The sequence below is a fragment of the Ochotona curzoniae genome, unplaced genomic scaffold, assembly GCF_017591425.1.
Source record: "Ochotona curzoniae isolate NIBS_2020 unplaced genomic scaffold, NIBS_Ocur_1.0 contig_1302, whole genome shotgun sequence".
Taxonomy (NCBI): Eukaryota; Metazoa; Chordata; class Mammalia; order Lagomorpha; family Ochotonidae; genus Ochotona; species Ochotona curzoniae.
In genome coordinates, this window is record NW_024465035.1 from 10,103,201 (window position 1) to 10,247,379 (window position 144,179).

Here is a 144,179-nt window from a genome sequence, read left to right on the forward strand (position 1 = left end):
CTGTAACCATCATCACTCTGATGTAGGTTTCCTCATTTCTCTGATTTTAGATGAGAAAAGAAAGGGCCTTGCATAGGGTGCCCTGTGTGATCGGGAGCAGGTTGGAGGCAAACCCAGAGAGCTGGTCTGCAGATTTACACGTTCTGCTGCATTCTTGATAGTGCAATAGAAACCAAACACTTTGAAAACAATACATGACCTGAACACTGACACTGAAGCATGGAGCTCTATGAACAATTCCCCTGGATTCTGGAAGTTCTTTTTATATAGTTCTTGGAAGCCTTTTAAAAATAACAACCTAATAATTTGGGCTCACTCCACGTGTTGAGCAATGTTCTCTCTGCATTTTGAAACGGTCCCTTTCTGTGCCAGTGCTGTTGGGAGTTTCACTGTGACCTTCAAAATACACAGCCTCTTAGCTCTGGTGCCTGCGAGTGATCATTGTAGCCAAAAGTGTGGTTTCAGGACATGTGCGCATGAATTCTGGAAGGGACGTTTTCCTGGGCGGTTTTGGTGTGCATTTTTTCAGGCTTATTGATTGTATGTTATAAGGATACTTCTAGAAGATTAATTTGGTACAAAGTATTTGTAATTCATGCATAGTTTTTATTTTATAATAATATACATTTCAATGAACCTTTTGAAATCTTCTTATTTAATGCAAAGAAAACACGAATGACAATGGCGCTTATGGCTTTCATGACTCAGTAATGTACTTATCCAAGTAGATATTTCTTCCTGAGTTACTACCCATCTTGCCTGAGTTCCTTAAAAGATTTTTTTGTTTGTTTGTTCGTTTTTTTTTTCTGAAACTTTGTTTACTTCATGATAGGATGGGAGTCTCTCTTGGCAGAAGTCTTATGAAATGAAAAGGCACTCAGTCTCTGAGACAGGACTGCATTCTTTTGTTTATCAGCAGTTCATGAACAAGTCAGGGCCACATCCACCAGGCCAGCAGAAAAAATGCTTAAGAACTGTTTGCTTTGGACTGTTCTTTAGGGATGCTGAGCAAAAGACTTTTATTGGTAGAAAACTTCCCTCTCTGGTGCACATTTGGCACTGTGATTAAATCACACTTGCATCACCCCTAGCCACTATGACAGTGCCTGGGTTTGAGTCCATGCTCTGCTTTCCAGTCCAGCTTTCCTACTAACACGCACTCTGGGAGAGCGGTTGCGTTCCTGCTATCCCTGTGGGAGACTTGGAGTGAGTTCTGAGTTTCTGGACGTTTGAGGAGTGAACCAGCAGGTGGAAATTATGTTTCTGCCTCTGATGGCTGAATGTGGATAATGAGATTAAAGGCAATTTACTAACGATGAGTCACTGCACACCCTAGAAAGTAAGGGAAAAGCAGAGGGAGAGAGTTCTGAACATGACAGCCATGAGCAGTGAATAATGCCAGTGGAGGCAGCAACGAGCCATAGTTAACAAGACTTGCAATATTTAGTCAGGAGTCTTCTGGTAGAGAAGTATTTCCGTTTCCATTTCTCATCTCAGTATCTATGTTTGCTACGTTCAGAAACCAAGGAGGGGAAGAACTCATCTCTTCCTAGTCTGTTGTGAAGGTCTCCAACTAAATTCCCAGAATCTGTTCTGTACCTCTCCACAACACCCCCATCACGCCCCATTCATTCTCTGAGTTTAGGATCTTTTCATTGTGCTCAGCCCTTCAACCTGCTTTACTCACTGTTTTGTTCTGTGCCATTTACCAGCTCTTCGGTCTCCTTTGATAAACCGAGGGGACGGGGTTCTTTGCCAGTGAGGACCAGGTAGTTGCTTTGTAAATGTGTGGAAGAAAATGAACAGAAAAGGGTAAGGGTAAGACTTTTTTTTTTCTTTTTTTTTGAGCGAGGCAATAGCCTTGATCCACAGTTCTTGGTCTGGGGACACCTTCGAGTCGATTTAGACTCCATCCCAGACCAGCTGACTGAGCAGGGTGAGACTAGGGTCTCTGTAGAAACGAAATATTCCCCAGGTGATGTGAACTTTCATCTCTGATTGGCAGCAGCTGTCAACCACTGGATCAGTGAATGCCCAAGTGTGACTGCTGATTAGAATCACTTGAAAATGAGTTAAATTGGAGCTACGTGGACCCCACTCCCAGAGTTTCTGATTCAGTGCTCTGGGGTAGGCCATGCGTTTTATGGTTTTGACCAGTTTCAAAGGGCTGCTGCTGTTGCTTGGGCTGAACTTCCTGTTGTGAGAGCAAATGTCTAAGGCTTGTTGGTAGCTGCAATGATAAGCTCTGTGTTAATGGTACTCAGTGGTTAGCTGCACATTGAAATCACTGTGGGGGCTTTGAAAAAAAAAAACTTGCTTTGGCCTTATTTGTGGTTAATTATAACTCTATAGGAGGGTCCTGGGCATCTTTGTGAGATTTCCCCAGGAATTTCTCAGGACAGTGAGAGACTGGAGAAATAGTCCTCCAAGTCTTTGCTGCTCAAAATGTGGTCCTTGGGCCACACTTTCATCTCTTGGGGTACTGGAAATGCAGTGTCAGGTCTTACGCTAGATCTACTAAGTCTGCATTTTGATGAGATAGCACATAAAGGTTCCAGAAACATTAGAGAACTACGATTCATTCATCTATATTCAGTTGTTTCCTATTTCTAGTACCAGAGTCTAAATTTCTGAGGTAGCTTTCTTGATTAATTCATCCCCAAAGCATCTTGTTTTTCACATGAGGGTGCTTGATAAGTATTTTTGAATAAGTGGACTTTGCGGGTGTTGCCTTGAAGGTGCCTACCCTCGATTCCTCTTCCCCCTCATGCCACACCTCCCTCTGCCTCCCAGGTAAACACAGACTTTGCTATTCTTTCACTCTCATTAGCTCCCAACTATGCACCATTACAAAGTATCTCGTGGTTAGGAGTCTTTTCAGACATTGCTGGTGTTTAAAGGAAAAGCACTCTGGGCTCTTCAAGCTCCCATTCTTCCAGAACATGTTGCTACCCAAAGGTTTGCTATGTGGGCCAAGGCTTTGGTTTCATCTGCTCGCACATCAAAGAAGCTCACCGTCTTCTCGAAGTTTCCATCACCATGGTTACTGGCGCTGAAAAGCTTCCTCGAGAATCTCAAGTGTGTTCCTTTAATTACTTTTTGTGTAATATGTAGAAATTAGAACAAAAATGACAGATGCACAAATCACTTGGCACCGCTGAGTGTCCTCACTAAGGTGGAAAAATTTGAACTCCTCGGTGACATGGTGAAGCTTCGAAGTAAACAGCTCTCAGGATGTTGGCAAGGTATCTCTGCAGATGTGATTAGGGTTAAGGACCTTAGGATGGATTATCCTGTGTTATTCCAGGGGGCTGTTGAAAGCAGGGAATTTGAAAGTAGAATTCCTGATGTTTGCAGAGAACCAGAGAACTCGACCTGCCAGGACTGTGGACAGGAAGCCCGGAGCCAGGAACTGTGCATGGTGTCTGGAAACAGGAAGTGGCCAAGAAACAGATGCTGTGTTAGGTCCTTCCCGAGAGGCAGGGGTCCTGTGGTCACTTAGGTTTGATCCTGGTAAGACTTGTCTTGGACTTTTGATCTACAAAAATGCAAGACAACAGATTTATGCTGTTGAAACCACCGAATTTGTGACAAGTTATTATTACAGTAATAGGGACAAAGAAAGCAAGATGCTTTTTTGTTTCTAGGTATTTTAGCGAGTAGCAAGCAGGGTCCGGACATCAAGGGAGCAGTCAATGCTAGGGCATTGTCAGAATCTTTCAGTTGATCTTTGGGCATGAAACCTGCTTCCTCCCCAGCCATTGCTGTGAATTTTAGAGGACTTGGTGACTGGAGGGAAGGATGATGGCTACGGCAGAGAATATTGGGACTTGAAGGGAACAGATGTGAGATTCTGCCCCCAGAGACCTACTTTACCCTCAGTCTGAAATCCAACTATTTGAGAATATTGACTGTCATTTTTTCAGTTTTCAAGATCAGAGCAGGAACTGCTATAGGCCCTTCTCTGACAATGTGATTAACAGTTTGCTATGGCAGGTGGACCAGATACACGATGGAGTGTGTGGGGAAAGTGACAGGGAGGAGTCACCTTTACTGCCATGGTGTTTTTCCAGACTTATTTACCTAGAAATCATCAAGAAAATTTGGAAATATGCTCAGGGAAAATGTTTCGGTGCCTATTTAGTGCCTGCCAGGTGTTTTATTTAAGCTGCCTCATTTGATCTTTTAGTGACTCTGTAGAGCATCAGGTATAGGATTTTCATTGAAACTGCTTGCAAGTTAACATGTTCAACTGTTGACATTTTAAATGGATTTTCCACTGGGTATTTACATCTTATTTCTGATGCTGGCAGGAAACAGGAGACTCCTGAACCCAAGACAAAGTACTTCATTGCTCAGTGTCACAAGTCTTAGCATTTGCATCAGTTCACATTGTTGCCATGAATCAGAGGGGAAAGATGACATAACACCAGATGGCTATCAGGTCACAGCTTGTTTGTGTTGTAGCTTGGAGTCTGTGACTTTTGTAGCAAGTAGTGTGTATTCTGTTCTTCATTCAAGAGGGGGAGACATGTCTTCATTTGTTAAGGTTGCTCACTGCAAGTGTAAAGAGGACCTTGCATTTCTGGCAGAACCTTCTTACTATGTATGTGCTCACGAGATCCACAGAGAGAATGGTCCCTCCAAACACAAAAGAATAACTCCCGTCTCACAACCAAGAAAATTGAGACAGAGGAAGGTTTCAAAACTTGTCCAAGGACACAATTTGAAGCCAGAATTCAAATCCTTCTCTATATTCTGAAGCCCATGATATTTCCATCATAAATTGTTGAAAACCGGAAGAATGTTGAAAAATTAGTTTACCACATTGCTCTTTTATTATGAATCAGTATGCTAACACATGTGAAACTTAATACTAGAACAATTACTCATGGCTTCTGGCACACACCTGAGGACAACATTGCTGTCCCATGGCCTGTAGTTGGAGAGGATGCTGGAATCTGCTCTTGGTACTCAGAGTGGGCTGAACAATTTGGCATTGATTATTGCCCAGGCATCTCTGGGGACACCTGTCCCTCAGTTCCTGGATGGAACTTGGGCCGTCTTTTGCTGCTTTCCCAGACACATTAACAGAGAGCTGCATTGAAAGTAGAGCAGCTGGAATTGTAACTGGTGATCATATGAGATGTTGGCACCACAGGTAGAGGTTTTATGCCACAGTGTCAGCCTCCTTTACAAATATTATCTAAAGCCTTCTGTGTATCTGGCTCTGTGGTAGGAGTAGATGAAGCACAGAGAGAAAAATGAACCATACTTTGTCAGGGTCACTTAGCACAGCTGTAAGTACAAGCTCATGATGATAACATCTGGAGGAGAGTGTTAACAGTCAGGAAGGTTGCTCTTCCTGAATTCACCACCGGAAATAGAAAAGTCTTGGACCAGCACAATGGCTTAGCAGCTAAATGCTCGCCTTGCACACACTGGGATTCCCATATGGATTCTGGCTCGTGTGCCAGCTACTCTACTTCCGTTCCAGCTCCCTGCTTGTGGCCTGGGAAAACAGTCAGGGATGGTCCAAAGCTTTGGGACCCTGCACCCACATGGGAGACCTGGAATAAGCTCCTGGCTCCTGACTGGCTCAGCTCTGAGATTTTGGGGAGTGAATCAGTAGATGGAATATTTTTCTCTCTATATCTCCTTTTTCTCTGTAAATATGACTTTTCCAATAAAAATAAACAAATCTTCACATAAATCTTTTTAAAAAGAGAGAAATAGAAAGTCATATCAATCTCTTTTTCTGGCTTCTCTGAATTTCTGGTTTCATTAATGAGGACCCTGTGCATCTTTGGTAGAATTTTATTAGTGTATTAAGGAAGAAGATGAGTTTTGACTCAGAAAAAACTCAATTCTCATTTTTTTAAGACCCAACTGCTAAAAGACACTTGGAATAATTTTAATGCAAGTTGTTAGAAGAATTCTTATAATTTGAATGCTCAGCTTGTATGAAAGGGCAGACTCATTTTGTTCTCAAAAGTCTCCAAGGAAAATGATGGTAGTTGAGAGTTAGATTGGGGCACTTCCATGTTTCTGATAAAAGCTGAGAATGAAAAGAAGCTTTTGACCTTTTTGACACTGCTGATCTAAACATAATACTTACTGGAAGCAATTATAGTCGTAGACCTTGAGACAGAGAAATTTGCGTCCAGAAGTCCCTGCAAACAGTGCTTCAGTGTCATCTCTTTCACTGACTGCATTCCTGCCCAGTTGATCCATTCAGTTGTGTAATCTTAATATAATTTGTGGATTAACTTCCAGAGATATTTGTCAGGGTTCAAGTCCACCTTGAAAGTTGAAAATGTGAATAGCAGGCTTGTGTCCTAATCACATAAAAAGGACTGGAAGGATGCTTATTCACCCAAATGATGAGCTGCGGTTGCCTGTGGTCAGGAGATTATGGGTAGGCTGCCTCCATCCTCACCTGAGGGTGCAAAAGGAGTTCTCTGCCTCCCCTGGCTTTCTGTGTTGTTTCTTGCCTCACCCATGGGTTATTGTCTGCATTTTTTAAATGCTGCAAACAGCACATGTGTAGTGCTTTTTTAGTGCAAGTGGGTGTCAGATGATGAGTGAGCAAGAGCAAGAGGTCACGTAGCAGCGATTGGCGGTGGGTGGCATTCTGGTCATGTGCTTTAGCCTCACGTTCCTCAGGGTGATTGTAGGATTAGATTTGTTGCTTCCTTTGGTCTGTTGCTCCCCACCCTCAACTTTTTCCTCCCTGTTAATTCATTTAACATGTATTGGCCAAGTGATATTGGGTTCTGAGAACTGAGGATAGAATGAACAAAGAAAATTTCAGCCACATGAGCTCTCTGCATGTACATAGCTTTGAGTCCCAGCTCTATTCCTGATTCCAGCTTTTTGCTCAGGCGCACCCTGGGACATACTGGGGGTGACGCAAGTACTTGGTTGCCTATTTTTCTTATGGGAGACCCAAATTGAGTTCTAGGTACTTGGCTTCAGTGTGTCCTGGCCTGGACTATTACGGGAGTTTAGGGAGTGAACCAGAGGTTGAGAGAACATGCTCTTTACCTTTCAAATAAATAAAAGATTAAAAAAAGAAAATTAACGGCATTATGGGATTCATACTCTATTTTGCCATTAAGAAATAGAACTAAAACATGACCAGCCAGGTTGTGATCAGTAGTAGGAGAGAAAACAGCTTGTTATGAGGCAGTTGGAGGACAGGAAGGTGACGAGCAGGTGGCTGTTTGGTACCCGGTAGGCATGAGTATTCTGAATTGGGAATGGACTTTGACTCTTAAAGAGACAAGGGTTGGATCAGGAGAACTGGAGCAGAGGGAGTAAGCTGGGAGAAAGGACGGAGGGGTAGCTGGGACCCAAGCCAGATATGCCTCTGGGTTTTAATTGCATAAGATGAGAATCTCTTGTGGGAGTTTTGAGCAGAGAGTCAGGTTGAGAATACATATTACAGAAAAATCACTGTATTGTATCTGTAATTTATTTAAGGTACTTTTTATTTGATGGTGGGTTTCAATATATAATGAACTACTTTTGCTAGTGTCGAACAAACACATCAGCAATATTTTACTGGGGTATTTCAGAGTTACAATTCACATTGCACTGGAACAAGGAGTGATGCTTTCTGGGAAATCACCAAGCAGGGATTTAGGAGACTGTGTGTCATTGGTGAGTGTGAATCTTTGTCTTTATGTGGTGGTGTATGAGAAATGTAAACCTTTATTTTCTGATACATATACTCCCAGCTGAGTGCCATTGGGCTGGGTTTCATATAAACCTGGTGTTTAGAATGCAGCAAAACCATGATTCTCCAAGGATGGTGCCCAGTGTCACATGAGAACTTTGTTAGAACTCCAAACGTAACACGTGCAGAGTGAAAACTGCCGTTTGTGATGCAGGCACCCTGTTCTGGAGTGCTGGTTTAAGTCCTGGCTACTCCACTTGTGACCCAGCTCCAGAAGAGATGACCCAAGTTGCTTGGGGCCCTGCCACCCACATGGGACACTAGGTTGGAGTTCTGGGCTCCTGGTTGTGGCCTCCCAGCACTAGCTGTTTCAGGTTTTTGGGAAGGAAATCAGTGGATGGGAGACTAATCTCTCTTTCCATCTCTTTCTCTGCAGATTTTAGTCCTTACCCCAGGCCTCTTCATTCTGCAGGGTTCAGAAAGCAGTGACAAGTCATCAAAATAATTCTGACTCACATTAAAATTGGGCATTAACAAGGCAACCTAGGCAGTTGCCTACAGCTGGGATATCTCATTTCAAATCATTAATTGAAATACCTTTTAATGACAGTACTAATCTTTTGAGAGATTTACCTGTATGTATACCAAATGCCTCTCTGGGTTCCTTAGATGTGCAGAATTTCAGAAGTTCTGAGCTATGATTTCAATTGGGATAAGGCAATCTGCCTGTAACTCGCTTTCACTGATGACTGAAAAATATTTCATTGGCCCAGTGATGTAATGGACAGTTCTGAACTGTCTTATTTATATATTAACTCTGGTTTTTGTTTATTTGGTCTTCATTAACATGCAGTTGTTAAAATACATTACTCAACATGAAAGACATTGCAAACACAAATGCAAATGTATGATTGAAATGTTGTGTTTGGTTTTGAAATAATCTGGATGATTGAATAATACTTTGGTCAGTTTTAATAACTATACTACCTTTGGAATGACATTGGAAGTCGAAGATGTTTAATAAAGTTTTGTTGACTTCTGAGAGTAAGTGTCCTCAGAACCCCAGAGATATTTGGGATCAAGTCAATACTGTACTGTGTTGTTTTTCATGATTCTCAGAGGTCAGTATTTCTATTGTTACATGTCTTAGACCCTAAGCTTTCCAGAACTGTGGTGCTTCCCGTTGCTTGTGCCTCAGTATCCCTGTCTGGATGACAAGTGTTTGTACATTCTCTTTTAGGAAGAGCACATAACCCTATTTTTGGAGAAGAAGATGCTGGCACAAGGATGTGAAATGAAGGGGCTCCTGGAGATGATGTGACTGATTGCACATGCTATGTTTTTCTAACAAGCTGGATGTCATCAACCCTAGTGAACATGTGACATGTAATCACTATTTTGGAGGCGAGAGTTGCGCCAGCACATTTGTAGTCTTGCTTGTCACTCACTATATTTCAGACTGGTCAGAATCCAATCATGACCACCTTTGGTAGACATTCAAAATAAGCCATCTTCCTGGCTCTCATGCCCCATGAGGCTCCTTTGTGGAAGTAGCTGATCTCTGACAGCAGAACTTTTAACTGAGAACACCCTGGCCCACTTTAAGGCACCAGTCTGTCCCTGTAGTCCTAATAATCCCACAGATAGTCTTCAGCAGTGAGCAAACACGGCATTGGACAAACGTGTTCTGAAATACAGGAGAGGGATTAATTCCTTGCAGAACATTTAAAAAAGCACTCTTCTCTAATCTGTCAGTTGTTGCAGAAGCTTCTCCAACTGCCTGCTGGCTATGTTTTTTGGCTACATCTTTCCTCAGTCAAGCTGATTAAGACTCATTTTGGTCAAAATAAATTCATGCCTGGGCAAACAACCAACACGCAGAGTCTCAACCAGAGGTAATTAAGTCCACATTCACTGGCTGAGGCAGACTCTTAACAACCACTGCAGGATGCAGCATCCTTGACGAACCAGTGACACCAATGTGTTCCCGGTGTGTCAGATTATCCTGGAATTTATTTGCTGTGTCTCCCCCATCACTGTAGAGCTGTTCTTTGATTCTGGTACATGAGTCTGTCTGGTAATGGTTCTAAATCAGCCTGTCTGCTTCATGGCTGCACAGAGAACTTTTCTCAGGATTCGGTATGATGATGATTAAAAAGGGAACATGGAGAGACAGATGGTAGACTTTATTTCACTGGCTCAACTGTTGCTGTAGGGGATGATTACACATTCAGGTTGGTGGCACCAGAAGTCAAACCTGAGATTCTTTTCATATGTTTCCTTGTAGGCGAGGGGTAGGGAAATATGTCTATTAGGATGAATTGGGATGCATACTTAATATACTAAAAAGATAAGGGCCTGGTGTGATAGCCTAGTGGGTAAACTCCTTGCCTTGCAAGCACCAGAATCCCACATGGGTGCCTGCCGGTTCATATCCTGACTGTTTCACTTTCTATCCAGCTTTCTGCTTGTGGCCTTGGAAATGCCTTGGGACCCTGCACCCACATAGGAGACCCTGAAGAAGCTTCTGGCTCCTGGCTTTGGATCAGCTCAGGTCTGGCCATTATGGCCATTTGAGGAGTGAACCAGTGGATTTAAGATCTTTCTGTCTGTCTTCCTCTCTGTAAAAATCTGCCTTTCCATTAAAAATAAATAAATCTTCATATATATTTTAAAAAGATAAATGTATAAATTACATCTAGTCTTTGAAAACAGAATGAAAGAACTCAGAAAAAGGGCTCTGAAGTGATCTTGTCCAGGGTAATGATGGACTGGCCTTTTCCAGGAGCCAGAGAAGATGTGACCCAAATCGTCATTTTGTTCATTCAGGTTCTAGTGAATTGGTCTTCTCTTGGGAGGTCCCGTTGCTTTCAAACCCACTGTTTACCGTGAGCACATGAGGCTTTTAGTTGCCCTGCATGCTTCCCCACTTGCTAGAGAAACAAGATTTAGAATTCCCTTTGAGGAATCACCCCATCCCAACTTTCAGTTCCAAGTTTGGATGCTACTGACTGTCCCTCTTTCCTCAGCCAGTTCCAGGGTTTCAGAAGATCCGAATCACCAGCGTAGCTCGCCTCCTATCCACAGTGATTGGCTTGGGAGTGTGCACATGACTTAGCTGGGGCCAGTGGGAATTAGGCCCATGCTTTTCATTGGAATTGTAGGAGAAAGCAAACTGTTTTTTTTTTTTTTCACTATATTTGGAGCTGGAAGGCTAGATTCTGGCGGTGGGGGAGGCACCTAAAGAGAAAAATGTTGTATGAAATCTACATGAAGAAAACGATGAAGGAAGGAGCTTCCATGACAATGTTGAGAGGACATCCTGAGCTAGTCACACTTGAAGCTATCACGTCCACATATCTTCCAGATAGTAAAAATCAGTCTTGTTTATTATGCTTAAATCATTTTGTCTTAGCTTTTTCCACTTGTTAAATAAGAGTCCTAATGTGTTCAGGGCAATAAAGGTTGAGATATATGTTGGCGGTTGCTATGGTTTGAATGTATGTGCCTCTAGAACCAAACGTGTGTTCCTCCAAAGACTTGTGTTAATGCTACGGAGAGGCGGAAACCTGATCCAATGTGCCATGAAGTGAGACAGGGGCCTTTAAGAGGTCATTGGAGTCGATGGAATGATTGGGTGGAGCTCCTGTGACTGTATTCTGTTGACTTCCTAGGAGACCGTAGAGGCATGGACAGATACAAGCTCCCTGTCTCTTGCCATATGATGCTGTGCACTGCCTACGGCCTCTACCCACAGGGATGCCAATGCCAGAGGCCAAACCAGTGGGTCCAATTGAACATGGGCCTGAACACGATGGACTCAGATAAGTCTGTTTCCTTTAAAGGTTAGGCTACCTCTGGCATCTTATTGTAGTAAAGAAAAGCTGACTAATACAGTAGCAGATGTTAGTACCATTTTAGTAAAAATACTCTGGAATATTTTGAGACATGACCAACGAAATCCTTGGGCTGCAATAACTGAGCCCCCTTTTCCTCCCCCTTTATCTATGGCCTCTTCCAAAGTGGTTAACCCGTGATTAGCATTTTTTTTTCTCTGCTCTCCATTTTCCCCGCACTCCTGAGTAAATGCTTATTCCAGCGGATGTCGAGGAAACAAATGCCCATCCATCCTGTGGCCTGCCCATTGGCAGCAGCTAAGGAGGGTTGGCAACTCTGTTTCTCTGTAGAAAATAGGAATATTTTAAGAAAGAGACAGGAAAGTGCATTCATTATAAGCTTTTTCTTTTTTTTTTCTGTTTTAGAATTTAAGCTTATGAGTTTGTCTACGCCCACTATATTCATAATTACAATTTAATATCTGCATACAAAAGCTATGTCAAAATCCATTTTTTCCCAAATATACAAATTTTCTTTTTGGATAGTTCAAAACATTTTGATCACAGATGTCAACAGAGTTTTAGGCTGAAAAAAAAAATATTACCAATCTAGCAATATCACTTAACACTGGTTGCAAAACACTGGTTGCAAACAATGATTGTAGATCTGTTTTAGTCTGTAAGTATTTTTTCAGATTCTCAGGGCATAAAAGCATTATGGAAAAACAAAGTTTTCTCTGACTGAAGAATGGAGAACGAATTTGGCTTTACAATCAAATTAAAACTGCCAAGTGAAGGGAGGCCCAAAACAAAGAAATGGCACACCATCACGCCAGCTCGTTTATGCCCTGACAATTTCTATATTAATAATACATGTGTCAAGTGTCTTCTTCTGTCTTACTTTGTGCTCCAAAAGTTACACGAGTATTATCTGCATCCTGAGGAGGGCAGATGTCTAGTTGATTGTCTTGTGCATAAGGTGGGTCCGTTTTAACTGTGCAACAGAAAGCCACAAACAGCATTTTATCTGCACAATATTGCTCTTAAAGGCGGCATCAAGGACTGTGGAAACACACTGGAAATGCACATTTTGCATTTGCAAACATTTATAAACACAGTAAAAATTCTGCTATAAGGCCAAACCTTTTTTTTTCTCCCTATCTTAATTTTTATTATGTATGTTGTGTTTTTAACATATTTTTTTAAAGATGAAAGTAAAATGTTTTCAATTGTAAAAAATACACACCGGGCAATGCCTTACCTGGATAATAAATATCTACATCACAGTACAATAAAATTTCTTCTCTATAAAATTTAAATATGGATTATAATCTATCACTATCAAAAGAAACACTATGCTAATATTTCCATATTATTAAAATAACAGGAAAAATTACGAGCTTATTTTAGAACCCGATGCCATTGCCATTGGAAAGGACAAAGAAATCCAAATGTCGGTCATCGTCCCGCTTTTGAAGAGGGACTACGGCTGGGTTATTCACTTTCAATTCAGTTCATGAAAAAGGTTTAGCCTTACAAATGCTGGCTACATTTCAAAAACCATAAGACTGATTTCATAATTTATGACTCATGCAGCAGAGAGGTTGGGATGACACCCCTAAGGAGTTTCAGAGAGTAGAGATTGGGTCACGGACGACATGCTCAGGGGGAGCTCGGCAGTTCACGGAGGCTGAGTCTGGGGGCTTAGTGTGGAGGAGGGGCCGAGGTTGGTACACCTGTTCACGGAGGAGCAGAGTCACAAGGCTGGCCATCCACACTGGCATCTGCACCGCAGGAGAAGGAGGCGTCACGGGGGGCACAAGTGAAGGGATGCTGCTGGGCTGAGGCATCAACACGCCAAGTGCGTCATTGAGGACAGAGGCTCATTGAACTAGAAAAAGCTCTGAGGCGGCACGCGGTGTTAGGAACAGAACTGTTAAGAAGGAAAGATTTCTTTTTCCCGTTGTTTCTGGTGATACTGCACACTTGGAGAGCAAAGTACACTTGGGGTTACAAACGCACACACGCACACACACGTGCACGCACACACACGTGCCACAACACACACCCCTAAAAGTGATTTCTGAGTAAGAATCTCAGCACGACGCTGGATTCTCTATTGGAATGTCTCTCCGCTGGCGGGGAGGAGGGTCAGATGCCAAGGGTACTGTGACATCAGGTCCACTGATTTGAAAGTCCAGACAAGGCCAGGGTTTTTTTTTTTTTTTTTTTTAAAATCCAGAACAGATCCCTTCTAATAGAGTTTTGTGGGATGGGGTCTTGAGATGTACTCAGTACTTCAGCCTGTTTCAGAACAGGTCACTTGACCCATCAAGGCCACGATTCTTTGAATCCTTGTAAGTTTTCCTTTCAGCCTGAAGTACTCAAAGGTTCATCCTCCTCAGCAAAAAGGATTCAACCTTCAACAACACTTCTTGGTCAGCAGTTTGCCTGTTTCAGGCATTCGGAAGCTGAGCATCACTTCAGAATTCACTTGATCCCTGTGCAGGAAGAACTCCCCTGGCAGTTCCAATCATGATGAATCCCATAGCATTCTGATTCAGAGTGAGATCAGACTCCAGTCTCACAGGTGAATCTATGTGTCTGGAAACTTTGCACCACCCAGGACAGCATCAGCCTGAGCCTAGAGGCATCTGGGTATTTAGCTTTCAAAGAGTGTCTTCCAAGTAGAGTCAACAGATGGAGCTGAGATGTTAATAAAGCAGGGACTTGGGGAGGCTGGCTAGAGGCTGCCTAGCAAAAAACAAAAACCCAAAGCCTGCTTGCAAATAAAGTTGGTAATCTGCCCATGAACTTCATGCCCAGACTTTTCATCTCTCTGCCTATTTCCTTTCTTGGTTGTATACTTCCAACCAGACGAGATTCTTAATGATGTCCTTCTACTTCCCTTAAGGTCATCTGCTTTCCTCTAACAGGGTGAGTAGTATTATATCAAATTCTTACCCTGAACCAATGCCAAATATATGTTCCTTAACTGTTATGTGGGTCATACTCTTTCCCTAATGAAGCTAGAAATTTGACTATAAAAGAAACTATTAAAATAACCAGATTCCCCCCCTAACCCTGATATCCATACAATATTAAGGGCAGAAAGGACTTCAGCAATCATGACTTATTTCTTATTCACTAGGTGGGAAAACTAAGATCTAAGGTTATGAATTTCCCATTTGGCAGGCCATGACCTAGAACTCAGGCATTCTGATGTCTAGGCCAGTTAGGCTCCACCAAACCTAGAAGAAATCAGTTCACTTGGTTTTCACGGTGACTTTCACTGCTTTGTTTTCAGGTCAGTCATACCGATATGGCTTATTTTCCCCAAATATTTCCAGGATAAGGCAGTAAAAGGCAGGCAGAGGAACCGTTGATCTCTACTGTGCCAGTGAACAATGAGATACATTCAGTTGCAAGGGTACATTCTTTGCTCCTTTTCTGACATTGAAGCAATGGTGTCACCACTGAGGTTCTGTGCACAAGCTGAGACTCCATCATCGATCGTTGGGGGGAAAGGGCACAAGGCTGGGCAGGGGAGGGAAGCATTGGTGTACCAGGTGTTTTCTGCAGGTGTTTCTTATTGAGATCTGTCAGGTTGAAGCTGTGAAGGGGAAGGCAGGGTTTGCAGCACAAACAGGCACTGTGTAGAGTTTAACCAGTGCTTCAGAGTCAGAGGGAAAAGTGGGCTGGGAAAACACAGATGAAGATAGCCAAGAACATGAGGATCCCAAGCTGTGGGGCCCTGCAGGGCTCTTGGAACACCATGCTTCCATACTACTCAGCACGTAGCAGCACTAGGCTTGCCTCAGAACGCCTCCAGCTGGAGAGTGCAGTCTCAGCTTGCAATGTTTTCTTGGTTAGAAGATATGATCCTTAGGGAAATCTGTGGTCAGCTCTGCAAAGATGCGAGCAGGATCGACACCTCAGGAACTAGGGAGATGACAGCTCAGATACCATTGAAGAGTGGTGACCCCTGTAAACAGACTGGATTTTTGTGGAAATGAGCCTAACCTGTGACTCACCACCTTCCTCCTGGGAGGCAGGATCCTATGGAATTTGGGGAGAAGGGGAGGCGGTTTGGAGGAGGAGGAGGAGGGCGGGGACTGTTGTGTCATGGACATTGTGAAAGATTTCTAATTTCTTTGGGCTAACTGAAGAAAACTGTCTTCCTTGTTGGCCGCAATCAGCCAAATAAAATGAAATCATAAGATTATAAAAATGAGACCAAAACAGGCAGCTGATTTGTTTTTAGGACAAGTGTGCGTACCAAGCGACGCCGCTGGAAGAGAACCAAAGAGTGCTGGAAGCCAGCATAATCTTGAATAGATGAGAATCAGTGGGCTTGAGTCTTTCCTTAAAATGTTGAAAGCCAGCCCTAACCAAAAGTGGTCTGTGCTCTGCTAACTTAAACCTCGCAACAGCCAGGCTTGGATCAACTCGGCCATATTCCCTTGGACTTAAGGCTTCTGTAGTCTTTTGCAGCGCCATTTTGCGTGCCTGAGTCTCTGGCCAGGGACAGGTGGGAGCTGGTGATGACTTGGTGCTGGTGAATTAATGGTGGTCCCCACCCCACCTCCACAGCTGTAAAACCTTCAAAGCATTCACATCAAAGCACTGAAGAACAAAACGCAATAGTTACACGTACCCGCATTCAAGGGGCAATTTCATCCATGTCTATGCCAAGGACTCGCTCCCTTTATCCCCCCAAAGTTCTTCCCAACATGAAGACAAGAAGAAACAAACAGAAAATTTCTAGGCAATGGAATGGAATGACACCCAGTAGTGCTGTGGGAATTTTAAGAATAAATCCAGTCTGTCTAATCCTCGAACACTTCCAAGAACAAAGGAGGGAAGAGCTCCGTGGGGCATTCCACCTTCATGTGCAGGAAGCGGCTGGCATGGCAGGCGCCAATCATCCGCAGGTCTGTCACCTTCATTAGGAGTTTTGGCCAAAAGTGTGTCACGTGGTGCTTTCGGTAATTGATATAGTGTTCAAAGGCCAACAGGAAGCTGTCTTGGTATTTTTCTATTCTCTCAACACAGGCAAGCCCTGGGCGATCTGGGGAGAAGAAGATGCATATTAACTCAGTGTGAGCAGGAGAAGGCTTGCTCAATTCAGTTCACATCCTATCGTGGAGGGTGGGTAGACCTGTGACTTGTCAATATCTGGGATGAATGTAAATTGCGGTACAAACTTTGGGGTGTAAGCGTAGGGTGGCATCTTTTCTATGAAGGGGGTCAGTACTGTGTCAAAATAAGCATCTTTAGTGTATAACAGCCACCTGCCTGGATGCAGAAATACTCTGCATAAAGAGAAGATGCTGCCTGGAATAGGGGTGGTCAAGGATAAGCATGCAGAACAAAGGGGATATGAAAAAGACAGGAGCACCAAAGGGCTTCAGGTAGCTCCCTGGAGGACTGAGAAGAACATAACCACTGCACAGTTGTGTATCAGGATGCAGGGAATCCTCCTTCCTTTTCCTTTTCCTTTTAGAAAAGTTCTACCTGTAGCAGTCTGTGCTGGTGGTGACGTGGGGTGGGGGAAACCCCCCAAACAAACAAACAAACAAACAAGAAAACCAGGGAAGAGTGCTGTGCTTGAGGCACCCTGTGGAGGGAAGAGAGTGGCTGCAGTGGACAGATCACAATCATGCAACATCCCAGAAATCCTTGTAAATTGTGGAAGGATCCCTTAGGCTTTCTATAATATGCAGGAGGCAACTCAAGTCCTTTAAAAAATGAGAAGCAAAGGGATGACATAAAAAGACTGAATGACGGGGGACTATCCATGCTACAAGTACTTGGGCAAAAATAACAACAACAATAACCAAAAACAATCTGATCTGTTAACCTGAGTGCATTCCTCAGGTAGCTCCTGGGAGTTAGCCATGTCCTCCCTGGTTCTGTTCTCTTTGATTTGTAGCTCACATAAAATGAATGTACTCTTCAAGAGCCCAGGTGTCAAGAAATCCAACCAGGGTTCTTCGTCATCTCAAAGAAGGGCCAGGGCCAATGCTTCCAAACATCCTCCTCAGTCTAAGCAAACTATGTGAATATTTGGGCCCAGATGGTAACTTGTGAAATTCCATTTTGAGTTTCTTCAAATTTGAGGCTGTAGCTCTTTGGATATCCTCAACTTCTCTCATGTCTCCCTTCTGTTGTCTGAATGCTCTCCAGGATTCTTTCACTTGTCATCCCAATGGAAAGTCAACACTACATTGCTTTGGCTTTATTCCTTCAATAGCAACAAAATGGCCTATGGTCTGTGTATCAAAACTCTGTCCTTTGATGAGAGATATAAAGACAAGATGGTCATACAAATGACACAGAAGTTTTGATGATGCTCAGCACATGCTATGTGGGTCTATGAAGAAAGTCACATTTTAAAGACCAACGACTGCTATTTGCTCCTTCAGACAGACTTTCTCAAAGATATGATTCTCAGATTGTCTCTATTTTCGCTCTCTGCTCACCACTATAGGATCAAGACCATCAGTAGCACCTAGAAATGGCTTTGTAGGAAAGGATTATGATACTGTGCCATTAAAATGTCAACAAAAGAAGGTGAGGCTGAGAGGAACTAGAGGCTTGGGATGCCGAGCAGTAAGTATCATTTGCCAAATGAACTCCGCCTTGTAACTATAGTGTCTGCTTCTTTCAATACTAAGGGAAAGTGTCCACATTACTAAGGTTGGATAAGCTTTTAAAGTTATTAAGCCTGCCACCTGGCTTTTAGGCAGTGACAGTCTTACAAAAACTAGAATTGGAAGATTTTTTTAGTTAGGTGTTTGATGGTGTTTGGCACTGCATTCACAATCCCACCATCTCCACCTGTTCGCTTATCCACATGACAGATTATTTAATAATCTGTTAAATCGATTCATGACAGAGGGAATGGCATTTTATTCAGTGAGAAAAATCCATTTGCCATAACCAACGAGGACCACAGAAACGGATCCCTGTGAAAATTTTATTGGATTTTTACTAAAGCTGGTTGCTGAAGATTCTGAATTTCAGATTGCTCTTTGTTCCAAAGGGGGGGTTAGCAGGTGTTAAAGACAGACTAGAACCATGCTGAACCACAAACAGTGCCTTATTTAGCTAGGAGGAAAATTGCAAAAAAAAAAAAAATCAAGTTTCTCACTGCCATTCAAATTTGTCTTTGTATCATTAAAATTAAAAATTATAACCTAGCTAAAAAACGACTTTGAGTCCTCCAGGAATACAGTTCCTGCAAGGTCAATGAAGCCCAGAGTCCTTAGACAAGCCACTAGTTGTCTTGTGTGTTGTGTTGTTTTGTTTTCTCTGCAGGGGGACTGAGGGCTGTGGGAACACCCTGGAACTCCAGAGGTCTCTGCAATTCCTGTTGCTGAACTTTCCCAGCACAGGTGTCTCTCTCCTGAAGCCAGACTAAGGCTGCCAGCAGGAGGACCACATACCAGCATCTGTCAAGCCAAGGCTCTTTCAGTGCTGTGTAACTCACCTGAGGACATCAGCAGGACGGCCTGAAGGAGGGCTACTTCCGTGTCATCCAGGTTGAAAGAAGACAGAGACATGCCCAGGTCAAAGATGGCATCCGACACCACGCCAAGACCCCCGTTTTTCAGCTGGCCCCGTGTCACTGCCATTTCCCCATTCAAGGTCAAAGTCTCACTCTCGGGGTCATAGCGTACAGCCGCACGAAGGGACATGATCTCCATGCAGCAGCCTTTGAGGAGGATGATCTGGTCTTCACATGGCAGCTGTAAAGAACCAGCTCACATCAGCAAGGAATAAGGGGACACATGCCAGCCAGGCACAACACACAGTCTCTTCAAAGCAGGAGCTTGCTGTGAGCCACAGTGGCCTGCGTTCTTTGAGTCTGCGATTGCTCCTTCCCTACTTGGCTCTAGACCATTTTCATATCCTAGTGGGTTATAATCTTCACCGATCCTAATCTCAGTAGTTCACATTTCTTCGTCACAAGTGTACACTCTAAGTTCTATTCCAGGTATGTGGGAAGCTATGATAACTCCGTTCTTAGTCTGGGAACTGAGGTTATGACTCCAAGAGATAACTGCTGATGTCAAACTCACCATGTCATTTGGGTCTTGCGGCTCCAGGAGCTAATAGCTAACTGCTATTTAGCTGGCAGCTGGGCTTTTCTTTCCTTTCAGAAGTGAATTGGCTCCATGAGTCTCTCAAGAGCACTGGATTAAAAGGGTGCTTAGAGAGGCATGCAACCTGCGAGGCCTGGGGACACGAACTGTCGGAGGGTTCCCACTGAGGTGAGGCAGAGCTGAGACTGGAGTTCAGGCCTGGGACTCCCAGAGTGAGGTCCTTCCAGCACTTCAGACACCAGTTTATTCAACATGCTGCATCTTTGTGCCAGTGTGGAGATCTCATTATCAGCTCATTTGGTTATGCTGCTAATTAGGATTTGTGATAATCTGATAACATTAGTAACACACTTAAAGAACTTTGCTAAATAAAAGAATAAAAACAGAATTTTATTTCCTGGAAGGGAAGAGTAACTAAACACCACTAACCACCTTGTTTGAAAGGCTATTGGTCTGTGAATTTTTTTTTTTATTGTTTTTCGATGAATTGGTGTCTTGCCAAGGTCTGCATACATTGCCTTAATTTAATCATCACAAAGCAGCAAGGTGGGTGTTCTAACCCCAATGTTATTTACAGACATGAAAACCCAAGAACTGAGAGGGTGAATAACACCCTAAGGTCATGGGAATACTTTGTGGATGAGGCTAGGAGTGGACGCTAGAACTGTTAGAATCTAACACAAAGAGAAGAATAGAAATTCTCTCTTGAAGTATCTTACACATGACCATTTCTAAAAATAACTTACATGTAAATTAGACAAAATCTTGACTTTTATTAAAGGACTTACAGGTTCTTTCTGGGAAATGCTTTTGATAACATTCAACTGATATTATTATGCAAAAGTGAAAATAATACTACTGAAGTACATGAAAATTATATTTATCCCTTTCTTTGGAAGGTAGCTGGACAGAGTAAGATGGCTCTCATCTGCTGGTTCACTCTGTATATTTTTACAATGGCCAATAAGGGGTAGGGAACTCCATCCAGGTCTCCCATTTGGTGGAAAGGACCCAACTCTGTGAGCCATAATGACTGACCCCTCCCTGCACCAGGGTCTGCATTAGCAGGAGAAGGATCAGACCCAGGACTCAAACCTAGGTGTTCAGTCTGGTACATGGCATCCCAAGTAGCCTCCTAACCACTGTGCAAATGCCCACCTGCTAATGAATGACATTTAAAGCCCTATTTTGTATTTTCCATGAGCTCAGCCTCCTACTCCCCTTAGCAGTGAATTTCAAACTGTTTAGCTTTTTCTATAGAATAAGAGTCATTTCATATTTAATCTAGGAATCAGTGCATATGAATAATCTTTTGCAGCCCTTTTTATTTTTAAGATTTATTGATTTTTTATTGCAAAATCAGATATACAGAGGGGAGGAGAGACAGAGAGACTGCTTTCCCAGGCCACAAACAGGGAGCTGGATGGGAAGTGGAGCTACCAGGATTAGAACCAGCACCCATATGGGATTCCAGTGCATTCAAGGTGAGGACTTTAGCTGCTAGGCCACTGCACTGGCCCCATGCAACCCATTTAAAAAGAAATCATGGTAAGGCCGATGTCATGGTTCAACTGGCTAATCCTCTACCTTGCAGTGTTGGCATCCCGTAGAGTGTCAATTCATGTCCTGGCCACTCCACTTCTGATCCAGCTCTTTGCTTATGGCCTGGGAAAGCAGTGGAGGATGGAGACCCAGAAGAAGCTCTTGGCTTATGGCTTCAGATCAGCTCAACTTCTGCCACTGCAGCCACTAGGGAGTGAACCAGCAGATGGAAGATCTTTCTCTCCTTCTCTATGTAAATTAGCCCTTCCAATAAAAATAAATAAATCTTAAAAAAAATCATGATGATTTGCTTTAGGTTCTGATTCCTACACATCAATTACATCCTTGGATGCCTGGCCCAAGAGCATGACAGGAAACAGCAAAATCCAGTGGAGATAGGGTCTCTAGTCTGCAGGACAGCTGAAGAACTGGCTGGAGAGGGCAGAGGCTGGCTCTCAGCCCAGGGCAGGGGCTCTGCCTCTCAGCCCCACTGGGAATGCTGACGGCTTGTTAAACGGATTGCTGGCCTCCCTGTTGAGTTTCTGCATCTCTCTCTGCATTTGTCTGCACCTGGCATAGAACTACAACTAGAGATAAGTTATCAGATCAGACCATTGGGGGAAAAAAAGATCTGTCACAAGGTAACAGGGTCTAGTGGTTCAGATACTGCCTGGAATGTCTGCATCCACTTTAGAGTGGTTCTAATCCTGATCCCAGATTCCTGCTAAAGCTCACCTGGGAAGCAGCCCTGAGTCAAGAAGCTGGATTCCTGCAACCCACATGGAGACCTGCATTCAATTCCTGGCTCCCTGTGTTAGCCTGGTCCAATGTAGGGTGTCACGGGCACTAAGGGGAGCGAACCAGTAGGTGGGAGTTCTCTAGCTCTGTCTGTTCTAGTAAGTCTAGGAAATGAAAAAAAATCTGTCACAAGATATGCACACCTGGTCAGTTCCCACTTTTGAAACCAAGTCTGGTTAGGGATAAAACAGATGTTTTCTTTTTTAAAACTGCTAATGATTAATTTAAATAAAAGCTGAGTACCCATGGTTTAAAAACTGGGCCAGAAGCCATTTCCTCTAGGAGCAATCTGAAGGATCCTGATGAGCTTTGTTTCAACATGTGGGTAAAACGCTCTCTTAGGCACCTGCCAAACACTCACTGCATGACCTTGATAGGCCGGTGTGAGATCCTCTCACAGCTTCTTCCTGGCCACCCTCAAGCTGATCGGCAAAGACCACAGTGCATCTGGAGAGGTTGCTGTGAGCTGTTTCGGCAATGCTGCCAGCAAGTACTTGGAGTCTTGGGATGCCTTGGTGTCACACTTACCTCCTTGGGTAGGTTGGCATGGATCTTACTGGAGCAATGGCCAGGAACACAATTTGAACAGCAAATGCATGAGAGAGGTCCCTGGGGTCTCCAGTCCGCACCTGGGGTCGCTCAGGGGCCTACATACTTCACTAACCTCTGCTGTGTTTCAGACAGCTTAATAGGCTGTAAGTCCCCAGGAGGCTACAATCACTGGAAATGAATGCATCTCTGATGTAAATGCCATTTGCCCATACTCCCCTTTTCTTTTGAAAAGAGGTAAAAAGGGCTGAATGAGAAGGAGGATCGTGACAGTGAAGCAGGTAGAAGTTGCTGAGGGAAACTTGAAGAGTTTGCCATGACCCATGCTTGCAAGCTTCCATAGACACTCAGGGATGACAGCTATGGACACAGCTAGTCATCGGGGACCAGCAAAGGCCCAGGGTGGAAGACAAGAACATCACCTAGAGCCCGTGAGTTCTGCCTCAAGGGCTACGGGGGCAATACCTGCTGGAACCTCAGAGGGATCTGCAGCCTAGTCTTCACACTCCTTGTCTGCCTGGGACAGGGAGAGCCACAGGAAACCAGGATCAGCGGTTATCTTGATGGGAAATGGCTGAGGGTCGGTTTGGTGGGAGAAACCAACTTTTCATGCTGCTAAATGAGATATTTTCATGCTGTGTGAGTTACTTTTTTCATGTGTACATCTTAAAATATATATTAAAAAGGAAAAAAATCCCACATCCAGAATTTGTTTTTAAGCAATAATCATGTGAAAAAGGCAGTGTCACTAGAATATTCAATGCAGTGTATATGTATATAATATTTATACATTTATTTGAAAGAGTGACCGAGATAAACAGAGATCTTCCATTCTCTGATTCACTTCCAAATGGCTGCAACAGTCAGATCTGGGCAGATTGAAACCAGCTCTACATTAACTGTTTTGGGAATTTGTGAATGGTTCAGTGGGCTGATGATTATCTCTCTTTCTCTCTGCCTCTCAAATAAATAAATAAATTTCAAAAAATTTATTTTGCATGTTGATCTCTTTGTTGGTTAGGTGAATAAATTCATGAGCCATATGCTTCTGGTATTTCTTCCTGACTTGTTAATAAAAAGTTGGAAGAAAAAGTAGTTTCATAGATAAAAGTACATGGTGATATAACTTGTATTTATATCTGTTTCATCTTTGCATGACTGTAGATATATATATATATATATATATATATATATATGTATATCTGTATGTGTGTGTATTTTTGAAAAAAGAGACAAATTCCAAGATGTTAGCAATGTCACCTCATGGGGCTATCACCCTGAACTTCTAGTTTTATTATGCTGTGTATCTCTTTAGCAGATAGGTACTCTTTCTATAACACTCTCTAAAATGTTAATTTTAAAAGTAGGCGTCTGATGCAGGGAGTTCCATGTCAACATAGGTATAAGCCAAAATTCCTCCTCCAGGACGCAGTGAATCCTGCAGGGAAGGGGTGTGAATCGTTCCCCTGGCAGAGCTGTGAGTACCAGCATATCTAGTACCCTTGCATGGCAATGTTCCTCTCAAATGTTATAATCCAGCTTTACGGGGCCTTTGGAAAGTGACGGGGGCATGAAAGCAAGGTCCTCGTTCATGGCATTTAGGCCCTTACAAAATAGACCTGGAGGAGTCCCTTGTCCCTTACTCTCTGAAGACAAGGCGAGAAGATAGCTTCCTATGACTCAGGCAGCAGGTTCTCACCAAATCTTGGACCCCTGATCTTGGTCTTCACTCTTCAGAAGTGTGAGGAAGACATTTTTGTGGCTTAGAAGCCACCCAATCAATGGTATTTTTGCTCCAGAAGCCTGAATAGACTGAGGTGCCTAGTTCCCACCACAGCTAAGACAGGCACATGAGAGACAAACGCTGTCTCTCTTGCTCAGATCAGGGAGGTGACACTGGGTGTCCTTCTGACTTTTGCTGGGTATTGGCAATGAGAATTGTCCTCATTGATGACTGGGGTCTGAGTCCAGCTGGGCTCCTGTGATGGCAAACTCAAAGGCACAGGAAGCTGGAAACCAAGGCAGTACAGTCATCCCAGGCAAGGCAATCCAGCTCCTTTCTAGCTGAGACTAGAATCACTTCCACTCAGACGATTCATCTAAGAGGCTCACAGCAATGTGTGGTCCTGTTCTTCCAGGTCTCCTTGGGGCTGTGAACAGCCATGGGTGGGCATCTAGTAGCGTTTTTCAAAGGGAAAAATTCTCCAGAAACCATAATCAACCCCATTTGATTCACCAAAGCAAAGTCAGAGGTAGGCTGGAAATGTAATAGATTAAATAACAGCATCACTAGTAGCTAGAATTTACGGAATGCTTACAACAAATACAAGCACTAAACAATCACTTGACCTGTGTTATCCCACTTAAACGTCCCAACAGCATCAAGGGGCAGCCAATATTATGGTTCCCCTTTTAAAGATAACTGAACACTGATGATGCTAAATGACTTGTTTAGGATTCTTGCCCACACAGCTGACTGTAGAGCCCCTGCTCTCAGCCAATGCATAGCATGGCTGCTAAAGATATGGGTGAAGTATCCCAAGGGACACCTTTGAGGTCTAAAGGGTAAGTTTTTGTAGTGCTCTGTAGATGGGGTAGGGAAGAACAAGCTGACAGTAAAAGAGGGAAGATTTGAGCCTGGCATAATGGCTCAATGTAAAACACGAGGATCTCATATGAGCACCTGCTTGTGTCCCGACTGCTCTACTTCCCATCCACTCCCTGGTTATGGCCAAGGAAAGCAATGGAGGATGGTCCAAAGCCTTGGGGATCCTGTGTCTGCATGGTAGACCCAGAAGAAGCTCCTGGCTCCTGGCTTTGGATCAGCTTAGTTCTCTGGCCATTGTGGTTATTTGGGGAGTAAACCAGTGGATGAAGATCTTTCTTTCTGTTTCTCCTCTCTGTAAATCTGATTTGCCTTTCTAATAAAACTTTAAAAAAATCCCCCTTTTCTTTTTTCAAAGACAGAGGCAAGATTAAAAGCCACATTAGCAATCTCACTCACAGAGGGTTATTTCACTCATCCTGGAGGTTTAAGAAATCACCACAGAGCCATCTTGAAGGAATACAGAGCCAGGTTCAAACACTGGCACCGCAGGATTAATTAACTGAAGCTCTCTGATCTTAGTTTCTTTTACCTCTTGGCTGGGGTTAATACAAGCTGCCTTGCAGATCTGTACTAAGACTGGATTCAATGTGGGCAAGCTTGAACACAGTAATGGCTCTCCTAGGAGTTGCACAAAAGGAAGACACTGCTTTGCTAACTTCTCTATGGGCCTTGTGTGGATAAGCTAATGTGTGATGATTGGAAAGAGAAGGCAGGGGAGGACAGCGGAAAGGGAATGCACTTGCATTTTGTATAGCCATTGCTTTCCTGTGACTAAGTAAGTTGCTACAAATGAATACAGCATAAATTATCCCCAGCATTCTTGGAAATGGGTGAACCATAACGGGAAATAATGCAGAAATAAAAACTGTCCTCACCTCACAGAACATAGGCAACTTTTTGGCAAAATCCACCACTCTGGTGATTGCTGGTGTGATGATTTTTGTAAAATGGCTGAAGGCTTCCAAGTCGACCTTTCCACCTTCCGGGGCGTTTACTATTGGTGCTTGTCCAATATCTTCTGGCTGAGGGGAAGAAACAAGGAGGCTTTTGAGTGAAGAAGCTGATCAGTGCTTGATGAATCATGGGCCTCACGTGGCAGAAAACCTCCTCTGGATGGACATCCCCATTTTAAAAACATTCATTAACAAGCCACACACTTTTCATGTCCTTATTTCTTTAGGCAAAGATGTGTATCTTGGCCACTGTTTCAATAGGCTCCTAAAAGATGTTAACAAAATTGTTGTGGGAATGGTGAAAGCAATGTGAGAAGCAGGGGGAGAGGATGAGGGCAAGGGCGAGGGAAATCGTGAGAGAGAGACTTGACAGAAGGGAAGGAGAGACAGGGGGACAGGAATCTGAGTTCTGGCTCTATAGGAACCCAGGCTGTATATTTAAGACATAAATTCCAGGGACTCTGGGATAGCAATGGCAGAGCATTATGCACTCCGATGTGTCTAGGGGTGGTGTGGGGAGTGCTGGGGAAGAGCAATGGGTGAGCCTTAGCAAACAATGGCCAGTGGATTCCTTCTTGCTTTGGAGGTAGATGCTGGGGTTCAGAGCTCCTCTTTCCTCTATGGACTCCAGTTTGGGATGGTCTCAGCTGAAGGTGCAGGGAAAAGATCATTTGGATATTGAGTTGTGCATTCTGGGAAGGCCTCCATCGAGGCTTGTACCTAATGCCCTCAGGACACCTCTCTGCCTCTCCTTTGCTCAAGAAGAATGCATGGTCTTTGCTACTCTAAGGTTGGGGTTGCAGAATGGGTATCAACTGGAACACTCGCTGGCCATTCCCAGGTCTGTCAGTGCAGAAGCAGCATGCCAGAACCCCAGGGTATCTGTGCACATGGTAAGCTTCCCCATGTTCACTGGAGCCATCAAACTCCAAAGCTTTGCATTTAGTGACCTCCAGGATGTGAGCTTCCTCAGCACATACCTTTGTTACCAAGCATCTCCTGTCATGCACCATCCTCTCCACTGTCTTTTTAAAGTCACTGTCATCATAAGAACCTCCACTCATTTGTGGTCTATTGGTGAGCCAGAATGACATGGTTCAGGTTGGTAGCTAATCTGATTCTATTCAAATGCCACCCAACGTCCTTTGATATGATTGGCTAATACTGATGTTACTAATTTCCAGTCCGTCTATATGTGCCCAGAGTGTTTGAATTTCACTTGCTCCCTCCTCTAAAGATTTGAAAAAAAAAAGGAGAGAAATGTTACAAGGACTTATGCCAATTTCAATTAAAATTAACTCACCAAAATGTAACCTCACCAACTCATCTTTTGAAAAAAGTTTGTGAGATGGAATGATAAGATCAGAAGCTTTTATAATCCATGCATAGTTTTTTTTTCCTTATAATATGTTTTTTAGGAACTCTTTTGAAGATTGCTTGCGTGCAAAGATTTCAAAATTTTATGCAGTATTTTCAATTTCATTTCCTGCCAATATTTTGTATTACCCTTGTAAAACAGGGTACAACAAATTTAACATATTTTAAAAGAGATTTATTTATTTTATTTGAAAGGCAGAGCGAGAAGGGGGAGGCAGGGGAAGAGAGCGAGAGTGAGCTATCCTCTGTCCATTGGCTCACTTAATGGCTATAATGGCCAGAGCTGGGTGGCTCTAAAACTGAAAGTGAGGCACTTCTTCTGGGTCTCCCACAAGGGTGAGTGTAGGGGCCCAAGAACCTTGGCCTTCCTCTGCTGCCCTCTCACAAGTAGGAAGCTGGATCAAAAGTGGAACCACCTAGACTAGAATTGGTGCTCAGGAGATGCCAGTGCATTAGGCAGGGCCCTAATATGCTTTGCCATGGTGCTAGTCCTGCAATAAGCTTATTTTTAAGTCTTGCTTGTTTTTAAGCCTTGCTTATTTTTAAGCCTTTTGGTATTTAATGATAAGTACAACTGCTAGAAGTGTAACTATATACAAAGTAAAAACAAATTCCACACAAAATAGAAACCTTCTAGCATATTATTAAGGTTTATATTCATAATGGATCTTGGATACTAGGAAGTAACACACACACAGACAACACACAGAAGTAACACACAGACACACACACACACAATCACCAGCTAGCAGCTTTGTAAATCACTACATGAAATACATTTGCTCAGATCCACACACATGTATTGATACACCTGAGACAAAGCTCAGAAACTGAAGAAACAGCTCTGGCATGTGGACTCACCAGCACAGGCCCACTAGGGAGAATCTATACTGGTATTGGTGGCTCCAATAGTCTTCGTTTGTTCATGAGTGTACTTCAGCACTCTGAATTCCTAACGCTTTTGTCCTACGTGGACCTGCTAAGCCACTCCTACTGACCTCTTCTCAACTTACGTTGTCTCCCCCACAACTTTCCTTGTACTTTTCAATTTCAGAGTGACCTTCTCCATGGACTTTCACTTTCCTGAAGCAATCCCCTTCTGTCCCTCATCTCTGCCCATTCCAAATCCCACCCATTCCACAAGATTTAACTCTAACTCTGTCTTGCCCTAGAGATCTTTGCAGATGAGCTCAGTTTGAAATGAGGTTGACCTCCCTTGAACACACAAGGTCAAACATATGGCCTTCAGGCATGTCTAACTATAAGTTCATTGAACTTAAATAGATATACATCAAAGAGGTGAACTTCTCCAATGGGTGGAGGAACAGGCCTCATACGCCTTCATCGACTGGGTAAATGGCCAAATGATGGAAGACAGAATGCTACTGGGTTCAGTGAATGACTACATGTGTTCAGACTTTTATTCCACTGATATTCATAGAGCAATTACTGTTGGCTAAGCCTACTCTCTAGAAACTGAGGTTACAGCAATGGACAAAGCAACCTCAAGGAACTTACATTGTAGTGAGGAAGGACATACAACTCACACCTTCACAGGATTGTGATAAGACTAGAGGTGACAGGATAGGGCACAGGGGTCAGGAGCTGGGGTGGATAGCATGCCAAGGAGGCAATCCTCCATAGAATTGGAGCAAGAATTCTCAAGGCAAAGGGAAAAGACAGTGAAATGCCTTGAGGATAGAAAGGAGGTCCATGTGGTTAGAATACGGTTCTTTCATGTTGGGCTTGTGGACCATGAGGAAGAGGTGGACTTCTAAGTGCAATGTGACACCCTCTTAATGGCATGTGGAGGAGAGCGGATGTGGAGATTTACGGTTATTTTGGGAACAGGGAATGTGGGTGAGGGGAAGGCACAGGCAACAGTGGAGGCTGGCTGAAGTAGGCTGGATTGCAGGTGTGCAGTTGAGATGGAGCCAAGAGGAAGACTTCAAATCTTATTTTAGAGGCAGGAGAAGGGCTGGATGTCGGATAAGGAAATTCACAGTGACTCTTTTGGAGTAGAGAAGATGGAGAATACAAATAGAGACACTCGGGTGTGTGCAGGTTTGGGTACCAGCCCCTGTTCAGCGCTCGAGGTGGCTGGGGTTTCACAAGTCTCAGTTAAGTGATTTTCAGTGTTGACTGCTTCATCGCTATTGTCCAATATGAGTAGAAAATGTTGCCAGTTAACTTCTCTTTGGAGCCTGGCTCACAGCCAGGGACTCTGAATGCAGCGCTTGAGCACATATAGAATGATATTGGGGTTGGGGTCCAAAGAAGCACTCCTCTTTCTGCTTGCTCACAGGCAAGGCCTGCAAGGCCAGGAAGGAGGCCCTGGGCTGATGGTGATTTAAGATCCCAAGGCCTTGGAACATGGCTATAGGTTCACCCTTTCCCTGAGAGGAGAAGGGATTAAGATGGCAGAGGTGTTGGTGGTAGAAATGATGCATACACTTATGTTAATGTGCCCAAAACATTAGATTTCTGACTTCTGTTGCTTTTATGTCATCTGGTAAGCACATGGAACTGAATCTTCGCCAAGGTCCCATAATCAAAATGCAACAGAGACAAGCTTTGAATGCACAATCTACTTCCACTTGATCTTAGCCAAAAGGCCGAGAAGGGATGCACAATCTACTTCCAACTCCCATCCTGTAACTGTTCCACTCTGTATCCTTCTGATGCCATTGGAGTGTCCGATGTATTCCTGACTCGATGGCATCCATCCTCCTGTAGACCACACATGGTCAGCTTGACCCATTCTGCCTAGTGCTTCTGCATATGCCTCTCCTTTGAGCTAATCTCAGCTGTGACTGCATGAAATCAGAGTGGCTCTGCCATGAGAAAAGCAAAGTCGTTGTTTACGCTTGGGTAGAAAGAACATCCAGAGCCACACCTTTGCAGGGAACTGAAGGAGAACAGTAATGATAGAATGCCAACAGACAAGACAGCTGCTGGTCTGGGGTTTATGCCAAAGCAATCCCCCACTGCCCTTGGCAATAAGGAAACATTATCTTGGTGGAGGAAATTTTGCTTGGCAACAAGTGCTACTTACTCTCTTTACCACCACTGTCACGGTTGCTAGTAAAACTGGGCACTTCTGAACCCGCAGAGATTTGAGTGGATTAGAGAAAAAACAGAAAATGACATGATTGCAATGCTTTTAGAAAGGCTTTGGATATATATGAAAATTTGCACAGCTTTTGCAGAAGTACCTCATTTTACACCGACTCTAATTTTCTCAACCCTAAACAGATTTGAAATCCAGGTCAAATCTATTTCTCACTTGAGTCCTGGTGTTAGGGTGAAAGAAGATGAAGTTGTAGTCCCTTTTGGGGAATGAGTCACTTACTTCTTCCTGATAAATATTTTTCATGAGCAGATACCATTACAAACTTTCTCTGTTTTTCTTTTTAAATTGAGAGGCAGAGAGAGAAAGAGACAGAGACAGAGAGACAGAGAGAGATATCTAGAAAGTGTTAGAGAGAAAGAGAAGCTATTACCCAGTGATATCCACCTAATATCCCAACAAGGGCTTGGCTACAAACACTTGCATCTTTCCTGCTAGGCTAAATGCTTACCCTTTAATTTTTAATTCCATGTTCCTTTAATTCTAATACCATATTACTACATTAAAATTCAGTCATTATTAATAATATCATTATTAACAATTGTCAGAAAAAAGCAGACCATCAACACATAAAAATAAGTGAAAATAAGATCCACAACAATGTTGTGAACACAATGAAAGAGTATCAGTCACACACAGGAGATTCAAATCCTGGCATGGAACAAGTTGTTCAGCCAGGGCTGCCTTCCAGCATACGAACACAAACTACAAAGTCCGTCTTCAAGCGAGTGTTCTTTATGTTCTTGCAGGAATAATTTCACTGCTCAGGAGAGTCACATTTTCATCCTGAACACAAACACTCAATGGGAGTCCCCTCTGCAAGCAGATGTGTAAATATGGAAACTGACAGACACACAGGGCTTAACTGTACTATCCCCAAGGATGGGGCGTGTGGGACGGGATGTTCACTTCAACAAGTGCTGAGTCCTGTTCTGCTCACCTGTTGCTTTATAATAAACTTCTCTTAAACTTCGTTGCTTAAAGTAACGACTTTTGTTTCCTCAGAGGTCTGGGGACTGAAGAACAGCTGGGGAGTTCCTACTTGGGATTCCTCCCACAGGGGCTGTCCCATGGTCACAGAGGCTCCCTGTTGTAGGAAGGTTTCCTTATTTGCATTTCCAGGGCTTGGGCAGGCTGGGCTCTCTCTTGGTCTGCATTGGCCTGCTTAGGTTTCCACACAGCCCGATGGTCTCAGAGAAGTTTGATTTTTTTTTTTATACAGCAGTTGATTTGCACTAGGTAGGCCAGGTGGCTTGCCTCTCCAATGATACCCATGTGGAAACTGCTAGTCTTCTAAAGACACAGCCTTGGATTTCACTCAAGAAGTATCCCTTCTGCCCAAATCCCAGGCCAGTCCAAACCCATGGGGAATGAGGAATCGATTCTACCTCTCCATGGAGAGAATGAGTCCAGAGGGATGAGACCATGACAGCAGCCATCTCAGACAGAAGCCACAGCCAGCCTCAGTCACACATAGGGCAGACCTTCAAGTGCCAATGGTCAGTGCAATAGGGTCCTTTCCCTCAAGGAGATGCAAGGCTGACCCTAGCCCAGAAAGTTGTGCAATGAGAAATAAAGCTCACTGTAGCTGCAGATGGGGTAATGGAATACTTTGATTTCCCCAATACGCCTCTACAATGACTTAGAGAAGGAGTTAACTATATCTGGACCAAGAGGAGTGTTATTTACATCCCAACAATCATGTCAGCTCTATAGAGGGAGGGTGAATTTGCAGGTCAAACAACTGCTCTGGATCTGTCAGCTGCCTCAAGACAAAGCTCTCATGCAGGGATACTGTCACAGAAAAAGGAATGGTCAACCATTTGGCACCATTCCATCTTGAGTTGTTTCTCCAGGTGATCAGATCAATACAAACCAGACGTGTATAGCTTCAGGCTCCTTCTAATTCCTAGGCATGGTGCTATTTTGGCTGAAGAGATTGCAGTTAAGAGGAGATTCTATTACATTTGCCTCATAGCATTGGTTTCTCTGCTTCCAAGTCTTATTCCTTAGAGATGTCTTTTCTGATAGCCCCAACAGAAATGTTGTCTCTCCTCACTCTCATTCACCTAGAAGCTGGCAAAATTGCCTCTGGTGACGGGTAGGAAAACAGAGATGAATGCTGGATGCACCTACTGCTACCACTTCCTGTTTCCGGGAACTCAGCCAAGTCTCCTTAACTTCCTTGCCTCAGTTCTCCCTTCTGTAAAACGGAGCCATTAACCCATCTGTCTGTAGGGTTGGTCAGGGGGCTAGTGTGTACCAAGCACACAGAAGGGTACTAGGCATGCACTGCCATCTGAGCGTTTGATCTGGGCAGAAGCCATCAACACAGTGCTGACATTTTTATTTCATTAAGCCAATGAGGGTAACTGTTTCAGAACAGGAGGACTGCAGGTAAGTTCCTTCTTTCAAAAAACTTTTCTTTAAGGTTGTTGCTATATCACTTTAACAGCAACACAAAAAGACCTCTTTCTGATGTTGATACTGCAGCACAAAGAACCTTCTTGTTCAGATGGGGAGGTACTCTAACATGTCCTGGGGACATGGACAAATCCAGACCATACGATGCTCAGGGCCAGTGGGGTACTTGGAAAGTACTTCACATCATAAGCCAAGAGCAGATCAGGTTCTGACAATGTTCTAATGAGGAGGGTGGCTAAAGCCTGACCTTGGAGCCAGAAGACCCAAGTTGGCCGTTGGTTTCCATTTTTTAGCAACATGACTTTGTTTTGTGTATCTTTAGAAATGGGGCTAATAAATCCACCCTCACGTGAAACACTAGGAAGCCCAAGTGAGCCACAGGAGGGGCTTTCACGGCTGCTAGCTTTTATTAAATATTGATATTCCAAGCATCAGAAAGGTCATGTTCTTTCCATGTACTGTCCTCTGCCCATTCTTCTAATCCCCACTACCTTTCTAGACTTATACTCATTTAAGCTAGACATTTTTGACTTACTATTGATAGAAAAATACATTTTAGCATGCATGGGACACCGTATCCTGGAGGTTGTTTTCAGCAGGATATTCTGAAATCCACTTAGGGAACAAAATGTGTACTGGTTGACTAGCCCTTACTGTCATCCAGTACCAACGGGTCAGGAAGAAAGCATCTACAGCTGACACAGGGCTTACCAGAAATTTCCGTTTCTGCTTCCAGTGGCTGCCTTGGGCATTGGTGGCCACGTGGGCTTCGGTGACTGTCTTGATGAGGTCCCATTCCTCATCGGTGGGCTCCGGCTTGTGCCCAATGGACTTCTGCAGCTCCTCCCGCCGCCTCTTCTCCCGATTCTCTTCTATCAGCTTCCTCTTGGCCAGCCTCTTGCTGTCATCAAGTACCACTGGGCAGGGAGGACAAGGTGAGACCCAGGGGTGACTGTATGTCCTGGAGACTGAGGGAGGGGCCATCCATGCTCAGATAGTTGCGTGGGGCTTGCAGGGTGGGTCCCAGGGGGTGCATTCCCCCCCACCTTAGTAGCAAACTAGTATTGATTAGCTATTGACCAACATGAGCCCCAATGCCAACCCCCCCATGGCTCAGCCAGTTTTCCAGAAAAAGTCCCAAGGGACTCAGACACTGGGCATCTCAACTGCATGGAATGTGACCCTAATGAAGAGAAGAACAGAGGGGATTGAAAGCTCCTGTCCCCTTTAGAATCCCGGATACTCCTGCCTAGGATTTTACTGGATTTGCTCTCAGGGTTTCTGTTCCCACTCCTCCTCCAACTTTGGGAAAAATCTAGAGTGGTAAATGGGAAGTTCATGAATCCTCCCCAGAGAATAAGTTCAGGGTTTGGATTTGAATCTCGACACTACTGCATTCTAGCTGTGTGACCTCTGGCAAGTGACTTAGGCTCTCTGAGCTTTCCTTTCTTCCTACACGAAATGAGGCCATTGTCCTTATGATGTCATAGGGTAGTCAGTGCAATAAGGTACTCTAGGTGCTTAGGAATTATAGCCACAAGCTTTATCATCTGTGCAAAAGGGACTTAGGGACAGTAGTCTTGCTTCTGTAGAGAATTTGTGAGTTGCACTAGACTCCTAGCGACACCGGATGAAACGGGAAGGCTCAGCTTTCCATCGCAGAATCATGGCCTTTAGGAACTGGAAGGGACCTTAGGTACAATCTGGTGCAACTTCCTTCCTTCTCAGAGGAGGAAAGTGATCCAGAGAGGCAGTGACTTGCCTAAAGTCACACATCAAGCTCCTGGCAGAGCCAAGGCAAGACCCAGGACTCCTGACTCCAGTTCTACAACATCATTTGTCCTAGGGCCATATCTTGACAACCTGGTAGAAAAAGAAAAAAAGCAGATATAGCAGGTAAAGAGAACCAAGGAATCCAGCTGGTCCGCAAATAGAATCACTATGAAACCCCACAACACGCAGATGTGATTGAACGGTCAAAGTGATGTGTGTGTTCGTAAATGTGGAAGACGTGCATGAGCCACACGATGTCCTTTGGGTCCTCGACTAAAGGGTAAGGAGGGAGTGGGAACCTCCCCCCAGTGCCCTGTTTCCAAGTGCCAGGGGTTGCAGCATTTGACGTGTACTAGCTAACTTAACCCCGCAGTCACCCTCAGAGGTGGGTGATGATTTCCCAGAAAGTGAACTTGAGATTTCATCCTGCAGGCCACAAGGCTAGCGAGTGGCACACGGGGGACTCAAACAAAAGCTTTTCTGATAAACGCTGAGCTCTCAGAATGCCTCCCAAGCAAATAAAGGGCCCTCCACCTCTGCTTCCACAGTGTGGATGAATACTGAGTTTCAACCTCTTAAACACTCACATGCGAAGCCTCTCACTAGAACCACGGAATGGCTGTTTCATGGTAACCGGATTCTTAGTGACAGCCCAAGCACGTGGCCCTCAATCCTCTCTGCGTGTCCTCACCGGGTATATTGTTGGCAACTCTCCCAAGAGCATCTTGTTTTTCAAGATTTTAAATTTAGTCTTTTACGGGCCAGCACATTTTGTTTATTTTTCTTCCCTGAGACTAAGATTTATCACATAAAATGTAAACCAGGGTGATGTCTTCTTTCATCAGGAAAAACCCTATTTGCACGTTTTTGGGTTTTCCTTTCTTTTTCTTTTGTTTGTCCTTTTCTTTTTCCTGTATACCTAATGGTTAAAATCCTTCACTGTGAGGTTAAAAACATCAGCAGACATCATTAACACTAATGCCCACCAAAGAGAGGCTGGTGATGCTGAGTAGGACAATTCTTATTTTTATGATTAATTAAAGTGATGGGGGTCAATCCCTCACACGGGGTGGGGAGAAGGGATCCCAAGGGCTAATCCCACCACCATATGCCGTGGCACTCTGAAAATGACGTGGGACCCCTGTAGCTGCAATTGTCCCTATGGCTGACAACGTAACGAAGAGCAGAATGGGGGCTGACTCCTGCCACAGCATTCCATTTCGGATTCTTTGCGAATTTCTGAGCCCTGTTGTCAGTCAGTGCCTCCTTCTCCCTAAAAGTCTGTAAATGCCTCTTCTTTTGCAAAATTCTGGGGAGTAGTTCTTGAAACATTTACTATGTGATTTTCTCATCTGCGACACCAGGAACAGGTCTGTAAACACAACAGGGCCATTGAAACACAACCCGATGCCGCCATCTGGCTACTCTGAGACTGAGGAGTTGTCCAGAAAAGGGTAGCTACCGCCTGGAAGTGAGGGTTGAGGGGTGTGCAGGAAAGCAAGCCATTCCCCGCTCTTCCCTTTCTCCCTGGTTGATTTTCTGGAAGCAAACCCTTCCCCAGCCAACACTCCTGGAGCAGGAAAGCAAATGAAGATCTACTTACAATCTGTTGCCATGCCAACATATATGCACTTCTTAAAGCGACACTCCTGGCACTGATTCCGCGTGACTTTGTCTATGACACATTTTCCTTCATATTTACAGGAGTAGGATGGATGGAGATTTTTCTGAATGGTTCTTCTAAAGAAACCCTACACAAAAAAAGAAAGACCCAAGACAACAGTTTCACATTTTCTAAAAAGAACTGATTTTTGGCATTTAGTGTCCTCATAGCTGACATAAATCGTTTTGGATCGTAAGCTTTTTGGGGGTGCTAGCTCTACAGACTCAAAGATAGAACTATGGGCCCCAGAGATATCTAAATAATTCTAAATCTGGGTTTAGGCATTTGTTCAAGGCAAAGAAGTCAACGGGAGAGTCTAGTGTTTGCTTTTATTTTTCTCTAGATACTAATTTAAATAAGTGACTTTCATCTCTTTGGTATCACCTCAATTAAGCTAGGAGATTTGCTTCTTTAAATTAGACAATAAAAGAAGTAAATACGTGTGATGCTTAATATTTCCATCATTTAGTAATTAAATAGAGGCAATAATGACTTTTATTATTGTTACGTTTTGGAGAGTAATTTATTTGAAAGAGGGAAAAAAAGACAGAGGATATGGGAGAGATCTTCCGTCCACTGACTCACTGCCCAAGTGGCAGCCAGGACTGGGCCAGTTCAATGGCAAGAGCCAAAAACTCCATTCAGAACTCCGATCACAACGTTTAGAGATTTAGTTTAAGTATTTTTTTTTTCAAAATAAAATGTTTACTTAGCATTTTAATTTATTTAAAAGGCACAGTAACAGAGGGAGGGAGGTACAAGGAGTGATCTTCTATTTGATTCACTCCCAAAGGCTCTTTATAGCCAGAGTGGAGCAAAGCCAGGAGCCAGGAGCCAGGAGCCAGGAGCCAGGAGCCAGGAGCTCACCTGTTTACACATGTGTGGCAGAAGGCTAAGTGCTTGGGCTATCACCTGCTGCCTCACTGGTATATTAGCAGGAGCCTGGATCATAAATAGAGCAGGACTCAATCCCAGGCACATGGGGTGTAGGCATCTCAAGTGGTGGTTTAATTTGCTATGCCACAATACCCATCCCTAATTCTTTTTGACTCTTGAGATCATCATGATGGGCTCACTTAGCCATTGAAACAATGCTTAGGGAGTGGAAAGTTTCAGGTTGTCTGTCAGTTTTTTTTTTCCCCTCTAGTTCATGGCAATAGAGTTTTCCCTTTCATAATACTTACTTTCTCCCTCTTATCTGTAGACACACAGCTACAATTTCAGTACGTTTCTTCCTTTCTCAAGGGACCGGAAAGTGGCACTGGAACAGCATCAAGGGCTACTGTTAAGGTCTAAGTTTGGGTGACTCCTGTCACGCTCTCATGAGTGTGGAGCATGCTACACTGCAGCCTTTCTGGCCCAGAGCCTCACATCTTGTGGTGAGAACTCTGAGCAGCCATTAGCACATATTGTGAGGATTGCATTGAGAAGTGCTGGAGATGCACTCCATAGGATTCCGTCTTCCCCACAATAGTAACGGGGAGCTCCTCTTACTGTCTTCCCTGTAGGGATTAAAACATATAGCTCCAGACAGGCTAAATTTCTTGCCACAAATCATGTGATAGGTACATGCTGGAACTTGGTCTGAAGCTCAGAAGTTGAACTCCTAATCTTACTGGCTCAACAACTTGTGTGCTTTAAAATAAGCAAAGTGTATTGCATTTTAGAAATGAAGGGATTACTTAAAAAGTTCCTTCCCACCCTCTTTTCACAAAAACTTACAATCCTCCATTTTATTCGTTTTGACAGAATAGAGGCAAAACAAGTCTGGAAGCATGCCTTGTGCGGAGGCTTCAAGGGGCCTCTCTGTTACACGGAGGGTGCATGGCACCTGGAGTCACAGCCTGCGTTTTCATCATCCTGTTTCATTTTTCTTTGGCTTTGCCCATGTGCATATACCCATTGGCCTAGTCCTTGCTCACACACAAAGCTCTCCCTTAGAATGGAAAGCTCCAAGGCAGGATTTTTATGCTGGGCAAAGTAGAACAAGATGGGAATAATAGACTCATGGGTTTCATTTGGGGGCATGGACACAAATCCCTTGTCACTGCCATTTTTCACGTTTTAACAGGAAAAGTGTCACATTGTCCCTCGGGTTCCATGTCCTTGACTGCTTGAGCTGATTGCTTTGAGGGACTGGGATGTACTTCCTGTTGTGAAACTCAGGAAAACTGCATCCAGGTCAGCCATATGCGGGGCTGGCATGCCTCCCCAAGTGTGGGGTGTGCCATGGAGAAACAAGTGCCACTGTGAACCCTCTTGCTGACCTCTGCTGTCCTTGGTCTGAAGAGGGCAAGAGAGAGCAAAAGAAACTGTGAGCTGGCTGGCAAGAGGACAGAGGTCTCAGACAGTGGGGGAAGAGGGGTGTGCAGCAAGGCTCCTCCTGAGGGGGGGACACCAATCCTTACAGGTGGAGAGGCTGACAGCCCAGGTACTCAGCGATAGTGGTGGCTGCCGTCGTAGGGGCAGGGCAGTGTGCTCTTTCTCACTTGGACTCTGAGACTGACTTGTGTGATTTGGTGGCAGGGCATAGAGGGATGGGTGGGGAGAGTACAGGGAACATGCTGAGCAAACAACAGGAGCACAGGATGAGAGGGACACGCCAAAAACAAGGAGACACTGATTGCTCTGCAAAGGCTCCTCTGGGCACCTTCTTAATGACATGAGGGAAATCATTAGTGCCTGTTTTATTTTTTTCATTTTTATATTTAGCAGCCTATAGTATTCAAGCATGATTTTTACTGAACTTGACAAATTTTAGGATAGTCCAAACAGGCTTATAACTCTAACAAGCCATACGTTAATGATTTGAGGAGCAGAACAATTTTTAGGAGGGGTGTGTAGAGAAATCTTCAATACCTTAGTGAGGAGTAACTGATCTTTGTATCCTACCTAGTAAGGTATATATGGTAGTCCAAGCTGACTTTTTCCTGTCTATGCTAAGCTTTCCTTATTGGTCTCTTTCTATCTGATCTAATTTTGGGGGGCTCCGGAGTGACCCTGATGGTCATTGCAAAAGAGGGTGTGGAGCCAAAGTTGGAACTAAGTAAGGACCAGAGAAAACTCTTCTCCCGAGCCCCGAAGGAAGCTTATTGTTCTTCTGTTTCTGAGGACCACTCAGGGCTCCTGGCTGTTGTTCCGATGACATAGCTCCTATGAGGAAGGATCTGGGCTTCTTCCATCCCATGTGGGAGATCCGATAAGGAATGGTTGACCTCAGAGTTCTCGGCCTATGAGGGCACTCCAATTCCCAGTGATCTCCTTGGCAGTTGGGATATTGTCCTTGGTGCCCATACTGATAGTCCTTGGTGAGGTACCGGCTTGTCTTATTTTGTAAAAATAATGAGGTGCTTCACCTACTGCTCACTGTGCCACCTTTCTGGAGTCTCATGACATTTCTTAGACAACACATGGCCAATTCCTGCTGAGATGTTGGCCGTTCCCGAGTTGTAACAAAGACTATTGTGACATCAGATGAGGGACTGCTTAATTTGAAGAAATGTAAAGATGCTAAGTCCTTTAGTTTTGAAAAGTGATGAAAATTAATTCCTGGAAGTAAACTTGCTTAGAAGATATTTGACATAGCTTCAGGGGTGTGTGTCTAGCTTTGTGGTTGTGATGCTCACAAACTAGACTGAAGAGCCTGAGTTTAATACTTGGTGGGCTCCTGACTCCAGCTTTTAGCCAGTGCATACTCTAAGAGGTAGTAGGTAGGGGCTCAAGTAACTGTGTCCTTGCCACCCACATGAGATGCCTGGAGTGAGTTCCTGGCTCCTTGTTTCATCCTGGACATTGTGAGCATCTGGGAGAGCGAAAAAGCAAGTGGTTCATCTCTCCATCTCCTCTATCTCTCTGCCTCTTAAAATTAAAATAGTCTACTAAAAACATTTCTAGAGGTTAGGTCACAAAAGACGTGTACCAGGGGATATACAAGGGTATATATTCCATTGATGAGCTGCTGAGTGGAGCTCTGGTTTCTGTAAATCAACATCACACACATTTCTCAGCTTTCTGAGAGGACTGGAGCCATGTCTTAGTGGTTCAAGGTAAAGCACTACCTAGTGGGACAAGGAGTCAAGCGTCACTTCCTAGTTTAGCATCTGAGTCATCATCAGAAAGCTTTTGGTCTTCCTTGGAGAATGTGGTGGGGCAGCAGCAACACTCCCTCTAAACGACACACCAAAGCTGGTACAGCACAATGGAGAAGACATCTCCAAAGTCTTTCACTGCTGAGAGGGCTACAAGATTCTTCCCAAACACACTGCAAGAATGGGACAGAAAGATGTCTAAATTACAGGTTTGAAGACACGAGCTGTGGAATGTACCTTTCTTCATCTTTTGCTGCTAATGGTTTCATTTGGGCAATTTCTTTGTGTTTTTCCAAAATGTCTGCTCTCCAGTGCTCTGCAAGGCCACCCCCTAGAAGGCTGTATTCTGATTTTATCATGGAGGAAATATCAAAAACAGGTCTCGTCTGAGATCTGGGAACTGCGGCTGAGAAAAATTTTTTTCTTCTGTGTAGCTGCTTCTTTTAAAAAATCTCAACTGAAACTGCTCCCAGATGTCTAGTGATCTTGGGAAAAGACTGGTTTCTTCATCATCACCAAGACATAAACAAGGCAGGACCATGAGTGTAACAGGCTTGAGACTCCCTTTCTTTAAGTGAGCTGTTAACAAAGCTCAAAACCTTCTTCAGGGCACATTCTGTCTTTACAGACTCTTTGGGAAGTCAAGTATTAAATGGAATCTTCATTAGCATCTCTCACAATCCAAAATTTTTCATCAGAAACAAATCTAAAAGCATCTCAACACTGCATAATCAGAGAAATAAGATTTTATGAATTGCTCATAATTTAGGAGAAAAAAGACCAAACACGGAGCCTTTATAATGAGGGAAATGTATCTAGAATTCTGTGCTTTTCTTACTTTCAAATCAAGCCAATCAAACCAGGCTTTCAAGAGATGGCCTGCAAGTATCCTAATTAAAGCACAGCCAGGACTTGCAATTGCCTTCATCCATTATTTCATAGACATAATGGCAACCGTTAGCCCAGGATTTGTTAAAAGACTCCATGATCCAGATCAATTCAGTCTGGATAAATCACAACACATCACATTACATTCCACATCCTGCGAGTGTAAGGCTCTGGAACCTTACAAATGACCATATCCAATCACTGCATCGTCCCAGTATTTTTATTTTAGCAAACTTCTCCTAATTTCCGGTACAAACCAGAGATCCACATTGAAAATCTCCCAGGAGGGAAATGAGGGACACTTTGGTTTGAAACATATCAAGTTTGGTGGTTAGAGGCAAGTGCAGAAGGTAGAGGAGCAATCAAGAAAGGAAAGAGGGAAAAAGGGAGACATTGTTGACAGAGGAGAAGAGAAGATGGACTTGTTTTATAAATATAAGCACAATTGCTTTAGCATTCACACCTCGTGACAATTTAGTTTGAAATATGAAAGATCAATTAAACATTTAACAACAATATTTTAGAAGTCTTTGCCTGCTTTAAGTATGTTCTCACTTACAAAACATCATAGGAACACTGAGTTAAGCTTATTCACCCTAGTGGTAGACTTGATTTTCTAGGCAAAGTTGATGCACCAAAAGATATTTCGCATAAAGTTTATAGAATTTGGTTGGTAAAGATTATAGATAGGTCCACATGGAAGAGAATGAACTGCTGCTCACTGCTGTTTCCTTATCATGTGTCATCTGAAGAGGAGTCTGCAGGCACTGTGTTAGCTACTGGAAGACCAGAATCTACTCACTGCAGGATGTGCAGAGAGCCAACCTGGATAAAAGTCAGAGCATATGCCAATCCAAGAAGCCTCAAAGATGCTTCCTAAGGAAACTCTTCAAGTGAGCAAATCCACTCGGATTAGCAGCAGAGAGCAGCTGTGGAGGGACCCGTCTCCTCACACACTGGCTGGAGTTCCAGCAGCAGGAGAGACGGTTCTGAGTTTGACATGACAACTAAACCCAAAGTAAGAGTTTTCATAATTTGTTTTCACGTTAGTAATTCTTCTTCTGTTTTTTTTTTTTTTAAACCTGGCATGTGAAGAAACTAGCTAGCACACTCTCACAACACGTTGTTTGGCTATTTATAATTTTAGGAGAAATTTAGCTGTGACATCAGGAACACTGGATGGGTTATGCGCCTTCATGGTTCCCACACCTGCGTCCCACATTGGCACATCCAGGTTCCGGCTCCTAGTCCAAGCTTTTCGCTAATGCAGATTCTGCAGTAATTGGGCAATTGTAAGTAACTGGGTTTCTAGCAATCCCATGGGAGGCCTCTAGTTCCTGGCTCCTGGCTCTGGCTAGGCCCAATACTGGCTGTAGGGGGTGTTTGGAAAAGTGAACCAGCAGATGGCAGCACCCTATCTGTCTCTCAGCCTCTCAAACACAATAAAAGACAATAAACATGAAGAGCACAACTAGACACCTACACGATTCCAGGCCATGAGTGTTGGACTCCGGTTGAAAGTCGAGCTTGAACTTAAATACACTGTCCTGTGGGGCAATGGGAGGGGTTCCAAGCAGACCCAGGTCAGTTACCTTGCAGCCTTCACATGTGATGCAGCGGTAGTGATAACCAGTCGCTTTGTCACCACACACCACACAGAGCTCATCCTTGTCCAAATAACTGGGGATGTACCCTGTGATGGAGACAAAAGGGGGAATGTGAAAAAAAAAATGACAGCACATCAAATGATAGCAGATCATAGTTAACGCACCTGGCCAGGACTAAATTGGTTTTCCACTAGGAGGTGATGGCAGAAAGCCTGCATGAAAGCAAACAGTAAGTATGTTCCAGTTGTGCAGTTCACCTCGGGCCCAGCATGCAGCATTGCTGTATGGGTAGGAAGGCCAGAAAGGCGGTGAGAGCCTGAATCTGGTCCAGTGGACAAGAGTAGAGACTTGTGCAAGGCTTATGATTCCGGAGCTTGTCTTTGGAAAAGATTAGATCCATTTTAGAATTATCCTGCAGGATATAAGGTTGAGAAAATTGGTCAGCTGTACAGTTCCTGGGTGATTCTTAGGGACTTCTGTAGTAAAGAAAGAAGTCTTCTGAGGCCTGGCCTTCCTCAAGGCCACACTAGAACCTATCAGCAGAGGTGACCCTTCCAGTGTAAGAGAGGCTGATTTATTTTCTCCTAAAAGTAGAGCATTTAAATAGAGTAAGACCATCAGTGGAATAAAATCTGGTAGATGTGGTATTAATGATACACTATCTAATAATGCTGGGTAGTCTGAAGTAATCGAGGTTCTATTCATGCAGGACAAATGCAGTTACTCTACTTCTGTCTTGGCAGCTTCCCTCTCATGCAGAAATGATGCCGCCAATCACTTCTCGGCCTTTTGCCTAAGATCAAGTGTAGAAGTGATGCCCCAGAGCAGTCTTGGATTGATCAGGCCAAATGCAACTTGCACAGATCAGGGTTTTTACCATAGATACACAGAGGAGACCAAGAAATCAACAAAAACAAGGCATGAGTGGTTGGGATGGGAACCAGGGAGAGACTGAGAAAGCAAAAATTATTGTTTCTCCTGATCTTAGCACCTTCATGAAATTCTTTGACTCAGTGAGTTTCCTTTGATTTTAGCAAAGATTAATTAGGTTGGAATGGCACATGCTTACTGCATATTTTGCCATGACATCTTCATAGGTCCTATTATTATTATTATTATTAAACTAGGTCACTGAAGGCTTACTTTTCAGAGAAAGAACCCATGCTGAAAAGAGAAAAATGAGTCTTTTTCATAATTTCTTAGAAATCACTTTACTCACACTTTAATTTAGAAAAATGTTCCTTCTCAGGAGGCAGATAAATGACATCAAAGTGAGACTAGTAATGTACAAGATTATCTTTTTAAAGCATCAGAGTTTTCTTAGTTTACTTTCGGATCATGCAAACCATGAGTCATCTGTTGAATTCACTTCTAGGGTTTCAAAATGTTCATTAGGTATTTTTTTTAATTTATTTCATTTTTATTGGAAAGGCAGATTTACAGGCAGAAGGAAAGATGAGAGAAAGGTCTTTCTTTCACTGGGTCACTCTTCAAATGGCCACACACCCAGAGCTGAGTTGATCCAAAGCCAGGAGCTAGCAGCTTCCTTCTGGTGTCCCACATGGGTGCAGGGTCCCAAGGGTCTCTACTATTTTCCAGGTGACAAGCAAGGAGCAGGAAGAGGAGCAGCCAGGACATGAACCAGCATCCATAAGGGAATCCCAGCATTTACAAGGGGAGAATTAGCCAATTGAGCCTTCACATTGGTCCTGATCATGAGGCATGTTTAAAAAGAGAATTTGGGGAGAAATTTAGGAAAGAAAACGAACTTGGATAGTTTGTGCATTCATCCAATCATCCCTGTATCCCTGAATTCAGCAGACATTTATTTACTATCTACAATGGGCTTAGTGCTAGGCCAGTACTTTGGGAAGCATTTATGTAAACAACTGAGTTGTTTCTACAAGCCTAATTATTCGTGTGAAAGAAAGAGAGGTGAAAATAAAGGAAAGAACATGAAGACAAGCTTAAGATCATTATGAAGAAATGTACATTAAAAACACAATGAGATATCACCTTCCACTCACTAACAATGTTTCAGCAAATTGAAATAAATGACAAGCGTTGATAAGGATGTGTTCTCATGTGCTTGTGTATGCGTAGAGATGGCTACTTCATACAAAACAACCCAACTGTTGAAACTATCTGGTAAAAGCAGATGTTGTGAGGAAAGCTACATCTGGATCTCACTCACCTGGTCTAATGCACAACTGGTCCCACACAGTGAACACTGTGGAGTTGTTCACATCAAATGGAGAATGCAAAGCTAAGGAGGCCAATGCTAATCTAGCTGGGACACTGTGGTTCTTGTCAATTTAATGCAACTGGGGCAGCATGGTCCTTGTGCCATTTGTTTTGGGAGAGGCTGTAACATGGTGTCGGAGAACATGAACCAGAGTCAGAAAGATGTAGGTAGTTCATCCTCTTCTCCATTCCATTCCCTGTTTCATTCCTGCTTGTTTTGCTTTTGGCATTAGTAAAAGGACATTGAAGGCTTTCTTCTCTCTGTAGCCTAACAACTTTGAGGTCAAACTGTTTGACCTGTGGGATTCTGGTGAGCCTTGGAATTAGTGTGTGGCAGAGACTCCTTCCATTTTTCTGATTGTTCACTGCTTTGCTTTATTCTCCTTTTTCTCCCCAGTTATCCTCTTAGTGGGTGGAGGTGAATACATGTCTTTAGTTCAGCTATCAAAGCGTTCGCAGAAAACACTACTTAAGTCGATGGTGGTTGCCTACATGATCATACTAGCTTATTCCACCTTCTAACGTATTAATCCAAGCCATCTTACTCATCTAAAGCAGACACCGCCTAGTGAAATGTCAGTCATGATGAACAAGTCCATGATTCTTCATTAACTAACTTCCATCAGGGAACATCATCCTACAGATGATGACTAGGAAGTTGGGTATTCACTGCAGGTTCCTAGATATACTGGAAATCACATACTAATCAGTTCTCCTGTAGAATGTAACCATTTCTTGGTGCTCTATTTCTGTATCTCCATGTTTCTCATCTGCTGATTCTCTAAATGAATCCCATACTGGTCAATGTACCGAGCTAAGGAGAATACACAATACAGAATTAGTTCCGCTGGTGGAAGTGGGCACAGAGGGATATTATAAAGTCAGTGTTGAATTCTATCCAGAAACACAAACGGGAGACGTAGGCCTGGAAGCTACGCTGTTCACCTAAGGAAGTATTCCTTAGTGTTCTTTCCCAGGTGACTGCTAAAGAACCTGGCTAATGCCTGCCCCTCCCAGAAAACAAATGAAAGCCATGATAAGGGGCAATTATTTCACATTGAGAGGCTTCCCTAACTCTTATTTGTACTGTTTTTTCAGACTAATAAGCAATGCTGCCACTTGATTAAGCATATTTTCATGAAAGCAAATCCCATCTGTTTGTTCAACATAGGACTTGGCAGTTTTTCTTTCTACTTGACATTTGGCAGTGTCTGATGAGTTGCTAATTATTACCTTGCACATGAAGTAGGTTGACATGGTAAAATATCACTTGTTAAAACATTTTTGGGCAATAACTTTATTAAGCTATAATTCACATACCATATAACTCAATGACCTTTAGTACATTAACAGAGCTGGGAAAACATTACACAGTCGATCTCCATTCAATTTTATACTGAACTCCCTCAATTCAGCCTACAGCTTAGACCTTTCTAATTTAAGCTTCTTTTCTGCTCGTTCTTCCCTAAGCCATTTCTTTACACACTTAAAAACCCTAAATGGCTTATCTTCTAGCCTTTTCCCAATATACTAATCCTGATTCCTTTTACATTTAATTCTTGGCATTAGGAACCAAGCTTTGCATCCTGTTAATCTTTAGCCCTGATAAACACTCTTATAATTCATCAGACCTTCCATTTGCGCATTTATTTATTGAATAGTGTGTACAAGCCTGCTCCGTGCAGGAGCCCCAGGTTCACAGCTGAAACGACAAGAGGGTTTTTTTGTTTTACTGCTCAAACTTCCTGCAGAACTGCTTTACGGCCTCTTGCTTCCCCAAAACTTCAGAACAGTGCTGTCACCACCCTCGCTGAACTTCCCTTCACTCTCCACCTTCTGGCTGGCTGGCTGGACAGCAGACACTGGAGTCCAACGCTTTGAACCCAGAATGACTGGGGGTGGAGCAAGGCAAGCAAACAAGAGCAGGGTCCGGCCAGAGATTCATCTAGAACATGGCATGAGGACTTTGGGTTTCCATCTGAGATCTTAAAGGGTAAAATGGTTTTGGATGGTTTCTCCTGGCTCAAGAATTCCTAAAACTTATTAAAACATACACAACTAATTTTTTAGGACTAGGCTTGGGCATGATATCATTTCACACTCAGGAAGTCGCTAGCTCAATTTTCTTCTCCCTGTCTCTGGAGTGGCCAACACAACCTTACCATCCACAGTCTGAGTTAAAACACATGATGATGCAAATTACGAAGAAAGCAAACAGGGGGGTATAATGAGTTTCATTCAGACTTGTAATCAAAAAGGTGCATGCATTTGCAGCCTACAGTGTGCGGCTAACTGAGGGCTTACAAAAAGAATAGGAGTTGATTTTTACAACTAGGAGATTTCAATGAAATCCAGAGTTCTGGCTTTCCATGAAGAGCTGGAAATAACTGAGACCAATCTCAGAGAGCAGCAAGCCACTGAACGGAGAAGACAGCTCCATCTCCCCACCAAGACACACCTCAGTGAGGCCTCCCCGGCACTGCACGCCATGCCCCAACCCCTGGACCAAACGTTGCTTACCCTTTCTCTGAGTGATCACTCTATGTTGTTTCAGAAGCAAACGAATATTTAACAGAATTTTCATGTTTATCAAAAGTAGGGAGACAAAACAAGTGTGCAAAAAACTAAAGAGAACACACGTCTTTATGAAAGTGAAAAATATCCTCAGTGTACAACACAGAGACATAGTGTATTTTGGTTGAACAGTGTAGTTAAGCAGCCATTAGGAAAAGAACTCTCTTTTTCTTTTATGGGTACTGGCACTCAGGTTCTTAAAAGTGTTGGAGTTTTAAGAATCTTGATGCTAATGAAATTGTTGCCTGTGTTAACATGAGGTACACGGGGTGGGCATTGTGGTGCAGTGGGTTAACCCATCACTCAGGCTGCCCAGTTACTCTGCTGTAACTCAGTTTCCATCCTGGGAGGCAGCAGATGATAGCCCGATGTCCTGCCACTTACACAGGAGATCTGGATGAAGTTTCTGGTTCCTGGGTTTGGTCTGGAACAGAACCTGTTTGTTGTGAACATTGGGAGAGTGAACCAGTAGATCGAAGATCTTTCTCTCTCTTGTGTGTGTGGCTTTTTGGAATAAGTGAAAATAAACATAAAACGGGGACATGGGTTAGAAAGCAAAATGGCAAAGCTTATTGGAAGGGTAGGAAAGCACAAACTGAAAGCACCAAAGGGAGTGAGAAAGACTTTGCTGTGATTTTACTTGGAAAATCGGTTTATGGCTCCGGATTCATACGAAAGCACCCATAGTTTTTTCATGACTTGAATCCTTGAGCAAAATGAGTACCTTTTGGAAAATCTGAAAATCTCCTCAAAATGGAATAAAAGGTTATAGCTGTAACACTGTGGGTTATTAGCTCTTTGGGTTTCTGTTGTAGGAAGGGTGCTCATGTTACCTGAGTCGCACCACCGTTGTCGCCAGCTGTGTGGTGTCCCTGCAGGTGCATTCTGCAACTGTGGTGGATGTCACCTTACAGAGTGTGAATAGGGAGCATCGTCTCCATGGTTCTTGCGATTGATATAGACCGGATACAGGTAAGCACACATGACAAAGAGAAGCAAATTCAGACCACAGACACAGAGGTAAGGATGGAGCTGCATGAGTGTCTGTGTATTTAGCTGAAAAGAGCTCAAGAGACAAAGAACTGGGGCATCTACAAAGCAGGAGGATTTTCACATTATGAAAGGATTCTTGACTTCAGATGTTTTCTAAATATTAAGCTCTTCACCACTAATGTAGTGGCTGTCAGCTGGGGTGATTTGGCCTCCCCTGCCAGTGGATAGCTGGCAACAGCTGGAGTCAGGTTTGGCTGTGGCAACTGGGAACTGGGAGGTTTCCTGCTAGCATCTAGGGGATGAGGCCAAGAATGTTGCTAAATACCTCCAGCATATAGGATGGCCCCACAGCAAAGCATTTCTGGTACTAAATAGTGCCAAGTTGAGAAACTCTTGTCTGATCTCTCTCTCTCTCTCTCTCACACACACACACACACTTTATTTTAAGAATGTAAACACTTACTTGAGAGAGAGTCAGGGAGGAAGAGAGATGTATTCATTGGCTCATTCTTAACATACCCATGACAACTGCTGCTGGGTTAGAGCTGAAGTCAAAAGCCAGGAGAGCCAGGCACTCCATTCACATGCATGTCAGAGACTCAAGTACTTCGGCCACCACCTGCTCCCTCCCAAGGTATATTAGCAGGAAGCTAGAATTGGGAGCTGGAGCCAGGAATTATACCCAGGTACTTGAATGTAAAATGCAGGCACTTAGCTTGGCTATATATATATATATATATGTTGCTGGCACAAATGATTGGGAACTGTTTTATAAAATAAGGAATACTTACTTTTGAAGGAAGGGGTTGTGGAGAGAGTGTGGTGCTGGCTAAATAAAGAGTTTGGTGGGAAGGAACTGAACAGTAATTGATGCAAACGGAAGTGTGCAGCCAGGGTCAAAACCCAGGAAAGAGCTGGTGTTTGTCCTAGCAGGCCAAAGCCTTGGGTAAGAACCTTGAGAAGGATCCCTGTGGCAGGTGCAAAGGGTGGGAACACTGCCACCAAACTGCTGGGAACAGAAGGGGTACAGAGGAGGAGACCAGAACAGGATGGGCTCAGAAAGGCTGGGCCAGCAGGGATGGTGGGTTGGGCAGCAGCTTGGTCCCAGGCTGAATGCCCTTGAACTGGAGCTGAGAAGAAAGCTTGAATTCCGCCCGTGGGAAGTGTCCACTCAGGGACAGAGGCCAGCATATTAAGATGGACCTGAAGCCAACCCAGGCTGCCACTTGTCTGCTTTTTACCTGTTCCCATAGCCTTGGATTCTATCATCTTGTGTTCACCAAAAGAGACAAAGGCATGTGCTTTAGATGAGGTCAGGGCATCTAGTGAAGTCCCTGACATCTGTGCCTTTGGCACATTCAGATAACTTAATTCTCAGAAAAGGAAGGAACATCAACGCCTGCCTTTGTCTGCACATGTGCCTGGATTGCAGACTGTTACCGCTCTTTGCTGCCATGCCTGGGTATGTCAAGAAGCTCTTCATTTAATTTTTTTTTTTGAGAGACAAATGTGTTCTGTGTTTTTTAAAAACAGTGGCACATTTTCTAGAGTGCTATTGTCACTTAATAGTATTTAGTGGGAGACAATGTCTCCAATACTCAATGGTTCACTGCATAGACTGATTACCTCTATGTTTAAATTAAACAAATGCAACTAGAGAGGAAGAGTGAGGGAGGAGGGCAGAGAAATGCTGGAAAAGTGGAGAGAAACAGAGACGGTGGGAGCAAGCAGGGGACACAGAAAGGCTGAGAAAGAGAAATTGGAAGTTCAAGTTCATGGTTGTGCAGTGGAATCAAATCTTCCCTAGTTTGGTTTCTTTTTCTGTTACCTTCACTAGACTGTCAATCCAGAGTTTATTGGAACCTGTTTTTATGGGGAAGATTTCAGAGCCACCCCATTCCTGACTCTACTGAAAAGTAATTGCAATTCTTCTCTATTCTTATAAGATGCCGAAGAAATTCCAATTTGAGATTATATTTCTTTGGCAGCTTAACTGTTTAATTCTTTGGATGTGGGTCACTTCAAACATCCCACAACTTACAATTTCCATTGTTTTAAAGTCATACAGAGTCAACACAGTTACAGAAACACACACACACACACACACACACACACACACACACACACACACACACACACACACGGCAATGGAAGCAGAAACCTTACTACTATGTGGCGCTTCTACTCCCAACTACCAAAGGAGAAACACACCCAGCTCCTTGATGCCCCAAATCAGGACATTATGCTTTGAGCAGAATGCTCTAGAACATGCCATCTCTCTAAAGAAAGCTGGGACACAGCAGCCAAGCACAGAATGCCGTGGAGGGAGAGCTGCACAGAATAGTCTCCCAGGAAGGGTTCTGTTTAAACGCGGCCAGTGGCTGATGGGCAACAGGGGCTTGCAGAGCAGCCAGATGAAAGCTGTTTGGCACTTGGAATATGATTGGAGTTTCTGGTGAAAGAGATGTCATGACTTTAAACTCTACTGAAACCGCAACCACTGCCACTTCTCTGGTTTCCAAACTTGTTCCTTCTCTCGAACTTCTGGGGACTAGAAGAGTGCAGTCAAAACTGACCATGCTGACTGATCCGGAAACAACCAATCATTACTTTTTTTTCCTGGAAAGACAAGGAGTGCCTATCTTCTGAACAGCTGACGGATTTCCATGATTTGTCACTTTCAAAACTTTGCTTTCTCATACTCCTTCTGGGATATGACAGACACCCTGTTCTGCATCTCAGTTCTCCTCACTGTGAAAATCACATTACTTCCTTCTTCTCTTAGTACTTGATGCTTTATTTTAAATGTGATTCCATGAACTGAACTACCTACCTTCCTTCCTTCCTTCCTTCCTTCCTTCCTTCCTTCCTTCCTTCCTTCCTTCCTGTTCTGAATGTTTTTAAGAGGTTCCTAATATTTTCCTCTCTTGGGTATATATTAAAACACTTAGAGAAACAGCGGAAACAAAACACAAAATTATTCTAAAGCCTGCTAATAAAGATGATCATGCTTGCTCCACAAAGGGAACATAGCGTTCCTTTATTTCAACAATGTGTACCCACCATGTTCTCCTTTCTTTCCCTGTCCTTGCCTTACTCTTTTTTGTCCTTTATTTTTCATTTTTTTTAAAAAACAAAATTATGCCCGTTCTCTGTGTACTAGAAAAGCCCAATCAAAAGCTAGAGAGTAAGCCATTCTAGAAAAGTAAAGAAAATTTAAAACAGCTGCCTTATTGAAGTTACAGAACTGTAGTAACAGCAACAAACACAGAAACAATTATGAATTTCATGAAAACAAATACAAGCCCGATTGGAAAATGAGAACTGTCCCCCTCCGAGTACCTGTTTATACTCTTAACTTTGCCTTGATGAGGCTCTACTGATGTGCTCTAGCAACAACAAAAATCAATAGTGGATCAATATGGATAAGCATGTTGAGTACGACCTTCTGTCCTAAGAGACAGTCAACAGCTAGGTTTAGTTTTACTGGGATTTGCTGGAAGACTTGAAACAGTAAATAATAACGCTTTAAGAATATTTGTCTGCTTTGATTTAGTGAATTTGGCAGGTGGCAGTGGCTTTGTAATAGCATATGGGTTTGAGAAATTACATCAATATATGCAGACAATGTGTCTTTTCCTCCAGCTGATGCATCAAAGTAATTAGCAAAAAATCCCTAGTGTCACATTTTGTAAGCAAACATTTCCCAACATTGCTTGAAGAAAATATCATGGAAAAAACGAAAAGGAAAAGAACTGAAAGAGGCAATACAGGAATTTTTAAGAATACCTAGACAGAAACATTAAAAAAAAAACCCGTATTTTCCTATGATCCATGAAAAGATATATCCATGAACGATATACCCAACTAGGCTGAATGAGGCAATGCTAATTTCTTCTTTTTCAAAGGTGCATTGCTTATAATAGTGAGACAGAGTACACACAATTCAATCTATTTCAGATTTGCCCTTACAGACTTTCCATGCCACGGCCCTTATCATAAACGGGAGACTCTGGTGTTCTTCAGGAGGATAGGAAATTAGGTGAAAATACTGACTAACTTAACAAACTAAATTCTGTCATTTTGTTTACACTGATTAAGCATTATAGAACAATGTTATACATAATGTAAACATTACACAGGGAATTTAATTTCAGCAATTTCTGTATTGGTTTTCTTAACAGGCTACATTTAATCACATTAAGAAAAGCTAATGACAATTTTTATAGAAAGCATAATCAAATAAACCATAATGTCACAGAGAAATTTACCTTCTAAGACCAAAGGACATCATATGTTTGCCAATTATGGAAATCTACAAAGTTGATTCTCTATGTATAGCCTGTGGATTATATGCAGAATAATCAAGTTTCTGGCATATGTGCATTAGAATTTAAGATATTTTTAAAAGTACATCTTCTGGTAGTTATTACCAAGTCCCTGAGCACGACCTGTTCACTTCCACTGTAATTGTTTGTAACACACAAAATATTTTATTTATAGAAAACTAAATTGTTCTAGATAGTCACAGTGTTTATGAAGACAAATAGATATTGCACATTATTTTAATACTGGATTTTTAAAAAGGCAATCTCACTTGCTTTCGTATACAGTTTATTTGACACAATTCTAGGAATGTTATACTTCAGGAACACAAACGCCAGATAAAATACATCAGTTTTTATTTGAGTTTTACATTCCAAGAATTCTATATAGTTGCAAATAGATCTTTTTTTCCAGTTACCTTGACAAGTAAATCTATGAAAACACTTAGAAACTCTAACAAATCAGTTCAGTATGTCAAAGAGATCACTGAAATATTTTATTAACAAAAAGATATTTTCACCAAAGCATCAAGAAAAAGTCCAGTAGGTTTTTAATGTGGACCCAAACAGGGGAGACTTACGGCGCTACCTTCTCTCTAGCAAGGGGAAGCCACTTAAATAATTTTTTTTCAGTAAAGAATGTGGCAATATTCACTTTGGGCAATATATACATGTAATATACATATATATGTCACACTGCAGAATACAGCCTAGAAAAACCAACTCAATTCCACTTTTATATATAAAGACAATAATGCTTGAGGATTTTTGTGCTCAGATCGTCCTTCAATCACCTAGCAACCTCCCTTACAGCTGATTTTAATTTCGAATATTCAGTGTTCAAATTCAAAAATCTGACAACGCAGATGCAAACAGCAACTTTCAGACGCAACGGAGACACACACTGAAACTTTGAACAAATGGAAGCGATGTGGTCCCTACCTTTTCTCTGAGAGTACGATGGTGACCGCCCTTGAGGAAAAGTAGGCTTTTCTTCAGTGAAATATTCAGGCTGGCCGTACTGATTCAGGGCCATGTCCAAGTCAGAGTCCTTGCTTTTAAACATGTTTCCAGGGTAACTACAGGTATAAGGCTGGTTCAGTGCCCAGGCCTGCTCCATATATATACTGTGGCTGGGCACAGCCACTGCTCCACAGCTATTGGAACCTGGACTGTCTTCCAAACACGCGTAGGAATCAGAGAGTTGCATGGAGCGATTGCTGCTGGCAGCTGGGTGCACTTCATATATTTCTTGCATACAGGAGTTCATTTTGGTACCCTGGTTCAGTTTCTACTTTACATATATGCACCTTCTATGCATGCAGGCAGAACTCCAGGCCCCCTATGAGCCAGGCATATACACTCAGAAGCATACATCCATACACATGAAACAGAGGGGAGGACACACAAACACCACCCCACACTGCAACCCAGCCGGCTTTCCTCTGCAATAGCACTTGATGTGCTAAAATCCTATTTTCACGGAGGTGTCTTTGGAGCTCTCCTGCCATTCAAACGTATTGGAAAGCAGATTTATGACTAAAGGTCTTAAGCTGTACATGCAGCTAATTCCTGGGGAAGATGGTAGGCAGGTGGGAATGACCTCCACCCAGACAGGAGGAGTGACAGGCAGGCAGGTTCCTGGTACTCTGACGTTGTGAAGATTCATCTTACATGCTGCTTTTAACCCCTTTCAACGTGATTAGAAAATGATTACTCATGGTGATGTCAGTTTGGTTGACAACTTAAGCCTGAAACATGATAAAGACATCTGAGAGAATACCCGAGGCGCACAGACAATCCTAAAATCAATAATCTAGCTTATTAGCATGAACCAGAGAAAATCCAGGAGTAATGAGCTGATTCCAAAACATTAATCCAGTTGTACAAATGTGAGCGGCTGAATCTGTTGTTGAGTGTTACAGATTGGCATCTGATGGCAGGATCCAAACACCTCCCCATGACGCATGGATCCTGCTGGTTTTGCAAATGTGCCAAGGAAGACAAATGTATGAAAACGCTGCAGGTGTCCATATTCTGTCCCTCACACCTGATGATTTTCTACTTCATTAGCACTAATAGACGTAAGCCCTAGAGCTTAAATGAACTTCGTCCAATTCTGGATTTATGTTTTGTTTGTAAGGAGGGAGAGAAAGAAAGAGAGAGAGAGGGAGAGAGAGAGAGAGAGAGAGAGAGAGAGAAAGAGACAATGTTTTGAATGAGGACTAGTTCTAAATTGGGTACATCTGTCATTTTATTTCCATTGAAATCTTATCATTCGCTGATTTTCAAGCTGTAATGTGGCTTCAGCAGTATTTATACACTTGATATTAAAAGATAGTGGTCCAAAAAGGAGAAGGATTTTCTGTAAGAATCACCAGATCTTTTCAACTAGGAAGGTAACAAATATGCAGTTTGTTAACATGATTAGTTGTCAGCATTTCTCCCTGAGGTGGTGGCCAGCGTGTGTCTCCACATACGTGCCTATGGTGCATCTTATAATATCAGTAGGGGCAGATTGCTTGTTTTTAATTCGATGCTTGCTTCTTTTCCACAAACTATTTGCGAGACTGGGCCTTGGATGGTGATGTTCACACTGGGGTTACTGTTGGTTCATGAGTATGTGACATTGTTGATATGCCTGCCTAAAGGGCCACAGACCCACTCCAACTTGCAACAGTGAGACTTCTGCTTTGGATGTGTACGGCTCTGGTCATCACTGTAATGTGAATACTGGGACAGGGGTATATGGCAGGAAGATATGACAGCTACTCAACAAAGCAGGGAGGTAAGAGCTACAGGAATGGCTGTTTTAAAAAAATAGAAAACAAAACACCAACCATGGCCTCTGTTGCCGAGTGGCTTACTAGCACGTGTGTTACATGCACAAAGTAAGGTAGGTCATTGTGGTTCAGAGGGCCATTGCCCCAAGGGAAGATGATGAGGAATTAGAGAACAGGCAAGGAACGAGACCAAATAAGAAACCCAGGCAGTCCCGGGGGATGGTTAGCCACAAGCCTCCTCAGAAAACTGCAAGTGATCCATAAAACAAGTAAAGACATGCTTTGCAATTTGTACACTTGAAGCTGGGAAATGGATTACAACATCCTAGAAAGCACGAAAGGTACGCTAAGGAATGAAGAACACAGCTAACATCTTACTCGTGTTTTTACTCTTTGATTACTCTTCAAACAAATAAAAGATTTGTTTGCAAATGCTTTTGGGAAGACATATACGTAACATTATAATGAACATTTTCTCCCTCCTGAAAATGTCAAAACATTTTATTGGAAGCAGTGACTATTTTCTGCAAACCCTCTAGAGAAAAGGATCCATGCCTTAGGATTTTTTCCCCCCAATCTCATTTATCTCAAATTTCCAAAATGAATTTGAAAATTAATCTTTCAATAAAGCAGCTTTTTTTTCCCCCCTGGCAAGCACACATGTTCCAAGGTCCCTGTCTCTGGTTGGGAGCTGTGAATCGAATCCATCCCATTTTGTAGTTCTACCCAGTGTATTTTTTCCTCTCTGTTTCACTGAAAGCACAAATCCAGGCAAGCTCTTTTTTTTTTTCACCAATAACCAGGTCAACTAAAGCCAGAGCCTCAATTTCCATTGCAAAGGAACACTTAAAAACAATTTCCAGAAATCTGTAAATGTGCTTGACAAATCACAGTGTTCTTTTACTCTGGCACTAGAAATATTTCCTTGCAGTGAAAAAAGCAACACTAGCTCCTGAAAGACTTCGTTTCTCTTACCTTTTTGGCCGAACATCTGAGAGATGTCTGAGTATCAGCAGCATTTTTATTAAATCTAAAAAAAAAAATCCTGAATTCCTTCAGAAATTTTTGAATAGAAAAAAAAATGCAGGCGCTGGCATTGAGGTGTAGGGGGGAAAGGTGGCACCTGCAATGCTGGCATGCTGTATGGGTGCTGATTCAGGTCCCAGCTACTCCATTTTCAGTGTAGCTTCCTGCTTATACACCTGGTAAAGATGATCCAAGCTACCCGTGTGGGAAACCCAGGGGCTCCTGGCTCCTGCCTTCTGTAGCTGCCATCTGGGAGAGTGAACCAGCGGATGGAAGAGCTCTCCAATTTATCTTCTGGCTATGTAGACTTTCAAACAAATAAAAACAAATCTTAAAAAAGAATAAACTCTCAAAAAATATTTAAGAAAACCTATCTTCTTACTAATTTTTTTTTTGTTAATATTTGGAGAAAGCAGAAAAAGTTTTCTGGAATTCCAAAACTTTCTTTTCTCATACCAAGTGAGAATATTCTTGGAATGAACATACGACACTGTCATTACTACTGGCTGGAACGGGAGTTGAACACTGACATTGAATTTGAAATATGGTGGCCCACATCCCAATAGACACAGCCACAGCTGTTACTTGTGATCAATCATGTGTGCTTCTATGTTAAGTCGATAAAGCAAACTGAATATATATTATGTGCCACAAATAAGGTAAGCTTCAGCAACATTACTTTCTCATGCTCTTGACTGACAGTTCTAATTTAGCTACTTAGGAAAAAGCTTCAGGGTTATTTGGGCCACAGTGCCTTAACTAAGCTTGGGTGTGGTTTTAATAACATTCATCAGAAGTGTCTCAAGCAATACAAATTTATCATAGAAATAGCTAGAAGGAAATAACCCAATGGACAAGACTAACTTCCTCTTTTCAGAAAATCAGAGGTAAACAACAGACACTCAAGGTCGCTCTCTTCCTCTGGCTTCCACTGTGTTGGCTCTCAAATACAGCTGCTCTTCAAGATCACCTGAGAAACTTTAACAATTATGGATGCCTAGGGGTCACTTTCAGAAAGTCTGAATTAATGCGGGGTGAAACTTTAGCATCAAGGTTTTTTAACTTTTGCAAGTTATATGCATCAGCAGCAAATTTGGAGAACCACTGGGTGTCTGACCCCAGCCCCTCCACCACGGACTGGGACATCCTGCGCGCTTTCCTCATTTGCAGTTTCGCTTCATCCTTTGTTCTGTGTTTATTATTATTATTATAATTAAGTGAATAACAATTGCACCTGTTTGTGGACTGTGGGATGACACTTTAACACATGCGCTGATCCCGCGGGAGTATCCAACATTCCCCCTTCTTTGATATCACTTTATGACAAACAGAGGTTTGGAGCTTTCTACTTGTATTTGTGTTTATAATATATACTAGAATATTGTGAATTATGTCTCCCTACTATGCTGTGTAACACCATGGATTTATTCCTTTGCTCCAACTCATGTAATACCCATATTCAATCACTTCCACCCCTCCCAGTCTCTACTAATCACCATTCTGTGTTTACAGTGAGTTTTTAAAGCTTCCACATATTAGGAGGAAACAAGTATTTATTTTTCTGTATGACTTATTTAACATGATATAATGTCTTTTAGTTTCAACGATTATGCTGCAAATTTCATTTTTTATGGCTAAATAGTATTTCATTGTGCATATACACACACCATATTTTCTGTATGGTTGATTCCATATCTTGGTTATTGTGAATATTGCTACTATGAGCATGGCAGAGACCGTATTTCTTTGACACAATAATTTCATGCCTTTTGGGTGTATACTCTGTAATGGGATTTTTGGATCATACAGCAGTCCTATCTAAGCTTTTTAGGACTCTCCCTACTGTTTTCCACGGTGGTTGTGCTAAATTACATCTCTACCAAAAGTGTATAAGACTTCCTCTTTTTCCTTATCCTTGCCAGCATTTGCTGCTCTCTGTCTTTTTGGTAATAACAACTGTAACAGGGGTGAGGTGATACATCATTGTGGTTTGGATTTGCATTTCCAAGATATTGAGTGACACTGAACATTTTTCACTTGTTTGTCCTCCTGTTCTGAACAACTGACCTTCCACATTTCCACCTAGTTTCAACTCTTCTTGAGCTGAAATAAGCAGAGGAGACAGTTGAAGGAGACATACCAGGAAGTGACAAAGTACCAGGGAGTCTGGCACACTTGCTATGGGGCCACCGGAAGAATCTGTCTTGGGAGCCAGCGACAGCATGGTAGAAGTGATATCTGACTTGATTTTGAACAGTAGGAAGGCCTTCAACACCAAGAGGCTGACATTCAGGACAGCTGAACAGGAAAAGCCTGGAGTACCAACTATATCAAAATCCTCAATAAGCTGACAGAAAATGCATATTATGAAAAAATTATATGTGGATTTCAATTTTTTAACACCTACACACTTACTTTTAATTACATCTTTTCATGGACTTTTTGGATATGCTTTCATATTTGCACAAAAGTGCACAAAGATAATGGGTAGTCCCAAAAGCAACTGGTCAGAGACTTCTAGTTTTTCCTCTACTGTTTTTTTTTCGATTGAGTAACAGAAAGTCTAATTTTAGTTGGGCACACTTTAGTTTGCTAAACAAACAAACCAGCAAACATATTTCCTAGTTTCCCTTTCAGCTTGATATGAGCTAACTTCTGGCCAATGAGAGGTAATAGAAGGAGGCATCCAGGAAACGCAAAAGACAACTAGAAGACAACCAGCACATGTCATTTGTTGCTTCTCCTTCGTTCTGTTTTCCTGCTGCCTGCAATGTAAATAAAGTGCGTGGAGCACCAGACACCATATTGAGTCATGAGAAGAGGATCAAACTCTAGGGCTGGTGGATGAATGAGCTGGAAGGCTTCCAGGTTGCTGATACTCACAAAACTGCCATACTAGCCTTGGACTACCAACTTCTCTCTAAAGAGAGAAATAAACTATTTGCACCACAGTTGTTTGCCTGTATAATAGGGTAACAGTACCCATTTGCTATTTATAAAATATGCATTGTGTTTGGAAAATACAGATGACACTACCTCTCCTATTACAAATATGAAGTTAGCTTATAAAGTCAAGCTCTTAGAATAAACAGGCCTAGTAGGATATATTTATGTACACATAATCATGACTATTATTACTGAAATACCTTAACCCCTGTCTTGGGTCACCTTCTCTTCCAGTCTAAAATTTTTACATTAGGCCAGGGGTCAGCATGTGGCCCACCTTCTATCAATAAAGTATTAATAAAACTCACCCACACTCATTTGTTACTTATTATCTACAGCTGCTTTTGCACCACAAGGATCGAGTAGGTGCAAAGGATTACATAGCCTGCTGAAACTATTTACTTTCTGGGACTTTAAGTAAAAAGCTTGCCAGTTCCTGCTCTGGGGCAACTTATCCTGTCTCAGACCTGTAAATATCAGTTGCAAACCAATGACACCAAGTGTGTCTCCCTCCCAGATGTGGCCTCTGAAACTAGAACCAACTGCCATCCCTATGTGCCCAGCCATAGGCAAATCCTACTTAATTCTTCCTATGACCTGTTCCTCCTACAGTCTTAGCGCCACCTGAGGGCTTTAGAGAAACACTGGTGGAACATTCTTTGAGTTTTCTCTCCACTTCTTATCTACATCCAAGCCATTAACAAGCTCTTCCTCCAGAAGATATTGTTAATCCAACCTTTATATCTCCAATGCCCTTATCCTAGCCCAAGCTTCTCTCTCCTTTTAGAGCATCCAGAATGGCCTCTGCAATGGCCTTGCCCCATTTCTTAGAACAAACAAGGAATGATGTTTTAAAAACTGAACATCCAATCATAGCTCCCCTGTTTAATTCTTTCAGTGGCTTTTCACTGCAAATAGAATCAAATTTGAACTCTTCGCCAAAAGGTAGCCTTCCATCAACTACCATCTTGCACTCATATACTTGACTGGCCCCGAAACACTGTCCTTCCAGTTCCTCGGAAACTTGAAGCTCCTGCCTCAAGGACACTTCAGAGGTTCTTGTGTTTTAAATTCCCTCTCTTCAGCTCCCCACGTAGCAGAGCCCTTCTCCTCCTCCAGAATTGAATTGAAATGTCATTTTCTCTGCATTTCATAAGCCTCTCCATCCCATTGTTGGCCCAAAAGTCCCTGACACTGAGCACAGCAGAAACTTAATGGGTTTTCTGTATATTAAAATACTTGCATCTTTTTTATATTAAAGAGAAAAGTTCATATATTTGTAATAGGGGGTTTATTTCAGTCTTGGACTGTTCTGGAGAGACATTTGTGTGTCTAAAGTCAATCCAGTTTTCTTTTATATCTTTGCCACTAAAGAATAGAGTAGGGCCAGTTGATTGAACCTACTGCCAATGAAATTATGGAACTGTGAATAGGAATCACTGCTGCTGGTTACCTCTGCCAAGAGAGAGGTTGTCAAAAGCGCTGGAATACCCAGGCTCTCAGACAGAGCTACTCCACATGGAGGAAAGTCTCCATTCTAAAGGTCAAAGGGTGTGGTTCCAGGTATTAATGCAAAACTGCCAAAAGTATATCTAGATAAAAGGCAGTATTTAAAAAAAAAATTCTTTAGTGACTCAAGGGATATACTAAACTTTTGAGCATACTCTTGTGGTCTTTCTGCAATCTTCTATCTCATTGCTTTTTTTTTTTCTTAAATGAGGATTCCAAACTATTACCACTGCAAAGGTGTCAGCTGGGCAAGCTCCACTAGACACTTCACACCTGAAGTAGCCTTCTCCACACCCATAGCACATGAGGGCTCATGGGTGCTGGGTCTCTCCTGGATCCTAGGAAGCGACACACAGAACTTGGCTATAAATTCCACATGTACTTTATGAGAAAATTCACAAAGTGGGTGGTGGCTTCTAGGGCCAGGTGCCATACATACTGTGACTCTATCGGTTCTTCCAGGCTAGGTGGGTTCTTTGTTTTCCCAAATGATCTGAGTGCTTTCAAGTTAGAACTTGCTTTGAAGGGAAGGGATTTCTGAGGCTTGTTTTGGACTGGGGTTGGAATTCCCCTGACCTTCCTATCAATTATATAGACAACGAAACCTCTAGGACCATGCCAAATTCTAAACACCTTAGAAAATTTTATTTCCTCAGTTCCAGGCAGGTTAGTAAGCTCCATTTATGGACCCCTAAATGGACCTAAATCATTGTAACTGTATAATTCTTAGCAAGGGAGCATTGTGATACTGTATTAATAGACAGTATCCACAAAGTGGTCTAATTAAACCTGTCCCAAGAAATACTTTGAGGAAGAAAAAACCATAGCAAAGAGGTTCTATGGTCACACAAGTTTGGAACAGAACATGTTGTGTATTTTTGGAGAGTCACACACAGATAATTGATCTTTGTACATTGAACTGTTTGTATAACAACATTTCCCAAACATATCTGATCACAGAGCCTTGTGTGTCTTGTAACGTCTGTCATAAGTTCTCCTTGAGCCAGACTTTGAGAAAGTCAGTATTCTGCTCTGTTGGATGTATAGCCTGGAGCCAAGACTGTTTGCTGGGCTGCACCACCTGGATGAGACATGTGTTTTTCAGGTGATGCACCTGGAGCACAGAGGAGGCACCCGGGATGCTGCAGCAGTGGAGTGCTCTATTTTCAGTCTCGGAGGAAAGACACTGGTCAGAAGTGCCAGGGCACTTGGAAGGCCGCAGTGGAAGTGTGAGCCCCACGTAGCCACAGAACGAGACAGGCCTTTGGGACTCTTAGATGGACTCTGTGTCATTAGGAATGGAAATGCAAAGTTCTCCTGCTTTTAAAGAGTGTTGGACTCTGAATTTGCTTCTATTTTTCTCTCTTTCAGTATTTAATAAAAGCTTTTTGATAGTTCTCGCCTGTTATAGCTCCACAAAAGCATACCCCGGGGAACCTTCTGCACAGAATCCATCACCAAGCAGAATGTGTTTCTGCAAAAATGTGCTTGAAAAAGTGACAGTGTGGTTTATTAGCATAAAGGGACTGCCTTCTGATCCGGTGCAGTGGAACAGAACTGTCTATGATGAGAACATTGAAGTGGGAACAAGGCACACTTGGGGCTCAAGTGGTGGAGCCAGCACACTGATAGAACAGAGAGGGCTTCCGGGGCAACGGAGTTCTCATCAAGGCAGTCCTGGTGGCCTCCTCCCCAAGCCCTAGCAACACATCTGTTGAAAACTTCAACGACATAAGGAGGTGTCTCATTTAACACTTATTCTGAGCACATGATCCAGTATTGGACACACACTCAAATAATAAATTGTTGGCATACATCAAGATGAATTTATACTTTTGTCAACCAAACAGGCATGTTTGGAAGTCACTGAAAGATTAAGCAGAGTGTGGTTAATACTAGAATAAAATGTTATGGCAACATAAAGAAAAAAAAAAAAACCTCATTGTGTCATTGTGATGGGAATCAGTGAGAGGGCAACAGAAGTGATGTTTGAACTGCACCTTTAGGGGTGAGGCTCCATAAAAGGAGTTTTCAAAAATAGGACCTACTGCAGGTTTGTGCCTCTGAGATCCGAATGTAGGAACTGTGAACTGAAATTCTTCAATTGTTAAAATGTTCTAGAAGGGTACACAGCAAACATCAAGACTGACTTGAGATGCAGTGCGGTCTCAGTTGTGTCACAGAAAGGTGATTAGATTACGAAAAGCAAAGAATGCCTGGCTCAAACGTGGGGAGAGGAGGAAGTGGTAGTGTGTGACACTCTTGGAAGAGTCTGCAGGCAGTGGAGGGTCAGTGCTGGGTCTCTGTCACTGGGAAATGCTGTCTCAAGATAGGTATCACGCCGTGATTCAACCTTACATGTGTCGGGGGTGGGGCAGAGAAACAAGCAGCTTTTACTTGAGATCTTCATTCTCAGGGCCTGGAATTGGTACTTGGAGGGGTGGTGCTTTCTTCTAACCCAGTGGGAGGATGAACCAGTTCACCACCAAGGATCCAGGCCCTCGTGCACATAGCACAGGTGGTTTGTAAGCTGGTAACCAATTTCTAAAGGACACAGCAATGTTCGCACATTTGCAGGAACAAAGATCATGTGATGTGATTGTGATTCAGCACTTCTGCCCAAAATGCATAATCTGATTCTAATCATGAGAAAACATCAGTCGAACTGAGACTAAAGGACATTCTACAGCATAATCAGTCTGTGGTTTTCAAAAAAATGACAATGTCATGAAAGACAGAGAAAGACTGTGAGTCTGCTCCAGATTAGGGCAGATCGGCATGAACCCACAAGACTTCATGTGGAGTGAAATAAACCCGGCACAGGGAGCTGGTGTTGCACAATCTCACTTCTGTATGGAACACTCAAAAGTCAGAGTCATGGAATGTGAGAAGCGGGGTTACCAATGGCTGGTAGGGGGCTGGCAATAAAATGTGTAGATGTTGGTGAAAGAGTCCCAAAAGTTTCTTGTAAAGGGCATGAGTAAGTGTTGGAGATCTGTCATACAGCTTACTGACTCCATAATGTGTAATGTAGTTGAACAGCAGGAGAGTCCATCTTAAATGTTCATAGCACACATAAAAGCAGGAATGGATGTGAGGTGACATATAGATCAATTTTCCTGGTTAGTAATTTCAAAATATGTACACATATCAAAACCTCCCATTGCATGCCAGGAATATATACCAATTGTACCGTATCAAAGCAGGAGTGGAACTGGAAAACAAGAGACACAGGAAACCTAGAGTGCATGCGTAATCTTGGATCCTGAATGAGGAAGCAAGACTGGGGAAGGACTATGGGCCACACATTTCCTGGCCCACTTTTGTGCAGGAAACAAAGCCCCAGGAAATGGTACCAGTGCGGCCTTGATGGCCTCTCTGAGGGGTGGAGATAAAGGTTTGTAGGTTTTGAATAAAGTCTATAGATTAGACAGTAGTATATATCTATGTCTGGTTTCCAGATTCTAATCATTGCACCATGATTGTTGAAGAGCTTCCGTCAGTTTAGGAGACAAACACAAGTATTTAGAGTAACAGGAGCTAGTGCCTGCAACTTGTCAAATGGTTTAAACATTCACACACACAGGACAATAAAGTTGTTGGCAGGAGGATGTCAATAGCTAGTGAAGAATATATGGAATTCTTTGCAATATTATGACTTTGGGTAAGCCTGAGCTTACTTTGAAATAAAATATAAAAAGTGAAAATTTTAAATCTGCCTTAGGATATCTTTCAACAAAATCTAGCTTACTCAAACTTGAAGACTAGGTCACTGGCCAAGTCTTTCTAGCTCAACTCCCAGAAAAGGCAGGACTCAACAAGTGAGCAGACGCTAAAAACAATGGCAAGCACAATCAAAGTACCTTTGATTCAGTCAAGAAAAGTGAGTCAAATGGATTAGCGTAAATTTCTCCCTTTTTAGTGGTGATCACCAGATTTGTATCCTTGACACGGCAAAGTCTGAAAAAAGAACCAGAATATACATTCTTTTTTTCCTTTTAGGGTAAAAATGAGACTTAGAATGACAAAGAAAAGTTAGGAATGAGCGTATTGTGTGTGACCAGGAAGAGGTAACAAGAAAGCACCATTCTCAGTGTCTGCTCATAAATATTAAGTGAGTTGAACCCCTTGCAGATACTCGTTTCCTTGGAAACCCATTCAATTGAGATTGCTGCAAAAATTAACATGTATTTTTCCCCCTTAAAGGGCAGTAGCTTCTCTTACTTACACAGTTTTGACCTTTCGCTCTAAATCTTAGGCTTATTGTAAGAAGTTCTTTCTACCTCAAGGCAAACAGAGTTCAATAAATATCTTTTTGTTAGTTCTGAGGCTTGACTTAAAGCAGTATGGCCTTTGCCACTGTGCGTTATAGGGCAGTACAGGTAGCAGGGGTGTACTCAGACAATAGCCATGTAGCCTTAGAAGCCAATATTCTCAAATGTCAAATGACTTTACAATAGAGATATCTTAAACATTGCAGCATTATTCTATGCTTTAAGATGAGAAGTTCAATAATGAGAAATCCTTTATAGAAGCCATTCCTGACAAATTTCTTAGGGAAGGGGGTTCACGCAAAGTCATAATCTCGTGTCAGTTCAATGCCATGGGCAACAGGTCAGGAGGATTTCTTACTCTCACTCCCACATTTTGGTAGGTTCTGGGTTTCTGGTTAACTCTTGCTCTGCACAGGCTCACATCAATTCTAGCTCGGTGAAGGGACTGAAGGCTCAGTACTGATTTAATTTTTTTCTGCCATATTTTCTCTCTAAGGAGACATATATAATCATATTGAACTACTAGTTTATTTTTTTTTAAAATATTCTTATTGATGTGTATGTGTTTGAGGAGAGAGAGAGAGAGAGAGAGAGAGAGAGAGAGAGAGAGGGAATCTTTCAACTACTAGTTCACTTCCCAAATGGCTGCAGTGGCTGGAGTTGACCCAGTCTGAAACCAGGAGCCAGTAGCTTCTTATGGGCCTTCCCTGTACTCCCATGAGGTATATGATCCAAAGGCTTTGAGCCATTCCAAGGAGCTGGATGGGAACTGGCACGCATGCAAGCTTAGGACTTTAGCCCTCTAAGGGCACCATTTTTAAGAAAGTTAAAAACATTTTTCCCTAATGATTACTTTAGTTATAACATAATCTATTTGAATAGTTCCCTGGGCCCTGCAATGGATCAATTGGCTCATTCACTGCTTACAAGTGCAGGGATCCCATATGAGCACCAGTTCATGTCCTGGCTGATCTACTTTCCATCCAGCTCTGCTTGTGGCCTGGAAGGGCAGTAGAGGATGGTCCAAAGCCTTAGGCCCCTGTACCCACATGGGAGACCCAGAAGAAGCTTCTGGCCCCTGGTTTTGGATTCGCTCAGTTTCAGCCTTTGCTGTCCTCTGGGGAGTGAACCAGTGGAAGGATGATCTTTCTCTCTGTCCTTCCTTCTGTCTCCTTCCTTCCTTTAAAAAAAAAATTTTTTTTTAAATAAAGGTGCACAGAACACAGCTGACACACATCCTCCTTATTGGGTGGCTGCGTGAATACTTCTGGGGATATTATAAGAGGAACTTTGGACAGATACTTCTAAACAATATCTCAAGGAAAATGAACTTGGACAGAACAGATCCTTGAAATCCCGAGAGCCGCCTCTCTTTGACAATTTTCAGTTTCTACTTCCTTTCTCCATTACCTCTGGTTAAGAGTGTTTCTTTCTTTCTTGCCCCTCCATTTCTGCCTTGGCCCATTTCTGAAGGATTCTGTCACATATCTCTCCTTCTCCTTCTATGCCGAAGTTGGTAGACAGCGCTTGTGCTCACGATGAGCTCCCAGTCTCCCCAAGCGCCCTTGCGCTGTATGAACCACAGCTGTGCTCGGCGGACTGCAGACGCTGATGGATGGAGAGGAGAGCCAGAGAGGAGAGCAGAGACGGATGGGGCCCAACGGCGTGGGGAGGGGCTCAAGCTTCTAGATCTCTCATTCACCTAAAGATGCCCTTGTACTTCACTTAACGGCAGGACAGTGATCAGCCACTGAAAATGTGCAAGTCTGACTTGAAGGATGATCATGCACGCGACGGCTTGCATTTATGTCTCCATTTTTCAGAACGCTCTGTTATTTTAGTACATGAGAATTGTACATCATTTAAAATTGCCATCACTGATATGATTCTTTTTTTTTCTCTTGATAAAGAACATGAGTTAGTAGTCTGCCCCTTTGCTGACATAAGATACTGTTTTAAAAATTGCTTTGACTTGTCTAAATCTTGAGTAGTGGTTTAATAAATTCTGGCACATCTATAAGCACGGATAATCTATAGCCAATAAAAGCTGGGATTTAGGAGAATATTTAATGGAATGGGGAAATGTTCATGATATATTGATAAGTACCAAAATCTGATTAAAAATGTTATGTCCAATATATCAAGTTGGTCAAAAAAAAAAAAAAAGAAAGAAAAGAAAAAAGATGTGCCCAGGAAAAAGACCAAAATATTACAAAAATTATCAAAGCTTGTCCTTGGGGGACATAACATATGATTTGAACAATGATCTGCAATATTAAAAATGATAGAAATTTTCTTTTTTTTCTCAATTGACCATTTAGGGCTTTTATCATGAGAAACAGTAACTTGTCATGAAAATGACTTTGGCTATTGTCACTTGCCTTCCTAGGTATCTGAAACTCACGATTTTGATATTAAGCTTGGAGCAGATCTGTCTTCTGTCGCAGACAGGGAGGCAGGTCAGTTACTGCCTCTGTTTCCCCTAACTAATATCAAAGGCAAACATCAAAATATGAAGACCTAACTGGTTCAATGGTTAGATCCAGCGCCAGGGCTCCGTGGCTCTGTCTAGGAGCATCCTTGTGGGACCAGTGAGATTCTGTGGGTCCTTGATAGAAGCTCAAGGAGGAGATGAGATGGCAGAGTAGACACACTTTGCAGGAACTCGGGGAGGATCAGACTTCCAGCCTAACAGTGTGGGACTTTCAGAAGACCGCATGTCTCAGGGTTGGGTGTTCCCAGGTGGGTGTAAGATTAGGAGCTTGCGATATAGTTGGTTATTAAGGTAAGCCTGGCCTAAGAAAAGGCCCCAATGTAGAAACAGACTCCAGAGTTCCTCAGTGCAAAGAAAAATACACATTCCCCACGTGCCCACTAGGTGGCACACCCTCTCTTAAGACTAAGTATTCTCCAGCCCTTCACTTCCTGATCCTCAGGTCCCAAGAACTATCAAGAGCACTGGCTCCACCCAGATTTCTGGGCTCTACCCAGATTTCTGGGCTCCACTCCGGAGCTTTCAGCTCATTAACGTGGACAGAGGCTGAGATATTCATTTCTAACAATCTCCAGGTGCTGCTGCTGGCACTGGCTGGCAGCCCACACTTTCAGCAGACTGAGCACTGACTCAGGGAAGAGAGGAGAAAGACAAGGGACAACAGGATGTGGTCTTCAGAATCAAGCAATCAATTCAAATTAGCATGCCAGCGCCAACGTCACAGAGCTAGGGGGACAGGTGTGTCGGGGGAAGGAAATGCCACTTGTTCCCACTGGGAGAGTCTCTGAAACTCAGACTGGAGCTGTGGGCTTTGCAGCACAATCTGAGGATTCCAGCTCGCATTCTAGTTAAACGTGCTGCCAATAAAATGCTTGCTGACACAGGAACAGTTGAACAGAGAACCAGTATTCAGTGCAGAATGAAAAACATAACATTAAATACAAGCCCAGAGTAACCCTAAAGAGAAAAAAAAAATCCTGAGATTGCTACAAACCAAAATCAACGATTCCACAGTGCTTCAAGTGAAAGGCCACAAAGCCAGTCTGGTCTGTTAGGGATACCTGCATAGCAGAACCACAGTTCTAGCCACACCCGACTGACCACGCAAGTCTGACAACACCCAACACACTGCTTGGAGATGAGTTCACCGACTACACACGTGTGTGTTAGTGCTCCACTGCTGCAAGAGCCCTGCAGTTTATTCTTAATTTCTGCACTCATACCAACAGACGATGTTATCAAGTTTTTGGAAGAATGCTATTCACAGAACATAGTTAGAGGTACACGGGATAAGCCTGACCCGACTGCCACTTTGGAAGATGGGTCTATTGTGCAATTTCAAACAGCCAACTTGTATTTTTTGCATATTACATTGTAGATTTTAATGTTTCCATATCTTTTCACTACAGTTTGCTATTACCAATTCCTTGTGGGTCCTTGGAATGAGGAAAGTTGGCTGTTCTCTTGGTTCCACTGTTATTTCTTTATACCTGGATATCAAAGACAATATACTACAAGGACTGGGTACTTGACAGACACTGAGCATCAATGGAATTGTAGCCCAGGATGAGGATATTTTGCATAGTAGTCAGTTAGCCAGGAAGCATACAGCAGGAGGATATTAAAACCAAACTCTCTGCACAGTGACTGTACTTGTGTATGAGGTCCTTCCAAAAACAGTTTGTGGAAAATGGAATTAAAGTGTAGTTGATTTTGGAAGAAAAGAATTTTGAAATCCATGCATATAAGGGATCTTCAAAAATTCATGGGAAATGCATATTATAGGAAAAAGTATTCTAGGATGTAAACATTTTTGTGCCAAAATTAAACTAACTTTTTTCATTCTTTCACAAACTTTTTGAAGTATCATCACAGAGGTAACAGCCAAGCATAGCAGATGGAGAAGAACCAACTCCAGAAAAAAAAAATGATGAAGCACATTGTTTTTTTCTGACCTCATTGGTGCCTCACTAAATACAGGTGTGTACTGTGAGGCAGAGAAATTTCATTTATATGATTTTGGAGCCATGAGACGTATTCTTTCTAGCAGTATTTTCCTGTTGAATCAAGGCATTGTCTTATATCCATGTCACGGAGCCTTGCTGGTCCTCCAGGAACCATAGGAGAATTTGCCCTAGTGGTCTCCCTTCATTATTAGAATCTTGAGGAAGAACTTTCAAAAATTACTTGCATTTTTTAATGAAATGTCCTGCCCATCCCACAGTTGTATGCTCTGCTCCCACATGTCCCGCATTTATTACCAGGCTCACAGTTCTGGCTTGGTGCATCTTTAACCACACAGTAATGACCACAGTTGCCCTTCAGAGAGTCCTATATGTCAGGTACTATGCTAAATGTGTAAACGCATGATCTTACTTCATCCTTTCAACAATTACTTAAGTTTGCCCAAGGACAGAAAGTAGACAGTTCAGGATTCTAGCCCAAAATATGTCAGTCTCAAAAACACGTGGTCTCAAGCACAGTACCCATACTTAGGGTCTTGGTTGTGTACTAAAACTATCTCTTCTTGCTTCTAAGGTGCCCCAGCAAAGGGAAAGGGTTAGGTCGGGAACTGCAAGTACTCAAAACCCCTATTACTGAAAAATTTTAGGTGGAGTCTATGAATGAGCTACTATGAATGAGTTACTATGGGTACCAATTGTGCATGAATTAAGTTTAGTTCATGAGATCCTTAAATCATGAGGACACTACAGTTTCCTCTTGGCATTTCACTGTCAGCTAAAGACTGGCATTGTTTTAATGCTAACCCATAAACGCTGAAGCTACAGTCTGGTCGTAATTGCTAGGATGGCACCTCCATTGTGTACTGAGCAAATGTGCGTGTTTGGGCATACACACACACACAGACAAACCTCTCTTACATCCTTTGAAGAAAAATTTTTTTTGCTTTTTAAAAAAATATGCATTTTAACTTCCCAAATTTTCTACTAGCAAATACGAGAGATAATTCAAACCCAAATATTTCCAAATGGAAGACTAATCATTTTGGCCACTCTCAGAACTCTAACCAGATTTCATGACTGTATGAGAAGGGCCCTAGTTCCAACTGGGCCACTTGGCACATTCAACTCCCCAAGTAATCTGGTGCTTCCCATGGGCTTTCCAAGTATTTCAGAAAAACTAAAAGGCCAGCTCTCTGGCAGCTACGATCAGGTGTTTACATGCATTAGGACCTCATGGCATATATGTCTGCACATTGCATTCTTATGCATTAGTATATGATTGTAACATTTTCAAACATACAAAAAACATTATCTTGAGTTCCCAGTCCTAAATACCAAAGAAAAACCTGAAAAGACTATTTTTTTTCCCTTAGACTCAACGTTGAAAATTAAACTGGGAAGATAGGTGAACTTGGACATTTAAAGACACGATGAGAGAAGTCGATTTGGGGAGCCCTAAGACCATCAAGAGATCAACGCACCGGCATCTGTCAGGGTGGAGGCCACCTGAGGCAAAGGCGGTTAAATCCCATGCAAGCGGCAACTCAGTGTTCTCCCCTTGGGAGGTGACAATCTGCTAATACCATAATCCTTCTCCTTTCAGGATAACAAAGATTTACTATGTAAAAGACAACAACTTAAAACCTCTCTTCTGAGCATCAATTGTCTATTTAGGTTAAAGGTAGGCTTTTAAATCCCATTAGCTTGGGAAAACACACACACACAGATGTGCACATGTGTGCAAACACACATACAACAAAACAGGTAGTTCTATACCTACAGCGATGTCTATTTTGCCTTAGATCCCCAAACAGAATGAAAGCTAAAACTAACCATTCATCTGTTTATTAGAGAAGTAAAAATGTCTTCTCCCTAAACGTCCCAACACAACACGAAACTGAAATGCACTGCTTTCCTTTGACTCTCACTTCCATTACTGATGCTTAAAGATTTGGAGATCCAGAAAGTTCGACGCAGAACAGGTGGGGGAAACACTCACACCGGCACACGGGGGAGGAGAGGACAGCCGAGCACACAGGCACGGCAGAGAGGTTTTCCTTGCTGCAGCACGAGATCGCATCTTAAAACAACAACAAAGCAGTTACCTTTGCATCTCTTCTCTTCCGTCTGGAAGGGCTGGGCAATGGAGACACTCTGGTCGCTCACATCGTCGGGGTCCAGGTGGAATATCGAGCTAGTCCAGGTGTTCTGGATGAGCTGTGGTGAGGACTGTTCGTTTTTCAGCGTGCTGCGCCTCTCCGGATGGCTCTTCCTGTGCAGGCAGGCTTCAGACATTCCTCGTAGCTTCCAGGCGTGCTCTCCGTCTGCACAGGGCTTTGGTTTGTCCCAGGCTGGAAGGCCATTTTCTGCATGGTGGAAAAACAGGAGCTGATGAGCTGTTGGTATTGTCAAGAGTTTGCTGAGATGCAGAGCTTTGGGAAACCAGTTGCTTTTCAGTTCTTTGGGGCTGACAGTATTCATCTGTACCTCGACTTGACAGTAGTGATAAGACACAGGGTTGGTCAGCCTTGGGCATTTAACCATGCATGTCCTGTGGCTTGCCTGCCGCAGTGATCAACACATGCCTCCTTCTTTTTAGTGCCTAGAAAGACACCAGCTCCTCCATGGAGAGGCTGTGCTTTCACCAATCCCACTCCACCTCAGTGGCCCATGAGCGGGTTCACACCCTTCATGTTACTGCACAGATGACCGTGTGAGGTCCTGAGAGTCAGGGTTGGCCTGAGGTCAGATGCTTAGGCCATAAAACAGCCAGGATTCAGCCTTGTTTGACTTGGGTGTTATCACGGGCTGACCTGAGGGACACCCTGGGACTTACTTGGGACAGGCTCACGTGGCCACACTGAGAGTGACAACTCTGTTGTGACTACTCCCAATGGTCTAAACACACCACAACTAAAACAGAACACAAAAACATTGGCTTGCACAAATAGAGAGGTTGTAAATGGTTTCTGTGTAGTCCTGGACAGGCAAGGAGATCAGAGGAAGAAGGTATATAGGGCTTTAGTGTAGAGCAAATTAGGAGCCCTACTATTAGAATGATGAGTTCCAAACTCCTCTGCAGGGGTACCTGGTGGTTAACTAGTTATATACATTATATTGCTTGTATCTATCCATTCATCAGGACTTTAAGGTTTGCTCTTTAGAAAGTGGAAAAAAAAAAAGGAATATGATAAAAGAGTTCTCACATTACCTTTCCTGGTGGCAAATTTTACCTCCTTGAATAGCCTTACTGTTCGTGGATAAAGAGTAGAGAGCAAAAGCAAGACAGCTGATAAACAGCCTAGAATACATATTTAGATGCATGTTGTACATATATTTAAAAAAAACAGAATCCATCTGGTCATCCATATTTCCAGAAATTCTTAGTTTGTCAAAATTAGAAAAAAAATAATAGAGTTCTTCTCTTAAACAACTAATAACAAATGATCTAAGGACTGGAATTTGTATGTGGATTTTTATTTTATGCCAAAATAACTAATGACCACGCTGCCTAGAGAAACAATAGGAAATTTTAAGCTGCCTCTCAGATACTCCAAATGAATCTGAAGCTATTTAATTCAGAGGTAAGAGTGCTTTAGGTTTTCATAGCATCTTCCGTACTTTTTGGACATATTCATTTGATGTAAGTCAGGATGGTTTCTCTAACAACTTTTGGAAGCTATATTCCTCCTTACATGTGTTCAGCTACTAAAGGAAAATTCCAGTCCCCAAGCACACTTATCTACTCCAGGAGAAGACCATCGGCAGCAGAGATGATAATCGTCAGAACTGGCATGAGGTTTCTGTGTTACAGGAAATGGAAACGCCATGGCTTGAAATTGATCACAGTGTGTTGGCTTTCTGTTGCAATGCTTTATCTTATTCAGAGAGGAGCTATGGAGATTCACAAAAGGCTGTGCTAGCTAATGCAAGAGGTAAGGTAAAAAAAAAAAAGTTTTTTTTTTCTTCCCAGAGTTTATATTATTTACTGCACAATGAATCAAAAAGACCTGGACTCAAGTTCTTTGGCTTTCCACCCGTGCAGCTAGTGCTGTAATTATAAGCACTTATTCTCAAGGTCTCTAAAAACAACATAGCTGATTGAGATCTTAGGAGTTTGCATTGCATTTTAAACTAGCCCAATCTATGTAGAGTTCATTTAAATATCTCTTATCTGTGAGAGTTTCAGGTTTTCATGAGCTAAATATAAGGCTACTGAATGCAAGGGTTAATTTTGGGTTTCACTTTCACAGATATTAAAAGCCTTACTCTCCATCCCTCAGAAACAGGAAGAAGAAATAGAAAATTTGGAAGCAATGATCACACCCACTTCTGCCTAACCCTTCATCCTTCCCACCCTGATCAACTGTTAACATAATCTAAAATTAAAACACCAAAAAAAAAAAAAAAGGCAAAACCAAGCCAAAAAAAAAAAGTCTATGTCCCATGCATATTTCTAGAGTATCTGCTTTATGATCAGCAACTCTTAAATTCTGAGCAAATTGCACCCTGTAAAGCTCAACTTAAACAACGGGAAGTTCTCATACTATTGTGTAAAGCCTTCGACTTTGGGTTTTCCTAAGGAACATCTTAACATTTGGCATTAATTCCCCTGCCCCCAAAGAAATGAGGAAATATAGACAAATCGAGTAGACATCACTTCTTAATGAAAGGATGCTTGGATGAGAATTGCTGGGAGACAAGCCTCCCCTCAAGGGGACCTTCCCCCTTAAACCACAGCCAGGGAAAGCTTGCTCAGCGCAGCCCTTGGGCAAGCACGCAGGGAGGCCATAGCTGGGGTGAGGTAGGGACTATTGTTGCCTTCCACGTTCCTACAAGAAGCAGCTGTGATGGTTTGGGAAAAGGGCTTCCTTCACAGGAGGCATTTACAAGCTCATAATTATAATCTATAATTACATTTACGATAATGATATTCAGTTGCTTAATTGACAGGTTGATTGGTTGAGGCATTGCTGGGAAACTTAGACACTGAAAAAAAATGGTGGGATCATGGGAAAATTCAATAGGGGTTTATTAAAAAAAAGTTCTTGATTTGTATCCTCTGAAAAATGTGGTAAAGAAGGCACATGTAATGCCTCTTCCATTCCCCAAAAGATATGAGACCCCCACTGTGTCAACCTTTCTCAGTTTGCCCGCTGGGTGTTCTGCTGGTGGTGAGAGCCACAGGTTATGTCCATATACACACGGTGGGAAATAATGGTTTCCTGTGTTGTGTTTACTATGTTCAATGTCTATACCCTTTGATGCCCCTCCCGAAATAATGATGAGCCATTTCTTTACACAGGGATTAATATCTCTAAAGTTTTAAGTCAGTGACTCTCACATTTTGGTATGTGCCACAGTCCTCTGAGACGCTGCTGTTAAATAACACTGCAGGTCAGGCTCTTGGAAGAAGGATAGGACCTGGACAGGTAAAGATCTATTGAGTTCTCCAGGTGATTCCGATACTCAATGGAGTATGAGACCCATAGGGTTAAGGCACATCTGAGATAACAACAACAACAACAAAATCAAAAAATGATTGACAGATTTTTGAGTAAGCATGCTGTTTCCATCTTAGGCTCTAATGTTTTACAAAGCTTTGGAGTACCTTTGCATTGTCATAAAAAAAACCCAACATTTTATGAATTAGATGATATAAATTCTAAGTGGGGCTGTAAATACAAATTGTTGTTCTGCACATTATCTGGGACATAGTGCAAACACTAGTTACAAAAAAACCAATCAAACAAACAAAAACATCTTAAAAAGGAGATACTATGGGACTTGTGCTGTGGTGTAACAGGTCAACCCCGTGCCTGTGAGGCTGGCATTCCATATGCATGCTGGTTTGAGTCCCAGCTGCTCCACTTTGAATCCACCTTCTTGCTAATGTGCCTGAGAAAACAGCAGGAAAGGGCCTGATTGCTTGGACTCTGCACCTGTGTAGGAGACTTGGCAGAAATTCCCGACTCCTGACTTCTGCCTGGCCCAGCAGTGGCCATTGCTACCATTTGGTGAGTGGACCACTGGGTGGAAGCTCTGTTTCTGAAACTCTGTGCTTCAGATAATTAATTAAAAATTCAGTATATAAAGGAGATTCTGGAAATGATCACATCTGTTGTTCACATTAACTACGTACCCTTGGCTATTTAGTGGATCCCAGATAGTATCTGGCTTTAATATTTCACATTTTAGACACCAAGACAGTTATCAACTTGTCAGTTGTGATGCAGATTGACAAGCAGAATTAAAAACAACAATCGGGCTGTGCTATGTGAACTGTTACTACAGTAACTAGATACATACAGACCTGTGTATTTCAAGGGAAGTGAATGATTGAGTTTGCCCTTCCTTGCTGAGCATCATCTGCATGGCACTAACCCTAACCTTAACCCTAACCCTAACCCCAACCCCAACCTTAACCCTAACCCTAACCTTAACCTAATGACACAACATTGACCTAAAGGGCTCTTTTGCAATAAAGAAACAGCAATCTCATTACTGCAGCCCCTTACACGCTATTCCTGAACAGTTCACTAAAGACAACAGAAATAAAATCTGTCCACCAGAAAAGGAAGAATGATATTAAAATATTCAAGTATTTCAGGATACAACAGCAAGGTGGTACCTTGGGAAAGAACTAAGACAATGGAAATAAGATTCTAACCAAGTGGTTGCAGAAGAGTTACCCTCCTAGAAATGCTTTTCTGATTAAAATTGTTTTGCATTTTAGAGGCAGGATACCATATACAGGGTTTGGTATTCAGGGTTCAGATTTTGACTGTGATTCTGGCTCAATTACTCTACATTTGTGGATTTCTTTCCTAAATATCTCTAGTATTTGTCTATGTCTTTTCTCAGGCAAAAACATAGCATGTCCCCCTTGTATTATGTCAATGGCACACCATGTTTCCCTCCCTCACTAGACTCTAACCGCTTTACCCATCTCTCAATTTGCACAGCTTGAAGCATAATACCTTAACACGACAGGACCTCAATAAATATTTGAAACAATCGAATGTAACATAGAAAGATCCAAATACTCCTGAAGCTGAGCAGGACATAGACAATCCTTTACTTATCCTAGAATTTCTATCCATTGAGTTATGATTTGCTCTATGCAAGACAGAGTGAGCCACAACTGGTTAGCCATCCACGTTCTGCAGTGTTCTTCCATGAACAGAGGCTGCAATGTAGACATGTTCTGTGGACACAGACAGCCGGAAGGGCAGGTAGACATCTCTGTTTTCCTAGTCCCCACACTGGGTAAACCAACTGCTTTGACTTTGGCATTGGTAGTCCATGTACACTCCACCTAAACCACAGGCTTAGCTCATTGCTTGCTGTCCAGACATGTGTCTGGTGAAAAACTCCACAAAGAACGCCAAGGCAAAGGCTATTGGTGTCTCAACACTGTCTTTTCAGTACTCTGAACTATGCACATATTCCTGTTAGTCTGCTAATGCCTGCGACAGCCTGCTGGCTCATGTTTCCAAGTGCCTGTCAGTCCATCTTGGTGTTTGCACTTGGCCTGGGAAACTTCACACTGGCCTGATGCTGCAGTCCCCGGGGTGCCACTTGCTGCCATCATGAGGGTCTCTGCAGAGGCAGTGCTGGCCAAGTTGAGGTCATGAGGCTTTCACTTTTGGAATAATTGGGCAAAGGATGGGAACTATCTCTGAAACACAGAGAGGTTGAATTGGTTACTATTTTAAAAGGACATACACTACTACCACTTTGAAAAATTATGATGGAAGGATCTTGCTAGGTCTTGTTAGGAAATAGGGGTGAAAATGCCTCCCAATGCTGGTGTGAAGATTGTGTGTGCTGACCCATGTATCAGGAAGAGCTCCGAGTAGAAATTCACTGAGTAATTATGGATTATGGATTAGTAAATATGGATTACATTCCACTTTTTTTTTTTTACTGCTTTGGGATCAAGTTTTCACTTCTCAATTCATGGGAAGCAACGTGAAGAATGGATTCTCCTGCTCTCTTTTTTTTATCCTCCCCACAAACCTTGTGCATCCTCTCAGTTCAGTTCTGGTCCCACCCACATGGCCTTCTCCTGTTTTTCAGTCTGCCAACAGGCTTTGTTTCCTGCAAAACACATTCATTTTTGTCCTAATAGCATGTAATTGTATGTTGTTTCTAAGATATTATTGGTATGTGTGTTAGCATTCCCAATATGAACACTCAGACCCTCAGAGGGTGACCAGATACTATTTTGGTATTCTACATAATTTAGTCTTGACTCTTGTAAGACACAAGGAAGCATGGGTCGTAGCTGGTCAGGGGGACCTCCCAGACCACTGGCTTCTAAAAGAATTGGCAGTAAGAGATGAGAAAGACAGAAAAGCAAAATTATTGGTGTGCGTAAGGTACTTTATATACCTAATAACAACACACAAGCACTTTCAGAAAGTTTGCAGCAAATGAAACTAAAAATGAGTGCCCCCATTTTTTTTTTTTAAATCATGCATGCAAGGCATCTTTCAGAAGTTCCTCAAGATGAATTCTATGAGGGAACTGTGTGTGGAGTTAATATTGTCACACCAAAATGAACTTATCTTTTATTTCCATTTTGTCACAAACCCTTAGGAACACCTTCTTTTTCCCAAGGTGAAGGAGAGTTGAAATTTACTGACCACTGACTATTTGCCAATCTACCAGCTAGGAACCACAAGTAACACTTACTGTTAAATGAACACCTACTATGTGTTAGGTAGCATTCTAAGCACTTTTTATGTATTGTCTCACGTAACTGACATAACTATGTTAATTAGTAGATATTATTTCTGTCATTTATTTCACCCAATGAGGAAAAAAGGGAGGTTAGAAGGTTACTGATTTCTATTTGTGCTTGGGATGTGTTGCTTAGATCTGAGGGCTCCTCAACAGCTGAGATCACAACTGGTTCACTTTTGTATCCAAGGGTCTACTATGGAGCCAAATCCATGGTTAGTGGGATCAGTTTCAGCTCAGCATTTGTCTGCATCCCCTTCTTTCTGCTCCATGGGAGACAGGAGTCAATGAGACCCCTTCCCACCTCATGCTGTCTTCCCACCACTCACTAAATGCTTTCTCATGGTCTGCTCTTGGTTCTCATACCGTTTGCCCCAAACATATTTTCCTTTACCTCTGCCTCTGTCCATTTGCTTAATGTTCATGTCTGTGTCAAGATCTAGAGCACATGTCCCTACATTGAGGTTTGAGAAAAAAAAAAAAGAATCAGTTCCTACTTATGTTGTTTTCACTGGAAATGCAAAAAGAAATTTGGCTTATTAATATTGTATTTAGGCCTGAGCAGGTCTGGTATGGGATGCTGATACTGCCAAATATTCTGATTCCTCTGGCGGGGAAGGTTGCTGTTTCACACCTGAGCCTTGTCGGAGCTGGGTCCTTTGGTCTGCCTCTGCTCAGTTATATAAAATGTACCCGCAAAAATGCCTGTAAGTATTCAAAGGCTTGTATATTAACCTCTTTGTTCAGCTATCCTGCCTTTCATTGGTGGAGTTTTGTCATTTAACAAGCACTCCTCTATTCGTTTTCCCTCAGGTTGAGACCGGATCAGCCTGTCTATGTACACAGGTGACTCAAAATTTGCTATCTTACAAGGTTCTCTTACTTCATCACCAGGGATTCTCGGTCCATTAGGTGGACAAGATTTGGGAGTTGCTAAGAGACAAACAAATCTTTTCCTTATCTGGCTGCTCCCTCTTTGGTTTTTCTGTGTATTCCATTAGGCAATCACCATCCTAATGAAAAACAATCATCATAGTTACAGAACTCTCAAGTAATCATTCAGAAACCAGAAACTACCAGGATAATCTCTTGATAACAAGGGGAAACCATTAACATTCCTCAAATGTGTGTGTTGAGACCATTTAAATGGGATGCACATTAATCTGTTTTAATGTGAAGCCTGAAACAAAGTAAAAAAGCAAAACAGCTGTACACGGGTATTAAAAACCATGGCGGTAACTGCTTGTGGCTGTGTGGATGCATGGCGGTGATGAGGTTCGTGGGCAATGACTTACAACCATTTAGCCACATTAGAACAAACTGGCTGCTGGAACATTGACCAGAGGTCCCAAAGACTGGGACTCAGTGGAATCTTCCCTTAGGAGCCGTCATTTAGTTTTTCCATAATTCATTATGGATTTAATCAAAGAATCCTCAGGTTGGATGACTCAAACTTTAAGGTAATTACCCTAAAGGCCACGGAGATTCCATTTAGGATATTAGAAAAACTACATCTGTTCCATACACATTCCTATTAAAGAGCCACAAATACACATAAAAGGGAACAGATGTTCATTGTCAGGATTAGATTTCTTCTATGTGAAAGTTCAGAGCACAGTGTTTATTCTTGTTGCCCATCTGAATCTACGTTTCTAAAAACGCAGAATGTAGCAGTAGGAAGAGTCCCACTGTTTGTTCCCAAACGTCAGGTGCCTCTTCCCCAAGGAGGCAACAGATGGGACTCATCCAACCACAGAAATGAGGATTGTGGTATGACTTGTGGATAGGTAACTTGAGATTTATAATTTCTCAAATAAAAAGTCAAAATGTGATTTTGTGGTAATTAGATCAATTTTATCCATCACACTATAAAAGGAGTCTCATTGTACTAGTATAGTCTTCCAACAGTGTTTTGTTGTTGTTGTTGTAGGGCCACAAGTTGTTTTCCCTGTGTTTTCAGGGAATCTACCATGATTTTTCCTTCCCCCACCTCAGGTGAAAAATCATGAGCATCAAGATCAATGCAGATATACTTTTCATTTACGAAGGAAATATTTCCATCTGCAGAAGTTATAAGAGCAGGTGGGGGTTTTAGACAGAAGAGGCTATGAGGTTAGGTGCTTTGGAGATGTGTCCAAGCCATCAGAACACCATGAAAACCTTCCAAAACACATTAGCTGAATTGGCCCTAATGGGATGACAGAGTTACCCCCAGGGAGTGTGATATCCCCCAGGAGGCTCTGCCTTGGGTATTTGCACCTTTTGGGGCCTATCCAACAGCAGAAATAGAAGGGGCCGGGAGAATCAGGCTGCTTTCCATCTACCTGTCTTGTGGAAGACAACTTAGCCTTGCATGTTGGCAGACTGCTTTCTGCCAGCTGTTCAATGGTTTGACCCTTCTGGGGCATCACAAGAAGTTGGTGGGATTTCTGTTGTTTTCCATATCTTTCTGTCATTTGTTTTTCTTAAATATTTCAATGACCCGAAATAGAGCCAGCAAGGATGGGGTTGGAAAGGAAGCAAGGCAGTCAATCCTCGAGGCCTGTCCCTCTCCCACCTGCCTGTCCCTAGCTGAGGTCAGTTGAGCCTCAGGTCCCCTCCATCCTCAAATGGCTTGTGAACACCTGTGTCCTCGTTGCTCTGGTGTCATCTGAGGATCTGAAACAGCAGGTTCACCCGAGAGCTTGTTAGAAATACAACTTTGTGGCCCGAGGCCTGAAGGACCAGAATCTGCAGGTTAACAAGATCCCCATGTGAATCATGGGAGCATGAATGTCTGACACGGAGACTCAGTCTCCATATAAAGTGCACAGAATTTGTTACACATGTGTTTACCCAACTGAAACTTTGGTGGGGTTTAATATTTACCATAGAGACATAAGATCTGTGATTTTCCTATTTAAGAATCAGAGGGGAAAGTAGTATTTCATGGATAGCAGGGAAGGAAAATTATATGCCAGAAATGAAAAGGGAATGCTTTTAATGTTCTCATTTCTTACATATTTAGCTGGTAAATCTCAAGAAATGGGAAAATCCAACTCCAAGATTTCTGATTATAATTTCATCTTCCTCCTCTAGATACATATAAAAAAACAGGCAAAGCCATAGATCATATGTGGCAGAGGCTCAGTGTGTGTCAGACACCACTTCTGGGGTCCTCTTCACTCATTCCACAGCAACTCCATGAAGCAAAAATATCCCCATTTCTCAGGTAAGGATGCTGGGGCAAAAGGAGGTTGAACAACTTGTCCAGGTCACACAGTAGGATCAATGATGGATTCAGGAACCAAATCCAAGTGGTTGTGGCTGACTATGCTAGTCTCTAATCTTAATAGGATGTCAACATCAAATGACCTACCTAATCATTACTGGGAGAAGATACTGCATTCTATGGGCTAAAATAAATAGTTGGAAGTCTTGAACAAAAACATTAGGGCTCTGAAAGGTCACATGGTTCCTCCAAATCACCCAGAGGAGGAGAGACGGAATGAGTATACTGCCTCTTCCTTCTCAAGAGCTTCTACTTGAAAACATATGCTCTTTGGTACACAAGAAGGATTTATTGCTCAATCTCAATGCTGTTTCAAATTCTGACATTCTGAGTGTATATCTCAGACACTTGAGGTTGCTTTTCTAATTAACTCACCCATTTTTTTTTTTATTTGGTAAACCTACCAAACAAGAGACAGCTGTATGGCAAGAACTCTTTCCCATGCAGGCTGCCTATGATGTTTTTATTTTTAAAGGTTAAGTTTATGGTGGGCTTTGTTTCTGGTGGACAAAAACCTTAGAAAAACAAAGACAAAATCAAAATAACCAAGGTGGTGGAGAATTGCTTTGTTTCTTTGTTGCCCATTTGGGAGTTTTAAAAAGGCCATTTGGAGGCTCGGACCATGGCTCAGCAGTCCAATCCTTCATCCCCTATGGGTGTCAGTTTGTGTCCCAGTTGCTCCACTTTCCATCTGTCTCCCTGCTTGTGGCCCTGGAAAGCAGCAGAGGATGTAAGGTCACAAGCTGATTGCAGTCATATGCCATGCCTAGCTTCAGAGGCAAATGAACTAGCTCAACTGTCCGAATTCAGAAGGCTGTGATTTTGGAAGAGAGGAATCAAAAAAAGACATGAGGGCCACCCCAAATGAAACATCTCATTTATATAAAAGAAATCTGAGGTTCAAGAAGGTGCTGTGGTGTGGTCAAAGCCACTGGAACAAATGTAAGCAAAAACAAGCCTTGATCGCTTCCCCTTCCCTAATCCCAACAAGTATGCAAACTGCCAAGACAGGACTCCATCAGGCCTATGAGAGGCTGCAGCATCTTCTGGGGCAAGAGTGATGGAGGGCAGGTGGCCCTCCTGTTGCAGAGTGACCATCTTGCCTCTGCTTTAACATGCCCTAGGATGATGGCAGGGGTTAGAGGATGCTTTGTGCTAAGACACCTGGCAGATTTTCTGTCCCCGTGTGTCCCTGGAGCACAGGGACAAAGAATAACATCCCATAAGATGGATGGGCAGCTCTGGTGAGGTGGGGTGATAGGCACACTGGGAGTGGAGAAAGTAGTGAGAAGGTATAAGGGCGCTAAAAGTACATGAGGTTCTCAGATGGTGAGTGTTATCACATGTGCAGGTGGCATGGGCACAGAACACGGGTGAGGAAGCATGCTTGGTGAAATGATCCCTGGAATGGGCCAAGGAGTTCAGGCGCCCCACTGAATTTTCATCCTCTTGGCCAGTGCATGTGGACATCAAAGGCCTTCTTTATTCAAATGATTTGTGACACATGGAAAATTCTTGTGACGGGTTGGGGCAGGGCAGGGTCAGGAAATGGAGAGCACATTCTTAGTCTTGGAAATCTGCAATTTTACCCCAGCTTTCATTAATTAAATGTGTTCTGTGGACTTTGAAAAGGAGAGGAAGTCTCTGCCTGGATCCAATGGCCACTGTCTCAGAACAGAGATTAGCTAACTCCAGCCCTGCTTGATCATTTCTGAGTTCTCCTATGAGAAGGCATTGAATAAGAACCACACCCAACAAGAGGGTCTTTGGGAATTCCTTATCTGGGAGAGCAGGGGACAATACAGTCAGACAGCCATACATTCTTGGTAGCACCTTCTCAACAAACATTCTAAGGGGCTATTTCAAATTAAAGGTTAATACTCAAGGCTCATGCCTGTAGAGCCAGTCTGCAAGATGTTTCTGAGTTAGATCTGTGGCTACTTCTTGGATTATGAAATGGATTTTTTTTTTAAGAAAAGCTGTGGGCATTTGTTTAATGGACTATATTGAATTTATTTTCTAGTATTTGGAAGCAAGATAACAAGACAGCTGCATTTGTTTCTTAAGTTTTCCTGGAAAGCATGCTGAATTTGTCCAGTGAATATCCTGGTTGTGTCATGGAGCATGATAAAAAAGTTGGTCATTTATGATTGGATACTCACTGCATTCCAGACATGGTGCTAAACACATCCTTTCATTTCTTTTGACCCTTGTACTCTGCCACCCACATGGGAGACCTGGGTTCTGGCTTCTGGTTTTGGCCTGACCTAGTCCTGACCATTGCTGCCATATGGGGAGTAAACCAGCTCATACACAATCTCTCTCTCTCTTCTTCTCTTTGTAATTCTGCCTTTCAAATAGATCAAGTAAGTCAAGAAAGAAAGGAGGAAGGGAGGGAGAAAGGGAGGGAAGAAGGAAGGCATCAGATTTGACATAAATTAGCCCTGAATCTATTTTTTGAAGTCACTGATTCTGGAGTTCACCTACTGTAGCAGAAAACATTATTATACCAATAGCTGCTTTATGATTCCAAATAGTTTTCTCTTTTTTTCCCTATGTGCTAGTTTTGTTTTTCTTCTTCTTCTTTTTTAATTATTGTCATTTTATGATATAGTTTCAGAGGCCCTGAGCAAACAGCTTCCTTGTATATCATATCTTTAAATATTTTACAACAATAATATGAGACGATGCAAGCTTAAGAAGTGATAGGTATGAAGAATCATCAAGGAGAAAAATAAAAAAAATCTGCATGGTGTGTGGCTCTGGGCCCTACCCACTTTACTTTCAGTTCATATGCTTATTTTCTCTCACTGTAATATTAAGATATGAAAGAAGATGGCTTCTAATAATCTCTCCAATTCTGAGTTTCTATGAAACAAGATCAAAAAGATCATGGTAAAATGGAATTGTAAGTATGAATTTGTTTGCACGCCGAAAATATTTTGAAATCCATGCTAACTTTTCCACAATATGTATTAAAAAAAACTTATTTTACTTTAATTGGAAAGGCAGGGTCCCAAGGCTTTGGGCCGTCCTCGACTGCCTTCCCAGGCAACAAGCAGGGAGCTGGATCGCAAATGGAGCAGCTGGGATGTGAACTGGTTCCCATATGGGATCTTAAAATCTGCAAGGTGAAAATTTTAGGCCATTTTGCTGAATCCCGTGCATTTTGTTATGAAAACAATACTGCAAAAAAATATGGTTGCATCAAAATAAAGTCATACTCTAAATTCTATTTTCCAATGAACTTTCTCTAGCTTTATTTATTTATTTGAAAAGTAGAGTCACAGACAGAGAAGGAGACACAGAGAGACATACACCGTCTGCTGGTTTCCTCCCCAGACGCCTTCTGTAGTTGAGGCTGGGCCAACTGATGCCAGGAGCCAGGAACTCCATCCTCAGTGTGTACTTCCCAGGTATGCTACCCAGAAGTGGAAGTAGGACTTTCTGAAGTAGCCTGGTATGTCTTCCCAGCCATTAAGAGGCGTGCATTGATGTATTCAGATTTTATGATCTTTTGAAGTTCTCAAACATAGACCATTTCTCAGTCATGTTTATATGCATAGTATCCAATACTGTGGATGTTTTTTAAAAAAGTCAAATTTAATTAGAATTTTCTGTTGAGAAACTCGAATTTAATTATAATCTTCTGTTGAAAAACTCAAATTTAATTAGAATTTTCTGCTGAAAAACCCATTTACAAATGCTCTGATTTATGCCAATAATTTCTTGGTCTGGTTTGGAGCATGGATTCCAATGATTGAAACCCTCATGAATATTTCATAATGCGTTACTGAGCATGATAGGCTATTTGATATTCATTTACATAGACTTAATCTTTGAAGAATGAGTTTATAATAATAATGAAAGATTTTTTTGATTAAAGGCAATGCCAGCAGTAATTGGTATTCTGATGGCTCCATTTATAGTTCTATTTGGCTAAATAATATAGGAGTGTAATTTCTTTTCAGAGTTAAGAAGTTTGCAGTGTAAGAATACTCAGTTTTTTTTTCTTTTTTTATTCAGATGGCTCTGGATCTGAAGTCCATGCAAACGGTAGAGGGAGAAGTGATGAGCAATTTAAAAAGTTTGAAGGAAACTATACATTTACAGTGATACAAGGCAACCTATGCCACTTACACACACACACACACACACACAAAATCCTACATTTTCTTACTTTGAAGAAGGTAACATTTTTCTTTCTGTATATTGGTGAAAACATTGAGCATTTCATCTTGTTCATCAAAAATACCAAATAATAACTGAGTACGTCTGATTACTAAAGTCAACAAATACTATTACTTACATGCCATTTAGCAGGCAAGAGTTTGAAAGCACGGGGTCAACAGCAGTGGTCTGTGAACAGGATGGAAGAGGTCTTGGGAGCCACATCGTGACAGTGTGAAAGTAAAATAAGATTGAATTCTGAAAAATGAATTATTTCCCAACTTTTAAAAAAAGATGTATTTAATTTTTGTATGAAAGGCAGCCTTACAGAGAGAGAAAGAGACAGAACCATCCACTGCTTCAGGGCTAAGCTGATCTGAAGCTCCATTGCCTCAGCCCTGGCCATGGTGGCCATTTGGGAAGTGAACCAAGCAGATGGAAGCTCTTTGTCTCTGTCTCTTCTTCGCTCTGTAAATTTGACTTTTCAATAAAATAATACATAAATATTTAAAAAAAAAAAGAAGTCCTGGCTCTAGTGCTGATTCCAGATTTTTGCATTATAGACCCTAGAAACCAACAGGTGATATCCCAAGTTTCGAAGTTGTTTCTGTCCATATAGGAGACATGCATGGAATTCCTCACTCCCAGCTTCAGCCTGGCTCACTTCCAGAAGTTGCTGACATTAGGGTATAACCCAGTGGACGGGAGCTCTACCTGAATGTCTTCCGCCTGTCTCTTTACAACTCTGCCCCTTAAATAATACAAAAATTTTTTAAAACAAACTCTATCGGGATAAAAGGCACTCACATATTCTTTCCTTTGCAGTACGGTCATTCTATGGGCGGTTTCTCTACAGATACAGTGGTATTTAGTGTGTACCTATTGTGTAAAAGATCCACTCTAAGAAGGATGATTCAGGGCTTGGCGCAGCAGCCTAGCAGGTAAAGTCCTCACTTGTACGTGCCACGATCCCATACGAATGCCGGTTTTAATCTCAGTGGCCCTGCTTCCCAACCAGCTCCCTGCTTGTGGCTTGGGAAAGCAGTCGAAGACGGCCCAAAGCCTTGGAACCCTGCGTCCACGTGTGGGAGACCTGGAAGAGGCCCCTTGACTCCAAACTTTGTATTGGCACAGCTCTGGTCTTTGTGGCCGCTTGAGGAGTGAATCAAAGCAAGGAAGATCTTTCTCTCTGTCTCTCCTCTACTCTGTATATCTGCCTTTCAAATAAAAATAAATAAATATTTTTTAAAAATACATAAAAAAGAAGGAGGATTCAATGCTGTGTCCCAGTGCTCTAGACTATGTGTATGTGAAGCAATGAAAATCCTAGCATTTCTTCATCAGGTTTTTCAGCTTCCCACGGGCATCACAATGTAGTGCAGCTGCATTCTCCCCAGACCTTCTAAGTGAGAGGTATTTCACTGAGTAAAAAAGTAAAGAAAAAATTTTGAAAACATCCTCTCCCATCACCAAAGTCCCAGCACCTCAACTCTGCTCCCTCAAGAAGCAAGAAACAGCATACCAAGCTCACTCTCTGTGGAATTGATCATGAAGAATTTGTGAGAGAAACCAGTTTCCTCATGGCTGCTCCATTACTTGAAATGAACCTGCTGCCCCTGGAGTCCATCCTGAAGGACTATGTGACCAACTGAACCGGGGAGGGTGACATTCCAACTGGGCACTTAGAAAAATGAAGAGGCTGACATCCTCTGGCATAATGCCTAGCTTCATTCATGAATCAAAGAAAGAGGTATTCTTAGGCTGTAAGAGCAAAGCATGAATTACATTTCCATTTGTTAGCTTGGCCAATGTGAGCCTGAAGGGTAACCTTATGCACCCAAATGGACAGATTTATTATTTTTTTAATTATAAAGTCAGATATATAGAGAATAAGAGAGACAGAGAGAAATAACTTCCGTCCACTGATTCACTCCCCAAGTGGTTACAATGTCTGTAGCTGAGCTGATCTGAAGCCAGGGACCAGGAGCTTCTTCTAGGTCTCCCACATGGGTGCAGAGTCCCAGGGTTTTGGGCTATCCTCGACTGCTTTCCCAGGTCACAAGCAGGGAGCTGGATGGGAAGCAGGGCTGCCTGGATTAGAACTGGCACCCGTATGGGATCCTGGTGTGTGCAAGGTGAGGACTTTACCTGCTAGGCTTCTGCACTAGGCCCAAATTAACAGCTTCTTACACAGGTCCCTTGGAGGGGAAATCCCTCTAGATCAGTGGTTTTCAAGTGTCTATGTGTCAGAATTTCCTGAAGAGAAGTCCAGGTACTTGTACTTGCCATTAGACAAAATGGTAGCAGAGGACTTTTGTCTCTCATCAGATTTCTCATTGATTCTGATCCGAGCCACCATGCTTGGGAGCAACTACTTGAGGAATTAAACACAGATTCTATCATCTCTAGACCAAATCAGCTGGAGTGTCTAAAAGTTGGGCACAAGCATCTGTAGTTTTGAATAGCTCTCTGTGCTAGCAGCGGATGGCCAGGGTTGAAAACCTCTGAGTTCAGATTGCGATTCTTAGACTAGGCTGTGTGTTAGAACAACCTGGGGAGTTTTAAAAGGATTCTGAAACTTGAGTCCCCAACAAGCACTTCTGATTGATTGGTCTGGGATGGTATGGACATTGGTGAACCTAATGTGCAGGAAATTTTGAGCAGGAAAAGTTAGATGTTCTCATAAATGAGGGGTGGGAGGTCTGCTCTAAGACAAGAAGACTGCTGAATACACATTTGGGTATGCATAGTAGCAGGACTAAAACTAACATCTTCAGCTAAGGACAGAAAATAAAATGAAACATCATTACTATTTGAACTCATCTCACTTACTCGTAGTTTCCCAGGTTTTGAATTCTGATTATCCCACAATTTGACAACCCATGTGCCGACCTTGGGCAAATCACTGTTGCACACTGGCCTCAGCCTACCAATGTATACACTGCGACACCTGCAGAAAATAATTCTCACTTCACCCCCGGCATCGGGACAAGAACACACTGCACTTTGCAGGCTTGGGGAGTTGGATTTCCACACTATTTCCTTGTGACACCACAGCCAAATTCCAGAATGAGAATGTCATGATCACCAGGACTTGAAAGGAAACCGATGATGGCTTGAGTGGGCCTTTTCTCCCGGGGATGGCAGCAGGTGGTAGCGACATAGAAAACAACTCTGCTTGGAGCTAGTGCTGCGGTGCGGTGAGCTGAGCTGCCACATGCCAGGCCCTTGCAACTCAGACGGAGCTCCTGGATCTTTGCTTCAGCTTGGCCTATCCTGGCTGGTATGGACATTCGGGGAGTATACCAGCAGATGGAAGATAAATCCCCCCCCCCCACTCTGTAGCAATTAAATAAATAACAATAATAAATAGATAAATAATAAATTCATTTATAAATAAATAAATTGTAAATAATTAGATTACGATTAGAAATAAATCCTTACCAAAAAACCTCTTGTCTCACTGCAAATCTAACACTTTCATTATGAAGTAAAGTGCATGTTGGGAAAAATTAATCTCCATCCTTTCGAAAGACTTTGAAATTATGTAGGTACACTTGCTGTAGATTTGAGTGACACTTGGGAGGTAAAACAAGGAAGCTGTTACATGAAGGTTGCTACTTAGGATGAGTGCCATTCGTGACTGTTAGCAGATGTTAGAGCGAAGACAGGCTGGGCAGATCTTGGTCACAGCCTGAAGGGAATTGGGATAAGTTTGCCATAATGGTGAGGATGATGACAGCAATGGCAGTGATGGCAGAGGTAGGGTTAGGGGGATGATGGAGCAGGGGAAGCCACTCATGGTCCAAGGTGGCTTCTAGGAAGAACACGGTTACTGAAGGAGACGTAAGTATTTTTCATAGTTCTTTTGTTCCCAGCTAGTCCTCCCTCTGAATTTTTGTCTTTTTTGATATTTTTAACCTCTAATCACTTGGCTACAATTCAAATCTGGACACTGAAATTGCTCTAGATGCAACTGTCCGATAGTTTCCAGGAGCTCCCAGTCAATTTTCTTATGAATCTGACTGGATTGGATGAGATTTCCTGAATCTGACCTCTCCCAGAAAGCCTCCTGCATTTATGTAGGAAGTTTCTCTCCCTGAAGAAGTTTGGGCAGTGGAAGAGGAGTGGGATGGGAGAGAGTCAGGCCAGCAGAACACAGGAGGGCCAGGCTTCCTTAGCAGGCCACGGGGAGAAGCCCAGCATCCTTCACCCACTCAGGGCAGACGAAGGTTGCCGTGCCTTCTGTTCACCAAGAAGCATCTGCTTTTGTTTGAAAGCAAAGGGCGGTGTGATAACTACACAGAAACGCTCTTTTCTTGTGGCTTCTTGGTTTTCCTCTTGCCTTGGTGGAAACTGGAATTTCCCTTCTCATGGTGGAAACTCATGAACTGAAGTACCCACTTCTTCTCTGCCCAGACGGGGCAACACCAAGCAGGGAGTGCCACTTGATGCCATTTGCCATTGTGTGTGACAGGGAAGAGGAACGGAAACGAAACATGTATGGTTTCCCTTCCCTTGGTTTCAAGGTCCACAAGGAAAGATGGGGTCTTATGTTACTTTGTAAACAATGTGTTGAGTGCATTCATTTTTTTTTTCCTTTTTCTAGAAAAAAAAGTTGGTGGGAGGCAGAAAAAGAGAGACAGAGAGAGAGAGAGAGAGAGAGAGAGAGAGAGGGGGAGGGAAATATGTCCCCATGTACTAGTTCACTTCCTAAATGGCTGCAACAGCTGAAGCCAGGGTCTGGGAACTCAGTCAAGGTCTCCCTCCTGCATCACAGGGAGCTACACACTGGAGCCATCACTACTGCCTTCTAGGGACCGGGTGAGCAAGAATTTGCAGTTGTGAGCCAAAGGTGAGCTTCTGAACCCGGGTACCTCAAGTGTCTTCATTGGTATTTTCACTGCTGGCGACAAACTCCTGCTTCGGAGTGGGTTTTTCTTATTTATTTATTATTACTTTTAAAAAAATTATTTACTTTCACTGGAAAGTCAAATATACAGAGAGGAGGAGAGACAGAGAGGAAGATTTTCCTTGCTTTGATTCACTCTCCAAGCGGCCACAGCGGCGGGAGCTGAGTTGATCTGAAGTTAGGAGCCAGGAGCCTCTTTCCTGGTCCCACACGTGAATGCAGGGTCCCAAGGCTTTGGGCCATCCTCAACTGCTCTCCTAGGCCACAAGCAGGGAGCTGGATGGGAAGTGGGGCTGCCGGGATTAGAACTGGTGCTCATATAGCATCCAGGTGCATGCAAGGAGAGTATTTTAGCTGCTAGGCTACCGCACCGGACCTGTGATTGGTATTTGATAGGAGATGCAAATGGAAGAGGTCGAGAAAAGGGGCTGAGATCCTCTAATAAAACAAATGGGTGAAGTTATGAGTTTGGGGTTGGAATAATGGGGGCCAAAGAGGAAGAGAGAGGATTCCAGCGTTCTGACGGCAGGGGAAGGAGCCTGTGATTGGGGACATGGGTTTTCAGGCTCTGGAGAGAGACAGAGACCAGCTCCTGTGAGGAGTGACCCTGGCCTTAAGGACGATTGTGTCACAACAGCCGTCAGGGATGACGGAAGCTCCCTGTCTAGCCTGCTTGCTACCAGATCTTTCTCTCTTAGACATAACCCCATTGCAAGGAAGAAGCACAAAGGCCTGGGCTTGAACCCCCATGACAGAAAACCCACAGCTTTTTGTTTGTGTACTTGGTCCCACAGGCAGCAGAGCAGGCCTCTATTTTCCTTCCTGCAGAAAGATTCGTGGCAACATTTCCAATGTGAACAGTCAGCTCTGTGGCAGCCAAGACCACGCTTTATGTTCGGTCACAGCGGAGAGAGCAGGAATTCGGGAGAAAGTGAAATAAGTCTCCAGTAATCTTCTAGGTCTCTTTCTGCCCACCATGTATGCATCCACCCAGAGTCTCCCTGCACCGGGGCAGGCTGGGAGGGAGGCAGAGCCCGGCTCTGTTGGCATTTTTGTCCAGCGTCGTGTGCCTTCTGTTCTGTAATGTGTATCTCAGGAGAACCAGTCCAAAGTGTCAGGGGTGTGGCTGGCCTGTCTGATGGCAGGGGTGTGGCTGGCCTGTCTGATGGCAGGGGTGTGGCTGGCCTGTCTGATGGCAGGGCAGAAGGTCCCCCTACCGCACGAGGAGATGGTTTCCTGTCTCCAACGCGAGTGAATAGGAGAGGGTGTGGTTGAGAAAACTCTTCAACCTTACCCAAACCACTCCTGCATCTAATTCAGAAGGGTTTCATATCCAGATAGATGAGCTAACTGCCCAGGGAGCCCACTGCAGAGCCCATTGGCGGAGGCTGAGAAGGGTGGCTGATTGGACCGCAGAGGAGAAGGCGGCTTTGGCCAGCAGTGATGCAGGGATCCACCAAGGTCGAAGCGAGCCCATGACGCTCTGCAAGGCACATTCCTTTGTCCTCAACTTACACCTCTATAGCCCCTTAGTAAAAAAAAAAAAAACCCTCAGGTCCCGTGGGTGTGACTTCTCTGGCCCCCATCTCTGTACCGGCCAAGGAACCTCGCCCAGGATCGCTCCCAATAAAGCTAGGTTTAAGCTGAACTCTATTCTATCCTGTGTGGATTTTTGGTTCTTAACATGAACCTCAAACTTACATCAAGTAAAGGGTAGCTGGGAGTTCTTTGTATGCTATAAAATTATTCCAAAAGACAAAAGCTTTGAAAAAGTCAAATACTGCCACAGATAAGAGTTTTCTATTAGAACAGGAAATATTCTTGGAACATTTACGATATACGATGAATTAACTTCTTAATATGAATCATAAGAAAGGCAAAGGATACAATAAAAAAAGTTAAATGAGTTACAAAGCATAATGTTCATATGGTCAATCAATACGTATGCACAGGCCTAGTCAAATTTATCATCATAAGTAAAGTTTTGAAAAGCTGTGATGAAAGTTTGTCTACAAATTGCTTCCTAACATGCGAAATAAGTTATAAACACTCCATCACTGGAAAATATACAGTTACAATGGAGTTTCTTCCTCTCTGTATATCTGACTTTGCAATAAAAATAAGTAAAAAAAAATTTAAGATGCTCAGTTTCTTTAACCTAGCTCTTTATTTAGTAGGATTTATCCTAAAGAAATAGAGAACTGCAAAAGTATATATAACTGTTCATTATAATATATCCTCATTATGTTAATATAGTTAGTAAGAATATAGTTACCAAATGTTATTTATACTAATCTTGTGTTGACAGCCTAATAACCAGGGACTATATCCTGCAGGATGGATTACTAAGTAGCGTGAGCAAAAACCTTTTAAAGAAGAGTGATCCCTGGCCGTGGGAAACGCTAACATTAGCTCTGGCTGAGTGGGGCCCCATGTTGCTGTCAATGGCCTTCTGACACTACTGCAAATGATGCTGCAGGGATTATAGGACACTCACACCACTCCACTCAAGAGCGGTGGAAGGGACAGCCTGCTGATGGCATTGAAAACATGACCTGGGCTTTTCACTAAACGACTCTGAGCCTTCCCTGCTTAAGCGTTTTGTTTGACTCCATTTCAGAAGGGAAGTCTCTCAATGCCAAATGCATTTCTCCAGCATTTACTTTCTATTTGCGTGTATGCTTTGCTTTGTGGAAAATGTGATTGGTAAATGTTTGATTTTGAGAGAATATGCTCTAACCTCCACTGGGCAAAGGTGCTGTAGAGGAAGCAGTCTCGCGTTGTCATGAAATTGCTGAGGGGTCTCTGATGTAGAGCGATTGCTTAGTTAACTTCCTTGATAACTTCAGGTGGACATCTGGCCCTGGGCAAGCCTGTCCTAAGGATGCTCTGGAGTTTCTTTGTTCCAGCACTGATTCTACTCTTGATTTAAGTTTCTTGTGTATATGCAACTTGGGAGGCAGTGGGCGATAGGCCACATGGTTGAGTCCCTGCCACCCATGTGGGAGACCCGGGTTGAGTTTTGGGTTCCTAGGTTTAGTCTGACTCAGCTCCAGCTGTTGTAGGGAACTGGGGCAGTAAACCAGCAAATGGGAGCTATTTCTCTTTGCTGCTCAAATGCAATAAAAATAAATAAATAAATAAATACATTTATGATACCTTTAAGAGTAATATGTAAATACCTCTTGCAAATAACGAAAAAGCAGATCAGAGTGAGCAAATAGATAATAAATACGAACAAGAGAGTTACAGATGAAGAAATGCAAGTGGCTGATACGTATGAAAATACTCAGCCTCATGACTCATAACAGAAAGGCAAAGCTTTATAAACCCAAGTCATTCTGCACAAACGATAATTTCCCAAAGCAAGGAAACAAAAACCAAGGCTAGATATTTTCCACACAGTGGAAAATATTGGGAAACAATCAACTGAAAAGCACCTGGCCATTCCTGTATACATTACTCTCTTGGCACCCAGGTCACACTCAGTAACACACACACACACACGCACACGCACACGCACACGCACACACCAAGGACATTAAATGAACACCTAAGCCACAGGAACTGCAAGGTGAACATTGAATTTGGTACAGGTGAAAGAATTAATTTGAGTGTGCCTTTAAATTATTGGGGGCCCGTTTCAATGAACGCGTGACCTCTTATGCTAACTTTATATTATACCCTAATCCATAAAGCCAAGTTCGATATAAACGTAACAGTCCATTCTTGCAACCTCTTTGGGCACAATCAGAAGAGTTTGAGATTCTAGTTTCTTTTTCAATCAAGGCCAAAGGTCTTTAACTTTGGTATGTAAAATCTTAGTTATTCACATCGTACAGCAAATTCCCCTGTGCTGTGAATCACGGTTTTATTCAAAACAGAGCTCATTATAATGTCATAAGTGTCAGCAAATTCCCCTCAGATTACCTAGGAAGTGGTACTTAATTCCACACCAATAAAGTATCACATTCAGGCACTTTCTTACTTTCCTCTTTAAGAATCAGAATGTTTCATTGACTGGTTTACAGTTCTTAACTGCATGAAATTAATTATCTGAGTTAATGCAATGAGAAAAATTTAGCAAGACCTGACTGCACTGTAAACGACATTAAATAACCCCAGAAAATAAACATTTTTTCCAATTGAGTAAATAAAAAACACATACATTTGATAAACACTGGGGCTGGAACAGCCCACATACCAAAACCACATCTCCTCTATCAGAAAGCGCTGCCTTGCTCATGTGCAGGAAGCTAAGGCCAATGCTCTTAACTACTGCTCACTGAGAAAATGGCTTTCTTTTCCTGAGGGTTAGTTGGTTTCCTGTGTTGCATAAAAGAAATATTACTTATTGTGTTTTTCACAGAAAAAAACACATTAATTATGCTTTGAGAACAAGCACTTAGTTCTAAGGAATTACAGCTCTATTATAGCCTCTCTTTAGGTTTCTTAAACATGTAGATCAATTTCACAGCATTGGAAGGAGGGAAAAAACAAACAAGAGTGTTGAAAGCAATGATTTCCTCATCTGGGTCCACCGACATACCCTAGGAATATATGTGTATGGAGTGGGCTTCTTTAGAAAATAGAACTGTATTTAGTTTTTAACTTTGAAGCTGATCCTGGAAGTGAAAACTCCCTGCTCCACTAGGGGGCGGCAGGTATCCTAGCTGAGAAAGCATCCCTGCTTCCACGGGGCAGGTGGAAAGCCAGTGTAGTCTGGAACTGTCCCGGAGTGAGCCTACATTCTTAGTTCATTCCTCAAGCAGGCTCAGCCTTATGGGTCTTGCTGAATATTAGGATGGTCTAGAGCTGGAAGAAAAGTTTTTGGGTCACTCCTGGCTCTTGAAAAAAATCAGCAAATGTCAGTTGTCCTAATTTGCTGCCCTAATAACTGCCCTGCAAATAAAGTTTTATTAATAGACAGTCAACTGAGAAACAAAAGAAGGATGGAAGAAAGAGAGGGCGAGAGAGGAAAAGAGGGAGGAAGGGATATCGTTATATTCTTAGAACTGTATGAAAACCATGTTGAATCTGTTAAAAATTAATTACACGTTTTTAAAAATTAAAAAAAGATACAGCCAACCCCATTTATTTATTTAAAGTCTGATTTTTTTCTGCTACAATTGAGTAGTTAGAACAGAAAATATGGATGCCAAGAACTAAAATGTTCAGTCATTGGTCTTAAGAAAACAAATGGCTGCTAATCTTTGACCGGGAGAATTGGGATGGACGGTCACTATTTTAATCTAGCTCAATGTCAATTTATGATGTGCTCATATGTCAGGTTTTGCTATTGGTTCCTCTCTCTGGAGGATACGTTCTTCAAGTTTTCATCTTTGGAAGCATTTGCAGGTGGGTAAAAGAGCCTAGAGTTTGGAGCCACCAAGGAAGCAGTCCATCTCATACCATCATCTCTTCTGGTTGAGGTTCCCATCTATACCAACCCAAACACTGGGGCTATAGCCCAAGGTGGATCTATACCAATTCTCTATTCAATGAGCAGGTTAATGATATAAAAGGAGCAGGATTTAAGTAGGTAACAGTCTGGCTTATGTGGGGCAGAATTGGGAGTGGGCAAGTTTTGGAAATGACTGATTTGAAATGATGAAATGAGATTTTGTGGCCTTCACAGTTCGCAGGTGTGTATCACAATTTTTCTAGGTACTCTATGTTTTCACTACATCAGGAACTCAGACACCGGGAGGCAGAGAGGCAAGGGGAAATGCTGGGAAAGAGACTGTCAATGGCCACTGTGCGGCTTTCAAACATACAGAAAGCTATGTGGCAACTTGTAATGAATTGCATTTCTCAGTTCTGTTGTCGAATGAGTTCTTGGAGGAATGGTCCAGTGCCTCCAGCTCATCCCAACGAGGGGAAGTAGCATGACAGGATTAAGATCAGCCTGCACCCACGGCGTGCAGAAGTCTCCAGCTGTCTGTCCCACTACCGTGGTCCCAAGAGGACAGCCACATGTTTGGTGCTAGGTAGAAGGTCGGATAGTTGAGGCTGTAAGTGGGCAGCTCCTCAGTGAAGTCTGGACAGTGATCATTTTTTGACTGGTCCACAAGTCTTCGATGTTTTCACAAGTTAGCCACTAACATTTAGAGACTGAGATTTAAAAATCTGGATTTCCAACTTCTTTTACAAACAGATCTCTGGACTCTCCAAGCCTCACGCCTGTGCATCAGTACTAGTCTCGTGCTGTTCTTGCCTCCAGACTTTGCAGTCGGCTGGCTTAGCTGGCTGAGCTGCCCAGTCTGTAGAGCCTGGGTTCCTCCAGGGGTGTGTGCATGTTGGGAGAGGGAGTTTTATCTCTTCTTTAACCCTTGCCGAGAGTTGTCTAGCTCATTCCTACCTTGTATGGTGCACTCACACTCCACTCTGACTCTGCTGCTGAATGCAGTGAACAGCCCACTTTGGGGATGATTAGTAGATTCTGTGGTCTCAAGTGCTGCAGGAGTGTTTATCCTATTGATCTGAATGGCTGCAAAGAGTGGATCTACTGAGCGTGCAAGGATATCATGATAGGCTGAAACAACCCTGCTACTGTGTCACCTTTGCTGCTTTATCATCTTTCTGACAACTGATGCAGCTCACAATTCCTGGAGCAGATGAAGATGCATTTGTATGGATGTATTTGTACGATTCAGTAACTCTAGGCTTGGACATAATCATTGCTAAGACTCTCAGGTTGGTCTTTGCAAAGCTGTTTCCCTTTAGGTGTAATAGAATTGGAGGTATACAGAAAACTACAGATACCTGTCATACTGTTGGGAGTCATGGATTAGTGATCATTCTGGGTTTGCTTCTTCACTGACATCTCCTGCAGAGAAAAAAAAAATAAGGGAAAACACCACAGATTATAACCTGCATTTTTCTGTAACATTTTTATTCCAAACACGATCACATTCAATATGACCTTGAGACACGATTTGCTGCTCTCCACTCTGAACTGGCAGAACTGCAGTCAGGCAAGCTCGGTAAACGTGAACTTACAAGACCAAGAGGTGAAGACATTTTCATCTCAGGGTTCTTACCACAAACAGAATTTTTTAAATAACATTTTTTAACAGGGTCACATTTTTTCCATGTCAGGTTTTTAAGGAAGCTACTTGCCCACTGACTTGTATCAGCTCCTTGGATCTAGCCATTTGCTTCTCCAAGAGTGGCCTGCAGATATGCAATTTCAGCTCTGCCTGAGAACTTGCTAAAAAAAAAATTTGTGGGTCCCTGTCCAGGTCCCCTGAACCCGTATCTGCATCTGGATGAGATCACAGCTGATTCACATGAGGCCAACAGCCTGACACACTGTGCTTTGTGGACTGAACTCAGATCTTTGCCTTTCTTCTCCCTTTGCCACGACATCAGTAAGATTTAAGAGCAACAAAGACTTGGTCTTCAGTCTGGGGGTGGGCAACACCACAGGTGTACCAACCAATGGAAGAGAGCAGAGGGCTGCACACAGGTGGACGGCCCAGGTGGGCACAGGTGGCTGATGAGTACAGATCAGATGAGGAATGACCTTGATGGGAAGTAGTGAGCTGGAGAAGTACACGGCAGAGAGGAAATGTGTGGACTATGGCTATTTATTCTCGATGCACATCTAAGACCTCAGCAACACATTTAGGCTTTGATCATAGTTTCTGTCATGGCCCTGTGTGAATCACGTGCTGATACAGCTGCCTTTCCACACAGTAATCTATGGTTGAGATCTGTTCTCGTTTTTATGTCTTCCATGTCAAGCAGAGTGTCAGACAACGGGAACTCAACAAACACTTGTTGAATTGCCAAACAAAATAAATGAGGGTGAGAAGGCATAATAAAAGCCACCTGAAAGAACAGAAGAATATTAACTACCAGGAAAATGCTTTTTTTTTTTTTATTGCTAATTAGCTTTTCAAGAGCTCCAGCCACAAGCTCTCTGCCTCTCCTTTATTTACCCATCCATCTGCGTGTCTTGAGTGAGAGGGGTCAGGCTCTGAAATATGTGAGCGCCAAGGTCATACCAAAAGTATTCAATGTCTGCATTCCACTTCTCTTCCTGAACAATGCAATGGCTCCTTGCAGCTCGTGCAAGTGGCTGTGATGTGACACTACTCCTGCATGTTCTGGGGCTGGTGAGGAGCCTCAGGGACAAATGCTTCAAGACCTGAGATGGGCTGCTAAGATGCTTTCCGCCCCGCCCCCCCAGATCTTTGGGAAAAGAGAAAGCAAAGAAGGGAGGAAGGGACGATGAGAAAGAGGGATGGTTTGTTTTCCCTCATGGAGCACAAATGAAAACTTTTTGCGGACACACCTCTCAGTGTCTGGAAAAAGTCTGCGTAAGAAAGGATCAGTCTGACATTTACACAGAACCAGAAGTAAGAGGATGTGTGGCCTCAAGCCCTGCTTCCATGCTCCCTAAAGCTTAGCTGTGTCCCCTTCCAGTCCTCCTCAGCCTCATCTGGGGACCCTAGGAGAAACTTTCCATCCTTCCTGCACACTGACTTCAGTCTGGTTTCTATCTCTCGCAACCAAAAGACTCCTGATTTACAGCAACTGTATTTAAACACAATAAGAAGATGCAGTAAAACAGTGTGCTAGAATAGCCTTGTATCCTCTTTACCATCTTAAAGGTGAAGTAGTAAAAATCCCAGTTATGCTCTTGCTATGTGATTTAAATGTGTCTCTACAAAAAAGGACTTAGTTATTTGAAAAGTGGGATTAGAGAAAAGGAGAGAAAGAGAGAAGGGGAGAGACTTCTTCCATCTTCACCTCACTCCTCAAATCTGTCATCTCCTATTAACTCTCCAAATGGCTTCAATGTGCCAGGCTGGGCCAGGCTGAAATAAGGCGCCTGGAACTCCATCCAGGTCTCCCACATGTGTGGCAGGAGCCCAAGAACTTGGGGCATCCTTCACTGCTTTCCGAGGAGCATTTGCAGGGATCTGGATGGGAACTGGAGAACCTGGAACTTAAATTTGTGCTTATATGGATTCCACATTGCCAAGTAGTGTCACAAGGATGGCCCCAACATATCTTTAGCTTCAAAACTCCAATTGAACAGGTTAGGGGAGGGGGAACTCTGGAGAATGCTGTATGCAAATCACTCTGGAAAGCGAGCGTTCTGGAAGAGGGACAAAGTTTTAAGGAAGTGTTATCACCACAACATTTCATACTGGTTGTGTACCATTTTCCTTTAACGATAGCATCACTTGATCCTTGTAGTACTTCACTATGAAAAAAAGAAAACAGAGTTAAAAGATATGTTTATCTTGGTTCAAACATTTTTGAAATCCATCATAATTTCCACGACATGCATTTTTTTTATTAACATTTTGGAGATCCTGTATGCATGACTTTCATAGTTTTGTGCACCAAAATAAACACATCTTTTAATTCCATTTGCCATGAATTTTTCAAGTACCCTTTGTTTGGTACTACTAGTACTACAGTGCTTTATTATCAGGTATTATTTAGTACTTATAACATCTAGTACTATTTTTCTTCCATGAGTTCCAGAGTTGTAAATGTAATTCCCACGAAGCTTGTGGTAGACCCCTGGGGTGGCAGGAGTCTCAGAGCCCCAGTTCCTGATCATTTTGCTGGTTCATTCCCCAAATGGTTGCAACCACTGGGATTTGGCCAGGCCAACACCAGCAGCCTGGAATCCAGCATGCTTGTCCTGCATGGGAGGCAGGACCCCTAGTACTTGAACCGTCACCTTCTGTCTGCCAAGGTGCACATTAGCAGGAAGTTTGATCCTGAGTAGAGTAACTGAAGCTCGAACCAGACCTTCCAATATGGGATGCAAGTGTTCCAAGCAGAGGCTTAACTCATACAAGGCCTCATCCTTTCCTTTGAAGTATGCCTGTGCCTGTTTCCAGGTCATGATTCATGCCTTTGTTCTCTTCCAGGAGCTCCTAAAGCAGAAGGATTACTGTGTAAGAAAGGAGTCTGGTGCAGAAAATGTGGGGCACTCATGTGGGTTTTAGACAGGGGGAGTGATAAGATCCGACTGAAACTTCCTAGTGGCTGGTGCATGGCTAGTCAGGTGGTGATTCCTGAATGGTCTGAGAGAGAGTCAGAGTAGAGCATGCAACAGATGCAAGACAAGCTGAGGATCACAGGGGTTGACCAGAGGTAAATGATGATAAACTTTTAATACTGGGATAAACACTGGGGATACAGATAGGTTCTCTGCCCTCGAGGAATTTACGGTCCATTTTACAAGCTGGCTGAGAAGCAGCAGCTAAAAATACAAGTTACAGGTGCCAGGAACCAAGGGGTGGTGCTGAGCCTCACACAAAGCTGAGCTGTCCTCTGCCCATCCCGACTACTCCCAGTCCAGTACCTTATCTCTTAATCTTGGGCCACTGAGAAGAGTGGAAAGCGGGTGCTCACCTCTCAAACACAAAAGCACATTTCTATTTTTAAAATGCAATCCATGGGCAAATTGTTCCTGAGTACACTGAAATGTTAAAGTCAGTACAATTATCCACACTTCTGAGAAAAAAGGTCCAGCAACTCTGTAAGACAACGGGCTCCCAACAACTATGACTGCTGCTGACAACTTTCGAAGAGCATCTTCGGTTGTACAGACAGAAATGCAGCCTATAGGATATGGGCCACACTACAGGTGGGCTGCTACATTCTGAGAGAGAGATCTCATGCTGAATATCCTGGATGATGGAAGACATCATAAAGAAGTATTGAACGAAATCTAGACAATGTGAAGAGTGGTAGGAAGGTCAGACAGTAGTCTGCAAATATTAGGGGCTGCCAAGAGTGTCCAGACTTGCTCAGTGTGCTGAAGATGGGTGGAAAGCTGCTGGTGACCCTGTCAAGGGCACTTTCTCTTTTTCCCCTTGGGCCCAACTCCCAGGCAGGGCAACTGCATACAAGTAAATGTCCTCTCCCAACCCCTGCAAGGCTGCTCATTGTTCCCAGGGCACAAGAAGTCCCTCTTGAGAAGCTCAGCATCTTGCTGCTGCAACAGCACAGGTGCCATATTTGATAAGGTTCTAGCAAGAAGTTGAAAGTCTGCTCCATTCTCCCCCTTTAACTTCTCGAAAGCTCAGTGATGGAGGGGTGTGGTCTACTCAAGTGACAGTAACAAAAGGTACAGCACCTCCCTTTGAAAAATGCACACATATTTCCATGGGATTTACAGATACAACATACATGTAAAAACTCATTCCCAGATGTCATCTTAACCTTTGGCTGCAGATACAAGTTGATGTCACATAGAACTTAGAGGATGAGATGGAAAGGAGACGTAAAAACTCTTCACAGTCTGGGGTAAGGAGGCAAGAATCTACAGGCAGCTCTTGATCCCCTTGGAGAAGAGGAATGATGGGTTCAAAGAAGTGAGGCTGGAGCCTGAAGAAGAATCCACCAACATAAGGCTTTGGGCTAGGGCTACTCTATTCATTCCATCCGGCACTAACTCAAGCTCTGGATCATTTAAGGTGAAATACTACAGAGCTTGTCCCTGGATGGGTGGGAAAGGGGGAGGAACTTAGATGATTGGCAGCCTGTTGCTGAGTGCCAGATCAAGTGAACAAGATGGGTGAAAGATGTGTTTGAAAGCACCAAGGAGAGTGGGATAGATTTGGCTTCTAGGGGGACTCAGTGGACACTTGAGCCTCACTTTGAAAAAAAAAAACAGTTGGTATTTTCTGGGAATGAAAAGTATAACTTGGAAACAACACAAGGGGACAGGGCATTCAACTTCGGTGGGAGGGATGGGAAGTGGCCAAGAATAACACAGATGTATCAACAGGCCAGATCATGAAGAGTCTTGTAAAGTCTGCTATGGAGTTGGGACTTTATTCTATAGGAAACGGAAGATCCTTAAGGGAGTGAGCCAGTATGAGAACTACAACCCTGCCACAGGGTGAGCAGGACAGTTCAGGACACAATCCCTGGCATGGCACCTGTTTGAATGAGCTCATTGCCATTTTCCTGTCTCAGCATTCAAGGTCACGAAGCCAGATTGGTGCCAGAGAGAATAGCCCTATCTCTTTCTGAAAAACTACAGGGTATTTGCTGAGACCATACACCTGCTATCCTCTTGTGTTTCCTTTGTCTAACTTAAGTTTTGGCATTGAAGCGACAATTATAAACATCGCCCCTTGAAAGCTATTTCCCTATTGGCCTGATGAGTCACTGTTGATACTGTCTGATTCCTGGATTAGAAACATGGTTCCCTCTTACATCTCAAACGTTTTCCAAGGAAGGCATTTTGTAGCCTTGCCAAACCATCTTCCCTGGATTTATTTTCTTGGTCTTGCTCAGGGGGAGGGGTAGCAAAGGCTGTGCAGACTGATGTGACAAAGTGTGTCTAACTGTGTGTACGTGTTTTATTGGTCATCCCCAGGATCTGTGACTGGACTAGGGGCAGGAGGAGGCAGGAGGGGGCAGGAGGACCCTTCAGGAGCACTCCTCTCGGTTAACCTGAAAAGGTTAGATGCCCAAGTGTTAGGTTATTCCTGACTCTGACCTAAGACTGGGTATGCACTTGTTTCTCCCCTTTAGTGTCAGGCTCTGTGGCCATAGCTTGAAGAATCTTATTTCTCTTGGAGCACTGAGTCAGTAGAGGTTGAAGTGGGGCTTTCAGAATTAAAAATGCATCTACCACATTCATGGTCAGGCTGAGTGAAACAGGTGGTGGCTTTTCAACAAAATCATGGGATCACAGAAAAGTCAAAATGAAACCAGCTAGGGTGAGTTTAAAGGAGATCAGGGCTGAAGGAACCAACGCATTCACCCGTCATGGTTAAGGCACATTTTCCCTGTGGGCAGTGTTTCCCCGATATGGCCATGTGAGCTGTTTCGCTCAGAAGACTCCCTAAGAAATGCAGCCATGTTGAGGTACCACATAACTCCAGGGAGACTGGCCTACATTCAGAACTCTACTAATACTTGCTGGCGTGGGGAGCCAGGTGGGGAGAAAGGTGACCTCCTTCACTGCTGGTGGGAGTGTAGGCTAGTACAATCACAATGGAAATCAGTATGGAGAGTGCTTAGAGAATTGCAAATAAACCTGCCATATGACACAGCTATCTCGCTCCTAGGAATATACCCAAAGGAAATGAAAACTTTATACGAGAAGGGAATGTGTAATCCTATATTTACAGCAGCACAACCTACAATAGTAAAGATATGGAAACAGTCCAGGTGCCTATTGAAAAAGGAGTGGCTAAAGAAACTGTGGTACATCTACTCTGTGGAATATTACTCAGCTATTAAAAAGGATGAAATTATACTATTTATAACCAGATGGCCACAACTAGAGACCTTTATGTTCAGTGAAATATGTCAAACCCAAAGGTACAAACTCTCTAATATAAGGAAACTATCATGCAAATTGTAAGTTCAAAAACCCTTTCCATACTTTTTTTTTTGCTATATTCTATGCGGTTTGACATTTTTAATTTAATTTTCATTTCTTCCTCATGGATTGCACAGTGGCATCGTTTTACCCAAGAGGCTTTTGTGCTTTATTTTCATCATCCATGCATTGCTTATTCAGTGGTGCACTTTTTCAACTCCATGGTGCTGTAATTTTGTTGTTGTTTTAACTACATACCTGTTTTTTGACCTTATTTCATGACTTCTCAATTAAGGGATTGTACGGTGATGGAGCAATAGAGACTACCATATCCAGATGTGAAGATGCAATGCGATATGCATCCCTACTTCCAAATCAAAGATGGACTCACAATGAAAACTGTAGGACATATCTAGACAATGGGATGCTGGACTGTCTGACATTGTCTGTACCAGCAATGTTGGGGCACACATAAACAAGACCGATGGGATTAAACTCCTTATGAAGGGCTAGACTATTGCAACAATATGGGGAAAATCAGTCGGTGGGTGGGAAATTGTGGGGCAGAGAATCCCAGTCTTTATGGAATTGTACCATAAAATTCAAAATTCAAAATAAAAATTAAAAAAGAAATGCAGGCCAGCAAAAACAAAATAAAAAAAAAAAGAAATAAAAAAAGAAACGCAGGCCAATTTCTTAGTAAGGGAGGAAAGCAGATAGATGGTTCTGGAGAAAAATTTCAACATAGTCTCTGCAGACCGAAGCCAGCAGTTTTAACTGCTTCTACTGCCACCTGGTGGGCAGCAGAGTAACTGGTGTGTGTGTGTGTGTGTGTGTGTGTGTGTGTGTGTGTGTGTGTGTGTGAGAGAGAGAGAGAGAGAGAGAGAGAGAGAGAGAGAGAGAGAGAAAGAGAGAGAGAGAAAGAAAGAAAAGTGGAGTTGGGGGGGAGAGAGAATATACAAGCCAGATAAATAGATATCGGGGAATTAAATAATTCCTGGGGAATGAGGATACCACGCAGAACCAACTGCCAGATGCCTGTGTATGCAATTGTGGTTAGATGACTCACTGAGACACATGCATGAAAAATAAGGCAGGAACATGAAAACAAATCATTAGCACTGAAGCAAGTGATTTATTATTGATTTTTGAAAAAGTGTTGTTTGATGACGAATAAGAGAACAACAAACAACCCACTCCCTTCCCCAGCCCTGGATGACTTTGTAAGGTAAGGCTCTACCACTTGCCCACTGGAGAGAGGCCCCATCTATGGTAACAACAGAAAATAAATCTTGATTTTAGTCCAGGGAGATGGTGTCTCCCAGTGTGAGCTGTTGCTCTGCTGTTTCTGGAATCTGTAGAGAGCTCCGAGTGGAGTTCTTCAGCCTGGGAGAAGAAGAATCATTTTTCTAAGCTGTTAGGATGGCTACTTTGTTTCGCAAATTCATTGTAGCTAAAAATCAGCTTTTACTGCTAAATATGGTTACAACTGATGACCACCTATTCAATATCAAATGATGAGCGGGGGAGGGGGGCTTTGTGGCAAAACTCCTACAGAGGCAAAAACTTTGTACCATCCCCCGCCACCCTGTCCACTCCTTCCTCTGGTTTCTGTTTGCTGCAGCTTAGTTGGCCTCTCTTCTTGCAACTTTATCAGCACATTCACTGGCTTCCTGTGGGGTGTCATGTGCCCAGCATGGCACACTCTGAATTGTGTCTTTGAATGATCTGTTCCAAGGGTGATCTCCAGGAATGTCCTGGAGCAATGATTTCCTCAAATGTGTAAGAAGGCATTTGAACGTTTAAGTCATGAAGAATGGGTTGGCATACTAAATGGAAATTTAGGTTTTAATGATTTTTCTTTTTTGAGAAGTGCAGGAACCTTGCATAAGGATTTGAGTCAGGTTATGGGGGTGGCTAGGGAAGGTTAGAGAGAAGAGAAGCCCTTCAAAGACACACATAGTTATCATTTTCTATAGTTTTTTTTTCACCCTGACATTTAAGCTAAATTTAGAGTGTGTAGTTTCTTGCATGCTGGCTTCAATATAAGACCCTGCCAGGAAGAATGCAAGAATGCAGTAAAGATACACCTGCCCCTGAAGCAGCGATGCTGTAACATGGGCATTTCCATCTTCCTGGGTGCCTGGCGCTTTTTGTGTTTGATATTTTTTCATGATGACCCTAGGCAAACAGAAATCCATAGATGCTGTGTAAGTAATCAGGTTCAAACAGCCTAAAAGAACGATATCTATTTGGTGTCTGGTAGTTGTTACTGTGCTTCTCTCAACAACTAAAATTGCCCCTCTACTGCATTGCTGTGGCACACCCAGGGTGTCTTGGTACAGAGTTTGGGAACCATGGCACAAAGCCCAAGGATATGGTTGCATGATCTTCTAACTCTTCTTTCTGAGAGCACAAAGCTACATGTTTATACCATTTAGGCACACTGTAGGAAGTGATATAACCACCTGATAGGTTGCACTTGACTCAAGGCAGGTGGCACAACTTGGCCAGCACACAGTCAGCCTTTTCTAGAACACTTCTGGTGCTCCTCCTGATTGAGCATCCCAGTTCTCCAACATCCGTGGAGGTTGCTTGCCTTTTGGATGGGCACCCCTGAATTTGGAATGCTCCACTCCTACTGTGAAACATGAAGTGTCAGAGAAACTGGTCTTGCATCCTGCTTCTCTGTTAGTAAAGGCACAGCCATGGAGGCCACTGAGTGAATGGTTCTCGGGTCTCAAGGAGGGGTTCATGGCAGAATCACCTCCAGCCTGGGTCTCAGGCCTGTGTGCTCAAAAGGCCCTGCAGGTGGTTCTGTTGAGACCATCTGCTCCTGAGTATGACTGTGCGAGTGGGGACAGGTGACACAACCATCACCCTGTGTTGAGAACACCACCATTCACTCTGTGCTGGAGACCCACTATGGCACCAACCAGTCCTTGGTTGCTTGTACTTATGTCACTCCCTGCTCACCAGCCCCATGTCTCTACTTTTTTGGGTAAGATTTGTTTTTATTGGATAGTCAGACACATAGGGAGGAGAGAAAGAGAGGAAGAGCTTCTGTCTGATTATTCACTCCCCAAGCAGTTGCAATAGCTGGAGCTGAGTCAATTCGAAGCCAGAAGTCAGGAGCTTCCTCCAGGTCTCCCACCCAGGGTCCCAAAGGTTTGGGCTGTCCTTGACTACTTTCCCAGGCCACAAGCTGGGAGCAGGATAGAAAGTGGGCCCGTGGGATTAGAACCAGCACCCACATGGGATCCTGGCATGTGCAAGGTGAGGACCCCAGCTGCCAGAATATCACGCTGGGCCCCATGTCTCTACTCCTTAGGAGCAGGTTCTCTAAGCGTAGTCCCCCCAACCCCACAACCAGCAGAATCCACACGACTTTGGGACACATGTGGAAATGCTGAAATGCTGCCCCAGCCCCACTGAATCGATGAGCATGGGTCCAGCAGTGTGCACTGTCTCAAGCCATCTTGGCAATGATTCTAAGGCATGCATGGGGTTTGTGTGTGCCTCTGTCTGTTTCTACCAATGAGAAGATCTTCGAAAGGCCAAGCCCACCCTTCTTCCTCTCTCCACAAGCTAGCACGATGGTCCACACATAGAGAGAATTCAAGAAGCTCCTGCTTTCTATTGCTAGTGGGCAGCTCTAGCTCCCGTTCCCCTGCCTGCCTCAGCAGTACCTTGGGGTGCCACCTCTGCAGGGACTGCAACAGTGGGTGGCAGTCCATCTCCCACTTATGAGTCCTAGTTTCCATACTGCAAATCAGCTTTCTCTAGATTCTCTGCAAGGTTTTTACATTCCTTTCAGTTCAGGAAGCCAAAAAAAAAAAAAAAAAAACCAACCAAAACAAGACTCCATGCTTAAGTGGTGTCTGTTTCCTGCTGGTGGAAGGGTCTTTCTGCATGATTCTTAAATTCCATACTCCCAGCGTGGTGAGGATTATTTTCTAAACAATAGAAGGAGATTGCTGATTCATGCTTGGCTCACAACCCCATGCATCTTTCTTCCCTCTTGCTACACTGGTGCCGATGCACACAATAACGTGCTATTCATTCCTCTGAATTAGAAATGCCAACAGCTCAGCTACGCGACCGAAGGTTCTTCTCTCCCCCTGGCTTACTGAAACCCTTCCCCCAAATAACATTTTCTGAAATATTACACGGCCTTCACTTTGAGCCACTTGGCTTGGGCCAGAATAGCCAGACCTTATCAGCAGCTCCTTGCACAATGCCTGGCACACTGTCATGATTTTTCTCAAAAACTATTTGTCGAATGAATGGCATATGCACTTCCTGAGGTTCAAATCTTATCCCTCTATTCTGCTTTGATACAATACAAGCCCTTCTTAAGTAGAGGGAGAAAGTCTGGCTCTCACATTCAGAGGCTCAGGTTTGGATTCAGCCAAAGGCTGGACTGGACTCCAGGACTGCCAAGCTAGGCGGGCTCCAGCCAGCCTGGTCTGTGTGCTGGTCTACGGTGCCAGCTCTGCCACTGCCAGGGCACTGAGACCTTTGGCTGCCACTCAACACAGCCTCGCCAATCAGTCACAGGGCTCTGGGCTTTGTTTCTGAGCATCAAAGTCAAGCTGATATGGCTACTTAGCAGTCCCAAAGCTCTTCTGACCATCCTGGTCTACACATCCATGTCCCCTGGGCAGCTTGGAGTGATCCCGGGGCTCAGGCTGTGCCCCAGACCATAGAGTATTCTGGAACTCATCACTGCCTTCCAGTGGCCTTAAGAGCCATGAGTTCTGCCACATCTCCTCTCTTTTAAGGCAGTCATGGTGGTCCTGGAAGAATTCATTTCGGCAATTGTCTCCAGTCTGCTCCACGACTTTGGGAACCTCCGTCCTTTATCTCTCTGGCTTCTCCCTTTGTTGCAGCTATTCCATCTTCCAGGTTATCCCTGGAGCACACTGCCTTGCTCCCAAGTCAGAGGACTTTGAATTTTTCCTGTCTGAGATCATCAGGCACTTGTACCCTGCTCATGCAACTCCTTTAACTCTGGGAAGTCTGCAAACCCCAGCTTCTTGGGGATGCCCACTCAGACACCCCAATAATGACCTGTGCCCCCTTCTAACCTGATCCCTCACCCTGTTCTACTGTCTCCTTTCCATAATCCCTGGCATCTTCCAGCTCACTCGATGCTTTACTGCTCAGTTGCTGCTGTTGATTGGTTCGTCATCCTCTGTCAGGAAGTCACCTCCTGGGAGACAGGGATCCTTCTCTGGCTTATATACAGTAAACCTTTACTAAACATTAGCACCTTTTCTATAATAGCAGCACCCATCTTTATGGGTGCCAAGAAAAGGCAGATGCTGTGTGGAGGACGGGAAGCTCAGTTACATGAGAAAAAAATGAATTTTCTCAAAGGTGACAGATACGGAGGAAACATTTGATCATTCTACTTTAATTGCTAGGGACAGAAATGTACCTTTTTAGAGACAAAACAGAGATGAGTAGTTTTCTAGGGCTGGGTGATGGGAGTGAGATGGGTGATGGGTCTGGGGAGGGGAGTGACTACTCCTGAATGCCAGTTTTTTTTTGTTTTGTTTTGTTTTTTGGCAGGGGAAAGTGAACATATTTGTCCTAAATTGAGGATTGTGGAGATCATTGCAGAATTCTGTCAGTAAGCTACAATCCACTTTCATGATAATATCCCCTTTCAAGAAGTAGACATTATGCTGCAATATGTCTCAATACAACTACTAAGAAAGGAACCACAACCCTCAATTCTGAAGCAAGAAAACATAACATAGGCTGATGCTATTCCTTATCAGGCATAACGGTTGTCTCTAGCTTGAGTTCTGAGCAGAGGATGGGAAAGCTTCCTGAAGCCCTCATTTGCTGCCAGATGTTGATCTGTTGATAAAAAAAATAGAGCTTATTTTTTTTGTGATCAAGACTTAAGAGCAATTTATTTGGGCTAAGTGGCTTTCCTTAATGACTCTCACATCTGCTGAAAGTCTTTCCTGGGACTTCAGGGTAGTTTTAGAAAATGGGAAGCTGCCTTGCATGAAATAAGCCTTGTGAAGATTTTCCATTTTGGGATTAATTTATCATACCAAGCTTAACTCCAGCAATGGTGCCATCAGGTACTATCTATTAATGGCCAACTGTCTTACACTTCCCAGGGTCACAGTGTCTGAAGCTATGGACGGAGATGCTGCCTGCTAGCAGTCCTGTGACCCTCTTCTGGTGCTTTCACATTGGGGTTATCTGATAACATGCATGGACTTGGCACTGTGTGATAAAAATGGTGTGGACACTAACAATTTGATGAAGATCATCCTCCCTCCTCCGAGAGTAGAACAGCACTCACTGTTGAGCTACAAAGGGGGATGGACCTTTGTTCTGTTCCTTTGCACCTGGCACTGCCCCAAACCTTGAGATGGCCCTGCCACAGCACTGATGTTCTGGTTGAACTATGGGCAGGATGCTGCCCAGAGGCCTGGCTTTGGTGTTCTCACAAGGGACTCTCAGGGGGTGAGCGATGACTCAAGAGAATTCTAAGAGAAGACACAACTTCTATGTCGTCAGTCACCAGACATTCAAAGGAATGTATTTTCAGAGTAGTTTCCTTCTCATTGATGAAACAGGGCTAGAGGGACCAAGGATCTCGTTTTCTCTCTCAGCTGGAGAGAGGAATTGGGACACCAGTCAGAACTGTGCTCTTATCTGCTGAGCCACATTGCTCCCCACTACCATGTGCCTGTCACTCAGCTGGGTGATGGGAACAGAGATGACCATCATCCATTCCTCCCTTTGTGGCAAACACAGAGTCGTAGAGATGACAACACACACAAGATTCTAAAAGAGGAGGTACCATGATTGTGGAGCCCCATTGAGATGCATGGAAGACATGAATAACTTAGAAAAGAAACCCAGCTCTACAAAACACAGATTCTATGCAGACCATCCTGTGCAGAGGGCATACCAATCTTCCTAGTGAAGAGCTAATTCCAACTGAGTACCTTTCAGTACCTGGTTTGTTTCTGTGACTTCTACATGATTACACAGAAATCCTTCTGACCACATAGTCTGTAATACCTATACTGACTTCTATTAATATTTGCACATATACAAAAGGAGAAGCATTATGGAGACATTGTAAGGATTAGATGAGGTCACACAAGAGAAGCCATAGAACATTGCCTTGCAGATAGTAAGTTGTCAGGCATGGTTGGTCACGAGTTCTGGAGGACTGAGCACTGTGTACTACAGACCTAAATCCACAGAGTCTTGGTTATCACACAGAAAGAGACGACTTGGCACGTGAAGTTGTAGCTCCTTCCAAGCAAGGGCAATGAGGGGAGGAAGAAAAGTCTTTACTAAGTGCCATTGCACCTGTTGAGAACTTGATTTCCTTCATGTACAGGTTGCAGAGTTGTGGTTTTTGAAAAGAGCATCTCATCAACAGAGAAATGATTTCTTGCAGAATAGTTAATAACGTTAGGGAACAATGGGATTTCCGTCCTCTGGTGGTTACTGTGTAAGGATAACTTAGCTCTCTGGGGATAGCCGGAGAAGAACTGATTCTTTTAAGCAGTACCATAATAATTAATGGGTCTCGTTTAAAATCTCTATGTGGGCTTCTGCTACAATTTTCCCAGCGAGAGAACATCTAAATCAATATTTTTGACAACTTCTACTTTCTCTCAGAGAATACAGTTTGATTCCAAAATGGTAGTTTTTTTTTTTAAAAAATAAATGTAACTTGGAATTCTTCACCAGATCTATCTCTAGTCAAAAGGGAGCATTTATTGGGGTTGGTGCAGTGGCATAAAAGGTTAATCTTTCACCCTGTGGTACCAGCATCCCATATGGATGCTGGTTTGTGTCCTGGCTCCTCCACTTTAGATCTACCTCTCTGCTTATGGTCTGAGAAAGCAGTGGAAAACGGTCCACGATTTTGGGCCCCTGTGTTCATGTAGGAGTCCAGGAAGAAACTCCTGGCTCCCAGCTTTGGATCAGCTCAGATTTGGCTGTTGCAGCTATTTGCAGAGTAAGCCAGTGGATGAAAGACCCCTCTCTGTCTCTCCTCTGTCTATGAAATCTTTCAAATAAAAATTAGTAAATCTTTTTAAAAAGGGCAAGTTTATTGTAAGTAAGACCCTTTCAGTAACCTGTTTTCTCATAGGGAAATGAAAGGCAGTGGTCTTATTTATTAACTTGCATTATTGATTTTCCCTTTTTTTACTGTTACAGGGACATAAGACATTTGAAAAAAACTTCTTTCTTAACAAGCAGAGATTTTTAGAGAAAGAGAAATAATCCAGTTTCTACAACACCACACAATTCACATGGATCCCACGGGAAACGCATATCTAGGCAACCTCTCAGCTCAAGGCCAAAGCTAACTAGACAAAATGTGGCTCTTGGCTTTGTAATCAAAATCCACAGGAGACCTAAGAGATTTTATTTTGCTGTGTTTGATGAAGTTAAGTAGAGAGAAAAGAAAAACAATACTTTAAGTATGTTATTCTTATTTTATTGGAAAGGCAGATCTACAGAGAGAAGGGAGACAGACAGAAAAATCTTCCATCCATTGGTTTACTCCCAAAATGGCTGCAACAGCTGGAGCTGAGCCAGTCTGAAGTCAAAAGCCAGGAGTGCCTTCCAGGTATCCCACATGGGTGCAGTGTCCCAAGGCTTTGGGCCATCCCCCATGACTTTCTCAGGCCATAAGCAGGGAGCTGGAAGGGAAGTGGAGCAGTCAGGACACAAACTGGTACCCATATGGGATGTTGGGTCTTACAGGTGAAGGATCAGCCAGTTGAGTCATCACACTAGTCCTCATCATCCATCTTGTACACATACACAATATGGTTCCCTAAAAACCAAGGATAACTCCACTTGTGGTGATTGCATGCCATATAGGCACAGGTTTGTGTCCTGGCTACTCCACTTTCCATGCATCTCCCTGCTAATGGCCTGGGAAAACAGCAGAGGATGGCCTAAGACCTTGTCCTGCACCCACAGGGGAGACACAGGCCATCCTCTGCCAGGAACACAGGATCTGGTCAGGCTGAAACAAATCATTTTAGAAGTTCACTGTTGACGAGTATGAAACTCTCTTACACAGCCAACCTGCTATTGGTGAGATATTTCTTACTTCAGTGTCAAGGAGACATTTCTTGTTAGCTATGAGATGTTTCTGAGTTCAGTAAAGGGTACATGGTTGTTCAGAAAATTAGAGGTTCTATGAATAATTATGGTTTCTTTTTGATTGACAATATTATTCCTATCATCCGGGGTCCAGTTCATGAGAATAAGCCTTGTAAATGTACTAATCATGTAGGAGTGTGTATGAACTGCCCTTTAATCCCTCACATATTCAATCCTATTATTGATGACACCAGACATTTCTAAAAGGATTACCAATGAGCACCCTAATAAAGGGAAGCTTCTTTTTATGAAAATCCCAGAGAAATTTGGAAATGTAGGACAGTGGTAGTTGCAAAGCGGAAAGGTTTAGGATAGAACATGGATAAAGCTGGCAGCCACTTAACAGATCTGCTGAATCTCCAGCCTCAGCTGAGTGCCAGTTTGCACCTGTTGTCTCTCAGCTACAAATCTACCCTTCTACTTTCTGCTTTGTGATGATGGGGCTCAGACTTTGTAAGCTATTTCCCAGAGTTCCTTGCTAGAGGGAATTCTAGTCAATTCTGCTAATAGGAGGCAAGGCAGAATGCAAGGTAAGAAGTGAGAAAGACCTTCCTTTCCATTGGTTCTCATGTCCCTCATGCCCTCCTGAGCATCCTCCAGCAGGGGTTGCTGGCTGGGGTATGTGCCGCTTTTGGCATTTCCAGAAACAAACTTTGTGCATCGCTTAGCAGTTGGTTAGCCTCTTTTCTTTGTGATCTGAGCACCACATCACAGGAAGGCTCCTCTCAGTTTCTATGTCAGAGAATTCCCATCTTTACTTTCTCAGGTCAAGGAAGGCAATAGCTTTGGGGCCAACAATTTGGTGCAGTGGCTTAAGCCATGGCCTGCAGCAATGGCAGACCAAATAAGTGCCAGTTTGAGTCCCAGCTTTCCTATGCAAGATTCAGCTCTCTGCTAATGCACTTGGGAAAGCAGCGGAGAATGGAACAAATTCTTGCTTGTTCATACATCCACATGGGAAACCTGGATGAAGCTCCTGGGTCTTGGCTTTGGCCTGGTCCAGCCCCAATGATTGCAGCCATTTGGAGAGTGAATCAGTCGATAGAATATCTCCCCTCTCTTTCTGTCTCTATTGTGTCTCTCTCTCCTTCTTCTACTCTGTGACTCTGTCTTTCAAATACATACATAAATAAGCCTTAAAAAAAGGAAATGTGATAGCTGCTTCCTGCAACTGGGCTACCCGGTGTTCCTATTTTTGTCTTCTTCAGTGCTTCAATACCTATGCAAGAGGCCTCCAGGAAGTTCACGGAAAACGTACATGATCAAAAACTAGTCGCAGTTCAATATGTTTTGAATGAATAATAAACTGATCTTTAATTCCATTTTCCCGTGAGCTTTTTAAAATAATCTCACATCACAACCAATTCTTTTAATAAAATCTTTCTACGTGAGTTACTTGATGAGGTTTTGCTTTCTCCTTGGATTCTGCTGCAGGTTGGTGCCAGGCCTGTGGTAGACAGCAGTTCCCAAGCGGTGCAGAAGCGGAAGCAGAAGCAACATCGTTTACTACAATCAAACCTGCCTTGCTAAGTCTAAGAGGTGATTATTTCCTCCATGAGCTGAATATGTGTGAGAAATCCTCCCCATTTCCCTACATTCTAAAGGGCAGAATTTCACTGCCACCAAAAGAAAGAGTTTGACTTCACTGGCTTTGGCTGTCAGAGATGAAAGCAATGGTGATTCCTCTAGTCTTTCACACAGTGTTTTGAATACTTACTGGACGAAGGCACAATTCAGTATTTGAAAAGACACATGAGAAACATGTTTTTGAATACAAATTAGGGGGATGAGTGGGGGCTAACTCAGCAAAATGTTTTTTTTTAATGATGAATACTTGGATAGTATTGAAAGAATTAAAAGAATTAAAAGTTACTCTGGACTGATGATCTGTTTCTATTTTTTCATCTGCTATATATAAGACACCTAATAGCTATTCAATAATTCAATAACTATAAATAACAAAAAAAGTGGAAAAAAATGAGGAATGCTAAAACTCTTAATCATAGTAGTAAATCTAACAAGTGAAATAGTACTTAATGTCCTTAAAATGTGGTAAAATGTCATGTGATACCATTCACTACTTGTTCTTAATGACTATGGAACCCACAACTGATAAGACTAAATGAATGCTATCTTGATATAGCCATAAGTAAATGAAAAAATGAGCGATGAGGGAAATAAAACTATCAGATACTAATAAGGGGAAGTAACTCTATCATATCACAATGCCTTAACAACTAAAAGGAGTGCAGCATGGTGCAGGAAATGATTGCAGATGAATGGAGTTGAGGCATGAGTTTGGAAACGGACCTTCATATGTACAACATGATAAAAACTGGCTTACTAAATTTGTAAAAGTTGGACAAATAGCAAACCATTCAGAAATCATGGTTTAATTTATCACTCATGCCCAATAATTGCTTAAATATCAAGTGGCTAAAAAAAATTAAATGTCTCACATGAAAATCTAAAAGGGGGAAAAACAACAACAACAAAATCCTTCAAAGTTTTAAAATGGTGAAGATTTTCTTACTGTGGTACAAAAACCTAGAAACCATCCACAATATCATTTATCATACACCTGTAGCTCCCATATCTTGAATCCGTATAAGGAGACACAAAATGTGAATGCCCATCAAAGACCTAGGTGAACAATCCATATGACGTTCATCCACTGGCATGATACATGAATATAAAAAAGGAAGGAGGGAACTATTCCTGAGCTGATGCAGAACAATCTCCAAGAAATACTGAGTGAGCAAAGCAAAGTGCATCACTTTAACTAGAGTATGCGAAAGCCATGTATTCAGAAAGGAAGAAGCCATACCCAAGGATAAGTAATGGACTGACACACAGCAGATTTGAACACTGTGACACAGGGATCTGGATGGCTAGGAGATATGGTTATTGCATTCAGAAGAATGCATTTTGGGTTCCGAAGCATGCATAGGATTTGTTTTCTATCCCAAGGAATGCAACAAGTACAACACAGCGAAGTGGATACAAACTAAAGTTTGAGAATTGGAGGGAGACTCAGGAGCAGCGCGCACTTTACGGAACTGCCGTGAAGATTAAACGCAGTGAGGCAAGCGGCATGAAAACAAACACTAGAAAAGAAAGGAAAAGAACACAAATAGCTTTTACCTACCAAGGTAAAGATTTAGTCATTTTTTCCCCCTATTGAGTATGACTCTGCTGCCCACAGGGGCTGAACATGCTTCCGTTCAGCAGGTGCCTGAGTGCCAGCCATGTGCCAAGCCCTGTGAACACAGCCCGGAACAAACATGAAAAATAAGTCTCAGCTCTCATAGAGCTATCACTCCATAGGGAGATGGGCCTGGCAATCAATCAATACCACATGGAACAATTCACAATGAACGGGGTGAGAGTGGCATTTGAAACAATGAATTCGGGACAGTTGTGGCAGCACAAGATGCTGGCCTCGCTGTCTCCTTCCTAAAGGAGGCAGCATACACTCTGCTTTAGGAACAACGTTGTCATGTGGGGTTGTGGGAATAGATTTCCAGAAATCCAAATTTGTACTTGGAATCGCCTGATTTTTAAATCTTGACTCAATTTTAAATTAAAACTATCATGATAGCCAAATAAAACATGTCTTACCAGCCAACCTGGCCCAGTGGATGGCCAGTTCAAATCTACAAAAGCGGGATTTAGTTTTAAAGCAAACACGACAGTCTTGTAAGCCCTGACACCTTACGAAGTTGTCTGTACTTTCCATTTCTTCCAACGTTCCTAGAACTCCTCACAGCCATTGTTTTACAAACCTCGCAAGAAAATCTGTGTCATTTTGGGCTTCAGTCTTGTGGGGACCCTGATTTTATGTACCAGACATGATACTTTGTAACATTTAGGTTTCCTAACATTCATATTTACCCTCAAAATCCTTAGGCTGTTAAACATTATACTCTCAGCCTTGAAGGCAGCCCCAAAAGACAAATCACAATTATTTAAAATAAGGGCAATGTCACTAAAATGAATAAAAACCCTTCAAAATATCTGTTGATACACATCACCCAGGTCTCCAAGCGTTTAATAAGAGAATCAACATTTTGGATATATTTCCTTGCTGTCAGGTTGTTTTTCTATTCTTTGTACCTGATTAGATGCTGTAAGGCCATTCATTCCAAGGATCTCAGCGTGCACACCTATTCAAACCAAACTCTGTGCCAGACCCAGCCAGGACACACACCTTTTTTTTGTTTGTTTTCCTAAGGCCAATGGCTCAGTTTCTGTGGTCAGCCAATGACATTAGTCATGCAGAATCATCATGAGGAAGAACGCAGAGCTTTAATGAGCATGTGACAGCTTGCAGTTTCCTCTCTAGCGAGATGTATGAATCAGAAGCCACGTGTTTGCATTTCAGGAATATTTGTGGTCCTTAGGAAACACATGCTGCACTTGTTATTACTGTTGCATTCCCAAAGAAATACAACGTCCCTGCAAAGGGTGTGCAGGTGTCAGGAGGGATCTACCAAGACAAATGCCTGTATTGCTCCCTTGCTCTTCGTTCATGACAAGTCTGCACAACATTTATCTTATCAATGTAGTATCCAGGCTAAAGCATATTATCTTAGATTGCACACATTGTAACTGTTTATCCACACATCTTTTGCTCCCTTTCTCTCTCCATCCATATATGAAATAATTTTTGAGCACTTACTGCTGATCTACCATTATGTTAGGTGCTAGGCACACCATGTCAAATTAAAATAACATATACCATCTTCTCTTATGGAACTTGTTGTCACCTGGGGACAACAGTTGATTAAGCAAGGTCACTGTCACAAGAGAAAGACACAAATGTGGAATTTGACTTAGGCAAGGAAGTCTCCCTAGAAAATCAGAAGGATAATATTACCAGCAGTTCCTACTAAGACAAGCTTCAAGGGCGAATAGGAGCTGTTTAGCCAGAGAGAGAGAAGAGCAAGATGAAATGTAGATTTCAGGGAGAGGGGAGGAAACCTGGCCTGCACATGGGGTGATGGCACAGGTCGGGGAGACAGGCTAGGAGCACAACAGATGAGGCTGGGGAGGCAGGCAGGAGCCTTTCAAAAAAATCACTGAAGCCATTGTTTTGAAAGGGGCGAGGAAGAACTGCGTTGGCACATGGACAAGTGATGATCAAAGATGCCTGCAAGGATGACCTTGACTTTCAGTAGCAGGTGAAGTAAGGAGAGGAGTGCGGCACACATGAGGCAGTACTGTGCCCCTGAAAAGTCAGGAAGGGGAAGCAACTTAGTGATGGGGTCTGAGAATCAAGTGAGCAGCCCAGAGAGCCTAAGGGGTACAGTGCCTCTCCAGTCAGTTATGCAGCGGACCCTAAGGAAGAGTGGGTCTCAAATGTTGTTGAGATGTTGGATGAGGGCTCCAAGCTGGCCCCACAGTTTAGTAACGTGGGTGTCATCAATGGCCTTAGCCAGTGTTACTAGGTTAGTGGGTGAGCTCAAGCCAAACATGTTGGATTGGAAAAAGAAATGGGAGACAAGGACACAGAGATGGTGCTTCTCTGGGAGAGGAAACAGCTGGACGTTAGCTGCAGGAAATGTATAGGCTTGTGTACTCACAGCTTCGCACATCTTTATTTTTGAGAGGGGCTGAAAAAAGACTGAGAAGTGGGAAAGAGAGGAAGAGAGGGGAGGAGAGGGCATCAACTGCATTGGATGCCTTCATTTGGTGTCAGAAAATTAAAGTTTTGTTGAGATAGGCTCAATGTTCTCAAATGCAGAAGCTCAGGTTATCTGAGGAGGCTAAGGGGGGGCGCTGGGAGTTATTTACAAGTTCACTGAAGAATGAAATCTGAACCAAAGCTGTGGACAGAGGCTTTCGGTAGGATTTCATGTTGATAGCCACTTTGACACCAGGTGGCTGGACTGAAAGCAGTACCCTTCAGCGTGGGTCAGTGATATTTTATGTTTAATAGCAGAGCTGGCAAAACTTGGGCAGGAAGTTAGGAGACCAAGCTTATTGGCTAAGGTAGCCACAACTTATCATGGGACCTTGGCCACATCCTTCTCTGGTTCCCAGTTTCTTCAACTCATCACATGATATCAGATGAAACGAGACCTAAAGTCTCCACACATTCATGAATGCTCTCCACAATCACGGAGCAACCCTTAGAGGTTATCAAGATTTTTCAATGGATATATTTAACCTTGATTTAAAAAATAAAGCAGAACTTTGAAAAATCTGTAGAAAAACATGCTTCCTTAGAAAAAAAAACTGGGTAATTTACATGGCTATCCTCAAGGACTTGTAGTATCTGGAGTCTCTACAACTAAATCACAGGATGGAAAATTTTTCAATGTATCAACTAATGTTAATAATTTAGGATTTGGGGGACAAATAATCTTTTATGCAACTGCTCAACCATGGCATACAGTGCAAAAGCAGCCAAAGATAATGCTAAGTGAACAAGCACAGTGCAAAAACCAAAACCCCACAAAATCAAATCTACTCTATTAAAAAAAGAGGCAGTGGGCAAAGTGTACCATATGCACTCCGTGGATTATTTAATGTACCAAACACATTAAGACAGCAAGTGAAAGGACACTGCTAATGCACATGGGACATCTTCCACAGTCACTTTTAGGCCTTGAGAGTTTCGTGAGGGTACTTCAAAAAGTTTGTGAAAAATGAAGCTGAATGATAAGCTTATTTTGGCACAACATGTGTTTGGCATGCTGGCATTGTTTTTCTATGGCATGCATGTCCCAGGAACATTTTCAAGCTCCTCAGTTGCATGCAGCAGAGCCCAGCGTTCTGCAGCGGCTCATGCCAGCGGCTTTGCAGGTGGGACTCATGAGCTCAGGGATACGGCCAGGCAGTTCACGCACACAGCAAAGCAGCAAGGGCATCACAATAAACTGGCTCTACAGCCTTTCGAGATCCAGTTGGTGTAAAACGCTTTCCTCGTCTTCACTTCTTTTTCACAGGGCCGGCTCTACGTGCCTATGAACAGATCACAGGGCTGGGGAGGGAAGAAAAAGCAGAAGGAAGTCTGTGAGGAAGCGGGATCAGGCTCAGAGGTCAGTGTCCAGCAATCTGGTGGGGGATGAGGGGAAACTGAGAAAGGGTACCAAGCAATGCAAGCCACGTCTGAGAACCCACCAGGCGGGAGAGTCCTGCCTGTCGGAGGCTCCAAGACAGGAAAAGCTGGAAGGGTCTGCTGCTCTCCTGGCTTCCCTGTGTGGGTCTGGTCTCCAAACCAAAATAAACTTGGGAGATTTCAAGGGGGAAAGGGAAGGAAAGAAACAAACAGGCAGAGTTTCAGTGTTAAGTTTCTTTCTATCAGTGTTCCGGCCCTGAGCCAGTCTGCCTGAAGCTCCCGGCTGCCAGGGCCTCTTCCACTCTTCTTCCCCAAAACTCTGCTTGGACCTAGTGCTGCCCTTGTGCCTAAAAGCAGCGCTTTGCTCTTCAGCCAGAACATGCAGGTACCATGTTGCTCATACATCTCCTGTGTCATCACTGTATTGAGTTGGTGAACACTGGTGCAGACAATGATGGAAGCTCTCATTCCACTACAACCTTGGAGCAGTTCCTTCCAGGTTGTACCTAGGCAGCAGCTGTGACCATTAGTCTCTTTTCACAGGAAGTAACTGAGGGATATACAGGGTAAAGAACTGGAGAGAGGTTACTCACTAGTAGCTAAACCAATCTTTAAGCTAGGTCACTGTGAGCCCAGGGCCCTGTCTCCTCCCCTTTCACAAGGACACTGCCCTTTTGACCATGGGAAATTGGGAGGAGCCCCAGAGATGGCTGGATTCCACTCCTTATTTTTAGATGTGGAAGTGGAAAAGAGATTGGCTTGCCCAAGGTCACACAGCCAAAGGCTGAGAAAGCTAACTGGGCCTTGAGATGCTTCCTTTGTGTGCCACCATGAGTCCCCAATGATCCTTTGGCAAATATCTATCAAAAAGTTGAGGGTGAATGAGGAGCTTCATTGGGATTATTTTCAAGGTTTGCAAGGCTAGAAACTGTGTAATCCCTGGAACTCTTCCAGTACAAATTGAAGAATGACTCAGAAGTTGCTCTAAGTCACCAGAAACACTAGGTAAGTAAGCGCCAGAGTGTTTTTCAACAGGGACAAGGTGCACCCTTCCACTATGACACCAAAAGGAATTCTTTTGCTAACACAGCAGTGCAATGGAGGCCGTGGTTAGCGCTCAGCCATGTAGCTGAGGGATGTGGGGATCTTCCCAGCAGCACGTGCATTGTGATGAAAGGACCTTGAGACGCTGGAAAGCAGAGTGCACAACGGCTTGTGGTCCAAGTGTTTCACAACAAAGCACTACACAGTGGAACCAGCTCCTCTCCTTTTTTTTTTTTAAAGCAAAAAGCTTAACTCCTAAACGTGATTTTTTCCATATGAAAAATGGAAGACGATGTGTTTGTTTTGAATAGCCCTCAGCATTTATAGGCTCTCAGTATTCACGGAAAGCTCTGTTTGTCTCAAGGGAGGTACAAAAGAGCCAGAGATTTAAGGAACTTAGCCTGTTGGTATGCACCAGGCTTTGATTTCTGCGCAAGTCTGACAGCTGTACTGAGATATAATTTTCACCCATACAACATGTACAAGTCAATGGGTCATGGAGTCTTCACTTTCATCATTACAGTCAATGTTAGATCCTCACGAAGAAGTCCTGAGCCCTATGACATCACTGCCTCTTACCCAGACCCCAGACCCCCAGCCTCCAGCCATAAGCAACCGCTTTCCATTGCTGTAGTTTTGTTTATCTTAGATGGAAAAAAAAAATCATACAGTATTATAATCTTTTCTAGTTGGCAAATTTATGCTTAAATAACAAGTTTGGCCTAACAGGGAAATTCAGTTAAGAGGATGGAAAATTGTTATTTTTAATTGAGTGCAAGCTTTTATCTTACTGACTAGTTTGCCATTGGATTAGCCAGGCAGCTCTGCCACCTGTAGCTCCCGAGAGTCATGAACTATGTGCCAGAGGCAAGATTTGAGACCGGACTCTCACCAAGAGGTAAACAGACGCAGCTTCTGGGCTGGAATTTGGACTTCCAAGAAATCAGAAGGGGGCATGTCTTCAGGAAAGTAGGATAGTTAACAGGCTGGAAAGTAATAAAAAAAAACGCTATTTACTTATGTATTCAAAAGGCAGGGTGATAGAGAAAAAGAAGGAGAGGAGGAAGGGGAGAGCAGGGGGAAGGGAAAGGGGGTGGAGAGAATATGGGAAGGGTAAGAGGGAGAGGGAGAGGAAGATGAGTATGGGGGAAGAGGAAGAATGGGGATGGGGAAGGAGGGAGAACAGAGAGGGAGAAGAAGTAGAAAGACTGAAATAGAAAGAAAGATCTAACCACTGGTTCCCTCCTCACATGGCTACAACAGCCCAGGCTCAGCTAGGCCTAAGCAGGAGCCAGGAACTCCATGTTAGTCTCTGGTCTCCGATATGTGAGGCCGGCATCACAAGCAATGACTTCAAGTAAGTGCCACAATGCTGGCCCCTGGAAAGTAGCGTTTACCCATAAAGCTCAAATTTATGAGACATTAGTCACTTTTATTTATTTCTTCGGGTTTGCTCATTTATCATGCAACTCCAGCTGGGCCTAGCAGGAGAAAGATACACTCACGCTGGTCTCAGTGTAAACATGTCATCATGAACCTCAGTGGGCACTGAGTGTTCTGGGTACTCACACTTGATTTCCTATATCACTCACTCTCCTTTTCTCCCGGTTCATACTTTTAAATCACTCTTGTCTCCTCAAGTCCCTACCCCCTTTCTGAGCTTCACTCTCGGCTAACCCTTTCCTTCCCATTTCACTGAGAAAGCAGAAGTGACCAGAGGGTAATTCTCCACCCTCCCAGGACATCAATGCTTCAATCCCCATCTATACAGGTTAAAGGGCATTACAAGCGATTTGTAGAAATTGGAATCTCTTAAGTTTATTTTTGTGCAGAAACTTTTTTGAAATCCATATATCCTAGGGGTCTTCAACAAGTTCATGGAAAAAAGCTTATTAGGAAAAACATTTACATGGATTTCAATTTTTTTTTTTGCATCCAAATAAGCTTGTTTTAATTCCATTTCCACAAACCCTTTTTTTGTGGTACTCTGGGGTATAGTCTGGTATAATGTTCTTTAGATTCTGACGTGTGTCAGAATCACCCACAGGGCTTGTTAGAACAGACTATGGGGTCGTACCCTGGAGTTTCTGAGTCAGTAGCTCTGGGATGGAGCATGCTAGGCCTCGATCTGAACTGCTGCCGTAGACAATGTGGCTCCAGCCCTAGCCAAGGTCAACTTGTCTGTTTCTGCGTTGGCTCCACATCCTCCCACTTAGGGACTGAGAAGCAGCACTCCCCTCCCCCTTTCCCTTTCATTTCTACTTGCACTTCTTCACTGGGCTGACCCATCCACGAACAAACAAACATGCTGTTATCTCACTCTGGACTCTTCTGCTCAGTTTTTCCACTCCCCCTTACCGCAAAGGAGTTGTCCTTCCTGCCCAAATTAGATTCCGTTCTGCTCTTTTTCTCTTAAAACCCTCTGCAATCAGCCTTACCACTGAATTGTCTTAGGGTAGGAACCCCATGCTACTCACATTTCCAATTGGCTATTCCCAATGGCCCATCCTTATAACTCATTCCATTGATCTGTTCAGGGCATTTGATGTAGCCAGTTCATCACCACCTGCTCCAAGCCTTCTTCCTTTGTTCTTGAGGACAAGACACTCTGATTTTCTTCCCCATCACTGGATACTTCTCCTCCTCCTTCTCCTTTTTAAAAAATCTTTTTGGTTCTTTTGCATTTACCCAGCAGGATGCTTCAAGATACATTTTTTGGATACTCTGATATTTGTCTATCTGTACTCACCCTTTTGAGGATCACATTCAGTCTCCTAGTTTTGGATATCTCCCCATGAGCTGAGATATCCCAAATGTTAATCTGCAGCCTAGACCTCTCCTTGAACTCTAGATTTGTATATCTAGTTGTCTGCTTTAATAGACACATAATTAAGACATCTCCAACACAAGATTGCAGACTTTCCCCTGACCCCCCCTTAGGAACTCCAACAAACTTGTTTTATCCTTCATTTTCTTAACAATTGTAAATTCCATTTCTAGGTAATTGGGAATCAAAGCATTCTTCCTACTTTTGTTATTACTGTCTCATCCTTCGCCTGGGTTAGTACTTGCTTTCATCCTTGTCCCCAAACATGCTATTTTTAATCACAGCCCCTAAGGGCTGACACTTTTGAATCATGAATTATAGGGTCTGGCATTGTGATGCTGTGAACTAAGTCCTCACTTGTACACTGGCTTCCCATATTGGAGTCCAGGCTTCCAACCCAGTTTCCTGCTAATGTGCTTGGGAAGGCAGCAGAGGATGGCTCAATTACTTGTGTCTCTCTCATCCATAGTGGAATCCCGGATGGCATTCCAGGTTCCTGGCTTTGGCATGGCCCCACCATAGTGCTGTTGTTGTCATTTGGGGAATAAACTAGCAGAAAGACAATCTAGCTCGCCCTCTGTTTACTCTACATTTCAAATAAACAAAAAATGTATTTTAAAAAAACCATAAATGATGTCCACGGCTCCACTCTCATTAGGACAGTTCATTTTCATCCTCCTGCACTAAACCCTGCAATGACTTCCCATCACTCTCAGGGTAGGAATTCGAGTCTCCCTTCCTTGGATTCCATCTGCTACCATTCCCCTTCTACTCATTCACCTCCTTGTTGTTCCTGAGTGTCACTCCTGTCTCACGGCTTTGGAGCATGTTTGTAAAGCTTCTCTATCGCACACTGTTGACCTTACCACCAACTTCTCCAAGTCTTTGTTCCAAAATTACCTTTTGCATCAGACTTTTACCTAATCACTGTTTATGATTATACACCCCTCTTCGCAATCATTACCCTCTTTTATCTACAGAGAACTTTTCACCTTGTAATATGTAATCTCGATTACTTCTTTTATATGATTCATTATCATTCCCTCGCCCACACAAGGCTCCATAGAGTAAGCGGCAGCAAGTTGTTCCATACACTCATTCCTCCAGTAGCTACAGGGTTATGGTCACCTAGCAGGCATGAGATGGATTTCCTCATTCAATTTTGTCCTAGTAAATATTCTTTCAGCCAGTGAGAATGGCCAATTAAAGCTGAACCTTTCTGAAGTATATCTGGACCCAGGACTGAAAGGTAATAGTCATTGGTATGCTACAAAGAGAAAAAGCCTTCTGGTTTTGGTCTCAAACGTAAAGGAAGAGGATCTCACTCCCTCACCTTTCTAGGCCTTTCTTCTGCGTATGTTCAGAAGAGAGAAGTGCTGGCAGTTCCGACTCTGCCAATCCTTATTTGCCTGCTTCCAGTGTCATCCTCTCTGACTCTGTTCTTTTCCAGGAACTGTTGTGCACCGAGTGTGGATGCCAGACCCTTTATCTTAGTTAATCCTTACAAAGCCTCTGTGAATTAGGGAGCATTATCTCTGATTCTCAAGGGAGGAGACAGATGCACAGAGGGGGACGTGGCTGGGCCAAGATCACACAGCTCACAGGTGGAGAGAGAAGCTTCAAGGTTCTAACACGCATTCTTTTGGAGCCATAGTGTGATGCTGCTGATGTGTAGAACACACTTCCCAACTTTTAAATGCTGCCTTTTTACCTCCTGACTTAATTTTGAAGATGAGACTGAGAATGATTTCATAACACACTTCACAGTAAACCGCAGGTGGGTTGGGGTTCCGGTTACTATCGTTACTATTATCATAACTACTTTTGTTGATAATTCTTCTATACCAGTACCAGGTCCTGGACAGAATGGAAACTCAACAAGCGTTTATAAGATAAGTGTCTGTTGGGACTGGTACAATTGTTCAACGGTCTAATCCTCTGTCTGCAAGTGCTGGCTTCTCACGTGAGAGCCAGTTTGTATCCCAATTGCTCCACTTTTGACCTAGTTCCCTGCCTTTGGCCTCGGAAATCGGGAAGACAGCTCAAGTCCTTGGGCCCCTGTATTCACATAGAGGACCTGGAAGAAGTTCCTGGCTCCTGGCTTTGGGTTGGCTCAGCCTTGGCCATTGTGGCCACTTGGGGAGTGAAACTTCCACTTGTAAACCTGCCTTTCTGATAAAAATAAACAAATCTTTTTTTTTTTTAAATAAAAGATATATTGAGGTAAACATACACATAACTAACTATATTGATGTTTTATAATCAGAATATCTTAATCACTCACAAATTAGGGATTATCTCTAGAAACTTTAAGAATTAACTTGATTGAGAAGCAAGGATTTTTTAAAAGAGTTTTCAACTCTATAGACATAAGTATATCAGTCTTAAGTGCTCATCCAAAATGTTGTCTTACTTCATAGGATTTTTGAGCCACTCCACCTGGGAAGTATAAAAATATAATGTCCCTCCCTTTGGCATTAATAGAACACAGTTCCTGGTTCCTAGATCTTGTTGAAATCATTCCATATCTGGATGGGCTCTCAGCCTTATTGTACCATTGAGGAAACCAAGCCCTAGAAAGGAAAAACAAACCTCTAAGTTGAAAAGCAATCACTAAATTCAAGCCTTTTCGTTGCTTAAAAGAAATCCTACGATTACATATTTGTTTTTCCTGAAAAGTTGTTCACCAAGTTTTAATATAGAGTATCAGCATAATTCGTAGGACAGGTTTTATTAATATTGCTCAAATTATTAACTTTTACAATTCTTAAATGAGACAATATATGACAATCTCTTAGGACAGTGGTTGCTTCTGAAAAAATACTGATTAAAGTATATTGTTGTTACACCAAAGTTATTTCGCACTCCAAGCCATTCCTTTTCCAGACAAATTTAAAAATACAATTAATATGTTATCTGTAAATCAACAAATCTCAAGTATTTAGCACTTGGAGAGCCTCCCAAACCAGTAAGTGCAAAACAAAACATTTTTTAAGTAGCAATATCCTAAAATTCCACAAGAGGGCAGTGCCCCTCATTGTAGAGGTGGGTGGGTGGGAGGGAATTATTGGTACTGAGGTAAGCCAATAATATACTCAATAAAACCCATTTTGAAGGTTCTTTGGATAATAAGGTATACTGTGAAGAAAACAAAACAGAGTAATGAAATAGGTAATGCTCAAGGGGACTGTGTGGAGGACTGATCCAAGGCGCAGAAAGGGTGAGCTCTGAGTAGACATGTGCAGCATCTGAAGAAGCAGCTCTTGAACACGGTCTTGGTTTACCGAGAGAGGAAGAGAAAAGCTTATATGAATGTGACATACTGAAAGGGGTGAGGAATGAAAAATATCAACAGGGACAAGTCCATCTTGCAAATAACACACAATGGGAATTAGATCACAGATCCTTCTGACCCCAGATTTGTGTGCACTGAATCACTATGCTACTCCAAACTACAGGAAAAGCCAAAGGGCACTGATGAAGACAACAAAATTGTACTTTTGGATATGATGAAAGCAATTTAAGAAATGTCTCTCTACTTTTCACTACAAAAGATTATTTTTGGGCTTAAATTTATGAGGAAAAAAAGCACTGAAATATATATAGATTTATCACAAATTTGTGTTCCAAGATTCAATCTGGAATAAAGCAGATAAGATAAAGAATTCTCTTGATCTGTTTCCAAAACACAATATTATAATTGAGATTTATTATAATGTCCACTACATTATTTTGCTGATACTAAGATTATTTATCTTAGAAATTCTAACTCCATGAAAAAACATTACTGAGACAGGCATTTAGCTTACTGATGAAAATGCTGTTTAATACTCTCTAGTCCCATACCAAATTGCCTGGACTTGATACTCTGGCTCTTGACTCCTGCCTCCTGACACTGCAAACACTAGGAGGCAGTGATGATGACTCTAGTGACTGGTTCCAGCTAGCAGGGTATACTGGGGAAGTTGGGAGGCTGGACCTGGCTCATTCCCATATCAGCTCTCTTCTCCCAGGAACAGGAGGAGGAAGAAGAAAATTTGGAAACCAAGATCACACCCACTTTTCCCGAACCCTTGATCCTTCCCACCCTAGTCAACTATGTAAACATCATCAAAAATAAAACAATAAAACAAACAACAACAAAAGCAGCAGCTATTGTGCATGACTATGAGATCTTGGCAAACCCATGGCTCTGACACAAACTAGGGCTAGAGCTGGTATACTCAGCCACAGAAACTATTACTGCGAGCTGCCAAAGTCCTGGGTCTGAGGCATCTAACGGGATTGAGAAAGGGAGCCAAGCCTAACTCCTAAGCAAAGACAACAGCTGCAGCCCTGACTGTACTAGTGCTTGCTGCTTGCATCTTCTTGCCTTGGAAAAGCATTTGGAAGCCAACAAGCATACCACAAAATGTCCTTAGGGAGGAGGACAGGGACTGAGAGAGGACTTTGGGGAAAATGTCATGAGGAATTCACCTATACTCCACTACAGTACTAGGAAAAACTGGATTTTCTATTTGAGCATGAGCAAGTATGCACCCATGGAGGGTGGAGGATAAAGAAGAAAGTTTTCTCTGGGTGCTCCATTTAGTAAAGCAAGGAAGTAAATAGGAGTATAAGAGAACAGAATGAGCTGAGGAAGGACAGGGCAGAATTAAGGAAGCAAACTGAGAACCAAAATGTCACAGTGATGGAAATCAAAATATCAAAGCAGTGAGGAACAGAAAGCTAAAACAATGATAGGAAGAAAATTTCATACAATAGTTAAGGGGGAGGGAAGTGGCTGAGTCTACAGAGTCCAATCTGGGCAGAGGTAGAAAACCGAACAGAATATTAACTGGTGTTTCTAGAGATGGAAAATAAAATGCAAAAGAGATGTAAAAGTAGAAATATTAACTTTTTCCCTGAAATATACTAAGTCTGGGAGCTACAGATCAATGAGACACATGTTGTTCTGAGAAAACACTGAATCCCGTCCCAGGCCCAGCTGTGGGCTTCCTGGTGAAATTTGGTTCCAGCAGAGAGCCCTGCTAAGGCAGTTCAGCAGAACCCTTCATTCTCGGATCTGATGATCCCCAGTATTTGATCAGGCTTCTCACCCTTCACCAGTGCAGGTGATATTTGGTCACCCTGGCCTGCATGCAGCAAGAATCTCATTACGTTGGTTGGGCCACATATTCCCTGTCTCCTGATGCTTGCTGATTTCTCTTGCTTCTTGGCTGGAAATGCCCAGCTGCTGGTGCTGTGTTGGGAGTTGAGGGTAGTGAATTTACTCCACTGTTAGAATTGCCACGAGCCCCATACTTAGTGCAGTGTCCTAATTAAGTCACCCTCACTGTGCTTTCACAAGTATTACTGAATATTGTTTTCTCGGCTAGCCAAATCCTAGATACAAACTCAACTTCAGTGTTAAGAAAATCATTTTTCATTCAACTAGGCAGAAAGTCACTCAAAGGGCAATAGATTCAGCCAGTTTAAGATCTTTTCTGCAATGGCGTTAAACCCCAAAGACAACGAGGCAATAGTCCACAAAATCTGGAAGATGAGCGAGTGGACCCAGCCAAGGCATGCAGGAAGTCAAAGTCGTCCTGAATGACTCTTGCAAAGACCAACAAAAAAATCACTTGCCAATGACATCCAGTCAAGCATGAAATGAGAACACACAAGGCAGAGAGCAAGGGCTGTCGGTGAGTTTCACTTATTTGCACATAGATAATAACTAAACAATTGAAAAAGAATTTCAACGTTACCAGCCTTATTAAAAGTAAGAAATTAATGGAAATTTTATCGTGGGGTTGGCAAGGTGGGGAGAAATCAATTTCTATAAAAATTTGTGGGAGGGCCTGGCACAATAGCATAGTGGCTAAAGTCCTCGCCTTGCATGCCTGGGATCCCATATGAATGTCAGTTCTAATCCCGGCAGTCCCGCTTCCCATCCAGCTTCCTGCTTGTGGCCTGGGAAAGCAGTTGGGGACCATCCAAAGCCTTGGGATCCTGTACCTGTATGGGAGACCTGGAAGAGCTCCTGGCTCCCGGCTTAGGATCAGCTCAGTTTCAGCTGTTGCGGCCGCTTGGGGAGAGAATCAACAGACGGAAGATCTTCCTCTCTGACTCTCCTCTTCTCTGTATATCTGATTTTCCAAAAAAAAAAAATATATATATATATATATATATAAATAAAAATAAATAAATCTATTGATGGAGTGAATCAATATTGTTTTAAGTTGAAACAGTGTATAAAAAAATCACCTCATCTAGAAAATCTAATTTTATAGGAATCTTTTAAAATCCAATACCCTTGGGCAAACAGCATTTAGCAAATATTCAGCAATTTCTTCAGTTTTTCTTTAGTGCTTTTCTAATACGTTGAAATAAAATTAGATCTAGCATTTATTTTAGAAGTAGCCTTATCATGTGATCCCATATTTATGAAGTCATTTCTATTCACCCATCCTTCATTCCCCCTTATTTCCTATTTTGTTCATATACATGGAGAAATGATTTAGAAAGAATATTCTTCAAATTCGATTGCTCCTTATTTCTGGATTATAGAGGCCTGAGTTATTTTTGCTTTCCTTTTTTATATTTTTCTGCTTTATTTTGAATTTAATAGCCAATTTGACATTTATTACAAATTACTCTTAAGTAGTTTGAGTCATTATTTATATTTTATAAAAGTAACATTTTTGAAATAAGAAAAGGAAGTCATTTTCTAACATTCTAGCACTGGCCTTGCCATGCAGACTCCATTCGTGAGCAGTTGTGCTTAGCCGTGCACCCAGGCCATTCCCGGGACACTGTGAATGTGTTACTGTGTCCAAGTTCCACAAAGGGACATGAGGTACAATAATATTGACACATTGCTTCCTGTCCATTGCATTATTCTGATCACTTACCCACAAGTATCAAATGCTGACTTCTGCTAAGGAGTGTGGTTGAAGTCACAGCAAGACATGACACAAATGCGAAGGGAAGTCAAGATGTAGCGAATTAAAGAAGAAAGGTCTGAAAAATCAGGGCAGAATTCCCACAAGCGTATTAAATGGACATACATAATTTAAATCATTTCTGAGCAAGGGCAATGACATCAGCTTCTGTGTTCCGTTGCTGTTTTATCCACTTCGACATGTACTGTGAGCAAAGAGATACTTTACCAGTAAGAGATTAAATATGAGAATTTGGATTCTTTGATGCATACATTTATGGTTGACACAATAATTTTGTTTCATTTTATTTTCTGAATTATTTTCCCCTTAGACTTCTTTTTGCAATTAGTATGTCTGAAGATCAAATAAATGAAACAATACTATTTAACTTCTTATAAATAGGTTAGCATTTTCCCCCTTTTGAGAAACATGTAATGTATGTGAACATCAAAAAATTAAACAGTGACCTGCCCTGTGACCCAGCTATCCTGCTCCTAGGAATATACCCAAAGGAAATAAATATTGCATATGAGAAGGGCATTTGTATTCCTATATTTACAGCAGCACAATCTGCAATAGCAAAGTCATGGAAACAATCCAGACACCCATCCAAAGAGGAGTGGTTAAAGAAACTGTGGTATATCTACTCCATGGAATATTACTCAGCCATTAAAAAGAATGAAATTATACCATTGGCAACTAGATGGTCCCAATTAGAAACCATTATACTCAGTGAAATAAATCAATCCCCAAAAGACAAATACCATATGTTCTCTCTAATATAAGGAAACCATCATGCAAATTGGAATGTGTAGTAATGGAGTAATGGAGACTACAATATCCAGATGTGGGAACATAATGCAATATGCATCCCTACTTCCAAGTCGGGGATGGACTCTCAGTGAAACTTTTGGACATGTCTAGACAACGGGATGATGGACTGTCTGATGTTGTCTGTACCAACAATGTTGGAGCACATTTAAATAACAGACAGATGGAATTACAACTCCTTATGAAAGACTATATTATTGTGATGATATGGAGAAACCAGTTGTGGGTGGGAATTGGATGGGGGGAGAAATCCCAGACTCTACAGAATTGTACAATAAAGTTCAAAATTAAAAAAAAAAATTAAACAGTAATGTTAAACTTCTCACAGATGGGTGGGTTTGCTCAGATGGTGAAATGAATTTTTTTTTTAAATTATAGTGCTTACAGATCAGAATTTTATATTTTGGAAACAGCAAAAGTAACAGGTGGTTCTACCGAAAATAGCAAATTTGTACAACTGCACCTCTAAGGCAGGATTGTATGTTTCTTTTTAATGATTTGTCTTGTGCCACATTTTTGAAAAGTGAACAAGCCATTAAAAGCAAGCATGATGAGCTAAGTTCTTAGCCAGCTCTAGGACTGGATGGGCTATACTTTATTAAACTTCAAACACATTTTAATGAGCTGCAGGTATAGCTTGTGTTGCAAAGCTACCAAGGATTTCTCACTCCCTGACTCATTTTACAAATGAAATACAAGTGTCAGGTCAGAGATGAGCCAGGAATCATATTTAATTATTGAAATATCGAGACTGTAAAGGGATCTGTGCTGCCATTTAATGAAGGCAGCCTGCAGTGGTAGGTATTAGCATTGTGAGGATCCATCTATGTGCCATTATGCAGGCTGCTTTGGAATCAGATGCTGCCCACTCCTTCCAGCTGGGGCTTCCTAGAAGCATGGCAGACATCCACGTAATTCTTACAAGAGTTTGTGAAAAGGTGCTCAGGACAGCAGTTAACGAGAGTCAGTCCACCAGGACTTGGAGCTTGAATTCAAGGTGATGTGCTGGGAGCTGCATGGCACAGGGTGTTGGCAGAGGTGAGTTCTGGCCTCCCCTCACTTCCATTCTCAGTCTGCCAGGAGCTCCTAGGCAGATCCGTTTGTCCTTTGGATCTCCCTGTAAAATGGGGAAGTTTGACTTGTTGATATAAACAAGTTTTTTTTCCCCCCTCAAACATGTTTTGATCATGAAAAGCTTGAATTTTCATCAAATATTGTGCAGAGATTGAATTTCCCCTGCCCAGTGACCTTTGACAGGCTCCTGAACGGTGTAGAAAGGCCTCGCCTCTCTTCTAAACTTCTTTCTTGCAAGCTCAGGCCTGAGAGATTTGTCCCTGAGATACACAACCTTGCCCATTCTAGGTATCTGAAAATACACCTGTCACTGTTTCCTCAGAGTGTGTTCTGTTATTTATCTGCAGGGTGTGATTTGAGGCAGTAAAAACTGCCTATCTACACAGAGGATATTCAGTGCTGGAACCCAAGGATCATTCCTTCTTTGCTTTATTCTTAACACAAGCCAAGACACCAGCTTTATAAAACCAGGCATTTGATACTGGAACTTTGAAGCATGGGGCTTAAGACAACACCAAACCAATTAGACTCATCCTTGCTTCCCTAATCCATCTCCTCAAGCAGAATGCTGTGGAAAAGATGAGGGCTGGAAGTAGACAGATTGATCAAGATTCCTTTCTTTCTTTCTCAAACACCCATTCCTATGTGGGGATAAGTTTGAAAAATAATAGTTACACCAATAAATCATGAGTAAATGCCCAAGACCCTGAACCTCCTCAGAAAGATTAAATGAGTTATTCTAAGTGAGGGAAGTAAAATTTTTCTGTCCTCTTCTGTTTCTTTGTCAACACTTTGCTGAGTCTCCCTAAGGCTTTTATCTACTCCCACCTTTCTTTTTTTTTCATTTTTTATTATGTTTTTGAAATCTTTACATAGTTAATTAGGGTAAAAAGGTTCAAGGGCTATAGAAAAGTGGGTAAGACTATTATTTCCATATTGTTTCCTTCATGTATCTGAGGTAAAGGGGGATATTAAGGGAGAAGCCCTATCCAGTTTCCCACCCACCTCAGGTCCCGGATGCTCTGAGATTCTGGCTCAGGTGGTTTTGATAGTTCACCAGTTATGAATCGCTGCCAATCTTGCCACTCCAAGCATGATGAGGTTGTGGAAGAATCCACTGATTGACACAGTCCATCACAGAGTCCAGTATTTCGCTGCCAACATATAGCTGAGATGATTGATTGAGCTGTTCTGTCTTCTGTCTTTCCTTGGTTAGGGTTCCAAGTCCGGCATTTTGATTGGGGAGATCTCAAAAGAAACTTTGTCGAAAGTGTTCCCAGTCCAGATTCTGTTTCTAAAAATTTATCCTTATTTGAAAGAGTTACAGACAGAGAGACAGACAGAGATAGAGAGAGAGAGAGCTCTTCCATCTGTTGGTTCACTTCCCAGATGGGTGAAACAGCCAGGGTTGAACCAATCCAAAGTCAAGAGCCAGCAGTCAGGAGCTTTATCCTGGTCTTCCACATGCATGACAGGGTTCCAGACACTTGAGCCATATTCTATTGCTTTTCCCAGCCACATTAGCAGTGAGCAAGGTTGGAACATGGAACTGCTGGAGCATGAACCCATGCTGTTGGTGACAGAAGTGGCAGCTGTACCCACTAAACTGCAAATCAGCTTAACAGACTTTCTGTTAAAGAAATCAGAGGCCTGTTGAGGGTGAATAACTTTGCCTAGCTTATGTGATCAGCTGGTAGATAACAGAGGTTAAAATACTGGTTTCTTTACTGTATCTCCAAAAAAATGTTTTACTCATTCAAACATAACTTTCATAATTTTGGTCATACCTGAATAGTGCTTACATGTGATATTTCCCTACTTGAAATCTAGAATTAATTGGAAAGGGCAACTTTATGTTACTACTAAGTGAAAAATCAGTATGGACTGTTATAATTATGGAAAATAAAGTGATGTTATAAATTTGGGGCTAGTTAAGTGTCCTTAGGAACAAGCCAGTGATCTGAGGCCTAAGTGCTATCAGGGAGACACGAACAGTAACAAGAAATGTTGAGGCACTTCACAGATGAAGTGAACTGAGAAGGCCTTGGGGCAGGTGTTTGGCACAGCAGCTAAGATGCCCTTGGGAAGCCCTTATCTTACATGGGAATGTGTGAGTTTAAGTCCCAGATCCACTCTCTGATTCCAGCTTTTTGCTAACTTGGAGGGGGAGGTAGGTGACAGCTCTAAGCTGAGTCTCTGGGGTTCACATGGGAGACCTGGGTCAACCTCTCAGTTCCCAACTTCAGCCTGGCCCAGCCCTGGTCAGTGAGGAGTGGAATTGAGGGATGACAGTCAAAACAAGTAGGCCTGTCCATGGGGATGCCTCATCCTCCTCTGTTTGCCATCTCCTGGCTATAACTGAAGCAATCTCCCAGGAGGGCAAAGTCTCACTTCTAGGAAAACAATGTATTCTAGGTCATATATGTTGTAACTGAAGAAATACTCTACAGGTTTTGTGGTGTCATGTCACACACATCAGCTTTAACAGGATACTTACATGCATCATTTTAAGACCCACACCTTCTTAGTAAATAGTATGTTATATTGCCCAATGCACCAATACCCAACACAAGCAAGAGATATGTTAAAGAAATGAATCGAGGATCTGAAGTTTTAATTACATTTGACTTCTAGGACAACCTTTTCTTTCTTTGATATGCTCAGCAGCAGAGTCTTTGTATAAAATACATTATATTGCATCATAGAAATCTTACCATTCTTTTCTGCTTGTGCCTGGCAAAAATGTAACTGAAAGTTTTATTATTTAAAGTAAAATGTAGTTCAATAAAAAGTTAACTGGGCCATCAGAACTCCACAAACCTATTCTAGAACTATTTCAATAATGAGGTAAAGATGAAAACCTAGTAGCTGAGGTGAATTGCTCTTGACTGTATGATTGTTTTATTGGGCAATTTGCCGTTGTAAGACTCAGCATTAGATGAAAACACTCAACAGAAAAGAAACTGTGTAACAGTCATTAGGATTGCTTGTTACTGCTTTTTGGTGATTCCTATGCAGCAGAGCCAAAGGCTTTTTTTTTCAAGGATTCCGCATGACAATGTGGTCTGCTACAGGCAGTGTGGTATTTGGATCATACATGGCTCAGGCAGGCAGGAATTCAGTCTGTTCTTTGCCACTTAACCCTGATACAAGTTGAGAAAGTGATTTACACTTTCAGAGTTCCAATTCCCTCAAGTGTGAAGTGGGAGTGGATACTGCGATACCAACTTTCCAGTCTGTAAACTGAAGTCATCTTGGTTGTACAGGACCCAGCGCCATCCAAATGGCAGCTGTCAGGGCCGAGCCTGTGAGCTATGTGTAGAAAAAAAGAATGTCTTCTTACGCTTCACTGAGCTCTCTTACATGGAGACGAATAGGACTGTAACATTAAACATTCACTGCATGCATGATTTTGTCTTTGTTCTACAGAAAATTGCCAACAATTTGAGATGTTCTCACACAAGGTCTTCACTTATGACAGGTTTACTCCAAGTTGGCAAAAATTTTGTCCCTGGCAAAGAAATATGGCTCATCTAATCACACTTCTGTCAAAACCAAACTGACTTGTTTCTGCATAATGCCATTATGACATGAATTTTCTTTATGCATCACAGTTCATCCAGCTGTAGTCATGATTTATTTGTGATCACGTCAATCAATTCAGATCCTTCCTTACTAAGCAGTTTCCTTTTCAATGTCAGATATTTACCCACTGAATTACTTCACTCTTCTCATGGTCTTTTCCCTATTAAAGCTCACTAATTTTTTTAGAACATCTAGATTTGAATAGCAAAGAAAATTAAATATTTCATATTTTAAAAACAGCCATCAAACAGCCAGCACTTGTTTGTGTTAACTGAGTTTCAGATGATTCAAAACATGACATCATCATTGGAACTGCTTTCTCCAAATTCTATTCTTGACTATAGAGCCAGGCACACACAGGTTCTTGTGATAGGAAACCGGTAACAGATCACCCTGAATTGATATATATACCACAACTCAACAATGGAGATCTGTAAGCTGCCAACAGTAGCTTTAGTTTTCCCAAGAGGTTTATAACTTGCAAATCTTTCCTTTACACTTAACAAATACTCGGCAGCTATCATGTGTCTGGCCCTCTAGTATTGTATTCAGTGCTTGGGTTCAATCAATGAGCCTTGCAAACTGTACTTTCTAGCAGGAGACCATTCAGATAGCTCTTCAATCATAGTCAAGTACAATGGGACATTAACTGGCACATCCCATTGCCACAGAGTAATGGGCCTATTTAGAGAATTAGAAGATGTATTACAATGTGGTGACAAGCAGCTGAGTACTACTGTACAACAATTCTCAGTCCTGTACCTGTTAAGCGACACAGTGGCCCCAATTTCACAACACAACAAGACGAAAGTGTACATGACTCCTTTGTTGTAATTTCAGCATCCACAAAGTTGGGGTGGGCTTTTGGGAGAGTGATGAACATATCCTGCGTATGTGCCTCTTGTCGGGGGAGCAGACGCAGCAGGTCACAGCTCAGTAAGTTCTGTCCCTGTCACCGGAATGTGTGTTCAGTTCCTGGGTTCAGTTTGGCACCCTCTTGGCTATTACAAGCATTTGAAGAATGAATCAATGGAATGAAAGATTTTGTTTTTTCAAATAAATATAAATTAAAATGTAAAAAAAAAAACCCAAAAGTTCTGAAAGCTGGTCTGGTCTCACATGACTGATCCCATTTTCAGTGGAAGTGAATGTATTTGTTAGGGAGTTTTCCTCCACATAACATTGGCGACAACATATGAATGTTACTACCTTCTTAAAACTACTCTTCTGTTTCCTTGCAAGGATTCTGGATGAAGGATGTGGGTCTGTAATTTATGTCTATCTTGGAAAAGGCTATCTTTTTTTTTGATAGGGTTTTTTTTTGTTTTTTTGATTTATGGGTGTGAAAATATTCTTTCTTTAATGTGAAAAGGATGGCAAATGTTGGCTTCTCTATTCTCGAATTTATTTGGCAAAATAGGAAGTCTGGGACTCCTGTATTTCTTTTAAAATATGATTCTTGAAGGTGAAATGTGAAAATCAATGCAATCCTGACCTGGACTAACAAAACTCTTGTGCAGTCACTGACATGCTAATCTATATCCATCTGCTATAGGATTTAACTATTATATTTTTTTATTGGCTCACTTAGAAAGGCTGGAATGTATGTCTTTACCCAGGATGTTATAATACTACAATAAACAAAACACTAGTCTCCATCACTTGTCATGAATAAGAGGTCACCAAACACGAATGTGGTAGAAACATCTAAAAACTACTTGTGCTATGCAGTACAAGCTCAGAATACTGCACATATCAAGTATGGATTTTTTTTCTGTCTGTTAATCCTTACCTTTCTAGAGATAACTTCCTTTACATATGGCTCATAAGAATAGGCCATCAATCTTCTTCCAAATATTTCATGCGTCCCATATTGGCCATGAGATCACATTTGGGTGCTTACATTTAAATTGATCTCAACTTCTTGATTGTGGCCTTTGATTTCTTTTGCCTTACAAGATACAAACTAATGGTTCTCAAATTTTGGCAAGCACACAAATCCTCCTGAGAACCAGGCAGAAATGTAGATGTTGACTCGGTACTAGGGAGGAGCCAAGAGCCTGCATTTCTCATGAGCTTCCAGGTGGTGCTAATGCTGCAGTCCAAGGGTCCCGCTGCCAAGCAGGTGTCTGGGACAATCAGAATACGCAGGCTGATGGAGAGGTGGGATGGCCTAGAAGACCTTAGGAAGTTTTGTTCATCCTCCTTTTCTGTGTCATTTCAGTGAGTGGGTTCTGGAGAGCAATTGAGAGTATACTTTTTGTAATTTTGCTTTTCATTCAAGTAATTGAGTCTGTACTAAATGGACTTTTCCTATTTTCCAGTTCCCTGTATCTAAGGGAACTTACACAGACCTAATAGTATATACAGCCTTGAAATGTTATTTATGTAGAACTTAAATTATAGGATGTTCACAACAAATATGTATAAACAGCTAAGGTTAACTAGGGAAGAAAATTGGTGTGAACCACGATTAACTTCCTATAGATTCATTTTTGGTCTCTTTGTGTGTTACATATGTTGTTTAAGCACTCTAGTAAGACACCAGAATAAATACCTACACAAATAATTTGTAAAGTCTTTGTAGTGAACAGTTTGGTAACTCCCATTTTGTCTACACCTTATTGCTTTTTTTCTCTTTTTAAAATCATAAATAAAAGCATTTATATCCTATTTGTAACATAGAAACCAGCTGAATCCCATAAGGGTAAGCATCTAGAAAAAGTGAAGCAAAGAGGCACAACATTTTATTCTCTGTAGAAAGAGCACATTGTTGCTTTCCCAATAAGTGGTTACTGCTTAGTGAAACTTAAACACTGAGCTCAACAGAAAATTCTACTTCCAGCTAAAGTTTTCACTCAAATATATTATTTGCCTTTCCATCTATTTTTCTCAATAACACAGAAGCATTTTATACTTGTTTGTCATGTCAAATGTATAAAATGTGCAGCATATAATCTTTATATATGTGTGTATACCCGAGAATTCAGGTGTCTATTTCCCCTAACTTCTCCATTCATGCTCTTAATTGAAGAGAAAGCGGACCAGTAAATGAGAGATCTCTGTTTATCTGTGTCTGTATTTTCACACACACACACACACACACGTTAACAGATTTTATAATGACAGATGGTTGAAGACACACAGAAAAACAAAAGGGATCAGAATGTCAGAGCACGGGAGACTTAGGTCTTCAAGCACGTATACTCATTCTCTTATCAGCTCACTACCACCATCTCCGATTAAACACGTAAAGTGTCTAGGCATTGTAGTATTTGATGACTTTTCCTTTTTCGGAATGAACAGACATAAAAGCTACTACACAGAAACTGGAAAAGAAATGAGAAATGACTGAGCACTGTTAAAATTGAAAATAAAATGTGCTAAGAGAGCTGGTGTAATCCTTAAAGACCCAAGCAGATTCTGTTCTACCTGTAAATCCTGAGACTGTCTTGCCTAAAAGGAGGAGGATAAAATAACGGGCCTTTAAAGCTCTATCAGCATCTTCAGGAAAAAAATGAACTTTTTCTTCTTGAATATGCAGCATGATATACTTTCACAAAAGGATGACTTTTTTATTTAAAAAGAACCCAGAATTATGAAAAAATGAAGACATTATATCAAAACCCTCTAAGTTGTAGCATTTGAGAAAACAAGTTTTAAAACTCAATAATCTCTCATATTGAGATGGCCTTTTTATTTGTCTATCACTACCTCCAGATGTTTGCAACCAGTGCAGCAGCCAAGGTGGCAGGCTCCCAGCATAAGTAGGCACCACCCATCTCTTAGGTTCATATTTAGTGAACCTGGTTTTTACTCCCTTGAGTCTACACAAGAAGAATTAGAAATAGTTATAATATATAAACGAGGGAGAACAGGTCCACTTTCCTGAGAGAAAAATACCAGCAGCTTATACTGAAAAAGCCAATGGAAAGTTTGTAAGAGAGAAGAGAATCTAGGAAAGAAGCTACAGGTCCTACTGGCCGGGATCATTCTCAGCAGCTCTCCCTTCAAGTCCCTGGATGAGCTCTTCTGATGGCTTTAGATCTGCTAAGGAGCTTTGTCGTTCTTTCCCATATTACCTTGTGAGACAGAATGTAGCTGAAATGTTCCAGAATGCTGCTGCTTCTCACCTGTGCTTTTCCCTTACCTTCTGGGCTTCTGGTATGTGAGTATAGAGAGAAGGAGAGGCAGAGAGAAAGATCATCTGTCTGCTACTTCATTCCCCAAGTGGCCACATAGCCAGAGCTGAGCCAGTCTGAAGCCAGAAGGTCTTCTGGGTCTCCAATGCAGGTACAGGGTCCTCGATTGCTTTCCCAGCACACAAGAAGGGAGCTTAATGGGAAGTGGAGCAGCCAGGACACTAACTGGCACTCGTTTGGGATCCTGGGTGTGCAAGGTGAGGGTTGTGGTCCACAGTTCATGATCTTCAAAGGTACAGGGAGAAAGTTCTACTTCAGGATAACTGGCATCCTTTGCAATCCTAGGAACTTCATCTTATACACTAAATGCTATATCGAGAATAGTCCATGGCTCTGACTAGATGGCCATAGGGGTCAATGGCACAGAAATGGCTTAAAAGTACCAGGATGTATTGGCTTCAAGAGGATTATTACTCTAGCAGTCGGCTGAACAGATTTCTTCTGTCCCATGCATCTTGTTTCCTCCCTGAAAGACTGGCCATTTAAGCCAGACTTCGCAGGTATTTACTAGATGTCAAATACCTCCACGAACATTGTTCCTCTGCTTATATAAACAATTGCTGAAATAGCATACATTCTTAACTTAGAGTAAAAATGATTTTGCATTGCACTGACCACTGAGGTTAGAAGGTTTTCAATGCTGTCTAAACTTTATTTGGAGGGTTACGTCTTCTCGTGAGCTGATAGTTATGTTCTTCCAAAACTCATGTCAAAGTCCCAACTATTTATGTGATGGTATCTGACAGTAAGACCTTTGGGAGGTAGTTCCAACAGCAGGGACTTCATGATGGGATTAGCGCTCCTGACAAAGTGGAGAGATTACCCCACACACAGAGCGAGGAAAGTCAACCGTCATGTGAGGGCATAGTAACAGGAGAGCCAGGCCCATTCCAGGAAGTGGGGCCTCAGAAGACAGTGAGTTGGCCGTCACCATACGGTTGAACCTCCCAGCCTCCAAAACTGGAGCAGCAAATGCCTATTTCTTAAGCCACCCAATTTATGCTATTTAATTGCAGTATGTAAAACTAAGACATGCTTCTTCCCATTCATAAACTTTTATCAATAATGCATGATACAATGATGCCATATTGTTATTATTACAGAAAAATAACTTTCTAAAGAAAACATTGCATTTTTAATTCTATAATTTTTTTTGGTTTGGATCAAGAAAATGCTTACAGATGCAAAGAAATTCCACACATGTCCATTTTTTTCAACTTGGCCAAGGAGGAATCCTGTGCACACTGGTGACTTAATTCTTTTTCTTTAAAGAAGTATCTGTGAGGCACACACAGAGGACATGCTAGCACCCACCCATTGCTTCACTCCTCAAATGCCCACAATGCCAGTGGCCAAAGCTGAGAGCCAGGAACTTAATCTGGGTTTCCCATGTGGATGACAGGAACCCAATTACCCGAACCTGCCTCCTAAAGTCTGTGCTGGGTAGGAAGCTGGAGGCAGGATCAGGGTCAGGAGTTAGACCCTGGTGCTCTGCTGTGCGATATAGTGAGCTTAGTGGACATCTTCATCAGAGTCTTAACTTCTGGGTTAAATAGCCGACCCCAACTTAATGCTTGCTTATGGCTCATTTTTACTATTTCAAAATACTCATGTTTGATATTTCAGCATAGAGAATTAAATTCCTTTCCTCCAATCATCTAAAAAAAATCTGCATTTGCACAGCTAGAGCACTTGTGGATTAAGCTGAAGAATGTTGATCCATTCTAAGATTGAGGGTTCTCAATGTAAATTCAATCCATTTCATTAAAAAATTGGAGCTCGATATCAAGGTCTAACACCGAGGCCTTGTCAGAAATTTTATATCAAAACAAAAGTTCCTCTTCAAAACATCATACTCTTTCTATGGAAAAATAATTCTTTACCTTTATTTCCCATGTTGCAATGAGGGAGAGCATATTCTACATTTTCTCAGCATTAGTTTCTGTGGTTGGGGTTCAGGGTAAAACCAAGGAAAGGGTTTTAATTGAGCTTTCTCACTTTCAATGTGCTTTTTGTGAATCAAGAAGGTGACGATCAAAGTTGACAGATTTGAAGATGGGTAAATTCCAATGAATAAAATCCAACATTCCTAAGAGGCAGGTACTCAACCAAAATTTTCCAGGCCCTGTACTAGTAGAAAATAAAACTCTTAAGAGCTTCTAGATGATCCAGTACAAGCTGCAGGCATAATACAGTCGGTCTTACACAGCCATGTTTTACAAGTTTCCTTTCCATATTCTTTCCATATTCTTTCCTCTCTCTGTTGAGAGAGAGGGAAAGAGAGAGAGAGATAGGAGAAATGTCTGTTTCCTTTTGCAATCTCAAAACGTTCAGGAATCTTTATCATCAGGAAGTACTTTTGATTGCCTTTTTAATGTTTTGTGGATGGTATGGGGAGCAAGAAAGTCAGAAAGCAGAAGCCGATACTGTGTGGGAGGACAATAATTCCAATTTAGACTTCTGGACTAATTGAATCCAGTACACTTGCTGTTCATTTGATGAATGCTCATCCTACTTTGGTATGCATTTAAAAGAAAACCTCAGAAGCCAAAGGCCAAGAGGAGAAAAGAACATTAAATAATAAAAATTTCCAAACACAGACTTTGCTGCATACTTATCTCAAATTTTCTCACATTTATAGTTTCACCAAGTTGCATCGCTAAGCTGTATGGAGCAGCATTGTCATTTGACAGATTAATACAGCAGGCGCAGGAGCTCCTGACCATGACCTCTTACAGGTCTTAGGGGCATCTTCTAGATTTTAAAGAACGTCTTTAGTTTAGAAGTCAAGTTTTCACCAAAGTGGCCAAAGCAGAACATGCTGTGGACAAAGGGAGTAGAAGGAAGGATGGATGAAGTCCAGTT

At 42.5% G+C, this 144,179-nt stretch overlaps 1 protein-coding gene across 2 annotated transcripts; it reads right to left on the minus strand.

Annotated features, from left to right (window-relative positions):
• Positions 1–16,194: 16,194 nt before the first annotated feature.
• Positions 16,195–98,095, minus strand: THRB (thyroid hormone receptor beta). Of its 2 annotated transcripts, XM_040965306.1 has the most exons (8): positions 98,027–98,095; positions 72,266–72,526; positions 43,014–43,114; positions 36,386–36,533; positions 33,721–33,926; positions 26,001–26,147; positions 19,013–19,271; positions 16,195–16,588 (listed from the first exon to the last, which is right to left on the minus strand). In XM_040965306.1, exons 1-8 carry the CDS (start codon positions 98,046–98,048, stop codon positions 16,347–16,349), a joined length of 1,386 nt encoding a protein of 461 aa, XP_040821240.1. In that variant the 5' UTR covers positions 98,049–98,095; the 3' UTR covers positions 16,195–16,346. The 2 variants fall into 2 exon arrangements, with proteins under 2 accessions (XP_040821240.1, XP_040821229.1); XM_040965295.1 differs by lacking the exons at positions 72,266–72,526; positions 98,027–98,095 and adding an exon at positions 54,107–54,603.
• Positions 98,096–144,179: the final 46,084 nt, after the last annotated feature.

Bases quoted from the DNA above. Each gene is read 5' to 3' on its own strand.
- THRB (XM_040965295.1), bottom strand. From the start codon at position 54,434: ATGAACTCCTGTATGCAAGAAATATATGAAGTGCACCCAGCTGCCAGC. The intron at 36,534-43,013 runs GTAACTGACCTG...TTTTTTGTGTAG, and splicing joins TCACATGTGAAGGCTGCAAG to GGTTTCTTTAGAAGAACCAT. The intron at 33,927-36,385 runs GTAAGTAGATCT...CTCCCTGCCCAG, and splicing joins TGTTGGCATGGCAACAGATT to TGGTACTTGATGACAGCAAG.